The sequence below is a fragment of the Prionailurus viverrinus genome, chromosome C1, assembly GCF_022837055.1.
Source record: "Prionailurus viverrinus isolate Anna chromosome C1, UM_Priviv_1.0, whole genome shotgun sequence".
In the NCBI taxonomy this organism is placed as follows: Eukaryota; Metazoa; Chordata; class Mammalia; order Carnivora; family Felidae; genus Prionailurus; species Prionailurus viverrinus.
The window spans coordinates 157,997,723-158,141,901 of NC_062568.1; the positions used below are offsets into that span (position 1 = coordinate 157,997,723).

General features: G+C 41.7%; 2 protein-coding genes across 4 annotated transcripts in view; both read left to right on the forward strand.

Annotated features, from left to right (window-relative positions):
- Positions 1-2,325: 2,325 nt before the first annotated feature.
- On the forward strand, positions 2,326-103,772 carry WLS (Wnt ligand secretion mediator). Of its 2 annotated transcripts, none has more exons than XM_047870781.1 (12): positions 2,326-2,682; positions 45,195-45,467; positions 71,213-71,337; positions 76,083-76,244; positions 77,554-77,690; positions 80,564-80,732; positions 82,056-82,153; positions 82,511-82,574; positions 84,517-84,660; positions 85,847-85,930; positions 92,460-92,613; positions 102,922-103,772. In XM_047870781.1, the coding sequence occupies exons 1-12, from the start codon at positions 2,577-2,579 to the stop codon at positions 103,029-103,031; spliced, it is 1,626 nt and encodes a 541-aa protein (XP_047726737.1). In that variant the 5' UTR covers positions 2,326-2,576; the 3' UTR covers positions 103,032-103,772. The 2 variants fall into 2 exon arrangements, with proteins under 2 accessions (XP_047726737.1, XP_047726738.1); XM_047870782.1 differs by lacking the exon at positions 2,326-2,682 and adding an exon at positions 3,058-3,194.
- Positions 103,773-139,610: 35,838 nt separating this feature from the next.
- DIRAS3 (DIRAS family GTPase 3) overlaps positions 139,611-144,179 on the forward strand; it is an 11,380-nt gene continuing 6,811 nt past the window's right edge. The window contains exons 1-2 of one of the 2 annotated variants that reach the window (XM_047871814.1): positions 139,611-139,633; positions 142,722-142,864. The gene's annotated coding sequence lies outside the window, so the exon portion shown is untranslated. Of the gene's footprint in view, positions 139,634-142,041; positions 142,865-144,179 lie in introns of those variants that run through there. The other variant, XM_047871813.1, reaches the window with a different exon arrangement.

The window sequence follows — 144,179 nt, forward strand, 5'->3', positions numbered from 1 at the left end:
AGATGATAAAATGCCTTTGTGTTGACAGGAAGTGAGGTGAATGACAAAGGCATTGTGTTGTAGCATTAGGCTACTTATTGACCTTCTGACAATAGGTCAGAAGGATCATCTGCTTTCAGACCATCAGACCGCAGTTGACTGCAGGTAACTGAAACCATAGAAAACTAAACCCTGGATAAGGGGGGATGACGATAAACCAATTCAACATTCTTGTGGCTCCACTTCATATTTGAAGTTCATAGAATACCATTTCTGTCTTCTTAAATAGAGAAACTTAATATCAAATGGAGAGTAAATCTTGATAGTGAATCCTTTCAACCTTAATTAAAAAAAATTCCTTGGTATTAAAAAGAAATTTGAACCCAAAGGCATCATTATTATCCAAATGTGTGGAAGTTGGTAGCTTGCTGAGATAAGAACACAGAATGTGGAGTTAACTAGCAGCAGAGGTGAGAAAGGCATTCCTACTTCTTTTTATGATGTCCTGGGACCTACTCCAGTCAAGGGGAAGAAAAGTGATGTAAGCTCTGAAAAGGTAAAGAAGGAAGGCAAATATCCCACACTGGTCTATCTGTGTTTGGTACCAAACACTTCTGACCACTACTGTTGACAGCAATTCTGTGTGCTGCTTCCCATCTGATCTGGTGTTCTCCAAAGTAAAGGTCATTAATCACTATTCAGTGAATAACAGCTGGATGTGGGCTCCTCCAGGACAGGAGTGTCTTCATATCTTGGTATCCTCAAGGGCTTAAAACACAAAGCCTGGAACAGGTTAAGGGCTCAATATGTGAGCCCTACTGGTTAAAAGGTTGAAGGAATGAATGGATAAATAGCAACTATATCCCCAGAACTCTTCAGAACTGTTAGGCTCCAAGGAGATGGGTTTTCAATGCATAAAGTATGGTACCCGTCCTTGAGGAGTGTCTAGTCTAGCTGGAGACTAGAAATGAATACTTCTATTAAGTGTAATCTGCATGGTATCTTCCATAAGGGCAATGCAAGTTCAAAAATAGAGCAGAGAAGAGAGGATTTGGGGTATTCCCTTGGCATAAAGAGGCTGTGGATAGAGGGAAGGGACAAGAAGCCAGGTGTCTAAGGAACGGTGGGTGGTAGAAACCTTGTTTGTGTAGGAGTGGGGGGTGACCAAACCAAGGGTCTGTTGGGCAAATGAGTTGTGCTGATCAAGTGACCTATTTATGGAACATGGAAAAACCAGGTCCAGGAATTTAGGCTTGATAGAACAGGAAATCTCTGAAGAGTCTCAGCTTCCTTCTCCTAGAGAAGTTAAGTGTAAATATAAATATATCCTCACAAAGAGACAACAAACATTGCAACTAAATAAGTGTACCATCTAAATCAAATAAGGTCTCTTTCAGGCTTTTGAAATGCAAGCCGTGGGCTTGCTTTCACATTCATTTATTCATTCCACAAAAGTTTATGGAGGACCTACAAGACCTAGAATTTTGTTAGGCACCACGGGGGGTGGGGGTGGGGTTCAAAGATGAATAAAACTCGGTCCCTATCCCCCAGGAGTTTACAGCTCTGTGGAGACAAACATGTACACACAGGTCCTCACAATAGGAGCTAAAAATGTAAACACTAGTTGTAGGGGTTTAGTTCACGGAAATACTACACGGAGGTGATTTGGAAACTTAGGTGACGAGCTGGTTTTTAAATGAGGTTTAAAACTCCGATGGAGTAGAATATATATATTTAAGGGCCAGGGTCAAGGCTCTGGAAACTCTTGGAATGGGGGATAATGAACAGTGGTCTGACTTGGCTGGAGCACAGGATTCCTCCAGGGGTGCAGCGGAGGAAATTTAGCTGTGTATGCGCCCAATAACTAAGGCTGGGACCAGGTCGAAGGAAGCCGAAGACTATTCTGCATCTCTGTGTGCTTTGACTTAAGCATCTTTGGGTCCCTTTAAAAAATTCTTCTCTTTCCCAAAGAGAGTTCTAGCAGTTGCGGGTGGGGCCCGTTTCCTAAAGTCAACGCGTAAGTTAAAGGTCTGCAAAGCTGTCCATGGGTGATTTAAATCTCGCACCAGAAAAGGAAACGTGAGAGGCGGGGTAGGGGGAACCCACTTAACAACAACATCAACCCCCAAACGACACCAGCCCCAGGCGGGACAGGCTGCCAGACAGACCGGGGTCGGGACGCCAGCACCCTCCGGAGCTCGGAGCCCCGCACAGGCGGGCAACGGGGAGAGGAAGAGAGAGAGGGAGGGAGGGAGGGAGGAAGCGCGAGAGGGAGGGAGGAAGAAAGGGAGGGAGGGAGAAGAGGAGGGAGGCAGGCAGCGTCATGTGATCCGCTTCCCTGCTCCTTTAAGCGTCCACAGGCGGCGGAGCGGCCACAATCACAGCTCCGGGCATTGGGGGAGCCCGAGCCGGCTGCGCCGGGGGAATCCGTGCGGGCGCCGTGCGTCCCGGTCCCATCCTCGCCGCGCTCCCGCACCCCTGAAGTTTTGCAGCGCCCAGAGAGGAGGCGAGGGAGGAGGGAGCCTGAGAGGAGAGGGGGCAAATAGCACACCCTAAAACATTTATTTCAAGGAGGAAAGAAAAAGGGGGGCGCAAAAATGGCTGGGGCAATTATAGAAAACATGAGCACCAAGAAGCTGTGCATTGTTGGTGGGATTCTGCTCGTGTTCCAAATCATCGCCTTTCTGGTGGGAGGCTTGATTGGTAAGTGCGAGAGCTGCAAACTTTTCCCCCTTTCTCTCTTTTCGGGCCCCTTCCCTCTTTGCCTCTCGGGCTACTTGTTACAGTATCACTGCCTTGCTTCTATGATCTAATTAGTCCGGCTATTGTGCTTAAGAAAGCAGAGCTCCATGGGGCTCCGTGGGGCACAATCCAGTCTAGTGGCTAAGAGAAAAGGAGGGGAAAAAGTTTTGGCCTAGTTTCAGTATCCACTTGAAAGGAAGGAGGGGGGTGGCGGGGGTGGGAATCTTAAGCATGGCGACGGATCGCGCGAGGAAGCGCTGGGTTACAAAGTTGATTGCTGCTCCCCCCGCTTTTTCCCGCGTTCCCCCCTTTTCCTCTCCGTTCCCTCCCAATCAGCTCCCGGAGGGCAACGTAATCGACTTTATTGGGAACAACAGAAGAGTCAGGGAACTGCGCCCGGCGCTAACCCGGAGTCCTGCTACGGGGCTGTGATCGTTGCCTGTGTAAACCCATTTGGTCGTCTCAGCTAGGGGGTGAGAGTTTGCGTTTTGGGGTCCCAGCCTTCGCGCCCGCTGCTTCCTCACCGCACCCCACCCCCACCCCCCGCCGCGGCCGCGGACGGGTCTGCGAGGTGGGCCCGGAGGCGAGATGCCGTGGGGTGCGGTGGGAGAAAGTCCTTGGCTGGCGCTGCGGGAAGTTGGGGAGGTCGGAAGGGAAAAGCGTATCCGTAAGGTGTTGCTCTTGGCCTCCTGCCCTCTCGCGAATCTCCCCTCCCCCACTTCTCAGAGCCCGCAGAGCTGGGGATTCTGAAGCCCCCAGTCCTCCCAGGGCGCCTAGCAGAGCGCCTCCCGCCTCCCGCCCCCGCCGCGGCTCCCCGCAGGTGACAGCTCTCCGGCCCCCGGCGACGGCGCCTCCCCTGGCGAGCGCGGCCCGGACCTCTGGGAGCCAAACAGGCTTCCGAGTGAAGAAGATGGTCTCACGGATCTTCCACTCGGAAAAACTCCCTCTTGGCTGTCTCTCCGTCTTCATCCATCCTCCAGCCTCGCCGCACACTCGCGTCCCCTTCCCCCTTGGGATTTAGGACATCCCGGTACAAACTTCAGTGCCAACTTTGCAACGGGCGCGGATGGGGTGGTTTTGCTTTCTTCGCGGACCTGCGAAACTTTGCGGAGTGGAGAGTCCGCGGAGGGGCTTTCTCCGCCCGTCCCTTTGCGAGAGTCAGCGCCGCGCGGGCGCCGTCGTCGGCATGGTGGTGAGAGCCGCACAGGCTTGGGCACCTCGAGCCCTGTGTGTGCCGTTTTGTCTCCAGACTTGGGTTTGATGCGAACAAATTAAAGGGAGTCTGGTTCTGTAAATCACTGTAACATCCAAGCTAATTGTTTTAAACAAAGGAGAGTGGGTGAAGCTTCACCGAGGCAGAAATTTCTGGAGGAGATCATGCCTTTCTCTCTGCGTATGTATCCACAAAGCAGAAAGGGGTTCGGAGTTTTACAAGCCCGTATTCTCCATTTGGGCCAAACAGCTTAATCTTTTTGTTCCTGGAACCCTCACCTCTCAAATACATACACGCGCGCGCACACACACAACGGGGTTTGGCTTTCCTGTTAAGAGCTCCTGTTTGGCTACGTACAATCTCCATGTTTCCCTGTATTGGATTTTTCGAGGCTCTTAATACATTCTCTGCTGGGAGCTGAAGGCAGCCTTCCCTGTGCCCTCACAGTGATTATGCAGCGGTTACAATTACACCTCTTGTCTCCCTTGATGAGCAGTTGCAGTTAGATGCCATTGGATCTTGTGTGATTTCAGTGGCAGACCATAATTAAAATTTCTTGCACCTTGTGCTTTCAGAATTAAATTGGCCTATTATCCCTGTCTGACCTTCATCCTCTTTGAGGTTTTTGCACAAGCAGCGAACCATTACACATAGTTCCCTGGTGTTTGTTGGTGTGGGTTTCTTTTTCTTTTCCTAAGAAGCTGATCTCCTAGCCTCGAAGAGCCCATTATCCACTGTTGTGGGTTTCTTAGGGCTCTTCCGGAACTAGTATAATTTCTGGGATCTTAGTACTGTGGAGCAAAGGTGCAAAGACACTGGTGAGTGGCTGCTGGACATTAACGTTGCTGTAGGATCAGAACAGTTTTATATTCAAAGGGGTTTGCCTAGAGTAAGTGGTGCCAGGAGTTGTTTTGCCCAGAGAATTTGGTTGGTGACCATACTTGATAACCATCGCAAAAAGTTAGTGATAGGTCATAACTCCAACTAGAGTCTTCTCAATAGATAAGCTGTTGCAGTTCCAATTTCCTTGGAAAAGAAAAAACATCTATAACACTTCTTGGGGGAGGGAGTTGTGTAAGTTTACTCCTTAGCTCCCCTCCTTCCTCAGTTGCCAAGACATGTCCTCAGCTCTGGCCATAGTAGACTGCAAAGATCAGATTCAGTTCACCTTAAACACTAAATAGTGACTTAGCCTTTGTCTCAACTGTTTAGACAGTGTTTGTTTGTTTGTTTTTGCTGTTAAATCAAGGAACTTGGGTACACTACAAGACCCCCAAATGGGAAATAAATATCAACAAAAGGTAAGTGCAGTGTTTTCCCACCAGACTTCCCTAAAATGAAAAGCAGGTGAAACCGAGCAAAGCCTGGAATTTCAACAAAGTGGCAAGTGGAATCAGTAGTTGAAGCAGTTTGTAGGCTGGAAAGTTGAAGTAAAGTTCAGAAACCTCTTCCTCCACTCTTCTCAGTGAGAAGAGAACTCCACTGATAAGTAGGAAGTCAGGGTGTGTGTGTGTGTGTGTGTGTGTGTGTGTGTGTGTGTGTGTGATGGGGGGGATGACTTCACTTCTTTTTAATGCGTCTGCAGAGGCTAATTGAGAAAGTGATATAAACATAATTTACATTTCTTTTTGATCATTGTTGGTTCCCATGAAAGGAAACATGGCAACCTAGAAAGGGGAGGCTCTGAATGGCAAAGTTCCTGAGTATAAAAGTACTCCATACACGTATATACAAAACAAAAACAACCATCCATCCCCCCCCCACCAAACAGTCATGACAAACCATGCACCCCAAAGTGACCAGGGAAATCAGTTAACCAACAAGTTTCATTTTCTTCATTGGTAGATCAATGAGTTCAAAGTCTCTAGTTACAAAATGGTATGAATGTTTCAATACTTGGAGAATTTTATATGCTGTTTTTACACTGGCATTTGGTTGCAGCCTTCTAGAATTGGTGGGGGAAATTTAGACATCAGCTAAAAAGCAGATAGGAGGGATTGGGTTTTGGTTTAGCCAGCTTACACACTTCCTACACCAATGGCCTTTCGAGAACCAAGTTTTTGTTTTGTTTGCTGCTTGTTTTGTTTGTTAGTTTTTCTTGTGCCAGTGTCTATATACTGCAAACCTTTAATGGTATTTTGTAAAAAGTCTCTAGAACACAATATCTTATAAGGTGGAATTTGGGGTATTTAAAATTTCGCTGAATTATGCCATGCTTTTATAAAAACTTTGAACCAGTATAAAATGATGCATCTTATTGTTTTCTTATGTGTTGAGAAGGTTTCTTAAGTAGCTAGCTTCTTTAGAATTTAGAATGTCTTTAAAAACTTAAGAACCCCTAAAGGAAAAGAAAATATTTTTAAAGATGTAGCCTAATCTTTATCCTCCTTGAAAATAAGCCTGCAGAAAATGCAAAAAATAATTTCCCTTTGATTTCATGTTTGGTGAATTTAGTTCATGGAGAGGCAGCTGCAGGGGTGGTGGAAGGGGGGAAGGGAAGGAGAACCATGTGCCCTGAAACAAGAGTGCAGCCTACTAAAAATTGTGAACTTGAATCCCTGGCCCATTATGTGCAATTTGCTCAGCTTCAAATTAGTCATGTCTGGGGGATATAATGGTTGAAAAAAGCAGGTCACTGTTCCCACCTGTTCTAAAACTATTAAGAGTATGAAGATCAGAACTGAATGAATAAAAAATGATTGCATTGTTTTAAGCATAGCATAAATGAGAATATTCCAAACTTAAACTCCAGAGAAGTATCAACAAATTGCCAATATTGTATCTTCAGGGAGAATTGCTTTCTTTCAAAAGCTTACCATACCAGTAGTCTTTTTTGTTTTGTTTTTTAATGCTGAGAATGTTATGTGTATATATAAGCATATATAATCACTTAATTTTTACATGGACTTCTCTACTGCTTTTCAGTGATATAACCTATATTATTGTGCTATTACTATTTAAATGGGAACTATTGATAATCTTGTTTGTGGTCCATTCTTGTGAATTTTTGTTTCTGCTATTCTTATTTGGAAGTTCAAGGATTTTAAAAAATAAAATTACGCAGAATTAATGTGAAGGCTAGGCGGAGCATGTAAAGGTTTGCTTCCCAGTACATTAGGTTTTAAGCTCGTGGTATTTATTATATTTTAGCATATTTTAATAATGTGATGCCAGTAATCCTGCAGTGTTTGGGTGTCTGGTGAAAATCTCAAAAAGAACTAATCACTTGGCTTTTGGTTGATGTTAGCCCACATTACTTTCTGTATTTGATTCTCCTTTTTTATTTTGTAAAATTTCGTATCTGACTGAACCATGTCATTTTTTTTTCTTTGTTAAACTACCCGAGTGTCTAATGTGGTTTGTAGGAGTACTGTGCAATCTCAAAAATTCATCTTGTAAAAGGTGGGAAATTTTTTATAGCTGATATTACATTACTTTACTTTTAAACTTAACTACCTACTTGGTTATTACAACAAAATCATGCTTGTTCTAACAATCTCAAACCAAGCTTTCATCTAATCCTTCCATAGAGCCCGTCTGGCCTTCTTTTGGTACTTTCCCTTTTTCTTATTCAAAGTGAGAAACATTTCCTTGAGATAATCATGCAGAGTATGGCTCTGTAAGGTTTTCAAATCTCCTGCCTGGAACTCAGATCTAGACTCAAAGCCTTTCCTAGCTAGTTGACATTTTGCAATAATTTGGCATTAAAAAAAATTTTTTTTTAATCCATATAGACTGAGGAAAGAATCTTACCTTATCTTCCTCATAAAGGTGTTTCTATGGAGATTTGGAATTTGAGATTGTATGAAAGTTCTTAGGTAGGGTTCATACCTAACATGTAAAATATTGATTTGAGCCTGCTGTGTGCCCAGGATAGGGCTGCAATGCTGATTGGGGGTTAGGAAAGAGGGAACTTGAAGTCTGAGTAACCTAGGAGAGCTAGAGGTAGAAGAGAGCCCTTCTTAATCCAAGTCCACCAGCAAAGGATTTCCTGTGATGACGTTTGTAGCATCAAGATAATTCTCACTTACTGGGAATCTGAGAACACATGAAATGAGAAACACTGTTAATTATACTATCAAATAATTTTATTAATATTTCATCTTGAAATAAATTTATTACTAAAATAATTTAACAGATGTTCAACATTAGTTAAGGTCTGGCACACAGTGCACATTTATCTAATTTAATCCATGCAAAGCCTTGCCAGATTGGTGGTGGTGTACCTATTTTACATGTAAGTAATTTGGGATTACCTAGCTAGTCAGGGTCAAAGTTCTGAATGGGCTCCAGTGGATCTGACATCAGAGCCACAGTCCTCCACCATCAGGTTATCCTGCCCCCACCTCTCAAAGCCTTGACTTTTAAGATTGAATAAATGTGGTTTAAAGCCAGAAAGATGATGAGTAACATTACAAATGCAGCTGCTTTCTCATTTTAATCATTAGGTAACATAGCAAATGGAAAAAAAATCAAATATGATGAATGAAATGGAGTTCAGCTTTACGTAACTGCCTGGCCAAGGCTATGGGAGGACACCTTTGGAGAAGTCTGCCTATACCCATCTGACCAATTTCTTACAGGTTCTAACTAGTTCCTATAATTGTGTGAATCATCCATTTGACTGAGCAGCCAAGTTCATTAACCATAAAAGCGTTTGAGTTCTGCCACTTTAAGGAAGATTAGTCGATTTTATTTTCTCAGGTTAGTGGTTTTAACATAGTTATGTAGTTATATATGTCTGGACTTTTCCAAAGGAAGCAGCGAGAAGGAAATCAGCTGTGGTTGGAGAGGATTTTCGAGGGTGTGGATTGGCAGTGATGGTCAAGCAGTTGAAAGAAGAGCCTTTTACTCAGAGTTGAAAATTCTGTTCCCCAAAGGATAATTTCTGTTTGTGTACACACCCATGCATAATAATGAGAGCATTTCAAACTAGAGGTTTCCATGCTGACACCATGAATAGGTACATTTTGTTCTTTGGGAAAACTGCTGATAGACTTTGTCTATTCAAAGATTTACTGCTCTCAATTTTGATAGAGGCTGTAACAGATGATAAGAGACGGGGAACATCAAGACGTGAAATGATCATGTCTGTTTCATTTATGTCTTGTGTCTTCTCTGGGGTGTTGTGATGGTAGCCTAATAGAACACATGGATGTGCCACAGGTGGACATTTCTGAGAGAACGTGTCTGGATAGGGAGGGGGATGGGAGTGGAGAGGAACTTGAGGTGTTGGCATTTTCAAACTGATGATGAAATGTTTTGCAATTACCATTCTCATAATAGGGCTAATCTAAAAGGATTGCTAAATAGCAGAAAAGAGCAACTCATGTTTTAGAACACAAAAATTTTTAGGCTCACCTTTTCACCTTTTACTGCTACCTCTTTTCCCCGCTTCCCCCATGTTCTGCCTCTAATTAAATTTTATATGGGAGCAAAAGTAATAATCAGATTGTCATCAGACCAGTAGTGAGGGATTTGGTTTATTATGATTTGTTGCTTTTTGAGGATTTATTGGGTGGCAGTGGAAAAAGTATTTTACTTGTATTGATTCCTTTAATGATCATAGCAACCTAGAGAAGCAGATGCTTTCTCCGGTTTTCAGATAGATTAGATGCTCATTTAAGGAACTTTTCAGAGGTGACAGAGGTAGTAAAGAAGAGGGCAGGCACTCAAGTGCATGATCTTTGACTGAATTCTAAAAGATACTGTAAGTCTAATGCCACTCTCCTATTGTACCTTTAATTCCTATAGGAAACAAGGTGCGAAGTGTGATAAAATTGACTCTACACAGGTTTGATAGAGGATGGAAGCTTAGTTTCCCCTTTTTCTGTTTCTACCTCTTTCCAAAACCACATACTCCCATCACTGCACGGGTACTAATAATCATTGTCTTGGTTACTTCCTAAACAGATGATCCTGACTTTGAATACAGCAGCCACTGTAAATGTTGACCAGTGCTTGCAGGCCATGCTGGGGGTGGGGGTGAGGGTGCAGGCCTGAGAAAATAATACCTCAGCTCCCTCCAAAGAGAAATTATTACACATAGCAAAGAGGAACTGAAAATTGTTATTGAAAATGTGTCACAATAACCAACCTCCTGAATGCCCGGAAGGCTGCCTGGACTTAGCATACAGAAGAGATCCTGAATATAGCTATTGACTACAGGTGAGGGGAAGGAAGATGGGGGTAGAATATGAACTCAGGAAAGAAAACCTAAGGCCTTTATAGACATACAAGGCCATCTCTTTGGGACACAGCTTGTATTTGGATTTCCAAAACCTTTTTCCGATACCACCCACTTCCCACATACTGAGCTAGTGTTTCTGTCTCCTCTGATTTTTAAAGTCCTGGGCCTCCAAGGGCAATTTTCTGCTCCCTCTTTTTCCTTCCTACTCCATTCTATTAACATTTCCAGGTAAAGAGGTGTTCTTTCTTCACTAGCCCCTAGGAATTATAGGACCTTCTTAAACTTCTGGTTAATTCCCTGGGTTAACTCAGTGGCTTTATCCACAAATACACATTTCCAAGAAAGCAGAGGTAATTGAAAGAAGATGCCAAGTTATTACATTTGTTTTGGCAAAGTGTTATGATTTTTCATTAGAAAGAAGGTAATGGATCTGTAAATGGCTGGCTCAGTTTCTTTGCAAACCCTGGATTAATAAGGCTAAGCTCTTGAGAACTGGTTGGGTGGGGGGGGCAGTAAACTGCTGCTTTAGCCCTGGCTGAGCCCCTCCCAAAGAGAGAGCTCCTGATCTTAAGGCAGTATCACACGGTGGAGAGAAACCTGACTGGAACTGCAGAACCCACCTGTGGTCTCAATGATCTCAAGTCACAAAAGCCCCTTGGCATCTCCCTCCTCAACCGTGATGTGGGACAGAGCCCTCCTACATCATGGATGATGGCTTGAGGAGCCACCCTGTCCAGGACATGGCACCCCTTGGGGTGTCTCACTGAACCAGGCCCACCAAAAATGTGATTCCCAGAGGACTTTTCATTGAAGCCATCTGCTTAACCCCATATCCATCTCTCCTACTTTTCTTTGGTTCCTCTCTGTTCCTAGATCTGGGGCAGCTTAACTACAACATTGTTTATATTCTACTCTTTTTCTAGCACCCCCAGATTCAGTGACCCAAAACATACCTGGTTTGGATATGAGAGTGCACAGAGAGGTCATCCTGCTTTCTCACATTAATTCTCCTGTTATCACGGAATGTCTCATAATGAGCCTTCCCCAAAAGGTAGATATTAATAAGTTGTAGATGACTAGTAAATAAGAATGCGAGTCTAAATCATTGTCCTAAAGCATGCACATTTTATTCCAGGAGAACTCCTCATGCTTTGACTCTAGGTCTGTTCATTACTTTTACTTTACTTTATACACAGTTTAAAAAAATATTTAAGTAATCTGTACTCCCAATGTGGAAATGTGGGTCTCATACAAACAACCCCAACATCAAGAGTTGCATGGTCCACCCACTGAGCCAGCCAGCTGTCCCTGCCTTTTTTTTTTCTTTAAGTTTATTTGTTTTGAGAGAGAAAGAGAGAGAGCACTAGAGGGTCAGAAAGAGAGGGAGTGAGAGAGAATCCCAAGCAGGCTCTGCATCACCAGCGCAGAACCTGACGCAGGGCCTGAACTCACAAACCATGTCATAACCTGAGCCAAAATCAGGAGTCAGATGCTTAACCAACTGAGCCATCCAGGTGCCCCTGGTTTATACACAATTTTAGTAGAGATTTAGTAAGCCATTTTCTAAGTGCACAACAGTTGGCACGATTTGTTACCAAAATTCACTGGTAGCAGAGAGATGCAGGAGTGTAGTAGGTAACATCAGGACAAAGGAAGAATGCCCAGGATTCTGGGACTCTGGGATACAGGCGAGGCATTCCATACCTCAGTAGCCCCCCTTGGTGGCATCGTTACTTTATAAGCTGATATGATAATTGGTTCTGCTCTAAAGTTGTGTGCTCTTATTACTTGCCATGAGTGCCACTTGTTGGGTCCACTTTATCTGTATATATTGATGGTATTTGGCCTGAATGGAAGCTGTGGGGCTTTTGCTATTAAATTTTAAAAAGGGTCTTGGAGACCATCTTGTCCTACCTCCTTGGAAGAGGAATCAGAGTCCCAGGAAAAGGAAGGGACTCGGTTTATACAGTTGAAGCTGAGCCATGGCTTGGATTCAGATTCAAATGCTAATCAGCACTGTGCTTCTGAGTTTCAGCGTGAAGATCATGGGAAGGCCATAGAGCTAATGAGCAGAAAATTCCCACCTTGTGGTTCTTACAGTTCTATTGACTTTTCTGTTACTCGAAAGTAAAACAGCAATAACTTTAATGTCTTCTCCCTCTTACTTAATATCTGTATACTTAATATTCTTAGCAATAGAATTACATGTAGCGTTATGCTGTTCTTTTGTTTTTTAATTTTTTTTAACGTTTATTTTCTTTATTTTCAGAGAGAGAGTTATAGGGTGCGAGTAGGAGAGGCAGGGAGAGAGGGAGAGAGAATCCCAAGCAGGCTCCACAACAACGCAGAACCCAACATGGGGCTCTAAGTCAGATCATGACTGGAGCCAAAACCAAGAGTCAGATGCTTCACTGACTGCTACTCGGGTGCCCCAGTGTTACGCTGTTGTGTGTGAATTTTTAAGAACACCACAGAATTTAAAACAACTAAATTCCTTCCTTGCTTGCTGAGTATGCTACATGCCCTAACTCTTACTTGAAAAATGTTGTACATTTGAAACATAAAAACAAAACAAAACAGGGGTGCCTTGGTGGCTCAGTGGGTTAAGCCTCTGGCTCTTGATCAGGTCAAGATCTCATGGTTCGTGAGTTCCAGCCCGGTCTGGCTCTGTGCTGACAGCAAGAAGATTGCTTGTGATTCTCTCTCTCCCTGTTTCTCTGCCCCTCCCCTGCTCCCCCCCCCCCTCTCTTTCTCTCAAAATAAAGTAAATAAACTTAAAAAAAAACAACAATAAAACAAAAGACAACAACAACCCAAGACTATGGCCCTTACTAATCCAATCAAAGTACTGTCCTTGTGTTTAGTTTTAAGACTTAATCAATCTGAGGCTCCCTTGTCTAAATTCTGTGACTAACTTTTGTGCTTTCAGGGAATGTTTGTGGCAGGCATAATTCTGAAGTTGTAGTGAGTTTGGGGGAAGTGACATGCCCTATTTTTTTGGTCTTTTTGCATACAAAAGAGAACAAAATTGTTCATTCTTCATCTCTGCCACCTCTTGACTCTGAAGGTAATTGCAAGCAGAAAATTCAAATTGGGAAAATAGGGTTGAGAGCTCCATGATGTTCTAATTGCCATCCATATTTTCGTGATTCTAGGGGTACAAGGGTTATATTGTAAATTCTTACTCCTGCCTTTTTGTTGAAAGTAAGCAGAATCACAAAGCACTGTGTTTTTTCTGCATCCTCTGCGTTAGTGGGAATGAATATGGACTTTTTAATTGAGGTGTATTTAACGTACATCATATTAGTTTCAGGTGTAACATAATGGTTCAATATTTGTATGCCCTGTGAAATAACCACAATAAGTCTGGTACCACACAAAGTTACAAAATAGTTTTTTCTTCTGATGAGAACTTTAAAAAAAAATTTTTTTTTTTTTTGAGAGAGAGAGCATTAGTGTGAATAGAAGGAGGGGCAGAGAGAGGGGGAGAGAAAGTATCCCAAGCAGGCTCCATATCATCAGCACACAGCCTGATGTGGGGCTCAAACCCATGAACCATGAGATCATGACCAGAGCCAAAATCAAGAGTTGGACGCTTAACCGGCTGAGCCACCCAGGTGCCCCAGTGATGAGAACTTTTAAAATTTACTCTTTTAGCAACTTTCAAATATGCAATACAATATTATTGACTGTAGTCACCATGCTGCACACTAATTACATCCCCATGCTTCATTTTAGAACTGGGAGTTTGTACCACTTGACCTTTTTCATCAGTTTTGCCTAGCCCCTGTCGCCTTCCCCTCTGGTAACTACCAATCTATTCTCTGTGTCTATTAGTTCTGTTTTGTTTGTTCATTGGTTTTGGAATTTAGATGCCATGTGTATGTATAAATGAAATCATATGGTATTTGTCTTTGGCGTATTTTACTTAGCATAATACATTCAAGATCCACCTGTGTTGTTGCAAATGGCAAGACCTCACTCTTTTATGGCTCAGCAGTATTCCATTGTGTATATACACCACACCTTCTTTATCCATTCATCTATCAGTGGACACTTAGAATGTTTCCATATCTTGACTATTGTAAATAATGCTGCAATGATTATGGGGGTGAATATATTTTTTTGAATTAGTGTTTTCATTTTCTTTGGATAAATACTCAGAAGTGGAATTACTGGATCATATGGTCATTTAATTTTTAATAGTTTGAGGAACGTTCATAGGTTTTCCACTGTTTTACAGAGTGGCTGCCCTAACTTACATTGTAACAGTGTGCAAGGGTTCTCTTTATTCCACATCTTTGCCAGCACTTGTTATTTCTTGTCTTTTTGATACTAGCCATTCTAACAGGTGTGCAGTGATATCTCACTGTGGTTTTGATTTGCACTTCTGTGATGATTAGTTATGTTGAACATCTTTTCATGTGTCTGTTAGCCATCTGTATGTCTTCTTTAGAAAAGTGCCTATTCAAATGGTTCTCTTCTCATTTTAAAATCAGATTGTTTGTTTTGTGTGTGTATCTGTGTGTGTGTGTGTGTGTGTGTGTGTGTGTGTGTGTGTGTGTTGTTGCTGATGTTGTTGAGTTGTATGAGTTCTGGGGTTATTTTAAGATTTTTTTTTTAAGTAGGCGCCATTCCCTGCATGGAACCGAATGTGGGGCTCGAACTGACAACTCTGAGATCAAGAGTCATATGCTCTACTGACTAAGTTAGGTGCCCTGAGTTCTTCATGTATTTTGGATATTAACCTCTTTTTGGATATATGTTTTGCAAATAATTCAGTAGATTTCCTTTTCATTTTGTTGATGGTTTCCTTTGCTGCACAGAAGCTTTTTAGTTTGATGTAGCCCCACTTGTTTATTTTTGCTTTTGTTGCCCTTGCCTTTGAAGTCAGATCCAAAAAATCATTGCCAAGATCAATGTCAAGGAGCTTACCAACTATATTTTCTTCTAAGAGTTTTATGGTTTCAGGTCGTACATTCAAGTCTTTAATCCATCTTGAGTTTATTTTTGTGCATGGTGTAGGATAGTAATCTAATTTCATTCTTTTGCACGTGGCTGTCCAGTTTTCCCATTTACTGAAGAGACCGTCCTTTCCCCATTGTATATCCTTACTTCAAATCATAACTTTTATGTCTCTGTTTAACATGCTTGCCTTTAGGTGATCACAACCAAAAAGTTGGATTCCACATTTTATTAAATCCAGCCCTTTCTCAAGGCAAATCATGCCTTTTTGAGGCCCTGTTCTTTTTCACTCTGGGTTCTTATAGATTTTATCTGCTCTCATTTAGGTTGTAACTCGCCCGAGAACGGAATGCCTTAAATGTGGAAAAGACACGTCCCCACATTCCTTTCTTTTCTCTGTTCTGTTGAGCTAGTTCTGGCTTGTGTAAAATGGGCTCCAACTTTAGCCCCAGCTTGCCTGGGCCCAGGGAAGTTGTAGATAAGTTTACTGAGGGTTTGAAAAGACTGTGCCATGGGCCTTGCTGTCATTTATAGAACACACCTCTATAAGCTTGGAAGGAATCAGCTTCTTCAGAAGTGCGGGTGGTGTGGGGCGTGGCTGTGACTGGCAACCCTGGGACCTTAGACATCCTTTGAGTCACTCTTCCTCTTCATTTTACAAAGTTTGCAGAGAGCTGGTGTTAAATCCCTGGCACCATTCTTTCAACATGCCCAAACAGAAGAGAGTTTTGTGCTCTGAGAACATGATATTTCTGGATAATAGTTGATGAAAGAGAAAGAAACAGGATAATTTGTAGACACAAGATTTTTAAACTAAAGGGACACTTAAGGTCACCTTTCAATTGGCATGTTTCTTTTTTTCTAGGTATCAGAAGAATCCCTCCCTTCCCCCTCCTCCCTACCTCACCCACCTGTTAAAAAAGGGAAAGAAAGAAAATATAGTTTGGGAGAAGGATCAGCAGTATGTGTGGGATTTGAACAAAATCCTCATGAGTATATATTTGAGACAATACTTTTTCCTGGGGGACTTGGGTTAGGTACAGATACCAGCTCCATCCAGGGAAGTCCTCTGTCTCATTGTAGAGTAGTCTCCTGGCTAAGCAGAAATGCTGCAATAATTTTGAAAATTTCCTTTGAGGACTTGGGCTTCTTATCGCATTTCTAGGAAACACTATAAACAGCATGGTGTTGGTTCCAGGTTTTCCTGTTTCTGTTTTTGATAAATGTACTGATCCTTCCATTCAAAGTGATCAGATTTCTAACTGATGGCCTGTAGTTTTATGTTTAATCAATGGGTGTGATCTGGTTTATTATCAAACTTGCTTTGTAACTTGGACAAGCCATTTATATGATGTGAGCCTCAATTTCCTCATCTCAAGGACACCTGGCTAGCTCAATCAGTAGAGTGTGTAACTCTTGATCTCAGGATAGTGTGTGTAAGTCCCACACTGGGTGTAGAGCTTACTTAAATAAATAAAACTTTCTCCTTCATAGAAAGGTTGTAGGGTTTAATGAGAGAACATAAGTTATCTATATATATGTGTTAGATCAATCCATATATATTAACTATTTCCCTTATTTACAAGTTGTCACTAATTAACTTCTCAAGATTCTCTTTCTTTTTCTTCTTTCTTTCTTTCTTTCTTTCTTTCTTTCTTGTCATCCTCTGGTTAGGATCATAGCAGGTCATTTCTGCTTCTTAGTGGATTATATAAAATTAAAACCCAGCAACCCTGCTTGATAGCCTTCTATTAGACACAATGCCTGCTGCCCAACAATTTAAGAAGCATGTCATTTACCCATTTGGTGAATTAGAGCAATTAACTTTTGATCCAGTTAGTGATAGTTTTCACCAAGGTTTAATTTGAATCTTAAATTTTGCTTTTAAAATGCTGGATGAGTTTTCACGACTCTTTACAGCATGGATAAGCCCAGGTAGCAAGACTTTTAAATGGATATTACTCAATACATGGAAGAGATCTGGATTCCATCCATGCTTGCTGCAAAGTGAATCCCAGTTGTTCTGTTTTAAATTATAAAATTGAAGTCGTTATCCGTTGGGAATTTTTTTTGCTTCTAGATATAACGTAAATGACAAAGACCTTTGAAAGTCAAGCTTCGAGGAAAAGTGTTTCTTTTTCTTATAAAATATTAACTACTTCTGACACATTAGCTAGAATTATAATGCTATTTCGTAAGAAATTATGAACAAAAAGTAAAGATAAAAAGAGAACCTCTGTAAGACTGTAAGCTGCATGAGAGCAAGGAATATCTAATTTGCTTGCCTTCATCTTTTTTTTCAAAGTTTATTTATTTTGAGAAGAGAAAGAGAGCATGCAGGGGAGGGGCAGAGAAAGAAGGGGAGAGAGAAGCTTAAGCAGGCTCTGCACTGTCAGCCCAGATTCCGAAATGGGGCTTGATCTCATGAACTGTGAGGTCATGACCTGAGCTGATATCAAGAGTCGGACGCTTACCTGACTAAGCCACCCAAGTGCCCCTGCTTACTTTTCTCTTGACTGGTTACAACAGGGTAGTGCAATATAGGTGACCAGAAAAACTTCTAGAAGAAAGAAAGAAATGCCTTGCCTTTGGACTTACTGCAGAAGTAGCTAAAATGCTCCAACTTTAAGGTCTGCCCTAAGACTTTAACATTATAGTCCAAACTACTCTCTTATAATTTAAATGAGAGAAAGGTTTCTTATTATTCACTTGAACTTAAAAGATGGTGCCACCTTCATGGTTTGTATGCTTCCATTTATAAAAGTGTATAATTTTTGGAGTTCTGGAAAGGGACCTTCACCTATTATATTGTGGAAACTAAGGCCTAGAGAAGTCACAGTGACACAATAAGATTTGAATGAAATGTCCTGACCACTAGTGGAGTGTTTCATTGCCCTAGCCTGTGGTTACACTGATTACTATTATGTCTAATCTATGTATTTGGTCTTTACTTGGCCATAAGGGTAGAAAATTGACTGTGACTGCTTGCCCTTACTGGTTGATAAAGTTTGCTGGGAGGAAGGGAACACACACTACTATCTGTATTTCCAGACTTTGAATATTCAAATGAGAATACTGAATGATAGTGGCAGTTTTGCATTTTATTGTCTTTAAGAAGTAAATGTGTTTCTTCTCCATGAGGGCTGGTTTTTAGGGGCTTCTTTCAGAAGACCATGTAGTTTGTTTTATTTTCTATAAATTTTTAGACAGGAAATTCATCTTTCAGAGCTTTCCTCCTAAGAATTTTGTAGAAGTAGGGGCGCCTGGGTGGCTCAGTCGGTTAAGCGTCGGAATTCAGCTCAGGTCATGATCTCAAAGTCCTTGAGTTCGAGCCCTGCGTCAGGCTCTGTGCTGACAGCTCCTGGAGCCTGCTTTGGATTCTGTGTGTCTCTCTCTCCCTGCCCCTCCCTTGCTCATGCTCTGTCTCTGTCTCAAAAATAAATAAAAACATTAAAAAAAATTTTTGCAGGTGTTACTTGCGCCTCTTCTTAGAGATCAGTAATATATTTATTATGTCGGCTTTTCTAACTGACTGCCCTTGACAAGAAAGCCTAATACATTCCAGTAACCACCTCTGCGGGCCATTGTGTTCGGCTGGCTGACTGGTGTGTGGGAATGAATTCCTCCACGAGGTCCTCCAGGCTCCTGAAGGGTACTGAGTGGCCCTGAGCTGAATGTGTGCCTGCAGGCAAAGAGGAACTGAGCCTGTTGACTGGCTAGTGGAGCAGGTGAAGATGGGAAGAGAGATTTAGGGAGCAGATGTAAACTGAGAGGGAAGGAAGCAAAAGCCAAGGAGAAAGCCACGCGGAAATCGGACTTGGACTTCTCTTAGAGGAGGGAGTATTGCGGGGGGGGGGGGGGGGGGGGAGGCTGCTCAGAGCAGCATCGAGTAAGGGGGGGAGGGAGGCGGTGGCTTTGGGAGAATGTTAGGGGCTTGAAAGAAAGGCGGCCAGGAGTGCCTCCTCAGCCTCTTCATGATGTCATCCTGTACTCCCTCTAAAATAATGATACTTTTTTTTTTTTCTATGGCCCCATCCAGGACTGTAAAGACTGGGTAAAACCCCACTGGCAACCGGAGTTTATTATTCTAAACATAAGAAAGAACTGTGGGGTTGGGAGCACTGGATGCATATCTCAGCTCTTCCACATGCTGCCTCTGTGGCCCTGAGGAAATTACTGCCTTGTCTCTCAAATTGGTAAAATGGGAGCAGTAATGCTCACCTCTTGACGTTTCTGAGAGTTAAATGACACAATAAGTGAAAAGATGAAATGAGATAAGAAAGTGAAAAGTGCCCGGCACATGGTAGACACTTACCATGTGCTAGGTACTGTTTATGCTAGGTACTGTTTTACTATCGATGTTATTCTTTTAACCCAGGAGGGAGTTCCTGTTGTTGAATCACCCATGGTCCTTTGGGAGGCTCGCATAGAAGGTTTTCTGCCTGCTCCGAACTTGGCCATCCTGGTTCAGAGAGATGTAGATGCTTCTAGAGTCAGGTTTATGTTGCGTGTGTACATTTAAAATGTACATGTGCTTTTGTTATCTCCCAGTTTATTTATTTTTTTTGAACAAGAATACAATGATGTGAAAGGTATTAAAAACAAAGAAAAAAAACCTCCTGACATCCATCATTTTAATACAGTTCCATGCTAATTTTTTATTCTTTCACTTCCTGTGACTGAACATCGCCAATTTTATATAAAAAAGTATAAAAGCCTACTTAGCAGAGGCTGAAAAGTTTATTGTTTACACCTCCACCAATTGTATGTTTACTTTGGAAATGCAGCAGTCAGCTCCTCCTCTCCTCCTTCTAAACTTTCCTCTGATACTTAACTCAAGATTGCTTGTTGAACCATTGAACCATGGGAAATTCATTTTCAAAATCTGCTTAATTGCTGTGAGACTTTTAATTTGTTCTGGATGATGGTGCTAATGTCTGGGAACTGGGACTGAAGCCCTCCGAAGTTGTTAATTCAATCAGCCGCTGCGCCCTTGCCATGCCTAATGAAGGAGGGGGGGCATCCAGATCCTTCTCACAAAGAGGTTGGGTCCCTCCTGACCACCTTGTCAAAGATGAATAAGAGAGGCCCCACAGTTAGGTCGAACACTTGGGGCAAATTACCAGGGTGTCAGTCCACATTATCCAAAGCCCTGGGTTGTACTTCCCCAAATAATTATTAAGTAGGTTTTATGTAGGACCCCAGAGTTTTAAGGCATGGATGGGTTCCATGTGCCTGTTGCTCACACCTGCTAATCTTCAAAATTCTTTAATGACTGCAATTCTGTTTTGGCTCTGTCTATAATCTGTAAGATCATAAACATCTCCCCCAGACTATTGATATTCCCGTTAACCACTGAAGTTTTCCGTGGCGAGACTGGTGAAAGCTTGCTCTGTCCTCATGATAAATTAGCTTGTTTATTCCTCTTCTGCTTATTTCTATCCTGCTGTTGATTAGTGTAATGAAGCAGAAGTCCATTGTGTATGTTCATTGGGTAGCGATCCTCTGGCACCAAAGGGGGTAATTGAGTAGAAAGGCAGAATGCTGTTGGTGCATGGGAGAAGTTAACACCACATGAGGTCACCAGGCTTCAAGCTTTAATCAATGTGGACACAATGCAATTGAGATTTTGAAAAGGGTTTGTTTATAGTGTGAGAGTAAGGGTCAGTAGTTAATTTGAAATGCTGTAGGTGTGTTTTCCTTGAACCAAGAAGGTACAGAGCATGTGTCATAGAGGATTGTAAATATCCTCAAGGGAGGGATGTAATTGCGGTAAAGGTTTAAAAAGAAGGGCATTTAAGAACTTCAGTGCACTTATTATTGATCCATCCATGCTTTATTTAAAACTTTTACCGTTCTTCAAAATGGGAAAGAGACTGTAGAAGAAACACTATATACGTCTCTAGCACAGAGGCACAGCGCTACCAAGAAACAAGTTTTTTTTTGTTTTTGTTTTTTTTTTTAAAGCAGTGATTTCCTTTGGGACGATATTTGGAGCGCTATAACATATTGCTAGTATTAGTACTGTGTGCTAATTCTAAAAGAATTCTCACTCTCAGAAGTTTACATCTTCTGGGATTTTTAATTGCTGTGGCTTGAATGAGATAGTACGAAAACCATTAACCCCTATACTTGTTCATGTTGCTGCCCTTTTCCATTGCAGGCTCCCATCTATACCAGGCATGCCTGTCTCCTTCTTGGATCATCTTTGGCATTTCTCTCCATTATTTCGTTACCTCAGTTTCAACAGTTAGAAACACCATAGTTTTGTGATCACTCTGGGCGATCTGAAAGTAGAGAAGGCCCTGTCCTTCTGTTGCAGGGAGACTTTGCAGGCCAACATCTGTTTTTCACAGATGACTATGGGAAAAGAACATAAAGTCGGTGGTAGAGCCAGAGGCTTGACATGGACTCTCAGGTGTTTTGCTGAATATATGTCAAATGTAGGTGATGAATTTATACTCTTACAATCTCACATTTGGATGGTGCTTTTATCCATCTTCAAAGCACTTGCATAGACATCATCTCACTTGACCTTACCAGTGGTACTCCAAGATAGGCCGCTGGTTCACCAGAGATATTCACATTTTAAAGTTATGGAAACTTAGAGGGAGAATAGCTGTGTTTGTGGTGAGTTTTGTTTGAGAAAGTTTGACTTGGTGAGATTTGTTTGCAGTGGAATTACTCTGGGGATTTGAAGTTTAATTGCTATATGATGATACGAGGAAGATAGGGGGAAAAGCTTAATTTTTTTTTCAATATATGACGTTTATTGTCAAATTTAATTTTTTTTTACACAGAGAATTATTTGTCATAGAAGTCACTGTATATTAGCCAAGCATTGCTTTTTGAGGTGTCGCCAAGAAAAATCAACGCCATCAGTGGTCCATCTTCTTCACCTTACCTGGTGTAACACTCAGTTGCTCCCATAAACAACTATTAAACAAATATAGAAGGAATCTCTCTTTGAAGGAACAACAAATTTCAGCCTACTCAGAGTATTCAGATGTTTTGATCTTTTTCCTTGGCATAATCAGGGTCGACCCTGTGGTAAATCTTAAGAAGGAGGTACGGAGTGCCTAGATGAGAGTGAAACTAATTTACGAGGTTTAACTAGTGAATGGTGCTATGGTGTGGTCATTCACTGCATTAACACTTCTGTCTGCTTTCCTCCCTTATTTATGTCCTGCTAGTAAATATGCAGCAAAAGGCCATTTTTGATGTTGCTTTGATATCTGTTGGAATGGATGTACCATAATTAAGTTACCCAATTTCCTATTGGTGGACACAGATGGTATTTCCAGTGTGGGGACTGTATATTAGCAATATTGGGGAAGACTTCCTTGTAGTTAAATTCTTATTCATACCCTTAATTATTTCCTTAGAAACTTCACTTCTGTGAATTTATCTTAGGTCAAAAGGCATGGTCATTTTTTAAAATGTTTATTTGTTTATTTTTGAGAGAGAGAGCGAGAGAGAGACCGCACAAGCAGGGGAGGGGCAGAGAGAGAGAGAGAGAGAGAGACAGACAGACAGACAGACAGAGAATCCAAATCAGGCTCCAGGCTCTGAGCTGTCAGCACAGAGCCCAATGCGGGGCTCAAAACCATGAACTGTGAGATCATGACCTGAGCCAAAGTGAGACATTTAACTTACTGAGCCATCCAGGCACCCCAGAAGGCATGCTTATTTTTAAAGATTTTGATTGAGACTGCCAACTTGCCTTTCACAGATCAGTGATAATCACCATATCACCCATTAGTCAAATCTGGAAGTGTCCATCTCCCTGCATCTTAGCCAGTACTGGGCATTGTTTTTATTTAGAAAAAAATTCTAATGTGCCAAGAATGTCTTTTAATTTATGTGTCTTTGAGTATTGGTAAGGATGAATCTCTTTTCATATGCTTTCTGGCTATTCTTTTGTGACCTTCCTTCATGGTTACTTCCTTCATTTATTTCTATCCCTGTAATATAACTTCTTAGAGATTAGAGAAGGAAGGAAGACTTATTGGAGAGGATGGTTCAGCCTAATTCTGTTGATGGAAGGACCCTGAGTTTCCTTGTTGCACTCATTCCTCTCCACTCTGCATCTGTGGTTGAAAAGAATCTTCACCTTATAAACTTCACAGGTGAAGTTTCACTCTCATCTAGGCACTCCGTACCTCCTTCTTAAGATTTAGCACAGGGTTGACCCTGATTATGCCAAGGAAAAAGATCAGTTAACCAAGCCATAATGAACACGTGGCTCAAGTTAGTCTACTCACAGTGAATTCTGAAGCTTGTTGGATGCCACAGAGAGATGTCTTCTCTTTTTCCTTCTGAACTTCAATCCAGATAATATGAGCCTAGAACTGTTGGGAGTCCTTCTAATGAAGCCTGAGAATGAAGCTAATAAAATATAAGGTAGAATTCAGTGACTGTAGAGAAGCGAGATCTGTTCACATAATTTGACTTCTCAGAACAACCACTATCTAAAGACTATTCTATCTCTGGACATTTTCAGCTTCAGCTTGCTAATTGATTGATTAATTTTTGCTAAAGCAACTTTGAGCAAGATTTCCATTTCTCTTACAGCCAAAAGACTCCAGACTGATGTACTTTCTGTGTCTTGGTTTAAAGATAGGTTGATGGAGACTATTACTATATTGCATAAGGTGTATCTTGAGAGTTTGCTCATGTTTCATGGAATAAGTCTTCTGTAACAATAAAAAATAAAATCAGGTATGGAACCAACCTTTGTGAGGCATAGCTCGTCCAACCAGAGTGGTAGAGGAAATGGTGTGTGTGTGTGTGTGTGTGTGTGTGTGTGTGTATTGTACCACTGTTGGAGCATCAAGTGGCTGGTGAAGATCATTAGTGACACTTCCTGGAACTTGGCCAGGCTGTTGGCTTTGAAGTGAAGCTCATTGCAACACATGCTCCTGCTGAGCTGGATGTCTGTGTGAAATGTATGGCAACAGGATGTCCCAGTAGATAAAATGAGGTTCTTGAAGGCATAGGAAAAGCTTTAATGACTGCCCAAGCAGAGCAGTATTTCTGGGGATGGTTGGGAAACTTGAGTAGATGTTACAATGGCTTGAGGTTTCTTTAGGACATCCAAGAGTCTGTGAAGCAGAACAAAGAATGAGCCAGCATGTTACTGTAGTCCCTGAACTGGTTTAGTGATGGGCTAACAGAAGGAAGTGCACACGTGGCTCTTGCCTTCGAGCAACATAAATTTGATTGGAGAGACAGGATCAATAACATTAGACAGTTTGTCGTTAAGGTCAAAGTTGGGTGAAATAGAGTGTGTTCTAAGCATTTTTTAAATCAGATAAAAAGGTTTTTTTTTTTTTTTTTTTTTTTTTTGAAGAACTGGAGAGTTTGACCTGGGCCTTTGAAGTCTGGGTGGTCATTTGAAACACAACTTGATGTGCATAATCCACAACAAGACTCACCTCGTTTAAGGCACTAAATTAAAAATGAGCTTGGGGCGCCTGGGTGGCGCAGTCGGTTAAGCGTCCAACTTCAGCCAGGTCACGATCTCGCAGTCCGTGAGTTCGAGCCCCGCGTCGGGCTCTGGGCTGATGGCTCAGAGCCTGGAGCCTGTTTCCGATTCTGTGTCTCCCTCTCTCTCTGCCCCTCCCCTGTTCATGCTCTGTCTCTCTCTGTCCCAAAAATAAATAAACGTTGAAAAAAAAATTTTAAATTAAAAATGAGCTTAATAGAAAAAGGTATGAACAGAGTATCAAGAGATCTGACTCTGGCTTCTTTTGCCTTATCACTCAATCCCCATGCTTCTTCTTACCTTTATTATTTGCTAATTGGACATGGTAATGCTTTCCCTTGGCAAATAGAAACATGTCTTTATAAAGCCAAATATGTTGGCCTTTCCACCCATTTCTTTCCTTTTTATTAGAAAATCCTCAGTAAATCCTCAGAATCTTTAGGCTACCTACAGATTAGAAATTTGTTTAGATGGTGATTAAGGTCTATTTTAGTACTTTGCTGAATTCTGAGGAATGTAAGGAGGCACAAAACATGATAATCTGTTCATCTGTGGTGTTATGGAAAGAAATCACTGGATGTGAAATGAACGAGTCTGGGAATTGACCACTCGCCAGCTGTGAGACAAGGTTTGCTTTTAGGATCCCATCTGTAACCGACCATAGATCTGTGGGATCCATGACAGTGATGTAGAAGAAGATGAAGATGGTGCTTATCTTTTGCAATGCACCAAAAACAAAGTGGCAGTGTTTTAGTTGACTTAAGTATGCAGGACATATATATAAGAATATTGTTAATAAAACAGAACAGCATATTACAAGAAGAAATACTAATTGAACATTTACTGTATGCCCGGAATATGCAAAGTGTTTTATACACGTGATCTCAACTACTGAGGTGGTTGAGTTGGAACAAGAATCTTTGTCTCACTTTTGTTTTTATGTTTAAAGATCTTAGAGACCGGAGGATCCTTAAAGCAGTGTTTTGGACTTCCTTAACTTGTTAATTGTATTAAAAAGAACCCAAAACCTTTATTCTAAAAGCAATGGAGTTTGGGGGATAAAACCTGGAGGTGGTTGTAAATTGACCAGAAGGTTTACAAATACCCATAAGGACAGGCATTATGTTAGACATTGTGGGCAGGTCCATTCACCAGGACCTTCCGTCGGTATTTTCCTTTGTGAACTCTTTTGCTGAATGTCCCATCATCCTTTGTTGAGATGAGGTCCTGTTCATCCTGTCTGCTTTCACGACATGAATGTTTTAGGAACTCTCCACAGACTGGCTGGATTGTCTCTCTGGGCTATGAACAGATTGTGTGGGTGATGAGACAAGTAGGTAAAGACTCAGCAGTCAACAAAGCGAGTGGAAAGCTCTTTCTCTGGCTTTCAGAATGGAGCTTGGACACAAAGGAAACTTCGTTAATCATGCCTCCTTTGTAATCAGAATGGTGGAGGCATTTTTTTCAGCCCACTATTATTTTGTCTTCTGTCTCGTCTGAGTTAAACCAATTGTTATAGCTAATTGAGGGGTTAAAAATTTCCCAGACACAGCCAGGCAGAATCAACTTCACTTGATAAAGGAGTGGGGTCAGTTCTGATTGGAAAACCAATTCAGGTGTGGGCCAAGTTTCCTGCAGTCATGGCACTGGTCTGGTAGGATACCCTTGTCCAAAATCTACATGGTGGCAGCTTTGTGCTTAGATGATGAAAATTTCATGTGTGTGTGAGAAATGTGGAAGAGATGGGTAAGACTTGGCGGTTTTGATGAGTTTACAAGATCCAATCACTTTTTAGTACTAAGTCCCTAAAATAAGCACTGAATGGAAAACTTCAAGCATCTCAATTTACCAAGGAACCTTGGACAACTTACTTGTTTAATCTTTCTATAGTTGCTTTCTTAGAAATCAAAGAAGGATAGTAATCTTTGGTATCCACTCAACCAGCATTGTGTAAAATAATGAGACTGTAAATGCTTTGAGTGCCCTGGAGATGAAGAGATAGGGAACATTCTCTTAAGTATTATTCATATTTAATATGGAAAGATGAATCAGAATAATTTTTTTAAACCTGTTATGCTTTCAGCACCTTTCTTTTATAAGGGAAGTTGTGTGCCTTAACAGAGGTTGACTTTGTAACAATTTAATTTTCCAAGACAGGTCCTGCAAATTTACAATGTGGTTGATTTTCCAAGAGGAAAGTTTGAGGTTAGCCCTGTCCTCTCTCCATTCCCTGACTCTAGTGGTTAGATGTTTTATAATGAATTGTTGGTTGAGGGTGAATCAAGGGGAGTGAAACCAAAGACAATATTAGTGTTTTACGAGACAGCTGATCAACGATAACTCTAGCTATCCCCTAACTGTGTGTTTGCCTATTTTCTTTTTTTTTTTAAGTTTATTTATTTATTTTTGAGAGAGAGAGAGAGAGAGAGAGAGAGAGAGAAACAAAGACAGAGACAGAGTATTCAAGCAGGCTCTGCACTGCCAGTGAAGAAACCGAAAGGGGGCTTGATCTCGTGAACTGTGAGATCATGACCTGAGCCCAAATCAAGGGTTGGATGCTTAGCCGACTGAGCCACCCAGGCACCCCTTGCCTATTTTCTTTAAATGGAAATTTGAAACCAAAATAGTGAGAAGTGGCTGTAATTTCCAAGAAAGAGGCACCACAATGTTTTAGGGTTGGAAGAAGAAAAAGAGCTGCCTGATTCTTGGTCTATTTTTCTTTTTTACCCCCAATACCCTATCCCTTGGTTATCTGTTTAGAGCAGAAGGAGAAAAATCCCCCACAAAGTCTGATCTGATCTCACCTAAATATTTTCTTCCCAGGCATGATTGGAGTTTACCTCTCCTATTATGGTGATAAGCTACTACTGATGCTTTCTGCCCAGTGGAGACTCCACCACCCCTATGTGCTGTTTGTGTGTTTTCAACAGGAATTGACTATTTCACGGTTCTTCATAGAAACAGATTCTTGTTTTGTAAGGGGCCTGGGAATTTGTCTAGTCCAGCCTCACCCATACTGGGGTCTCCCAACAGGGATGGCCTCCCTCCATCACCCTCCCATTGCAGTGATGAGTTAGCTGTTCTTTAGACAGCATGTTTAATTTTTTGATCCAGTTGAAACACTATGATGGTTCAATATTCTTTCTTATCATTTAGTGGAAAGCTGGCTTCCATTACCACGTCGTAATTTCCACTCACAAATCCTGGGTTTTCCTTTTGAAATAATCTAGAACATGTGCTTCCCTTCTGTTAGACAGTGGTCTTTGAAATCACTGAAAATGATTACCATTTCTGTCTGTTGACTTTCCGTTTTCTAGGTGAAAAACCTCTGGTGTAGACTCCTTACCATACTTGCTGTCCCTCTTTGGTGATTGTATTCCCAGTCAAGATTATCTCAGCTACTATGGCAACCAGCTACTGCTTGTTGTTTCTACTTAAGAGGAAACCACCATTTTCCTGTTTTCAGTAGAAAATCTGTAATTTAGAAGTCAACATGCTAATGTCCTTAGAACAAAAGAATTTGTATTTCTGGTGGTCAGCTTATTGCACACAAGCTTGAGTTTTGCAATTCTCTGTGCACTGGCCTCACCATATTAACTCCTATGCCTTATACCAAATGCATTTCCCAAATATCTCTCTGCATTGGTTTTTCTAAGAGACATAGTGTGGCATGAGACAAAGAAAGACTGTAGGCTCAGATGAGTTTAGGTTCAAACCCCAGTTCAGTTGCTTACTGGCTGTGACCTTGGATGAGTTATTTACATTTCAGAGCCTCATTTTACTTATCTCTAAGTAGAGATTATATCTACCACTTCTGTATAAGAATGAAAATCAATCAAGTTAAATCCCCTAGCCCAATACGAAGTACATAAGAAATTTCCAACAAATAGTAGCTGTTGTAATAATTTATATTTTGTAGATGACAGCCTGATGCAGACAGTCCAGCAGGTAGGCAACTGCCGTGGTTGAGAACTTGATATCCCTGTAGTTGCAAATTCTGAAAAGGGAGTGTCACAGAATGGCTTGTGAGGTATAAATATTTCTTCTAAGCCTGGGTGATTGGGATAAAACAGGGGTTCTCAACTAAGAGCAATTTTGTCCACAAGGGGATATTTGGCAATGTCTGGAGACAGTTTTGATTTTCATGACTTGCTGGGGGAGGAGGGAAAATGCTACTAGCAACTGGTGGTACGAACAGCTAGCATCCTACAATGCACAGCAGCCTGCAGTGTACCAGATGGCTCCCAAACAGTTATCCAACCCCAAATGTCAGTAGTGCCTAGGTTGAGAAACCCTGAGATAGAAGGACAGGAGCAAGACATCCAGGAATACTAAGAAGGAATTGGCAGGTGTAACTGTCTGATGACGAGGAGCCCCGGCTTCAGACAAAATATTGAAATAAGATGATGACTAGTGTAGCTATGGCTCTAACCTCATTTAGTCTAGCCTCACCATCCTAATGTGCCTTTCTAAGATGTCAATCCTTTCCAGCTTCCCAATGTCATGTGCTAGTTAAATAAATCCTGCCAAAGGTTTATATGAGGTTTTTGTGCCTGTTATCTTATTTTCTTATGCTGACCCTACTAAAGACATGAATGACCTGATTGGTCTAGTCTTGATGTAGTCATTCTGTCACAGAAACGGACAACCAACAGAAATAAGTTTAATATGATGTAATAACTTCAGTTCTTTATTTCTACTGCCAAAACATGGTGAAATTCCCCTTTCCTTTCCCATCCACTTTGATGCTTCTAGCCTCTCTTCTAAAATCTCTAAAAGACTGATTCACCTCTGATAAAACTGCTTCCCCAGCCTAAGCCTATTTCTTCTAATGGCCCCTTTCTCTTGATTGTGTATCATGAAAACCCAGAGAGTCCATCTAGTGACAGCTGAACTCTCATGGGGGCAGGGGCAGGTGAGGGTGTGCAACAGAACAGGCAGAAAGTATTCTCTGTATCTGTAGGGAAGATAGGGAAGAGGGGAAGGAGTAGAGAAGACGTGTTAACATTTCTGGCTATAATTATTTTAAAAGAATAACTGTTTATAAAAATAAAACAGTTTATAAAAATAACTGTGGAGAAAAGGTGTTATGGTCCCATTTCACTGTGTAGAAAACTAAGGGCTAATTTCGTGCTCCCTCAAACAACAATACTCCTGGTATTTCTCAGGGAATGACATCTGAAACATGCAAGTTAAAGTTCTTTATGGAATCATCTCTGAGTTGGGGCCAGTCACTGAGTGACAAGGAGAACCTCTGTTTTTAATGACCCAAGATCCAGACCTTCTAGTTCTCTAAATGTTGGTTAATACATCCCTCAGGGGAAGATGACAGGCTAGAGAACGGGCAGTATGTTGCCATCTCCCACCAGATTATTCTTCTCCATCTGTCGACAGCATTGTTATTCCCAAGTTAACATTTAAGTCCTTACTATGTGCAAGGTGCTGAAATAGGCTCTTCCTATTAATTATTTTATCTTCACAAGAAATCTATGGGGTGGGAACTCCTGGTAAAATTTTACAAAAAGGAAACTGGCATTCTGTAAAGCTCTGTAAGTTCCCCAACTGATGCTAGTAAGTAATAGAACTGGGATTTGAATCCAAGTTTTGCTTGTTTTGTTTGTTTGGTTGGTTGGTTGGTTTGGGGTTTTTTGTTTTTGTTTTTGCATTGACAGCTTTTGCTTTTAACTTCTCTTATTCTGATCTTGTAGAATATTTCATGTTTCTTCAGCAACATAAAGAACCTTCCTGTAAAAGCAGTTCCCTTGCTGCATTGTGATCATTGTTTTTCTCCTGTGGAGTAGTTTTGTGTAAAGAGTAATCTGGGTAAATTTTGAAATATGTTAAGAATCCAACAGTTTAAATGGAAAATTCGAATGAATGTTAGGAGTTGATGTCTCATTAGCAAATTTTGTCAATGATCTTTTGGCTTAGGGCAGTGTGTGCCACAACTTCCATTTCTTCTGAATAATAGACCCAGCTCTGGTGAGCTTATTTCTATCATCCTGAAAAATAGAGGTTGGACATGCTCCAGATTATTTCATTGTATTGGAATGTCTTTGTGTTGTAGTATACTGTGAGTGTACGGGCCACTGGCTGGAAGCTGGAATGGAGTTTTGCTTTTTCATCCACTAAACAATTTCATTATGATTGGATTGGACCCACCTTCCCATGGTTTATATTATGGAGATACATTTCATCATGCTGAATACATCAATATGAAGTTTTACAGTTGACTCTTGTTTGCCCTTGCTTTCTAGCTCAGTTCAGTGGTCTCACCAGTAGTTGGAAGATAGAAAACACCCAGAGACCCTTCTGACCCCTAACAGCAAAAGAACAGAGTAGGATGACTAAGGTCTCTTCTTCTAACAGATGTGAATATCCAAAGGAAATGAGGGGACAAGGGGCCTAGATGGACAAGGCTTGGCAGCCTCTACTCTTGGCATATAAATTGACCCTAATTTAAAAGGATATGTTTTAACCTTAAAAGAATGACTTTTGCCATAACATAGAGTATAGAAATTCCCTTAAGACTCATGGAATTTCTAAGTCAGAAGTGACTAACAGTTAAAATACCACCTTTCACAGTTGAGAGAACTGGGACCCAGTGTTGATCAAATAATTTGCCTGGTTAGTCATATATCCAGCGCTAGAACTCAGCAATCCTGCTTCGTGGGATAATTCATTCTGCCAAGTTTCTTCTCAAATCTGCAGTAGTTCAGGAATAGCAGACCAGTTTGTGGCCCCGAACTGGAACGGTAAATGTGTGAAGGGGTGTCATGGAATGTTAATGCTGAAGAAAGCCCTACAGGCTGTTTTTTTCCTCCCCATCTAGTGCTCTAATGTCCTCTGCATGCTTTGCACTCACCAAGTGTTACCGGCAGGAACACCTGTATGCACACAGGTGTGGGCTGTTCATTGTCTTCAACTGGTGACCTTAGGATCCTCAGATTTTACTGATCTCAGATTTCCTTCCTTAGAACCTGCAACTTTGGGACTACCTAGAATAAATCTAATTTCTCTTCCAAATCTCAATCATTCACGTATTTGACCTTTTATCTGTAACCCGTTCCCTCTGGCCCCCTCTAAACTGAGCTGTTTTCTGTAACAAGATGTCAGCTTCTACATATTCTACCTGTGACAGGATTTATTTTCCTTTGATTCCTTTCCTAGCAAATAACATTACCATCCATCTGCTACCCATGCAAGAAATGTGGGAACATCCTTGACTTCTCTTTCTCACTCACATCCCACACGGATCAATAGGGTCTGTAAATTCTTCCTCCTAAATAGTGCTTCCTTCCTACTCATGATTGCATCTACCTGTCACCATTCAGAATTCCTATGTGTCGTCTCAAAAAGTCTGGTACCCATCCCATGCTCCACAGTTCCTTCACACCGGGTCTTCCATTGCTTTTCTTTGCTAGTTCTTTGGGAACTTCCATATAAGATTCATTAGACCAGTGAGAAAAATGCCTTTAGAGCTGCTGGGTAAATAAACCGTTCGTATAGCTGAGCTTTGCCCAAATTTCTGTCTGGGCCTATTTTGTAGATTTGACCTCAAAAGTAGGATTTGATGCCTTTAGAAGGGATGTTTGCTTTTGTCTCTAATAAGACTTGTTTGGAGGATATTAATGAAATGGCCAGGATTTTCCCTCTGTGTGTTCTTAAGAATATAGATTTTGCCATTAAATCTTCAAATATGTAGCCATGAATTCTATACATTTAAGGCAAAGGTGTGAACATTTTATCTCATTTTGTCTCCAGTTTTCTTTCTAGCATGCAGGCATTGATCTCCATAGGGCAGTACTCAAATAGGATAAATCACTCAAATAAATTAGTCCTACTTTTGAGAACCTCAGTTTTTAGAAAAGATGCTTGAGAGTAGTTGCCTAAACATGCTCCCACAATTTTAATGTTGGCTACAATCCCTTTGGGAGAAATTTTTCAGAAATTACCATGTTTTTCAGGGCTCCTGGGTGGCTCAGTTGGTTAAGTGTCCAACTCTCAGTTTGTCTCGGTAAGTGTCCAACTCTCAGGTCATGATCTCACAGTTTCGTGAGTTCGAGTCCCACATCAGGGTCCGCACTGGCAGTGTGGAGCCTACTTGGGATTCTCTCTCTCTCTCTCTGTCTCTCTCTCTGTCTCTCTTTCTCTCTGTGTCTCCCTCTCTCTCTGCCCTGCCCCCACTCATGCTGTCTCTCTCTCAAAAAATAAACTTAAAAAAAATTTTTACAAAGAAATTACCATGTTTTTGCTTGCCTGTTGTCTGTCTCATACACATTCTTTTGATGTGTAAATTTACTTTCTTTCCTGTGGACTGGGATGATAGTATTTCAGTTTAGGAAAACTTCATTTTGTTGTTGTTGTTGTTGTTGTTATTTGTTTGGGTTTTTTTAAGTTAATTTCTTTTTAGTAATCTCTATACCCCATGTGGGGCTCGAACTTACAACCCTGAGATCAAGGGTCATGTGCTCTGTCTACTGAGCCAGCCAGGTGCCCCTAAATCAGCATAATTTAATGTTAATATGTTTATTATGACAAAAAGACCCTTTAATTCAGGTTTGGAGGATGCACATGTTCAAATCTCTATGCTTGGTGTCACAAGGAGCAATAAAAATGTGGTCCCTCCTCTCAGGAGCTTGTAATTCTGTAGGGTTCAGAAGATATGTTTGCAAATAAAGTGGAATGCTATAATAAGGACATAGACCACATGATCTTGGCATCAGAGGAAGTAAGGATCATTTGTTACTGAAGGGATATTGGTGAAGGCCTCAGGTGCTGGCACATTATAGGCATTTAACAAATTGAATGAAGGAGGTGGCACTTGAGATAGAACCTAGAACTAATGAAAATATTAAAATATTTAACAGTCGTGTGGTGATTTTACTTAATTTTGTTATTTCAGGGTTTTAAAAAAAACCAACATTTCCTAAGAGTATGACTGTTAAATTCGCAGTTTACCTTTAAAATTTACCTCTCTGCCTTCAATTCTAGGGAATTCAGAAGTTCTAAGGTCTTACCTTTTCTTTGAATAATCAGGGATTGATTATTTCTGGCATTTGTGAAATTCCAGATAAAGCCATTAATAAGCCTTGTTGACCTTAGCTTGTACTATCCAGCACTGAAGTTCTGACCCTTCAGAATGCCAATGCCCCCTTTTGTTTTTTTAATTGCTTTGCGTTGTTCTGAACAACAGAATAGAAAAATAAATCAGTAAATTGCATGAAGCTTTCTATTGGGCCGTACAGCCTCCATTCCCTAGTATTTCACATGTGTGAATGGGAGACTTTATCATTTTGGTGTCACTGAGAAAACCTTCGTTAGTTCAGGCTTTTATCTATTTGGTGACTTCCTGAATGTTTCCATGGATGGAGAACTTGCCCTTTCCTGAGTCAAGTTGTGCCATTGTTTGCTTACCCAAATTGTCTAGCCTACCTCTAACTTGTATCCTTGGCCCTTATTCTGCCTACAAGATCTGTCATAGAGTCATCCATGGCAGCTCTGTCATGTGTTCCTGAGTTGGATTTTCTCTAGGCTGAAATTCTAGCCTAGAATCTGAACCCCAGTAAGTTATGGGAGAGTAGCCATTAGTTTCTGTCTGTGCTTTTTGGGAGCTTCTTTCCACCACGCCTTTATGGTACTCTCTGGAGGTACTTTGTCACCGACTGAGTCTCCCAAATGAGCTATCCTGATGGTTCCCTTAATGTGGTGCCCAGTCCAACGCTGGGTAGTGTCTTGTTGGTGGAGCTTCAGCAAGTTCCCGATGGCCCCAGTCAGTCTTTCTCATCCATCTCTTTGCTCTACACATTACCTCTCAGGTAATTTGAGAGAGCTAATTAATAGTGTGAGCTAATAATCGAGCAATGGAGAGGCAATGTGATGTAGTGGAAGGAGCATTGGTGGTTTTAGTCTGAGCTCTGCCGCTTGCTGGTGGGACACAACCCATCAATCTTCTGCGCGGTAGGGGTCATTGTAATGATTTATCTGTTTACTGTGAGGATTTGATGACCCAAGCATGTGAAAGTGCTTTGTACGATGTAATGTGCAGTCCACATATTAGTTAGTGTTTGTGTTAGTGTTTGTGACAATATTGACAAAAGGAGAATATTTGTGATTTATGAATAATCAATTAGAAGTAACAACTGTGTGAAATTTATAGAGTGTGACAGGTACTCCAGAACAAAGCAGCTGTTTCTCCTACCATGTTTAATTTGGGGCTTTCCTAACCCTAAAATTTTAATGCCAAAATGTGCCGGTGGCGAGCTTGCTCATGAAGTGGGGCCGGTTGCCCACCTTTTTGTCACCCCTACGGCTGCAGCTCTGCCAGAGCAGCTTTGGGGGCCCCCTCCCAGGGCTCAGAGATTTCCCACACAAGAGCTGGTTCATCCTCCATGCTGGGTTTATGAGATCATAGCCAAGGTAGTAAATTATAAGATGCTATAATTCACTTTCCATAGGTGGTCTTGGCTACATTCCACAGCCTTTTGGCTAAAAGGTGGCTGATTTTGAAGTACTGGCACAAACTCAAAAATTCAGCCCAGATGACTGGTTAGCCGAGCAGTGAGCAATAACATCAACAGATGAGCCATTTGGTTTTTCTGTGGAGGTCTTTTGTGTTTACTTCATGTGCATTTAATTTTTACTGTTTTGAGTATTTCTGGAGTGATGGAGAAATAGTAATTGCAGGCATTTTTCACAGACAGAGGTTAGAAAAAGTAATTTGATGTACTTACATTGAAGTGATTTAGTTTTTCTTTGCTGCTAGATGTTAAAGGTGGGGGTTAGGTTTTTAATCTGAATTCAGGGTTTGGGATTTCTCTCCCAATTAGCACGTCTAATGGTCAACAGATTTTATGTACCCTTTGGTGCCAGGCTGTTTATGTGCATTTTATTTTTTTCATAAAGATTTTTAACCGCCCCCCCCCCCCCCCCCACCTCAAGCCAAAACTACACCAGTCTTGAGCCTAAAGTAATCTCATGTTTACCACAGCATTTCAGATAACTATGTAAGAGTTTGGCTCTGTGTCCCAAAGCACTCTAATTTTTTTCCTCTTGGTTCCAACGTTCCTCATTTCCACGGGATCCAAGCCAGGCAAATAATGGAAGCCAAGTGGTGCTGCTTGCTTGCCGCGTAGGTTCTGACAAATATAGAGTAATTCTTCTATTCTTCAAAGCTGTTACATCTTTGGCTCCAAGAACAATGGAGTTTGCAGGCCAAGCATTTAAAATCCTCATCAGCCTGAGATGTAAAACATATAATATTTTTCAATATTTTTTTATCAGAATGAATTACACGAGCATGTGCTGTAATTTCTGAAACTTTGCCGTCAAAATGGCTGTGTCATTTATGCGTGAGTTTACGTGGTAGGGACCTATTAGTAAGTGCTTGACTTTTGTGCGTGCGGTACAAATTACTTTGCATGCAGCTTGGCTGTGTGGTGTGTGTGTATGTGTGTTTGTGTGTTTTGGTGGTAGTAGTTTAGAGGAATGTTCTGCTGTGTTTAAAAATTTAGCTTTCCTAGAACAGATGTTAGCATAATTAACTACTTACTGAAAATTGCTGGCAAGAACGAATTACATTTCACTTAGCATACCCCATTACATGCACTAGGGCATAGCTAGGATAATTCAGAAAATCACCTCTCCAGGTCTTGGCCCTCTAGACTCACTTTCAGCTGCCCAGTAATTGAGCTTGAATTGTGAAATAATATTTCACTTAGTAATCTAGTGAGATTTAATTGGTATGGTTGAAATATAGGAGAATTTCATTTTCAAAGTCAGTGGCAGCAGTGGAGTGAATGTCCTGACCATTATAACTTCAGAGCAATTTCAGTAGAGGAATTAACAGACTGAGTCAGTTAATTCCGAGGCACTAAGTCAGTTTAACACAAGTATTTACACTTTCTTTAGCTAAAACTTTTGAAACTGTCATTATAATGGGACATTCTACAACTTGGATACCTGCTGTAGCAGATACTAAGAAATCTTTTTAGGAACTGACCTGGAGGGAACGGTAAGCAGAATTGGCTCAAAGAATTGCTAGTCGTCTAAAAACCTCCCAACTCAACCAGATAATATGATCTGGCTACTTCGTTTGTACAGTATACCCCACATGTTTCCTTTTAACTAGAAATAAAGCAGGAGGTTTTTGAGCTTGAGAAAGGGAGACAGAATCTCTGAGGGAACTCAATTTAACACATTTAAAAGCTAATTTCTAAATTTAGCTGAAGTTTCTTTTAGGTTAAATAAGTGCTTTCGGGGGCCTTTGAATAAAAACTGTACTTGTACAAATAACAGAAATTTATCTGGTCTCCTTGGTTTCTGCCACCTATGTTCCTTTTCCTTTCTTTTCTGCTCCTCTCCTTGAGGCACATCAAAAAATCCTCAACACTCCCTGGAGTTATCCAAGGGCCCAAATACCCAATACATTTCATATAAGTTCTCATTAAGGCAAACATAGATATTCAGATAGGCAAAGTATAGAAGCAATTTGAGTGTCTGATATTTAATGAATTATAAATCCATTTCATTGTGAAACAGTAGAAATTCCTCTACATTACAAAGGGAAAAGTAGTTTTTAGCTACCTTTAGCTTTGTAGCTCAGGTGAATGTTGTGGAGGCTTACATTATCCAGCTACTGCTTTTGTTCTCTACTTTTCTAGATATGGACTGCAGCCAAGTAATTCTTAGTGTGCCCCCAACATTAATCCTCTCCTTTTAAATCAGCCTCAATTCTTCTTTTAAAATAAAGTCTAGGGGTGCCTGGGTGGCTCAGTTAAGCATTTGACTCTTGATTTCAGCTCAGGTCATGATCTCACGGTTAAACATTAAAAAAAAAAAATAAAGTCTTGGGGCACTTGGGTGGCTCAATTGGTTAAACGTCCCACTTCGGCTTAGGTCATGCTCTCACAGTTCATGGGTTTGAGCCCTGCTTCAGGTTCTGTGCTGACAGCTTGGAGCCTGGAGCCTGCTATGGATTCTGTGTTTCTCTCGCCTGCGCGTGCTCTCTCTCTCTCTCTCTGCCCTTCCTCTGCTCACACTCTGTCTCTCTCACTCCCTCAAAAATAAATAAACATTGGGGTGCCTGGGTGGCTCAGGCCATTAAGCATCCAACTTTGGCTCAGATCATGATCTCACGGTTCATGAGTTCGAGCCCCACATCGGGCTCTGTGCTGACAGCTCAGAACCTGGAGCCTGCTTCAGATTCTGCGTCTCCCTCTCTCTCTCTGCCCCTCCCCCACTCACACGCTGTCTGTCTGTCTGTCTCTCTTTCTCAAAAATAAACATTAAAAAAATTTTTTTAAAGAAACATTTAAAGGGGCGCCTGGGTGGCGCAGTCGGTTAAGCGTCCGACTTCAGCCAGGTCACGATCTCGCGGTCCAGGAGTTCGAGCCCCGCGTCAGGCTCTGGGCTGATGGCTCAGAGCCTGGAGCCTGTTTCTGATTCTGTGTCTCCCTCTCTCTCTGCCCCTCCCCCGTTCATGCTCTTTCTCTGTCCCAAAAATAAATAAACGTTGAAAAAAAAATTTAAAAAAAAGAAACATTTAAAAAATTTTTTAAATGAAGTCTAATATCTACTTTCTATTTTCTAATATCCAAAATCTTTTAGGAATGAGGTAGAAAATAAATAAATGACATAAAACACAGATAAATAAACCAAGCATTTGTATTTTTATGGGTGTGAAGATCATGACAGCAGATTTTTAACTGTCACTAGATTTCAAGAGTTAGAGCAACCTCCTTGAGTCAGTAGAAGAAAGTATCTGTTAGCAATTATGTATACATTGTTTAAATCAGGGTGTATAGTTCTGTTTTCATTTCTGTCAGCTAATTGCTATGGTGAAAGTAAAATTCTCTGAAATATTTCTTAAATACATTTGGCCATTTTCACCTAAAATCATTACTTTTTCAAACTGAGGAGTTCTGATTATTAATGTTCATAAAGATAACTTACCTTGTTTTTACATGCAGTTTTCTTTCTTTCTTTCTTTCTTTCTTTCTTTCTTTCTTTCTTTCTTTCTTTCTTTCTTTTTTTTAAGTTTATTTACTTATTTTGAGAGAGAGCCTGAGAGAGAACAAGTGGGGAAGGGGCACAGAGAAGGAGAGACAGAATCCCAAGAAGGCTCTGCACCATCAGCCCAGAGCCCAATGCAAGGCTCAAACTCATGAACTGTGAGAGCATGACCTGAATTGAGATCAAGAGTCAGATGCTTAACCGACTGTGCCACCCAGGTGCCCCATGACTTACCCTTTTAACTGGTCTGTTCTGCACATTGCTTCCCCTTATAGCCCAAAGCAGATTAATCTTTAAATATCACCTTTGTTGCAGGAATATATTCTTCCTCTGGTTTAGGTGATCTAGACTTCAAAGGGGCTCCTGGAAGGCCCAGTTGCCAGGATAGAAGGCAGACCTTCTCCATTCCCTCCCCACCACCCTCCTCCTTTTCTTTCCAGGAGAGTTCGTGGCTAGCCTCGTGGCTACCTACAGGACAGAGATGGTGTCTCAGAAAGAAAGAGCCCCCTAAATGCAAACTCTCTGTTATTTGTGGATCTTTCTTTATTCTTCCTTACATCGCTCTGTAGAGTGGAGCAGAGCTGGTAGGGAGCAGAAGCCGAAGCACCCTAGTAGAAGGATGCCGCTAATTAGAGGAAGCACACAAAGTTAGGCTGATGCTACATTTTCAACTATCAAATGATCTTTTTATAAATTTTAATACTCAAACTCAGACATCTGCAGAACTTACTATGATATGCTAGATATCCTGTGATCTGGCACAAGCTCTTCTTCAGCGTCTTCCCCACTCGGCTGTCCCCCTTTTCCCTCTGGCCAACTGACACGTGCTCTCTTTCAAGGCTAAGTCCAGGCCTCCTGAAGTAGTACCGCCAACCCCACCCCTCTTTACTGCTGGTGCATCCTGCGCAAACCTCTGTCCGAGCAAGTTTCAATCAGGATGTACTTCTCTGCCAACTTCTCAGCCTCCCACACTCAACTGTGAGCAACTTGGGGTCTGGGACTGTCATTTGACTCTATCTTTAGGTAGCACAATGCCCGCATAATAATGATATTCCTAGATAATTGCTAAAGGAACCTTCTTTACTTGTAATAAAGCAAAGAAAGAAATAGTCTGTGCTGGCTTAAACGGAGACCATGTGTCATGTTAGCATGTTGTTTTAATTTTATTTTAACTTTTCTAGGAGCCAACTAAGTCTTGTATCTCTGTCCAACTCTTTAATGACAGGTTCTGGAGGGAGTAGGGGCTAATGATTTGATGTTGACTCAACTTTGAGCATGATAGCGGTAGTGGTTGGCTAGATGGTAATTTGTAAACTGGACAGCCATTTGAGATGCTATAACAGGAAGCTGGCTGGAGTCAATGAATATTGTTCCAAAAGGAGTACAGGTTTAGTCATTGTTCACTTACATTTTTACTCAAGGTTATGTTGTAATGATGACTGGAATTTTTACCTCATTCTAGCGAATTCATTTCTCTTACCTCCCAAGTATCTTTCTGTTGCCCTTTCTCAGGTAATGTCAGGATAAATGTAGCATCTGAAATTATAATTACTTTTTACTGTGAATTATTTATTGCCCGTTAACCCCATCATTTGTACATTTCACATGGCTGGAAAGCTGATGTCTATTGGGTTCACTGTAGCATCGAAGAATACCTAGTGCAAAGTAGGTACTTAAGACATATTTGGTGAATGTAGTATGAACCTTTGTAATTTATGTTTAATTGAAGAGCCACTGAATTTTCAAAGAAGCTTCAAGATGAGTTTGTGCAGTTTTTCACCACCTCGAGTTAGAAGTCTTATTGATTTCATATCCCTTTAAAATTAAATGTCATATAGTATCACATTTCACAATTCCTGTACTGTAGCAGAGAGGTGGAGGAGGCCAAAAATACTGGCAGTTGAAGTCCAGATAAGGAAAGAAAAAATGGCCCATGTTTGACATAGTAAACGGAGCTGAACTCAAAACAGGTCAGAGTTTTCAATGAATAACTTGTGGTTTTATGACTTCTTTGCATGATCTAAATGCGGTCTTAAGCTACCACGAGTTAACCAATCCACAGTGCCTGGGCAAATTCACTTTTGGCCAGATTGCTCTGACTACTAAATTGCCCTGATGTTAAAGTAGCTTTTGACCCATTTTTTTTCTCCCCAAGTAAATGCTATGGATGGGTAGAGGGGACATTTATAATGTGTGCTGAGGCAGCTGGGTGATATTGCATTACTATCCTAGGAATACTGAGGAGTGGTTATTTTTAGCTTTCACCTGAGCAAACATGACTCAGTTTGTTGACCTGAATCCATCCAGCCCCTTCTTAAATATACAAACTCTATTAATCCTTAAACCATGCTAGTGACTAAGTAGGGCCTTCATTACATATACCTGTTAGTTGATTGTGGCTTCTTCAAAGGTTGCAGATAATTTCAACATCTTCCATTTTATTCTTTTCTCTTACAGTAATATCCTTCATACTTCTTTTTTTTTTTAAGACAGAAAGTAAACTTTTTTTAAATTTTAGACACTGTTTTATGATGCATGTAGTCACAATTTTGTCTGTAGCTAGTGAAAACACTTTCTATTAGGTATTATCTTTGTTTTTAGTTCTCTGATAGGCTTTCTACCTAAAGAAACACCTGGGAATTCACTTTTAACTATTATAGGAGATTGTCCTAAGTTGTAAATATATTATTGCGAGAACATGAACTGTCCATGTTTGAATATCAGAATGTCTTTTTTACTTTCTCAAACAATACAAATATTTTGTGTTTTGAGCACTACTGGAAAAATTGAAGATGTTGAATTATCTTTAGGTATTTAAGGTATGTAAAAGGTTTTTGAGACTAGAGACTAGTCTCAAAATTTATTTATTTATTTATTCATGTGTAGAAAAATATTTGTGATTCCCATAGTATAACTTGAGATGCACTTGAGGCTTCTCCAAGTTCATTGCCATGAGATATATGAAAATATTAGTATTCCTGGGATTTTTTTCTCTATGCAAGATACACTAGACTAATGAAAGAATGAAAATAATTCAGGCTGCTACAAAGGCAGGCGTTCACTCTGTCCATTAAAAATGCAGCCTTTGTGCCCGTAAAGTGTTCAGCTTCTCTGTTATTAAGTTTGGAATGTGGTTTTGGAGCTTAGCTGAGGAACTCAGCTAGTTATTTTTCATTTTGGTCTAAGGAGGGAGAGACTTGTTTTTCAAAGTGGGGGGGGGGAGGGAAGAAATTAAAAAAGGTTAGGTTCATTTTAGAAGAATCGAAGTTTTAAAATGTAGTAACTATTTTCTGCAGCAAATAGTCAGTTTGAGTATGTTAGCCAAAAATAGAATTCATGACTTTTGTCTCCCTGTTTATTTCTCCAGCCACATTAAAAAGCATTCAGTTAAATGTGCCATTTAGTTTTTCTAATGTCAGAGGGCTATTTGGCTGAGTCAGCATAACCAAAGTTTGATTGATTCATATTTCTAATAAGCTAGAAGTCTGACTTTATGTGGATTACATGTAAAATGTCTTCGTGATACAGCTTTGGGTTTTATTTTTTATTTTATTTTTTAACGTTTTTATTTTTTGAGACAGAGACAGAGCATGAACGGGGGAGGGGCAGAGAGAGAGGGAGACACAGAATCAGAAGCAGGCTCCAGGCTCTGAGCCATCAGCCCAGAGCCCAACTTGGGGCTCGAACTCACGGACCGCGAGATCGTGACCTGAGCTGAAGTCGGACGCTTAACCGACTGAGCCACCCAGGCGCCCCACAGCTTTGGGTTTCAAAGAAAACCTTCCCTTGCATGGATTTGTGGTGCTTCTGTGGTGTACTGAAAGACTTTCAGCTAGAGTTCAGTTGTGCTGTGTTTCTGGGTAAGTTTTAGTAGACATTGCCCCAACTCTCTGCAAACATAACATTTTACTACTCAAAATTTACCATTAGGATAGATATTTAGGGATAGAAAAATGTGTATTTGAGCATTAGAAGCAGGGCAAATATTAATAATGTACCTTTTGCCTCCTAAGTGACTTTCCTCTTGCTTTACATATTTCTCTAGGTGTTATCTGATCTCTATTACAAAAGAAATGATTTCTGCTCCTAAAAGGTCTGAAAGTACAGTATGCCAATTATAATATGCACAGAATTAGACGTTTAAACTTGCATAATTTATAATGTTTTCCTTTCCCTGCTCATTTCCAGAGATAAGTTTTATAAATACATTTTAAAAATATATTGTAATACCAGGACCCACATGATGAAAACTGTGAAAATTTTCAAAGAAATATAAACATGAACTCTAGTTAATGGAGAAGCAATCGTTGTTCTTGGATAGGAAAACTAAATATTGAGAAAGGATGCCAGTTCTGTCCACATTCATTTGTAGATTTAATGCAATTTTAGTCAAATCCCAGCGAAAGTATAAAAAGGATAAACTTGAATGGATTTGTGGAGGGGATTTACCCTACCAGATACTAATACAAACCATCATTTTATTGGATTCAAAACAATGTTGTATTGAGCCATGATGTGACAGTCCAATACATGAAATAGAGCAGATTTCCCAAAAACATCTATTTGGTTTACATGAGATAAAGGCAGTATCCTAAATCAACAAGAAAGGAGAGTCTGTTCAGTAAAGAATAATTTAAATATTTAGAAAAAATAAAACTTAGAACCTCACTTCATCTTTTACATCAAAACAAATTTCATATGGACCAACTATTTAAATATTTAAGAAAAAAAGAAATTGTAAAAAAAACCTAGAAATTAATAAAGGTGGCTGTTCATTGAATTTGGATATAAAGAAAGTCTAAGCACAAAATCATGAGAAAAAGCAAAACAGACATTCTACATAAAATCTGGAACTTCTCTAGATTTAAGTATGCCATAAACAAATTTAGATAGCAGATGGGAAAGTTAAGGTAAGTTACTAGCAAAAAATATTAGGCAAATAATTATTTATAGACAACCTTTATAAGCAAGGGGGATTTTGAGAAATTAAATTTGGTGTTATCATGTGACTGATTATTTTGCAAACACTGGTTGAAAATTTTTAATTATATAAAAATGTAATAGCTAATTTTTGTACTTTTCATGTGCTCAAACACTGTTCACAGTACATACTTTTCATGTTAACTCCTTTAATGTATACAGTGACTCACAGAAGCACATATTATTGTTTTTAAAAACATTTTTTTAATGTTTATTTATTTTTGACAGAGAGAGAGAGAGAGAGAGAGAGAGAGAGAGAGAGAGAGAGACAGACAGAGCATGAGCAGGGAAGGGGCAGAGAGAGAGGGAGACACAGACTCCAAAACAGGCTCCGGGCTCTGAGCTGTCAGCACAGAGCCTGACGCAGGGCTTGAACTCACAGACTGCAAGATGGTGACCTGAGCTGAAGTCGGACACCCAACCGACTGAGCCACCCAAGTGCCCCAGAAGTACATACTATTGTTATTGCCATTTAAGAGATGAAAAAATACACATAGAGAGCTTTAGTAATTCACCCAAAAATTTCTTAGTGTGAATGAGTGGTGACACAGGTAGGAATTAGGGAATCAGGATGGGGCACCAGGCAGGTTGGCCTGGAGCTGGTGGTACTCACCACTGAACTACTCTGCTTCTTTAAGTGAATGAAAATAAAAAGCTACAAACCTATGTATGTTTTGATCCTGTTTTATAGAAATATATGTTAATATGTATGTATTTTAAAGTCATATAATTCGTTTGTAATTTTTTATCTAATTACACACTCATAGAAAAGACAGTGTTTTGATATTTTTCCAACAGTGTTACTTCCCTCTAGTGGGATTTTGGGTGAATGTTGTTTTGAACTTTAAGATTTCTGTATTTTACAGATTTTCTTTTATAATCACCTAACTGTTTTACAATCACAAAACAGTGTTTTGGGTTTTTTTTTTTTAATGTTATGTAGTTCAGGTGTGATGATGTCTATTGAAATGCACAGATCAAAAGCATAGCTTTTATATATCTCTGAAGTAGCAGTCAGTGTTTCAGTTTCTACCTCTGATAGGTACCATACTAAGTGAGGGCCTGAGGTCAACATAGTTCTCTCTCTCGATCAAAAGCAGGGTTAGAACTAAGGAGAATCTTAGAAACCTACTGTCTTGGTCAATCTTAGAAACTAACCATCTTGTTTCTCAGATGAGTGTCCTGAAACCACTAGATTTAACCAATTTACCCAAGATGAACTGACAGTAAGTTGTTCAACCAGGCTTCAGACGCAGGACTTCTGACTTCAGACACTGTGCTCTGTGAAGTCCCAGAACCCTCCAAGCCCTGAGGCCTGTGGGAACTGAAGCACAGTTGATTTTTGTGACATTTGTTTGGAGTAAGGAAGTAACGGAACCAAAGTGGTTACAAATACATTCTTTCAATAAAAGTGATGGTGATTGAAGACATAATGGGAAGGCTCTTAGAGATACTTTATGACACCTGTGGAGGTCACTGAAGGATCCTCACCTGGATTTGGGGGATCCCTAGATATTACTGATCCCAATTATAGAAGGCGATATAAAAATTGGGGACAAATGTTAGCCAAAAAATTAGCACTTCAGTGGATGATTTTTTTAAAGCAGAAAACATTTTCTTTTCAGCTCCAGGGCCCACGACGGCAGTGTCCTACATGTCGGTGAAATGTGTGGATGTCCGTAAAAACCATCACAAGACAAAATGGTTAATGCCTTGGGGACCCAACCAATGCGACAAGATCCGAGACATCGAGGAAGCAATTCCAAGGGAAATTGAAGCCAATGACATTGTGTTTTCTGTCCACATTCCCCTTCCCTCCATGGAGATGAGTCCTTGGTTCCAATTCATGCTGTTTATCCTGCAGCTGGACATTGCATTCAAGCTGAACAACCAAATCAGTAAGTGTTCTCTCTTATCCCTTTACTACTTTGGACATTTTTCCCTTCAGGTTCTTTCGGAGCCAGTTCTAATAACAGAAAATGAAAATATTAATAGCAGAAAATTACTGACTACTTTCTAGGCACTCTTCTGAATATCCTACTTTTACTAATCCGTTTCATATTCCTAGCAATTTTGTGAGATAAGTCTTATTTCATTTTACAGATAGAAACCTTGGGCATCAGTGAGGTTGCTTAAGGTCAGGTGAGAGAGTGGAAGGGCTAGGATTCAAACCCATGCAGCTTGGCTTCAAAGTCTTGCCCTAAACGCCAAGCTTTCTCACCTTTCTAGTGTTAAGAAGGAACTCATCCCAGCAGAGACATTTGAGGATTTCTTAAAGGTCCCATGTTGAGAAAAGCCATCATATTAGTCAAGATCCCTGTCAAAATGGGAATGTCAACCCATGAGCACCCATTTTCCCATAAAACTAGGGTTTTGTTTGTTTGTTTTTTTGTTTGTTGTGTGCGTGTGTATGTGTGTTTAGCTTACTCAGTTGTGGTTCAAGATTCTGAGGACATGAGACATATACACATTGCATGAGCAGGAGATTACTGGATGATTTCTGGAAGACAGATCTATGTGTGGCATCTGAGAACAATGTAGGGAAACTTAGGTTGAGAAGGAAGAAAACACTTTTTTTTAATGTTTTATTTATTTTTGAGAGAGATTTTTGAGAGACAGAGAGAGAGAGAGAGAGCGTGCAAGTGAGGGAGATGCAGAGAGGGAGGGGACAGAGGATCCGATGCTGGGGCTTAAACTCACAAACCTTGAGATCATGACCTGAGCCGAAGTCGGGTGCTCAAGCAACTGAGCCACCCAGGTGCCCCTAGGAAGAAAACATTTTTTACTGACACAGGATCCAGGGTGAGATGGAAAGAGGAAAAGGTGTGTTGGAGTCCTCTCTGCCTGAGGCATGTCCATGGATTAAAGCATCACTGTTTCCAATTCTTATTTTCCTGTATAGGCAATAATCTCAATATTTAATCATTAATTTCATTTTCTACAGGAGTTACCAATACATGTGCTTGATTGGCCTCTTATTGGGAACAAAAAGATATGCTAAGATGACTTTCCAGAATGGAGAGCCTCTTCCATTCATTCAGTCTCTTACCCATTATTTCAAACTGTTGTGGAGTGCCTACTACCACTAGGCATTGTGCTGATGGCTAGACATATGGATACGGATACAGATGAAGACACTGTCCTTTAAGGGGTTTATAGTCAAGTGGCAATGATGAGCAAATAAACAATCATTCTAGTATGATGTGCTAGGGGCTGCAACCACGGTGTGCACAGGAGGCTGTGGAAATACAAAGAAAAGTCTTTAGAACGTGGAAAGGGAAGACTGCCTTGGCACACACGTACATGTGTGTATGCACGTGCGTGTGTGTGTGTAGAAGTGAGCAAATAGATATTTAAAGTGAGTGTCAAAGAGTGAAAACCTAGATGAGGAGTTGGGGGTGAGGGTGGGGACAAATAAAAGAACATTCAAGCTAGAAGGAATGGCTGATATGAAGGTCCAGATTTGCACAGCCTGAAGCATTCCGTGGTGTATTTTGTATTTCACATGTTCACATTCTCTTACCTATTTGCCTTCTTCATTGTTTGTGTAACACATGTACTCATTCACTCATTCAAACTTCATTATGTCCCAACCGTTATGTTAAACATTAAGTACTAACGATACAAGACTGAACAAGAACATGTTCTTTTAAGGAGTTGGGAAAGACAGTGTTTGGGAAACATTTGACTTACCAAAAAGAAAGATATGTGCTACAATGAGAGGAATATGCAATGTTGTGACACTGTGATTTGTAAGAAATGTGTATTTGGTCATTCAGATCACCAAAATATACTTCTCATATATATTTGGTCTTTATCCAGTTCCTGGCTTACAGTTCCCACAACCCTTGGAATTTCCTGAGTGATAAGAACAATGGGAGCATCTTTTGTTATAATATTAGGCGCATCAATCCATAAAGGTGAAATGGGTGTCTTGTTCATAACAAGCCCCTTTCCACCACAACTGGGCTTATATACTGGGGTGACTTTTGGAAAGCACTAAGGGTGGGGGCTGGTTGCCAGGGGAACCAAGCATGAAAACTCTTGATTTTCAGGGAGGGGAGAGGAGCTGGAGGTCGACTCAATCACAAATAGCCAAAGATTTAATGAGTCATGCCTATGTAATGAGACCTCCATAAAAACCCCAAAGAAAGGGATTTCAGAGAGCTCCCAGGTTGGGAAACCAGAACACCTCCTATGCTACCCTGCTGGGCCCCAAGCTTTATGAGGAAACAAGGAATTCCTTCCTTCCTTCCTTCCTTCCTTCCTTCCTTCCTTCCTTCCTTCCTTCCTTTTTAATGTTTGTTTATTTTCGAGAGCGATTGGGAGGAGCAGACAGAGACAGAGAATCTGAAGCGAGCTCTGCACCGGGACTTGAACTCATGAACCATGAGATCATGACCTGAACCAAAGTAGGACACTCAACCCACTGAGACACCCAGGCGCCCCCAAGAAGGAATTTCACTAGGGACCTTGCCCCATGTAACTCTGATCGGCTGTTGATTCATATCCTTTGTAATAAATTGGTAATCTAGTGAGTTAATGGGTTTTCTGAATTCTTTGAACTGCTCTAGCAGATTAAACCCAAGTAGGGTTTTGTGGGAACCTCTAATTTTATAGCCAGTTGGTCAGAAGTACAGGTAGCACCCTGGGCCTGAGATTGGCATGTAAAGTGGAAGGTGCCCTGTGGAACTGAGCCCTTACCCTTTGGGATTAGGTGCCATCTCCAGTTAGATAGTGTCAGAATTGAGTTGTGTTGTAGGACACTCTGCTGGTGTCAGAGAATTGTTGGATATGGGAGTACCCACTCCCAATACCCACACACACACGCGTGCACACACACACACACACACACACACCCTATTTGGTGTTCAGAACCTATTATATATATGTTAACAACTTCACAAATGAATTACTTCCCAGCAAATATTAATCCTAAATATTAAAAATGCCTTCAGTGGTGAGGCTTTAACTTAAACATTTCTATATGTAAATGAATTTCGATGTCTTCTGTTTTTTTTCTCTCTCAAGTATGTATTCTGCCTCGAAAACATATTTTATCTTCATCTAGAAAAAAGATTGTACTAAAGATTCTTATCTTAAAAAAATTGTTAAATTTCTTGTTACATGAGGGCCCATACCTGATGGGGGCAGACTAAAAAATTAAGATCAGCAACTAACAGCTCCTTCAATGAATGTATGAAGTAACTGACACTGTAGAGCCATCAAGAAAACCAGGTCAATAAAATACTTTTTTGGGGCAGTAGCTATAGGTGAGAGCTGTTAACTTTAATACGAGAAGGTTACATGTTAGGTTTGTGGGAATATTTTTTCCCTACATTTATTCTCTATACCTTTGTTTACAGACACTGAGGAAGGCATCAATTAAATAGTGATTACTTGTCTGCTTATAGAGAGATTTTTAATTTTAATAATATTTATAAGACGCTGGAGGTCTATGTTTTCCTCTGATCCTATGTTAACACATGAGACTGCTGTCTACTTTTTATATTTTATCATTAGTTTGGATGCCTTTCTGGCAGAAGCAGTAGGACAAGAAAGAAGGGATCAGGGGTGTGGTAAATAGGATCCTATTATATGTGAATGGCTTCCTGCTTATCAGAGATACAGCTGTAACAATATTACCTCAAATGTAAGGAGAAGTCAGGACCAATTCTGTTTTTTTCTTTAAACTTTCTTAGGCAGTCGATGAAATGAGTTCCAGATTTCAAATAAGAGATTTTACCTATTTGATATGTAAAATTTTTCTCTAATAAACATACCTTTGAAGAGTCTTTGAGCAGATAAAATAATCTAAGAATTATGTATTGTATTTTAATTTGAAAGGGAGAACACCACTGGGGAAGAGGGAGTGTGGGGGGGGGTTGCGGGGAGAGAAAGAGAGAATATGAATATCTTAAGCAGGTTCCACACTCAGCATGGAGCCCGATGAGGGGTTCTATCCCATGACCGTGGTATCATGACCTGAGCTGAAATCAAGAGTCAGACATTCAACCAACTAAGCCACCCAGATGCCCCAAGAATTATATATTTTAAATGACTTTTAGTCATTTGATACTAAATGTATATTCTTTTCAGACTTTTCCATTTAAGGTGATACTGGTTTTAGCTAGAATTTGAGATCTTGACAAACCCTCAGAAACTGGAAAATATTGACTTACTCTTTTTTTTTTTTCTTAAATTTTTTTTTTTCAACGTTTATTTATTTTTGGGACAGAGAGAGAGCATGAACGGGGGAGGGGCAGAGAGAGAAGGAGACACAGAATCGGAAACAGGCTCCAGGCTCTGAGCCATCAGCCCAGAGCCCGACGCGGGGCTCGAACTCACGGACCGCGAGATCGTGACCTGGCTGAAGTCGGACGCTTAACCGACTGCGCCACCCAGGCGCCCCTTGACTTACTCTTTAAAAGCTTGTCATTACGTAATCAGTTCTAAGATTCATCAGATTGATGCCTTCGGGGTGGGGGAGTGATGACATTCTAGGGAAATTTATAGTGACAAAAGTGGTTAGAGAATGTATATTATATTTGATTATTGACAAAGAAGATAGTCTATGTACCTTACGTAAAAAAGGTAATCCATGTTTGAAAAAGCAACTTTAAACAGAACCCCTATTTTTCACCTTTTAAACATAAACATTTTACAACCTACAATTGTCCTTCAGTGATAAGTATGGAAAGCAGAAGGCGGTTCAGCTTTGAAGTGGTGATAGTTTTAAAACAACAGGCTGGGGGCGCCTGGGTGGCTCAGTGGGACTTTGGCTCAGGTCCTGATCTCATGGTTTGTGAGTTCAAGCTCCGCATCAGGCTCTATGCTGTCAGCTCGGAACCTGGAGCCTGCTTTGGATTCTGTGTCTCCCTCTCTCTCTGTCCTCCCCCGCTCTCACTCTGTCTCCCTCTGTCTCAAAAATAAAGATTAAAGAAAAAAAATCAAAAAGAAAACCCAATACGCTGTAAGAGCTGGGGAGGGGAGTCCCATTCAAGGGAATCTAGAGACCTATAGATGCTTGGAAACAGGAATAATTGACCTTTCAGTGAAATACCAATGACAAATTCCTAGCAGACCTATCTGTCAAAAATCTGTGATTGAGTTGTTGCTAACTTTTTTCTGAACCTTTCAAAGCCTTGGAATTAACCTGTTTGTCAGGGCACAAACATGGTGCTTCTGTAGAGTTGTAAGGGACACAGGACTTCAGTTTTTGCCACATAGAGGAAATGGAGAGAGTATGAGTATACAAAAGGGTGTCCGAGAAAAGTCAGGTGAAACATCTGGTATCTGGATATATGGTTAATCACTGCAAAAAATGAATGCTTATCTGTGTGATGGGCTTAGATTTTCTGTGACACCAAATTCTGTTATTTGAAAACATCCTCTAAAGTGGGTGTATCTCATTCTTTTTAAAGTGTATTATCAGTCACTCAATTTATGTATGCATTTGTGAAAGACAGGTTTGGATTGGCTAAAATGGTGCCCACTTGTTAAAAGGAATTTCACTCTACTGATTACAACTGCAAGTCACATACTTAGCATAACCTCAGACTCTCCATGGGGCTTCTTTTGAGGAACCTGGGTGCAGAGATCAAAGAAACTTTTTTTTTTGACATGCATCTACCACGCTTTCAAATCTACAGGCTGTTGAAGTAGAAGCACCGAGATTCATTGGCAGAGAGCCTTAAGATAGATTGATCTGTGTCGAGTACTAAATCTAGAATTTTAAGGGGTTTGAAAATTCCTTACACTGAAGAAATAATGGTAAATGCTGTGTGTTAAGAAAAGCCAGCACATCTATTCTGTTCTTAGGTAATGAAGTCATTGTCTTGCCTTGAGCCACTGCGATCGAGTGTTAAGTTTTATTTGCTTGTTTCATTACTGTAAATGACTGCATGAAATGATGGAATTATTTCTGTAACTGACAAGTGATTTTTCTTCTCTCAAACTGAAAACATTTCTATAAAAACATATTTCTAGTCAAAAAAATAATTAGAATGATAATATTACCCAGTTTTCAAGTTCAATAGCTGAGAGTTCTGCTTCACTTTTTACAAAGTGACTGTGCACTTCCATTTGTACACCTGTTATGGAATGTTAGATAGACACCACACACAAAGACAATTAGAATAAAAGAACAATCTGTTGACTGTAAAAAACAGTCATGTTATCCAGAATGATTAGGGGTGAATTTATAGGAGGAAGAAAGTCTGTGAACTCATTCTTAGCCATTAGCAAGAATCTTGGTTCTTAAGTCTAGGTTTCCAGATGCCTTTTGGGAAGATTCCACAAAGAGAGCTTAATGGGGGAGAGGATTCCATATGCCATAGAACTACAACTGCTAATGATGGATGGAACCAGGCCATTGGTAAAATGGTATTCATGCGGCTGGAGTTCCGTGCTTTATCAGATAGTCTTTTTTAACAAAATATGTTGAAGCAACTACTGAGAAGAAATGTAATTCTACCCTCCCATTACTTTCAAAAAGAGACCGTATTTGAGTCATCACCATGTGACAGTCTCTGTTTTTAAGAAACATTTCTGATTGGATAATTTTTATTATAGGCTGGTGTCATCAATATTTTTTCAGTTACTTTTTATATTTCTTTACCTACCTTACTCAGAGTCAGTGTGAACAAAAATGACTTCAGATTTTCCCTCTGCCCTCTCCTCCCCAAAAAAGATAAACTGAAAAAGCTCAAAATACATCAAAAAGATCCAGGAGACTTAAATGTGGTGGGGCTTGAGGAGGTGGGTAAAAGATAGGGAGGTTGTCAATATTTGAGATGAGCTTATGTGACCAGTTGGCTTTCTTCATGTGGAGTTCTGTGCCCCCTTAAAACCAAGGCAAGAACCTAGAATTATCTAGTATGAATCAGCCTTACCTACTGACTTAGGATAGAAAGAAACTAAAATCACGGAAGAAGAATATATTTTGTTGATTAACCAGAACAGTAGAGATTAGGAACATCATGTTTGTTTGCTTTCATTTATGGATTATCTTTCCCTTTGAGGGACTCTCTTCAGCCACAACTTTGGAATTAACCATTGTGAACAGGTTTATATTGGCAGGAACATGGGAACCTGTGACTTTGTTTTATTCGGGTGCGATTATTGGTAAGCTCATTACTTGGATAGCATCACTATAAACTCTCTGGATCTCCATTATCTGGCTCAAAGGTTTTGTGTTATGTATATCCAAGAGAAGAAATACAGCCTAGAAACAGAATTGGGTTCCTGTAAAACCTTCCCATGATTTTTAAATTAATGTTTATAGTTTGGTATATCCAGTCCCTCCTATTTCCTTCCGGTTATCCATTGGCTTGCGGGTCAATTTAACATTGGAAAGTAGATTGTATCAGGTTAGTTTCTAGTCATAACAAAACATACTCATCTATGGTTTGAATAATTTATAGTAATTGTTATTAAACCTCAGCTGTGTGATTGCAGACTTTGAGCACTGCAAGGAATGTAAAATGCTGCTAGTCTAGTAATCTTCAACCAAGAAGCCTTATGGGTGGACTTCAAGGGCCAGGGAAGCCCCCTGGTATTCTGTGTAAAATTCCAGTCATATTTATTGTATCTATTTTTAGACTAAGAGGGTTTGTGGCTTTTGTCAAGTTTTCAAGTTGGGTACTTGTCCCAGAAATGTTAAAGGACTAATCTTTTAATTTACTGGACGAAGAAACCTTACACCCTGAGATACTTGCCCACTGTAGCATAGCTGGCTGAATACAAAGCAGGATCTCCTAGTTGTACATCAACCATGTAGGTAGGTGGATGGTACACAGCAACAAGTACACAACTTATACAGGTCAGTGAGCCTTCTACCAAACAGCACCCAAATATTCTTGGACAGAAGTTGCACTGGTCTTTCTAAGATGGTGCATTTTCTATTTTTCTCTCTTAGATCTCCCAATCTGTAGTTCAGCGAATGTAGTGCAGTCTAGAATCTGTTTATAGTACCACAGCTGCAGATCACCCACGTGTCTGATTTCCTGCTCTGAGTTTAGAATATAAACGAGGAGATTCTCTTTGCATCCATAACAAGTATATCCTGGTTACTAAAATAAATCCTGGTGACATCAGTGAAGAATGTGAATAGCAAAGCAGCTAGCAGCAACAGATTCCTTGATGGCACCCCCACTATGTATAAGGTGTTTGGGTTTTTTTTCTTTTTTTTTTTTTTAACCTCCTCTTCTGACTTTGGGTATTCTTGTCAGTATTTAAATGCCAGTCAGTCATCACATAGCTAATGTGAGGTTGTTTTCCCCAGAATCATACTTCAATTTTGGTTAACTTAAGAAAATATAAAGAAAAACGATTTTCTGGATTTGGTTTTCAAAACAAAAATAAGTTAGATGGGGGAAGGAAAATCCTCTGTTCAACAAAGCAGAATTCTACTTGCAAAAGTGCCAGGGACTCTACATTTGAAAAAAAAAAAAAATTCCCTTAATATCTACCTATTGTCTCCACACTGAGGCTAGATATGGTTCCAGTTCCTCTTTTGCTTTAGTAAATTAGTACTAATAGTGTTAGTTGGAGAGGTAGTAGTAATTCTTTAGAGCAAGAAGAGGTTCTGGTTTTTAAATTTTTCTGGTCGAGGTTATTTCCTAAAATAATTGTTCAAGGAGTCTGTCTTTCCTGCCTTACCTGTTATTCATATTATGGCCATAAGGGAAGTTCAGACGTAACCTAACAAAGAAGGTTATATCTTCTTTACAGGTAAGGTTTGGGGGAAGATTGAAAATATTGAAATTTTATATTTATTTTAATTTAAATATTTAAATTTAAATGTGTAAATATTCAAAATATTCAAATCCAGCATCTTAAAAAAAAAGTTGCTGCCACACAGTTGAAGTTGTCTCTTGAAGTATGGAGCAGCTTAACACTGGTAGTAATCAAGCAAAAGCTTGTTGGAGTGGAGAGAATCGTAATGGTGACCACAGTGATACTTTGCACTGGGTGGTGCTGATGGTTGTCTTTGTGGCCAGCCATTCTCTTTGGCTTCATACCATTTTCTTGCAGAACTAGCATATTTCCTGTCCCTCAGAGTGCGGGCTTCCACCACACCAGCTAAGTGGGCTGCTGGCCACACGACCAGCCCCCCAGCCGCAGCTGATTGGGTTAGGATGGGCCCTCGACCTAAGGAGAGCGATCAGATTCTCTCTTGTGCAACATTGGGATTCAGTATTTCTAGGCCGACCTTTACTGGCATCTAAATGAGAAGCCCTGAGGGCTCCCTGGGCAACCATCATTCACCACATGTATGGAGAAGCCACAGAGTGGGAAAACCAGGTGCAAAGAGACAAGTGGAGGTGAAGGTCTATGGGGTATAATTACAATCGACTACAAAAGATGACTTTATTCCTGGTTCTAGTCCCTCAGGTTTGGTAGTACTTTCTGCCCTCAAATTTCTTGAGATACCCTTGTGTCCATCCAGCTGATTTCTTTTCTTTTTTTTAATTTTTTAATGTTTATTTATTTTTGAGAGAGAGGTTGAGAGAGAGAGAGAGAGAGAGAGAGCTGGGGAGGGGCAGAGAGAGAGGGAAACACAGAATCCAAAGCAGGCTCCACACTCTGAGCTGTCAGCACTGAGCCCGATGCGGTGCTCGAACCCACAAACTGTGAGATCATGACCTGAGCCAAAGTCGGATGCTTAACTGACTGAGCCACCCAGGCTCCTTCCAGCTGATTTCTTTCTACCTAGTGCGGGTGAAATCCTGCTACCTGCAACCGAATCCTCTCTGATCAAGACAACTTTACTTTTATTTCATCTGATCATATCAACAGGTCCCTCTGGCAGAGTGAGGAAATTGACATATTCAGAGTCTTACAGCTGAGAAATAGAGGGGTTATAAGCAAAAATGATCTCTGGAGTCCAGTGCCTTGACCCCACCCCCAGTCTGTCTGTAGTGCTATGGAGCATCTCCCTGTTCTGAACAGGAAATTATACCAGATGACTCCTGAGGTCCTATCACTCCAGCTCTCTTTTGCTGCTAGTCCATGACTCACTTAAGATTCTTTTGCTTTATAAAAATCTTATGAGTATCCCTTCAGCATTATAAATAGGTGACTTCACAGACCCTCAAGTATGAACCATTTTTGAAGATGCCCCTCTGCTAGTGGGTGAGCTTAGTGTTGACATGAGTGAGTTTTCTAGTATTTTATTTTGTTATGTGTTTACCTTGCGTTCATTTCTAGTCCTTGGGTAGGCAGACAGGGTTGGTGTACTGGAAGTGTATTTTTAGTCTGACATTAAAAAATGTATCATAGACACCAACACAGGAAGCAGTTTTTAGGTGAGTCAGTGTATAAATAACCTCAAAGAGTTTTCATAAAAGGAAGCTCGATCTTTTAATTCAACAGTCCGGCTTCTGAGTCCCTCTTCCCAACTTCCTTCATTCATTGAGTGGTCATTTATTGGGCTTCTACTACGCGCTGGCATTTTTTGGACTTAGGATTTAAGATACAAAGATAAGTCCTTATCCTTTATACTCCAGTTTCAAAAAACCTCATGGCCCTTCTTTGTTACTTCTCTCTATCCTGCAAGACTGAATTTTGAAGGCAGGGACTGTATCTTGTTCATCTTTTTGTCTCCATACTTAGCATAGCCCCAGGCTGTGTAAATACTCAAGATGTACTCAAAATAACTAATTAGGAGCTCAGTCTAGTGCAGAGAGAAAGAAATTAAAAATTACACCAATGTGTTCAGTGCTAAGTGCCTAGAGTATTCCATAAACAAAGAAGGGGAAATGATTAACTTAACTGAGAAGGTAATTTTTTAACCAAGTCCTGAAGGGTGGAATCTTGAAGGAGATGTTGAAATTTGTGACTAATATATGATGGCAAAGAAACAGTCCAAGAGTAGCTGAATTTTGTTCTAGGAAACCAGAGTGTTTGGGCTAAATTCTTGACCTGACACTTATAAGTTTTGTGACACCTTTGATAAGTTAATGAACTTCCTTGTACTTCATTTTCTTCATCTATAAAATAGAGGTGTGTAATTGTAGTGCCACCCTTATAAGATTGTTTTAAGGATGAAACTAGCATAATACTTACGCAGCTTTTACATAGTAAGTGCTTGGTACATGGTCAATGCTCAGTAAAGTTGAGTTCTTATTATTCTTGGACTCAAGCAGAAAGGCATGTGAGTTCTGGAGAGAACGTAGAAGCCCAGAAAGGAAGATAGCAGGGCTGAGTGTGCAACACAAGGACCTGGGTGGTTGCTGGCAATAGGCCTTTCATTACTTCAGGACAGTGGTTCTTAACTTTGGATCAAGGACCTTGACCTTCAGAGAAAAATGTGCATAAGTCCTATTGAGACATCTTGTATTCATGTTTCAACTGAACCCCCAGAGGTTATCCATGAATCTTTAGGTAAGAGCTCCAACTTCATGATATTGGTGGACCCCATGAGTTTCAAATTACATGTTGATCAGTACTTAAGCAATTGGAGAACACCCTAAAATAGAAGATGTGGGAAATTTTCAGCATCCTTAGGAGAATATGCCCACAAGGCATGGTTTAATTACATTTGACTGTAAACATGTGTTAACATATAAATTAAAATGTTTTGGAATAGGATAATAATTTAAGATGAGAGTAGAAGTGTGTGGGACACAACCTCTCAAAGCTCTGCAGACTGAAACTATGGCAGTGACTTCTCCAGGGTCACCTCGTTAATAGGTGAGGAAGTCAGGGCCAAGATCCCTATTTTCCCACCATGAAATGCTGTGAAAGAACATGTATGTGAAGGACAGAGAGCCCATTTGTTAGCCTGGAGAAGAATTCATATTGGAGAGAAAAGATAAGCTCCTAAAAGACTGAGGGGGCAGTTAGTGAGTTGCATTGATGGCCAGGCAAAGAAATTTGGAGTTTGATCCTTAAGAAAAGGAATTTAAAATCACGTATCCAGTGCTGAAATAAAATGTGGAATTCAGGATTTGAGATTTGTAGCTTGTTCTTTGTATTATGCAGCAGCTGGAAATCGCATTTCTTTTTTTTTTTTTCCATTTGGACTTCTCACACGGTGGTATTCCCGACGGGAGGGCATCTGTGAACTTTTTAATGGGAGAAGTCGTAAAGCTGGGTTAGGGCTGCTCGCTCGAGGCTGGCTGCCTTCGGAGGCAGGTAAAATCTGACTCCCCTTTTGCTTTTCAGCTACAGACACAGCCATCGCTGCCACCACCAGCTGAGTGACTCGGAATCTAGGGGTTGCCAGTAATTGTGGGTTTAAGTCACAGAGGAAAAAGATAAGAGAAGAGCAAGGCTGGTTTTTCCACAATTAAATGTTGCCTCTCGGGCTTCTCTGACGGCAGGAATCCAAGAGGTCAGGAACCACCAGCCATATTATTTTTCTCCCTGGCTGCCTGCCTTCATTTGTATCCCCTCCTCATTCATGGGAACGAAGAAAAGGTGGGTTGGAAATAAAAAGCTTGTTCTAGCCTACTTTTTCCTTTACGAAACTTGTCAGAAACAAAGCTTTCCCGTGAAACAGACGGAATCCCTTCTGCTAGCTGGCTAGTCCTGCTGGCAGCAAAAAGATATTTTGGGGTGAGGGGAGACAAACACTGTTGAAATGTACTATTGTCCTTTTATAGTTATGATGGTTGTTTCTCGAGTACTGCCGTGTACTCTGGGATTTTTGTATTTGCTACTGTTTAACTCTTACATTCGTCAGACTGGAGTTTTTATCCCTTGTCACTCTAACGCCTTTACAAGTGGCCTGAGGGCAGGGATTGTTTTATTGTTCTTTGTTTTTGCCACAATGCCGCAAGTGCAGAATGCAGCTCAGCAGCTGGTGGTGTGTTAGATTTCTACATTCGTGAAATGTTAGAACTAGATGGACCTTAGTTTGATCCAACTTCGGTAATTAATGAAAGAATACGATGCATAAAATACTCAAATGGTGCAGCTATTAAGTGGCTTTACCTAGACCAAGAAACAGGGCTCCTAACTCAACTGATCTGTGACATAATGGCAAACAACTTGAGCTGTGGAGTCAGGCACACTTGAGTTCATAGTTTGCCTCTCTCCCGCTCTAGCAGTATGATCACAGGCCTCATTTTCCTCGTGTTGAGACAGCAGATAATCAATCATCTGTGTCAGGCTGGCATGTATGTGTCTGAAAATGTTTACACATCTGAATATGTCTGCATGGAGTAGTCACTCAAAAGTTGGAGCTTTTAAAAATCGTTGTTTTATTTCTTTTGAAAATACGATACCTTCTTGGGGCACCTGGGTGGCTCAGTCAGTTAAGCCTCTGACTTCAGCTGAGGTCATGATCTTGCACTCTGTGAGTTCGGGCCCCATGTCGGGCTCTGTGCTGACAGCTCAGAGCCTGGAGCTTGCTTCAGATTCTGTGTCTCCTTCTCTCTCTGCCCCTCTGCCTCTCATGCTCTGTCTCTGTCTCTGTCCCTCTCTCTCTCAAAAATAAATAAGCATTAAAAAATTAAAAATACAATACCTTCTTTATACAAAAACTCCCATTTCTATGGTCTCTTCAATATCAGAAAATATAGCCTAGTTCCTCTTGATGAGAACTTAGGAGAGAGAGCAGGTTAATACAGGGCTCTTAGGTGCATCCTGGAATGGACTAGAAATGAAAATTGTCACCCCCCCCCCCACAGGAAATAAGGGTCACCCCTCTGTGCAAAGGACTTTGGTGGTTTGTTCAGCAGTTAGTAAAGGAGTGCCTGCCTGCTGAGCAAAGAACCTAGAGGTTGGGGTAGTGAGGGAACAAGTCAGCAGGCCCGGCTTGCCTCAAGAGGTGATAGGAACATAAATGAGTATAAGTGATGTGATGAGAGGCAGGGAGGCCATGGGCTGCCCAGACTTTGTGTTGTAGAGGCAAAGGGGGTGCCAACAACACCTGAAGGGCAAGAGAAGTTATTTCAAAGGAGAGACTGAGGGAGATATCAGGAGGGAAAGAGAAGAAAAAGGAGCATGTTCCTGCAGGTGTCTTATATTGAGGGAGGGGCAGTGGAGGTCTTCTGGGGCTCAACCAAGGGTGGTTTTGATTTTGCTTCCTTCTTTCTCTTTCTCTCTCCCTGTCACGGACACATCACCTTCTCTCCCCCCCCCCCCCCCCCTTTGTGCTGTAAGGAGTCTGTCCATCTTCTGGAAGGCTGGGTGGCAGGCAGCCCAATATCGTCTCATTGCTGTTTGGAGCCTGAGTCTGGGGAAGGCCCTTGCTGATTGATCAAGGGTAGGCCCTCATCTGCAAATAGAGCCCCAAATCCTGAATTCCCCACACAAATCCTCTGTGTGAAGAACACTGGCCTGAATCCAGCAATAACACAGCTGTTGAAACAGCTTAGTCACCAGGGCAATGGAGGCAGTGCGGCAGGGGAATGCTGGGGTACAGTGCTCCGACATTTAGCTGGCTGGGAGCCCCCCTGAGAGCCGGTGCTGCAGAGAATCTGCTTCCCGCCCACAGGCATTCCCTTGTTTCTTTGAAGCGAAACCATAATCCCCTCCCTGGGGAGGCCAGAATGAGGAGAGAAACTAAAACATTTTAGGACCCAGAAGAGGAAAAGAAAGGGTCACTCCTTTTAGACACCTGGTTTTTCCCTCTTAACGATCCTTGTGAATTTCTTGGATAACTTTTTTTTCTCTGCCCCAGGCTAGGCACTATGATTTAGATGTGGTGGTAGGAGTGGGGAATGTGTTCATTTATCTTATCCAGAAAATGTAGTGACTTACTCAGCTTGTGGGTGTCCAGGTGATGCATGGAGAAGTTAAGAGGGCAACTCTTGGCCCTTCTGCCTGATCTTGCTTGGATTCCTGTAGCAGCTTTGTCTGCCAGAGCTCTTGTCTGAAGGACTCTAGGCAGATCTGGGCAAAATACTTAGCTGATTTCATCAGGATTTGGGGAGGACTAATAAACTGCCACCAAGTGACCCCATTCCTCTTCCAGCTCTTTGAAGAGCTGACCTTTGTGTTTTCTCTTTATCCTGGACTACTTCTGCCCTGTTTGTTTTGGAAGTTGTTAAGTTAAATTAGCTATCCCTTTCCTTTCCTGGTTACTGTATGAGAATGCAGCTGTCAGTCTGTGAACTCTGCCATCTATTTTTAGATTCAGTGTGAATGAAGCTCTCTTCTCTAATTGCTTTCGGAGAGAAGGGGTGGGGGCAGAGAGAAGGGGTGGGGGCAAGAGGAAGAGGCAGGTAGATTTCTGTAACCATCAAATCAGCTATTCTAAATGCTGTGTACGTTGACAGTGTCCTGGGGAGAAAGCAAAGAAGCCCACTGTGTGTTTTGCTCCCTTGGCTGTCAAGTTTGTTTTCTCTCCGCATTTATGTTGATTATGGTCAAATGGGAAAGAGCTATTGCCATGTTTGCTTTCCAGTGTTTTAACACTTGCCAGCTTGAATGGTTCTGATTTCTCAAGCATTCTTAGGCAAAGATCGGTTCATTGTTGAATTCAGATTACTTGGAAAACAGGGATGGTTCTTCTGGTGATAGTTTCTACGAGATTAGGTAATCTTAAGTATGCTGGGAGCTGTGTCAGTGCAGTGGGCCTGAGTTTTCTCTAGATCTCTCTATGCTAATGTCCCCACCCTCTCACACAGCTGCGGGGCCTCTTTGCGTAAACGTCTTTCTAAACAAAATGCTACAGCATTCAGAGCAAGCTTCTTCCCTTTGTCATCAGACCCTTCCTGCTTGCCCGCCTTGCCCATTCTCTCCACTCCCATTCTCTGCCATATTGAATTAGTTGATTTCTCAATTTCTCTGACTTCATGATACTGTTTATGCTTCCATGGCTTTTTATTCATGCAGTTCCCTCTGCCTGTAAATCTTTCTCTTCATTACCTAATGAACTCTTACTCATCCTGTAAGTTACAGTTAAACATCACCTCTTATGGATGAGGTGATCCGGAAGATTATGTATTCTGTGCTATATTCTTTGACCCCCTAGCCAGCACTCTTGACATCTTTGTACTGACGGTATACTTTATATTCTAATGTAGTACTAACCACATGTGATTATACTTATTTGTGTTTATGCCTGGCTTCCCTACGCTACTGTAAACAATTAAGAGCAAACTTCACATTTTATGTCCTTTTTTTTTTTAAATTTTTTTTTCAACGTTTATTTATTTTTGGGACAGAGAGAGACAGAGCATGAACGGGGGAGGGGCAGAGAGAGAGGGAGACACAGAATCGGAAACAGGCTCCAGGCTCTGAGCCATCAGCCCAGAGCCCGACGCAGGGCTCGAACTCATGGACCGCAAGATCGTGACCTGGCTGAAGTCGGACGCTTAACCGACTGCGCCACCCAGGCGCCCCTGTCCTTTTTTTTTTTTTATCCCCCACTATTGTGCATGGAAACTAGCAGGTGCTTAAAAATATTTGGTGGAAGGAAAAAATGAATTGGATGGAATGGTCTACCTAGCATTAGGGGTTTCAGAGGTATATTGATTCCCTCTTGGCAGCACCAGGTATTATGGGTTCTCAGTTCCTCATGAACTTCCTTTCCAACTTGGCAAAGGAGGCTTGAGTAGATTACCAAAGACATGACATGTCTTTGGTCGAGTGTCGTACCTCAGTGAGTGCTGTACAGGTTTTCTTCTCTGGAATCTCTTGCAAGTAATCCCACCTATTCCCTTATCCCTACACACTTGGGATATAGACCTCAAAGGCCAACCCTTTTATTGCTTTGCTAATCGTTAAACTCAGAGAAATTCTTTGGTTTCTAGCCCCTGAGGTTACATCTTGTTTCCTCCTTTGCCCCCACTAGCCCTCTCAGGCAGAATATTTATGCAGCTCCATATTATAATTTAGACAGACATGGGGAGGAGACACTACCTCCCTCAGGATGACTTTCCTTAAAAGCTCTCCTTTCACCCTGGGGAACAGGTACATTGTTCTTCAGTAGGACCATTGGGCCAACTTTCAGGAATCTTTCTGAGGGGTGTGTGTGTGTGTGTGTATGTGTACATGTATGCATATGTGTGGGAGTAGGAAAAGGGCAGCGGGCCCTGGGGAAAGAATGAATGCCACCCAAACAGAGCAAACTATAGACCACACATGTGGGGTATAGAAATGGTGGAGTAACAGAAGAAATTTTGGGTCATAGAAGTATTTGGAGAAAGAAGGGTGGTGTTAATTTGGCAGATACTTAATGAATGTCTATTCTGTAAAGACCTGGGTGATAAGAGTGGTGAAAGAGACTGAGGCAGTCCCTGGCTTTCAGGAACTTCTCCGTCTTCGTGGGAGGTGGGTAGGGAGAGAAATGGTCAGGTAGTCGGACTGTAGGAGGCTAAGTGTTACAGTGACGGATGCACAGGGTGCGAGGGCCACTTCATCAAGTTTTAGTGAGTGAGGGAAGGCAGGATTAAGTCTATCAAATTTTAGAAGACGAACAGGAGTCTGGCATGAGTGGGGATGCAGAGTGCTATCCTCAGCTCAGAATAAAAGGAACCTTTTTCTAATTCATCCGCTCAGAGGCGACACCTTTTTAAAATTTGGGGTGCTGGCAGGGACCTTGAGTACAGCCAGTGTAGTTAACCTTGAATAGCAGCTAGCATTTACTGAGTGTTCGCTGTATGCCAGGGCCATGCTCAGCAATTCATGCGCATTATCTCATTTAATCGTCCCAACTGTAAGAGATGGGCATTACCGCTGTCCTCATCTGTAGATAGAAGAGTTGGGTGACTTGCCCACCATTGCACAGGCACAAGTGGTCTAGGTGGGCTATAATTCCAGGCTGTCACCCATATTCCAAGGCTGGAGGCGGAGTGGCAGGCTACACTCAAGGTGACCTGCCACCTGGGTGACAGGAGTAGGGAAGAACTCCTACAATATGAACGTAGAATACCAACCAGGGCCCAGAAATTAGCCTTTTATGCCATTCAGGGAGTTCCAGATCTTATTTTATTTATTTTATTTTTAGTTTTAAATGTTTATTTATTTGAGAGAGAGAGGACTCACAAGCAGGGGAGGGACGGAGAAAGGGAGACAGGGGATCCAAAGCAGGCTGTGCACTGTCAGCAGAGAGCCTGATGTGGGACTCGAACTCACAAACCATGAAATCATGACCTGAACTGAAGTCAGACACTTAACTGACTGAGCCACCAGGGTGCCCCAAGGAGTTTCAACTTGTAAACATTTTAAGGAGGACCATGTAAAGGCATTGAAAGTATTTCAGAAGTCATCTCCCTGGCTGTAGTGTGGAGAACAGACAGGAATGGGGCATGTGGTTGAGTTATTTAGGCCCGAGAGCGTGGTGGCCTTGAGCAAGAGGAGTGACTGTGAGGAGAGAGAGGGGAATAAATCTGCAAGACTTGATGAGCAGATTGTGTACCAGCTTTGGTTGTTTGGCTTTCTGAACCGTGGAAGTAGAGACCTCCAGTGGGAAGTGAGCCTGCAGGTTTGAAACTCCGGAGGGAAATCTGAACTTGAGAGGGGCTGGTGACACACCTCTCAGGGCAAGTGAAGTGAGTGAGAAGAGAGCCCCTCTACAACCTGGCGAACACCGATGGATGTAGTTTTACTATATCCCGTGGTACTTCAGACTCATTCGTTTATGAAACAGTTATATCCCCAGCTCCTTTTCCAAATGTATAGCCTTTAAGCAGTACAGTAGGGATAAGTGGATGTTTTCTGAGTTGTCACTTTGCAAAAGGCCCAATGGGAGGAACGTTTCCCCCATTGCATATTTCAGACTGCTTACTTCAACTAGGAGACGGTGCTTCACATTACAGCAAGGGATCATTTTGACAATGCTTAGCAAAATGTCTTCTTACACGCGGAAAATATTTCTCCAGAATGCAAATGCTTGACGTGATGGAGAAAAACGACAGAGGTAATGTGAACTAAACTGTTAGGCTGGTTTGCGAAATAATTGTACTCATTCATTTTTATAACTGTGCACACCCAGGCCTGTAGGGCATCTTAAGAAAACAGCCAGGGCCAAATTTATAATTAGCTGAATCCATTTTTGCCTGGCTTAACCATGGATGTAGGACAGGGTTGGTTTTGTTATTTCCTTAATTGAAAGCGTCAAGAAAATACAAGCCAGGTCAGAGAGTTTTTGATTGGGGAAGGAACGCTGGCATAAATAACCCCAGATTATATGTCTGCTGGAGGCTGGGAGGAGGCTGGTCTGTGCGGCCTCCTTCTGAGGTTACCCAAACAAGCCCTGGTGACTGGCGGCTCTCCTATGGAATGTGGGAGTGCATGTGAGCATTTTGAAATTTCTTTAATTTCTTCCCAGGGCAAAGGCCCAGGAAAACCAAGGTTTCTCAGGGAACCTAAAAGCTTCTGACAACCATAACATAATTCTTTATTTCCTCTTAATGTAACTTGCCCTCCCCTTTCTCCCCTTTATTTCCCGGTAACTGGTCAACCCAACCATCCTAAACCAGGGTGGAAGGGGAACTAGTATTTTTAAGTACTTGTGTACCAAATGGTCCTGTCAACAGCCTAGGGAAGTGGGTCCCATGATTTCTATTTTGCATGTGCAAACTGAGACTCATTCAAGGTCACTCATCCAGAAAGACGTAAAGATAGAATTCCGAAACAGATCTCTTTGGCCCACAGGCTCTACTATCTTGACTGGAAAATGCCCATTTCAAGAAGTCTAAATGAGAAGCATCCTGATCACTTCCTCAATGAATCTTCATCTTTTATTGCTTCACCCCACCGGGATCCATTCTTAACGTTAAACAGCTGCCCTAGATATTCTGCGGTGCTCAGATTCTTCCTGTTTGTCTCCCCAACCATTTCTTGCTTTATGCAAAGGACTTGCTCTCCTCTCTGGCTTTCTTCTTGTCTTTGGAAAACTGATTGGCAAATGCTTTTCTCATGAAGGGCAGGGCAGGGCAGTTTAACTGAGAAGGTAACATGATTCCTAAGGATATGATTGGTCAATGCTTCCCAATATGGAAAGGCATAGATCTTTCCACCTGCAGTAATACTCTACAGTCTGAGTCTGCACCTACAGAACCATGGAGTGCAGATTTCCTCATGTCAGAGCACCACCCCCGTAACAGGATGAAAATAGTAAATGTGAAGAACCACAGTGCCTTTCCACACCTCCTTTCCCAGTATTCCAAATGAATTTTCCACCCAACTAAAATGTGTCTCCAAAGCCATTTGAGAAATGTGAAGCTTGGACAGCCCACAGAATAGCAAAGCTGCTGGTTTGGTATAGGTGTGGAAAACCATGGGTTTCAAATCTACAAATGCCCTATATTGATACCTTACCACTTTTCCCCATGGAACAGGTATAACCAGTGTCCTCGTTTTATAGGGATCGTTCTCCAGGTGCCAGGGGTAGCCTTGGCCTTCCTGCCATTCTCCCAGGGAGTTCAAATTGGATTCTTCACTTTCATTATCTCTGGGGGTGTTGGGGGAAGGGGGGCAGTATTGCCCACGCAGTATCCCGGGAGTCATGAAACCGGTGTTTTATTACATGCAACATAGTCATTAAAGCTGAACTTTATTTCTGAGTCCATTGGAGGCAGAAGAGAAAATGATTCAGGGGGCTGACTTCACAGCTTTGCTGGGTTTCTCTGGCCAGTGCTTTCCTGTTTCTGAGTTCTGTGTTCCAGGTTTGGACAGGGGCTCATAGTGGGAAGTTCGATGTTCCTGAGACCTGGTAATGATGTTGAATTAAAGGTAGGTATTAGATTTTCAGTTCCCTAATAAAATGATAAAAACAGTAACTAATCCTTCATGCTTTCTGCAGTGTTCTAAGTATTTTTTTTTCCCACGTGGTAACTAACTTAATGGTCACAAAATCCTAAGAGACAAGTCCTGTTCCAGCAGGGTTAGAAGCCTGAGCATATGTGCCAGGGGGTGATATCACAAAGTCCAGTAAGGGAAGGTCAGAGGGTCACTTGAACCTGCCATTCTCCCTGTGGTTTCTGTTTTGTAAGTACACTATGAAAGACAGCCAAAAGGTATAGGACTGCAGTTCATGAAACTCTAGAAGCTTGATTCTGATGTTTCTAGAAGTGGGGCTTTTGGAGTCTTGACTTCTCTAGCTCAGGAATGATGACACCTGTCTCAGACAGCACAGGAAGTAAGTGATTGTGAGGATGAGGTGAAACACGTGATACAGTTTGTGAACAGTAATAGAAAGTTTTAGAAAGAACTTCACTTGATGGTGGAACAGAAAGAAAAGAATGGTGGTGTGAAGGCAGTATGAAAAGTGTCACCTCCACAGTATCACCCAGATCACCTGTTATTTCATTAGCTGAACTGCACAGAGTTTCATTTTGTTGTAGCTTAGTTTTTGTTTTTAGTGAATTAATTACAGACATTTAAAAATGGAGAGATGTTTCATAACAATTTGCATTTCTGCTTTGTCTTGAAAAAAGCAGAAGTTCTGGTGAGACCGACCTGTACTGCTTCATGATGGCTGTGGTCTGGAGCTACAAGCAGCCGCCTCCAACAGATGGGCTTAGTGCCACATCCAGACCCACCCTGTCCCTGATCTCCCATGTGGTTAGGGGCAGAGTACAACATGAACTTAGCTGGCCCCAGGCTTCCAGCTCCATCATGTCACGTCACATCACGTTCTTAGGGCATGTCACACTTCCCCAGTCAGGTTTCTGAAATGGTGCTGTGTAGCTCAAATGAGAGAATTCCAGACACACTGCAAGCCATGCTCATGGCCTCCAAAGCACTACATATTTCTCTCCTGTAGAAAGCTGCAAAGGCTTTGGTTAGTGTTGAGTAGCCCGTGTTACCGCAGTGTGCTTGATTCAGGTGTCAAGTTTCATTTTGTTTGTTTTTAAAGTAAGCTCTACACTCAACTTGGGGCTTGAACTCTGGACCCTGAGATCAAGAGTTACACCGTCTGCCAACTGAGCCAGCCGTGTGCCCCCTGTTAGGTTTCTTTTGAAGTCTGCTGTTTTCTACCAACAAAGGTAGTTGAGGGTAGTGGGGTTTCGGGGTGACCCAGACCCAGGTTTAAGTCCCAACTCTGTCATTTACTAGCCATGTATTCTTGGGAAATTTCTAACCTCTTACGCACAGGGTGGATGGCAGGCGTCAAGGAGAGGGTGTCTGCTTAGAGCCTGTGTTTTTGCTGAAGACTTACTTATTCATCTTTTGTGACTAGTTTGATGGTCTACTTTTAATACCAAGTAGTCTTCTCTAAGCAATGTAAAAAAAAGATAATTGTGTTTTAAGGCAATTTGAAAATGGTTGTCTCCCTCCCATTACCAACAACAGTATGATTTCAGGCAAATTACTTAATACCTGAGGACCTCAGCTAATTCACTAATCAAAAGGAAATATCTGTGCCCCACTTCATAGAGTTTGTTGGGAACATTAAATGATATCATTTAAATGAAAGCGCGGAAGTCATATGGGCTTAAATACAGAGTAATCAGACATGAAAGCAGTGTTTAAAATTTGTTTGCTTTTAACAGCGTACTTTAAAACAGTTTTTCCTTTAGGGATTCCCAACAGATGGGAATAACTCTTAAAGCTGAGAGAAGGCCAGGAGGTGAGTCTGTCTGGCCTTCCCTCTCCCTGAGGCACCTGTTCTGATGAAGCTCACCCCTAACATTTGGGCCCAAGGCAAGAGTGCCTAAGAAAGCATAGCTGTCATATGTCTAAATACCTAAAAGTGATAAATCAGGCCAACAAATTGTTAAGCCAAGTTAAGTTCTACTATCTGATTATAACATTTGCCTTCATAATGCACTGGAAAGCCAGGTTTGAATTTCGGATTCTTCCACTTCTTGGAATTCTGTGCCAAAATGGGACTGACCAAGGAGTTGTGGGCCCCTAAATGCCTTTTCTTTCCACCCCTGGCTCCATCCCCTACAGAAAAGGAGCTTTGAGTGTTATGTGTGTGGACGCCCCAACCTCCTTGCTCCATCTCTGACTGTATCCTACAAAGAGTAGCTTCTGACCACTCTTGAGCCCAGGGGGTGCGCAAGTGGTTGTATAGTTCCCCTTAGGAGACCAGATCTGGGGAAGACCCCCCCACCAAGGCCATGGAGATAGGCTCAGAGCTATCAGGGTAGGGTATGCTGGGGTCCTGAGTTCTTGGAGCATATTCTAATTTTTTTTAACTTTTTAAATTTATTATTGAGAGACAGAGCATGAGTATGAGAGGGGCAGAGAGAGGGAGAGACATAGAATCTGAAGCAGGCTCCAGGCTCTGAGCCATCAGCACAAAGCCCAATGCGGGGCTCGAACCCATGGAGCATGAGATCATGACCTGAGCTGAAGTCGGCTGTTTAACCGACTGAGCCACCCAGGAGCCCCAAGCATATTCTAAAAGTAGGGGTAAGGGGTTTAGGCCCTCAGTGGGCATGTCCCTTTCACTTGAGGGTTTCTCTTCCTGTGAGAAAGGGAATAGTTAGAAGAGGGCCAGACAGTAGGGCCCTTTAAAATTTGGATCTCAAATTAAGGGCCCTTCCTGTCAATATCTAAGGCCAGTGCTACTCTGAACCCTGGGGCTCCAAGAAGCCCAGTGTGTGGACTGATATCTTCTTTTACAGCTTTTCACACTTATACTCTTGAGTCCTGTGGTTCTGGAAGTGTTCTTTCAACACAACATAGCTGAAAGTCCCAATTGCTAATGCCAGTTTTAGAAATGAAAAGGATGTAGGGGCGCCTGGGTGGCCCAGTTGGCTAAGCGTCCAACTCTTGATTTCAGCTCAGGTCATGATCTCACAGTTCGTGGGTTCAAGCCCTGCATCAGGCTCTGCATTGTCAGTGTAGAGCCTACTTAGGATTCTGTCTCCCTCCCTCTCTGCCCCTCCTCCACTTGCTCGTGCTCTTTTTCAAAGTAAATAAATAAACTTTAGGAAAAAAAAAAAAAGAAATGAAAAGGATGAAAAAGCTTCGTGTCTAATATGAGAGCTCTGGCCAGTTCATTCTGTTGACCACTGAGGCTGTCAAGCAAGGAGCAGCTGTGGCCAGCTTGAGCCCCAACCAAGAGGACATACAAACTCTGTAAGCATTTTTTCTGTCAAGCTGGGTATCGCACAGTTTCTTATGTAGAGACTTGTACTTCCCTGTTTTCAGCCCTGAGTCTCTGCACTGCCTGGTGTCTCCAAGTCCAGAGTTTCTCCTCAAACTGCGCAGAGACAGGCAGATATAGAAGACCTGGAGATCCAATGATTTTGTGTACAAACTTTGAGCCGGTTACCCTGTTGTCGGCACCATGCCTCACCTGTCTTCTGCAACACTGGTGTTTTCAAATTTTGAGTTCCTTGGGGGTCTACTGGACATGATGGCTCACTTTCCCACAGTAGCCCTTCTGTTGCAGTTTAGGCTGTGCCCCTCTCTCTGGCTGTCAGGAAGCCCTATTTCATGTATCTTTCATTTTTTTTAAAGTTGCTGCAATCCCTGATCTGCTCATGTCATTACCACTTTTTCCCCTTGTGATTTAATATCCTTTGAATTCCTTTACTGTTTGTTCTGTGGCATTTCAGGAGGGAGAGGAGGAAAATAGGAATGGCCAATTCACCATGTTTGAGGATTTAAATAGTACTAAGAAAGTAGCAGGGCACTGGTGTTCATTGAGGGTTTCATCTACATCCAGATGGCCTCAGATCCCTCCTTTCTTGCATTCTTTCTTTCTCTTTCTGGATTTCAGAGAACTTGGGGTTCACATTGTCAGATTGGCTTCAGGTCACACTGGGCCAGTGGATGGAAAGCCCTAATTTTCCAAACAGCAGTTATCATCTGTTTCTAGAGCCTAGAATTGAACCCCATCTCATAACGCCAGTGAAAGCTGGTTCTCCAATCATTTTGGAAATGTGATCTGTGTGGTTTTTGTTTTTCCCAATTAAGACTCTCCTGTTCTTGAACTTGTTCGGCACAGTTTAAGACAGACATAACGGATAGATGCAATTTTTATTCATCTCGTCTCCTTAGTGAGTTCTGTGGTGAGTTAAACCCATTTATGGTTCTTACTGATATGGAAGTACATGTGAATATTCATTTGCACAATGATGTGCTTATTATTATATTCTTATCTGTGCATATATAAGTCTTTAATTTTGGAAAAATCCTTCATCTTTTACGTTAACTTTCCTCTCCATTTGCAGAAGGGGTTTTGAGTTTTTAAGAAATAAAAGATCCCATTTTTGAGAACTTCTTTGGGAGTAATTTTAAGAAAGACGCCTTGAGACTAGAGTGTGTTACAAAGGCAGCACAGAGCGTACTTAAATCATGTCTCTGAGCGGTGGTTATTTTTATCAGATAGGAGAGAAAACACAGGCAGATGAAGTATGGTTTTCAGGTACCTAAGGCACTTCTGTGGAAGAAGGACCTCATGTTCCATGTAACTCCTCTGGGCAGGCCTAGGACCTGTGTTGCAAGTCTCAGGAAGATAAGTGCTGATCATGAGTCACAATCTGACCACTTGAGCTGCTTCGGAGAGAGTTAGACCCCTGTCTCTGGAGGAGTTTACATGAAAGCTGTTTGACTCTTTGGCAGAGAGGTTAAGGAAGGGACCGAGCATCCAACTTCAACATTCACCCTATGACTTTTAAGTTTCAGATTTGGAGACTTGGATCTGGAGTTTGAGAGAAATGAATATATATTGTTTTGTCTTCGTTTCCATGGCAGAGCCTATGAGAATTTTTGAACTGTTTCCAAAATACCTTCCCAGATGCCATTTCTGAATTGTGCATCCTTTCTCTTGCAGGAGAAAATGCAGAAGTTTCCATGGATGTTTCCCTGGCTTACCGTGATGATATGTTTGCTGAATGGACTGAAATGGCCCATGAGAGAGTGCCCCGGAAACTCAAATGTACCTTCACATCCCCCAAGGTAGGATGCCTTGGTGTCTTAAGTTGATAGGGTTTTTATTTGGGTTCCAGGTATGTGGGAAGATTTACTTTACAGCTCACAGGTATGTTCCTTAGTATGAATGACCCACAAAGGCTAGTCGTCATCCTTTGTCTTAGTAGAGAAAAGGGCAATGCGGTGATTGTATGTCCCTGTTCAGGAAGAAGGAACAGAAGAAAGAATGTCTGTTTGAAGTGATGTGGTTGTTTCTCTGAAATTGCTCCATACAAATAAACCCTTGGTTCTTAAGCACTGAGAGTGTCTGAAGAATGTTGCTAAGTTATTTTGAGGTGTGAGAATCTGTTCATATTGGATCAATGCTTGTGTCTGCTTCTCTGATTCTTAGGCATTCCTTTGTTGCCAGAGTTAATGTGCAGGTACAAAGACTAAAAATCCCAGTGAATACCACATACAAAAAGAGGCCCTGAGGGAGGAAACCTAATTTCATTTGAGACCTGGGTCCTCTAACCCATTTTTAAGGCTCTCCCTTCTCTGGTTCATCCAGGAGGACTCTTCCAACCGCCCATAGGAGGGAGGTTACTCTCCTGCATTGAAAATAAGGAGACATTTTGTTTTGGGCAAAGGCCTTTAATTTTATGATTCCTCATAAATGAAAATGCAAAGATTGACTCAGTGACCCTCAAAGGATAGTAGGATTTGATGGTATAAGGACCAGGTCACAGTTAGCCAGGGGCCCTTTTCATTGCCAAGTGCTGTCCTCACACACACCTTCCCAGGTTCTGACTCCCCTGCCCGTACTGACTAAAGTTTCTGTGAAGATGAAATGGAGCCATGGTTATTGTCACTCATGGTTACATTCCTTAAGGGTATTGACATGGAACACCATCAGCTAGGTGACCTCTGATGTCCCTTCAGGTACAGAAATTGTCTCATTTTTTCTGTGTGAAGTGCATAAGAGACCCAACAGCACTGAAACACATTCTTGATTATGTCATCTGGCATCTTCAGATCAGTTGCTTTTAAAGGACTTGGGCAGCTTTGTAATACCTGCTTCATCGATCAGTTTAGTACTTCTTCTCTCCTAGCATTGGCCTTTCCTGGCCTCACTTTTGGCTATCGCTGCAAAGATGGGGTGTCCTGTGGAATGAATGGTAGGAATGGTAAGTTGAAGCTTCTGGGTATCATGCCCCAGCTGTCCACCCTACACTGAAGAGGAGTAAGATGGGGAAGGTCAGGTTCATAGTATTACCATTTAGTTAAAAGTGTGGATTTGGAACAAAACACACTTGGCTTCAGTTCCAGGCTGTATCACTTACTGACTGCATGGCCTTAGGCAAACGTACTTAATCTGTCCAAGCTTAATTTTCTCATCTGCAAAGTGGGATAATAATAGCTGCTTTGGGTTTCTTTATAAGGATTAAATGAGATGGTGGACACAAGCAGGGTGACCTTATTATTTCATATCCTCTCTGGGATATGTTTGGGAATGAAAGAGGAGGTTTCACCAGGTGGGCCACCAGGACTGTTGTGGACAACCCACACACCCTATATATAGGGGAACCTGGTATTTATGAACTCTCCCTTCCCCAGGTTCCCTAGACCAGAACTACAGAAAGTGTGGTCTGAGGACCAGCAACACCAGTATGACCTCGGAGCTTGTAGGAAATGCAGATTCCCAGGCCTGGTTCACACCCAAAACCTAGTAAGTCAAAATCTCAGGGTATAGGACCAAGGAATCTGTGTTTTAACAGGATTTCAACTCCTGCAGTTTCATGAAGTTTAAATGTCACTGCCCTAGACCCTCAGCTGTCTGCCAAATGTAGTACCATCCCCTAAAAAAATCATCTGGAATTGTTTGGGGGTAGGTACTTGGGGGTAATCTGTAGGTGAAAATGAATGGTAGGGAGAAACCTGAGGTAGCAGGAGAGAGGAATATCTGACTTTTTCAAATCTTTATATGCAGTGGGAAAAATTAATTAAAACCTTTCTGTCACTGCAAGTTGATTGCATCTTTCAGAGGTGAGACTGGTTGGATATCTAAGCTCAAGTATATGAAGCTTTGGGGTATGGAATTTCATCCTCAGAAAAGGGAAAAGTCATTTCTTGCCTCACTTACACACTTGGAGGGCGCTGAGAAGCAGAGTGAGGGGGAGGTCATTAAGAAGCCTGGAACTGCTTCTTAATGATGGCTGCTTAATTATCTTTAGGATGTGTTGATCCCTTTCAAGAAAGATATTAAACCTTGAAAAGTGTGAAGGAAATGAATCATCAAATCTCTGCTTTTTGATTGCAGTGAAATTTAGTCTTGAGTCTGAAGATTAAATGAGAAATTTCTTTAAAGCTTTTTAGTCCCTGGTGGATTGTGACTTGGGAAAAAAAAAAAAAAGTCAAGTTGCCACCTGCTGTAATTTGTCCTAATTAGCCAGTCTCATGCTGGAGTTGGGGGAGGACTAAGGGGGATGGGGAAAGGAAGGAGGGGGGGAGTGCCTTTCTTCCTAAATGCCCTAAATACTGGCAGAGGCAGAACCTTGGTGCATAAGGATAAGTTCCCAACAGGAGACAGTGAATTTGTCTCGGAGACAGGTAGGCCAGGCCAAGATCCCAGAATCTGGTGTGCCTAATTTGTTGAAGGTAAATTTGTCTCATGAAGTGGTAGTGTTACCCTCTCTATAAGGACGAGGAAGTGGAGGACACTGAGAGAACCGTGAATGGGGAATTAGAAGGAACCCTGGAGATCTTTTTTACTTAGGAGGAAAGTGAGGCTGAGTGAGGCAGATGACCTTCTCAAGGAATCCAGCAGGGGGCCAGATCAGGGCTAGAACAGAAGTCTCCTGAAGTGACGTTCAGTGCCTTCCCTACCACAGACACATGCCTCAGTACATGTCTGGGGCAACATCACTGTTTTCTCCCTGCTGTACTTGAGGGTCCTCTTCCCCATCAGAGTTAGAGGCTGGTCCTCTTCCCCATCAGAGTTAGAGGCTGGATTTGGAAGACCTATGTCCCCCAACCCAGTACTGCTACTACTTTGGGACCTTGGGCGAGAAATACAATCAAGTCAGTGGCAATAGACTAAGTAAGTTTTGTTCCCTTCCCTCTCAAAACCTCAATTTCTAGAAATAAAACAAGACCCTGAAGGAAAGCACATAAGAAAATTCTTTCTTGCTGTTAACATAGAGGATAATTAACTTCTTCAGTGTGGATTAATCTGAGGCCAAGTTTGAGCAGGGTCGTTCCTGCAGAGCCCTAATACTTGCCCTGATTTATAAGTGTAAAGGAAAGGAGTAGAGAGGAGAGAAGGAATCTACATAAGAAGAATCATCCAGTCTGCAACTGAAGTTTGGAAAAGAAGCAAAAAGCTTTCGACAGAAGAATTGTTTTAAATCTCATAAGCCAAGTCAACGAATAGTTCTGAAAGAATCCTTCAAACCTTAGTGGATGAAAAACTATTATGATTGATTTGTAATGTCTGCTATGAGTGAGGAAGGGAAGAGTGGAAGCATAAAAGCCAGATATTAGCCTGCTGTACCTCTACTTTTGTCTCTGTCTCTATACAGAATTCTGTTTATTGCACTCTAAGCTCTGTCCAATAAAGAATTCTCCAAGATCGCCAAAGGGTGAGAGACTCTTCATACACCCGTCAGATTGTGGATTACTTGTTATCTTCCTTCTGGTTTCTCCATTGGACTTTTTACTCTAAAGATATACAAAAAAATTATGTTGGTCCTGAGAATATAGGCTTAGGAACAGCGAATTAGGTCTTCCCTATCACTTGGTTAAGAGGTGTACACCAGGAAAATACTGAAGCTGGCATATAAACCCTACATCGATGGCAGACACTCATCTCTTTTATCAGGGAAAAGTCCCTAGCTACTAAAGCCGATGCCTCTACATGCACATATTTACTCCTCTACGCTGACCCCTCAGCAGGGCCACATAGCCAGGAGTCCTGGTGAGGTAGAGCAGAATTTAGTTTTCAAAAGCAACCTGCACCCCTACTCTTTAATGTCTCACAACCATGCTTTCTGAGCAGTAGCTCTTCAATCATTGGCAGGAAGTCCAAGAGGCTTTTCTAGAAATTGGGCTAAATTTGGCTTAATTAAAATTTCTGCTCCCTTCTGCCATCTAATCTCTTGGGCAGTTAGGAAGCTTCAGAGGCAGAAAATTCCAAGTTGGCACCTCTGACAACCTAATTCCATTATTACCTTTTATCCCTTCTATCTTCCCCAAATTCTAAGTGTTCCTTGACTTGCTTCTTTTTCTATCAAATCAATAAAAGGAAGATATTTTCACCTTCTTGTGGCTTCAGGCAAAAGCCGTGAAAATAATTACTCTTGGCATCCAAGAGTGTGATGAACATTTCAGAAGTTGACTGTTCCATGCAGCCAACAGTCACGGAATAGTAGTGGTCTCCCATGATGTGCTGCAAATAAAAAGCCCTTATAGGCCTCGTAGATCAGGTTATTCTGATGTGAAGCTTAATGCGGATTCAAGAACTGAGAAAGTGTTTGCTAAGAGAGGAGATTTCTGTTTTTTATCTAAAATTTTCTGGTCCCACTTCAAATGTGGCTGGGTCTTTTTTTGGGGGGTGGGTGGAGGGAGCAGCCATTGGATACCATGCCTCCAGTGTGCCCTATTATCTGTAGCTCTGAGGTATACCTTTAAGCATTAGCTTTTCAGCATTGGTGATATGAGGCGAAGGTAAGGCAATTTACACATAGTCTGTTGGAAATAGTGATTCTGTCTCAAACTCTCTGCTCTTCTTCCAGACCCCAGAGTATGAGGGTCGTTACTATGAATGTGATGTCCTTCCTTTTATGGAAATCGGGTCTGTAGCTCATAAGTACTACCTTCTGAACATCCGGCTGCCTGTGAATGAGAAGAAGAAAATCAATGTTGGAATTGGGGAAATAAAGGATATTCAGTTGGTGGTAAGTGAATCTACTGGGTCCAGGCAGCATGTGACATTAGAACACCGGCTCAGAACGGTGGTTTGTGAGCATGTGTGTTGGAAAGTAACTCTATCTCACCCTTGGAATCTCCGTGTGCCCACTGCGTCACCTGAGAAATAGAAATGATGGCTGAGATTTAAATTGACATGAGAGATTACAGAAATGGAAAGTAATGCAGTTATTGTACCCATTTAAGATTTTATTATAATGGTCATGATTGTGTAATAATACCAAGATAAAAGTAATTTTTCTTTATATGTCTCACCTTGCAAGGACAAATGTTTCTTTTTTTTTTTAAGTTTATTTATTTGTTTTGAGAGGGAGAGCAGTGGAGGGGCAGAGAGGGAGAAAGAGAATCCCAAACAGGCTCCACGCTGTCAGCACAGCACCCTATGTGGGGCTCAAACTTGCAAACTGTGAGATCATGACCTGAGCCAAAACCAAAAGTTAGATGCTTAACCAACTGAGCCACCCAGGCACCCCCCTTCTCTTTCTTTTCTTTTTTCTTTTTTTTTTCTTTTTTAAGTTTATTTCAAGCACAAATGTTAAAGGTAGCAATGGTGTTTTTTAGGTTCTTTCCATTTTATTTTTTTAACAGGCAAAAAAAAAAAAAAAAGAACATGGACCAAGAGTCTTTTTTATCTAAAAAAGTCACATAAGAAATGCACATTTATTGTAGAAAATTAGGAAGCAAAAGTAAACACAAAAAATAACATAAAAATTGCCCATAATATCTAGATAAATAATCACTGTTGAGGTTTTGATATATATCCCTACAGACTTTTTCTATACAGATAGAAAGATACATGCATATAGTTTTTCCAAACAAAAAGAAGTCATACTCAACTGACTTCTTTGTTCCTTGCTTTTTTTTTTGTTTAATAGTATATTGTGAATATAATATAAATATACTTTGCAATACTGTGTAGCATTCCACTGTATAGATTTACCTTAACACATTTTACTGTCCCAACATTTTGGGAGCTATCTTAAAATAGCTCCAATTTTTCAATAAAAAAGTCTCACAGAAAAATCTTTAATCATGCTCTTAGTGATTCCCTTTGTATAGAGTGGGTCCATTTTTTTTGCCTTTTATTTAGATTTCTTACAGTGCCTGAGGAGGGGGCAGGGGAAGGGTGAAGAGGGTACATGCTATGAATATTAAAGCTCTTGATCTTGAAAGTTCAGCAGAAAAGATCTGTTTTCACTTCTCCCCAGAATGCGTTTTCTGGTAGAAAATAACACTAAGATATAGTCACCTTCAAAATTATGATTGGTCTTTGTCTAGGGAATCCATCAAAATGGAGGCTTCACCAAGGTGTGGTTTGCAATGAAGACCTTCCTTACGCCCAGCATCTTCATCATTATGGTGTGGTATTGGAGGAGGATCACTATGATGTCCCGACCCCCAGTGCTTCTAGAAAAGTAAGAACTGATTTCAGAGCACTCTTAAAGAACACTGGCATTCTAGATCTGGCTGCCATGGTCCTGGTTTTGCTGGGGTTTAGTTCAAGTGGTCATTGTGGTACTTAGGCAGGTGATTAGACCAGGAATCATCCTGGACTCTTTTTACTCCTTCAGCTTTCACACGCAACTTATTATTAAATCCTAAGGATTAAACCTCTCTCACATTTCTGTTTCTCTATTCTGTCTTTGCTCTTCATTCCCGTGGTCTGAGTCAGATACTTCTCTCTGTCACTGTGGACAAACTGCCTTGCTCCTAAGCCCAACCCTCTCACCTCCATAAAGATGATATGCTCGTAGATATATCCCCTTTCTGTCCCACATTACTGACTTTTCCTTTCTGCTAGATTATTCCCACTAACATGCAAACACACTATACCATTTCACATTCTTAGACAAAACTCTTGATTTTCCTATTTCCCCCTGAAGCCACCACACCGTCTCTCTACTCCTCTTCATATCAAAACTCCTCAAAAATTTTGTCTGTATATCTCCTCCACCTGTTCTTTCTTGGGCCCATTCCACCCCTCAGTAAAACTGCTCTTGACAGGATCTCCAGTGACCTTCACATTCTAAATCCAATGGTCACTTCTCAGTTCTCACTTGACTCATCACCAGTATTCGATGTAATTGGTCATTTCCTTTTTCTTCACAGAGCCTTCTTCACCCTTCTTATGGTTATTCTCCTCCTTTGCTGATCATCACTGACTCCAGTGCTGTTTCCAACCATCTTTTCAACGTCTTAAACTTGGGAGCCAGTGCTCAGTCTTTGGGCCTCTTCTCTTTATTAGCTATGCCTGTTCCCAGAGTGATGTCGTCTAGTCTTGTGGTCTTAAAAATCACCTACACTCTGATGACTCTTCATTTGTATCCTCAACTTCAGCCTCTCTCAGCCCTCAACCCAAATATTCCAGCTGTTTATTTAACATCTTCACTTGCACAAAAATGTAACACATGCAAAGAACAACATTTTATTTCCTCTGCTTCAAACTTGCCCCTCTCTTAGGCATCCCCACTGAAGGAAATGGCAGCTCCATCCTTTCAGCTGCTCAGGTTAGAGAAGTAGGAGTCATCCTTTACTTCTTTTTTTCACACCCCTCATCCAACCCAGCTGGAAATCTCACTGTATCCATTGCTACCACCATAGTCTAACTCACTTTCACTTCTCATTTCTCACCTGGATGACTAGAAATAGCCTCTCAATTGCTCTTCTTGCTTCCACTCTTGTCCTTCCTATAGTCTATTCTCATAGCAGCCAGTGTTCACTTTCAAGTATAAATCAGATCTTGTCACTCCTCTGCTCAAAGCTCTCTGTTGGCTTTTCATTTCAAATCCTCTGATTTCATCTCCGATCCTCTCTACCATTTACCATCCCCCTTGATGATGCTTAGACATGCCTGGTATGCTCCCACCCCATGGCCTTTGCACTGCTGTTCTCTTCGTCTGAAATGCTCTTTCCTAGATATCTCTGTAGCCCAATTCCTCATTTTCTTCAGGCCCTGTCATAATGTCTCTTATCTTAGAGACTTTTTCCTCTCCACCTTATGTAAAGTAGTATTCCTTCTTTCTTCATTTTCTTACCTTGATTTATTTTTCTTCATTATATTCTATATTTATTTGTTATCTTTCCTCCCAGACCCATCCTCTCACCCCTGCTGAATGCAAGCATCGTTAGAGCAGGATCTTTGCCTACGTTGTTTACTACTATATCCCCAGCATCTAGAATAGTGACTGGCACATAGTAGGAACTCAATAAATATGAATGTGTTGAATGAATGAATGAATGATATCATTCCACTGTTTAACCTTCTTATTGGATCCTCAGTCCTTTTAAGATAAATTTCAAGTTCTCTGATGGGGTAGGCAAGTTTCTTCATGAACTCAGCTTTTTTTTTTTTTTTTTTTTTTACTTATTTAGTGTCATGTCCTGTCATTTCCTGGTATGTGCTACATGCTTCAGGCTGTTCCAGGCTTCTGTGCCTCCATCCAGGCTTTTCTCTTTGCTTGAAATGTCCTTCCACCTCCCCAATCTTGACTCCCAGCTCTTCTCGGTTTCTGTCTCTGCCAAAGTTAGAAGTCCGTGTGGCAGCCTGTGCACACTTCTGTCATATATCACTTGTCACACTTTATTTGGCTCAGCCACTACATATATCTCCTTGAGTAGAAGAGGGCTACTCTCTTAGGTATCTCTAGTCCTAACAAAATGCCTGGTGTGTCATCTGTGCTTAATTAACCCTTGTATTTCATAGGTATGAATGGAAGTATGAATAAATCAGTGACAAAACGCATGAACTTGATAGAGCAGTGGCAATTAATAGTACAATAGGGAAAAAACAAAATAAAAACTAAACACACAGCTAAAAGAAGTATTTCATGTTGTTTGGAGTGATTTATTATTGAAACAATCATGCTTGTTCCTAGTTGCTGAGGATATCATAATAATGATGATAATGAGTGTTCTTAATGATCAGGTTAATGATTACCTGAATAGGTAAGCGGGGATAATTATGTTCAAAGAGGTCTGCTTAAGAAGGCAAAGGCGGGGGGAAAACATTGTAGGAAGCTCTTAATCTGATTTGGTACCAAAATAAAGTTCAGGGCATTAAGGAGGTTAGGTTCAATTACATAGAAAATGTTAATGTAACACTCCTTCGTTCTGCAGTGGTGCTAACAAAATAAGACATTTTGCATCTCTGTAGAAATGAGAGCTAAGAAACTGATCATATGGCTTCAGTCCTAATATGAAACATCTCATTTCCCAAAACTGGTTTTTTTTTAAAAAATCTGCCTCCCAGATGAATAAAGTGGTTTTCCTGATATTCTCTCATGATCAGAGTTATCTTTGCCCTTGGGATTTCCATGACTTTTATCAACATCCCGGTGGAGTGGTTTTCCATTGGATTTGACTGGACCTGGATGCTGCTGTTTGGTGACATCCGACAGGGCATCTTCTATGCGATGCTTCTCTCCTTCTGGATCATCTTCTGTGGCGAGCACATGATGGTAAGAGCCTCCTGACGAAGGAAGGGACTAGAAGGAAGGGTCTGGAGTCAGACCGTTGGTTCAGATTCCTACTCTACCACTTACGAACTAGCCAGGTGGCCTTAGGCAAGTGATTTAATCACTCAGAATTTCAGGTTTCTTGTCTGTAAGATGGAGTTTAAAGGCCTAAAGCATAGAGTTTTGTGAGATTTAAATGAGATGATGTATTTTTTACAGAAAGTAAACACACAAATGTCAACAATTACCACCATTTCCTCTGCTTTGGCTTCAGCTCTTCTTGTCCCCAGGACCAAGGTAACCCCCAGTGAATGTGGGCCTGGCTCTTTCCCACTGGCAACTTATCCAGGTGGCCTAGTAACCCCTATTACCTCCCTGGTCTCAGTTTGCACAGACATCAAATCATATTTCAGGCGGGACTGAAGGTACCATGGATAAAAATAAGAATGGTGCAGTCATCACGTTGTGGCTAAGGTGATGTGCCAGCTGGAGCTTGGTCCTCCTGTCAGGCACAATCAGCTTCGTAGTAGTGGACTGTTTTTAAATCCCATAATGGTTTGATCACTGCTTCTGAAGACTTGCAGCCCTTGTAGGAGCAGTGAGAGGAGAGAGAGGTGTTAGCTTACAGCTGGGGTAGCCATAAGGGCCCCTCCAGCAGTGATGCACTGAGAATGAGCCCTCACATCCGGGACAGGATACAGGAGACTCAGGTAGAGCAGCGCAGCCTGCCATGGTGGAGTGCCCAGAGTGAGTTGTGTGCAGTGTCCCCACCTGGGCTCCAGCCTGGCTGCTACAATTTGTCTTCTGCCTTTCCCTGTTTTCTCACTTTATATTCCTTCATTCTCTGTCTCTTGGTATCTTTCCGTATCTCTCAAGAGGAACCACTCTTGATTTTAATGAAGACAGGGAAAATATATGTCTATTATCCTAACCATGAGAGATATTGATATATCTCTTGACATATTTTAATGCCTTAGAGTCTTTATTTTGTCCTCTGGGCACCACCCAACTGATCAAACACAAGTGTTTAGTCACATAGGAATTCAACTCTGAATGAGTCCTTTTACAGACCATAGATCTTCCACTGCTGAGGGTACAAGACCTTTCTTTGGGTTCCCATAGCATCCTGTTCCTATTGCTATGAGGGCCCCTATGGGTGGGCTGATAACGATGAGCTCCTTTGGAACAAAGATTTTGGTCTTACTCATTCTCCTCTGCCTAGAGCCTAGCGTGATGCTTGATATACAACAGGTGTTTGAATGACTGACTTAACTATAGAAGTGCTTTGCTTTCCCCTGTCTCATTTCTCAATTTGGTTTTCCTCAGGATCAGCATGAGCGGAATCACATAGCAGGGTATTGGAAGCAAGTTGGACCAATCGCTGTTGGCTCTTTCTGCCTCTTCATATTTGATATGTGTGAGAGGTGAGCAGGTGCCTGTGGGGTCCTGGGCTAACATGTGCATCCCTATGTCCACTCCAGCTCCTTTAGAGGTATTCAAAAAGGGGAAGGGTGGCCGGGAGCCTATGGGGTGAAAGCACTGGACATGGTCACATCCTCAGATAAAGATTGGGATTAAATCAGAGACAAAGCCCTTTATAGATGGAAGATATTTGTGCTGGCCCTATCCTTCAGACTCTGTTTCTCTTTAAGTCTGCCAGCCTTTCTTAGTCTAAATACAGCTCCCACCCCTCTGGCTGTGAGAAACTAAGAATGTGTAAAAAGAAAGTTCCCCTCTGCCTCTGTATTAATTGTGTCTTTCCATATCGTTTTTCTTTGTAGAGGGGTACAACTCACGAATCCCTTCTACAGTATCTGGACTACAGATGTTGGAACCGAACTGGCTGTATCCTTCCTTGCTGGGTTCAGGGTTTCATTTCTTGTCATAGCCACCTGGTCCCTCAAGATGATTTTCTAAGTCCTGCTAATGTTCTCCATGTGTGCTCGGCCAGAGCTTTGATCCTCAGACCAATGATAACGGTGCAATTAAGGCAAATAAGAAGAATGAATGCTTGCTTTTAAGCCCTGTGAGAGGAGGCAAAATGAAGAAGTTGCAGTGCGTCCTCACAGCAGATGGATCAGAGTTGCTAGTCTTACCACAGCCTGTCTAAATGATCTATACGCTTGTTTACTGCAGACTCCGGCATGGCTAGCTTTTCCCTGCAGCCACAGAGGCTCATATCTGGGCCCCTGTGGGAGAGCCCGTTTCCAAAGTCATCTGTGTGCACGACTTCTCACAGTGACCTTGGTGTGCCAGCGTACGTGCTGCTGCCATTCCTTTCTGAGACCGCATGGAGATAAGGCTAAGGTGATTAGTTCCAGGGGAGTTGCCGACGCTTCTGGTTGGTTGGTGTAAACTCTGTCTGAGTCATCTTCATGAAGCAGAAGCGACGGTCTTAGCTTATCCCCTTTAGGATGCTGGATTTAAATATTTTATCTTCCTGAATAATATGTCAAGAGCTTTGGGAGAAAAAGACTCTCCTCTGGAGTGGGGAGAAAGGCTGGAGTTGTATTATTTCCTGATGGATAATATCTTGTCACGTGCTGGTAAATAATGCTTTGTTCGGCCATGATGTTTATCTGGGCTTCTTAGTGTCACAAGAACTTTGTGAGCAAACTGATTCAGTAGTATCATTACCTTGAAGATGAGAGAGTTGATCTCACCATGACTCCCATCCTTCCTCTCCAAAATGTGAGCTGCACAACACGGGAAGTACTCATAATGTTAAGTCTACTTCAACCTTTTCATTGTACAGATATGATGGAGGTCCAGGGAGGCAAATAAAATGTCAGGTTTCCTCATTCCAGGGTACTGTTGGCTTTATGGAAGAAGGAGAAACTGCATTAAATGTATTACTTAATGAAATATACATGCTGAGTTCACACTTGTTAAAATTTTTTAAAATATGCAACTTGGGGTAGAGTTGGAGCAGAAAGGACTTGCCCTGCCTCCCAAGCCAGCTCAGTGTACCCCAAGCCTTGGTGGTTCTCAAGTTGAGCTTTAAAGATAGGCCTCAGGGTTGCCCTGATCAGTTTCAACGTATATACTGCCCCCACCCTCATCTCCCAATTTGGCCATCTGTCCTTCTGCCCCCTGTCCCATTTGACAAGATTTTTCTTGTGGTAACAGAAGATTGCAAACAGAATTTCCTCCCTGGTTTTACTTCAAGGACGTAGGTCCCATGCCCAGCATCCCTTCTAGCTGCTGTGGCTGCTCCCATCCCCCACTCCATCACTTCCTGATTCCAGGGTGTCTCAGTCCTCTTATAAAAATCCAAGGACTAACTAGCCAAGTGGTTCTTAAACTTGATCCCTGCTCATGGTTTCCCTGCTCTTGAAAAATCTGATTTCATATATCTTCAGTGAAACCTGGGCTGCATTTTAACACTTCAGGTGATTTTAATGCAGCATTCTACCTGATCAGTAATTTGCAACTGATATCCAGTATTTTAGTGCTTTTCAAATTTATGGTACATACATGTATCCTGGGGATCTTAAGAGGCAGATTCTGATTTAGTAGGTCTAAGGTGGGCCCTGGGATCTGCATTTCTCACAAGCAAGACTCCATTCCTCTTCTTCCTTGCCTCAGAGAGCAATTTGGTTCATTCCATTCCGTTGTACTTCTGTGTCAGAAAATCTCTATCACTGGCATTAGAATACCAGTTTTAATATTTTATCCTCCTGAAAATTGCCCAACTATTTGGAGACAGAGGGTGTTGTTGCCAACAGAGCTGAGACATGCTTGTGTCCCCAGCTAGCCTGCCATTTCCTTTACTGGAAACCATCAGATGGCCTTCATCATTGTGGCTGGCATCTGCCTCTGCCTCTACTTCCTGTTTCTGTGCTTCATGGTGTTTCAGGTGTTTCGGAACATCAGTGGGAAGCAGTCCAGCCTGCCAGCCATGAGCAAAGTCCGGCGGCTGCACTATGAGGTGAGCAAATCTCTTGGCTCATGCAGGATCTGGTTACTCGGTGTCTCCTGCTTGATATGTAAACACATACCACACACCTATACCTGGAGATTAGAAGCCTTTATTTCAAATACACATCTAGAGGTTCTCATGTAATGTAGGAGCTCTGGGCAAAATAAGAGGCTAAATCCGACCTTAAAAACACCTAGCTGGCCTGCATGGATCTTGGAGTTTTCTGTGGTATATATGTCTTTCTGTCCTCAGTAGGGGTGAACTTGTTCAGCAGGTTCTTCAGCTTTGGGGTGGAATGTGGGTGATACTAGATGGGAGATTTGACTAGGGCAGAATCAGCCTTGAGACTGGGCTTCAGCCCAGGTGATCTGATTTTTAGGCTCCCAAGAGGCTACATTTCCCCTAAAATATCCAGCAGGTGATCAGATAGAATTCGGTAATTTCTGTTTATATATTATGCATCTCATTCAAGGGAAAACACTCAACATCCTCTAATCTCTAATACAAGCAACACATTCTTAATTTTTCAAGGATCCCTTGGACTCATGCCTAAGTGGCTGTCCTTGGAGAGACATGGGCCTAATTCCTCCATGAAAAGAAACAGAAACTGCAGAACCCCAGGGTTTTTATATGCAGTGGATCTGCAACTAAGCACCCCTGAATAAGAGGTGTCTCTCCCTGAAACACAGGTTCCCTTAAATCCTGCTCTCAGGAAACCCTGGGCACTTGCTGAAGCTTTGCCTGTCTCTAGAGCTGGAGTGACACATGAGAAAATTCAACCAAATCCACTTCATGTTGATTAATATGCACATTTCTTTTTGTTCACTGGAGCAGAATTTTATTACAACCGCAGAAAACTTGGATTTGGTGACTTTGAACCCTTGCAGAGAAGCATAACCAGCTTAGCAGGGAAATTAGCAGCCTCACCACGTGCTGTGAATATAATTTTCCCAGGCTCTGGTATCACTGTTTCATGAGAGATAAGAACATAAGAAATATTTGGCCCAATAAATTTTTCAGCCACATTCACCTCTGCAGGAGAAATGTTACTGTGTGAAATTATTTTACTAGTCACTCTTAGGGATTTGGTTTTATAGATTTCTTTAAAATTAGTTTTTTATAGATTTATATATTGAGAAAAGGATTGGTACCAGCTGGGAGTGTGTTAAGCTACTCTTTTTCTCCTTCCTAACAGGGGCTGATTTTCAGGTTCAAGTTCCTCATGCTGATAACCTTGGCCTGTGCTGCTATGACTGTCATTTTCTTCATCGTTAGTCAGGTAAGTGGATCCTGAACAGTCAGGGTGAGAATGTGCTGGAGAGGTGCCTCTATTCTGCATAGAAAATTCTAGAGAGCCGCTGAGGAAGGAGCAGGGAGGCTATAATGCTGGGCAGCTCTTCAGACCATGTTTTTTAAGGGACATTCCACCTGGCCAGAGGTGGACGGAATTTTCCCTTTCAGTACAGCCTCACGGGAAGAAGAAGTTGCTGAATAAATTAAAAGGCTGCAGCCAGATGGAAGGGCACTTATTTCATTTAGTTGAGAATACACTTTTCAAGCCCTATAGCAGAACAGCAATAAGCAAGTATCAGTTTGATTTGATCCTTATCTAGCATTAACATAGATCCTTTTACAGTCCATCAGCCATTCTTTGCAGTAATTATATTGCCACTTAAACATGAAATACAATTCACAAGTCCCCTTGATAGAATCTTACCTTTCTGCTGGTTATTTCCAAAACTCAAACTTTTGCTCTCTTGATGACCTCAATAATGGTAATAATGTTTAAATATTGGTAACTGGTTTTGGAAAGTGGAAAGTACTGTTTAAATCTGACATGCTACCTTTCTGTCATTCATTGGAGCTTTGCAAAAATCCTGTGGGGAAGTAGGGTAAGTTTTGCTATCCCAGTTGCTAAGATATGAAATCGAATGGCCTTAGAGACATTTCCCATTTGTGCTGTTTTCCAGCCGGGTAGGATTGTGGATGGGTTATTTCACAGTTCTAAGGTTGAATTTTCTTATATGTAGAACGGATGTTCTGCAAAAGGTGGCTGTTAGGATCACAGGCAGCAACGCTTGCAAAGTAATTTGCAGAGTGCCTGGCACATCGTGGGCAGGAATAGCTGTGCTCTTGTGAATAAAAAAAAAAAAAGGGTAAATATTGGTCCAAAGGACATTCAGTAAGTTAGGGACCAGAACCCAGTCCTTTTGACTTTTTCTTTTCTTTTTTTGCCAACTGTTCTGTCCTCTCTGTATTTGGCCCAAACTGAAAATGTAAGTAGTGCAGATAGAGCCTTGGGATGCAGATTTGTCTTGTTCTGCTAGCTTATTTCCTCAGAGGGGCTCCTGTGCTTTTTTGTGCCATAGACCAACCCCCTTGGGCAACCTGGTGGAGGCTGTGGGCTTCTTCTTGGAATGTTTTTAAATGAGTAAAATAAAAACTTTGGACTTCAAAGGGAATCAGATATATAGGTATTTGCAATTATATATGTTACAGATATTACAGATCTATATCTATAATTGTGATTGATACAAAATTATGATTTCTATTGGTGGCAGAATTATCAGTGGTGCTAATATTAACAGGAACTTGTTTTCTACATTCATAAATGAAAGAAATGGTAACTTTCAGTTAGAAACGGGTGAAAATAAAGATATAATTGTTCTCATTCCGGTTCATGGACCTCTTGAACTTTATGGAAGGACACCCAAAGGCGCCTCTGACCCAAGTTAGGAGCCCCTCGAGCCATGTGGGCTCTGCCCACTGGGCAGTGTTAGTGTTGCTGTTGAAGGCTGACGTGAATGTGGAAAAAAAAAATAAAACAAATATGCTATCTGTCTTCGTAAGTTCAGCTTACCACGTCTGCTGTGACCTACACCAGTGCTGTGTTTGTATCAGACTGTTTGTTTATAAAGCCTTGGAAATTTCACTCGCCACTCCAAATGCAGTAAAAATATTTCAAATTCTGAATGAGTTTTTTATTCAACCAGCTGAGACTCAAACAAGGGTGTCTGAGGCCTGACTTATCCTTTGGCCAGTTCCCTCGTGTGACCAAAGTGTCCAGCCCCAGTGCCGCAGTAACGCGCTGTGGTACTTAATATGGCCAGTTGGGGGAGTCCGAGAGAGCAGGGTGTGCTTGGAGAAAAAGAACCTCAAGTTAAACTGGACTGAAGAATGAAAGGCAATCCCAAGATATGTTCCCAGGGAGGCAGAAAGAAAGGGCACTTTTGGTCCTAACAACATGTGTCTGCCACCTTGGAAAGCTGAAGCCACACCACCACAGTCCCCATGCCACTTACCCTCCTGCCTCTGCAGAGGGTCCCTTCCACCTGAAGTCAAGAAGGGACAACTGGCCAATCTTTGAGGTACCTATGTGTTTCCCGAATTTAGCCTTGTATATGTTAGATAGCGCACCTTTTTACAGCAAGGTAGGCCAATTCTTCTAAGGAGCAGAGTTTGTGGCTTTTCTTTGGAGAAAAAGATTAATATTCCATTGCCCCAGTATTTTCTAACATAGCTCCAGCCTGTGGCTGGCTTTTTATATCTGCCGCGACAGTCAGCCCGGAGTGGATTTCTACTCCAAGGGGGTAGCAGCGAGTTCTTTTGGATTCCATTAGCTCCTCACATTCCTCCTGCTGGGTTATTTTTTTAAGGTTTATTTATAGATATCTAAGACGTTTTCAGGCATAACTCTCAATGTCCCAGGTACTGTACTAATATAGTCATCAGAGGATTTATTTTTTAATGTCATTTTGGAATGTCTCAGCAATGAGCTCACCTGAAAGAAAACCTATTGGGTAACTTTTTGAAATAGATCCCAGCCTTAGGTAAAAGGAATGTATTAAAACTCCCATTATACTCTCGGGCTTGCTGAGAGAGCTTGCATTTAAGCCCCATGAAATATAATGCGAGGGGATCTCGCCAGGATATTGAAGCTCTGAGGCCAGGAATGAAGGGCTAACAGGAAGCTGTGGAATGCAGTGACCTTGAGGCTTTGTAGCTGGGTCCTGAGGGGCAGTCTTTTAATGCCTGCCATTTTAATGGCCTCAGTCATAGCAACCGAGAGATGGTACATCACAGTCTGGTATTTTAGCCCCTTCCCTCTGGAAAAGAAAGAGGCGTTCCGTTTAGAGGTAGCGGATAGTAGGGAACAGAAGTGCAATGCAGGGAAGAAGGTCACCAACCTTCACTAAGGGGACCCCCAGGTGCCTGACATTCAGGTCAAGCCACATGCAGCAAACTCCCAGAGAGCCTGTCCCTGGCTCTTTTGTGTGTGTGTGTGATCACTTCATTCTGTCACTTACGGAGGAAATGTTTCCAGTAAGAGAGCCTGTGTCTGGGATTTGGAAATCTTGTTGTTAAGTGGAATGTTGGTTGTCAAGACTACTGGGTGTAAAGGGATTTGACCTTCACTTGGCTCCAGGGGTATAATTGGGTGGTTTCACACAAAAGTAAATTGTTCAAATGTTAAATCAGGAAAAACAGGGACTTTTAGAAACAAGACTTATGCAGGGGGAAGATGATTTTCTTTCCTTTTTTTTTCCACTGGGGGCTATCTGATTTTTTTCTCCAGAAGTTAAAAGAGGGTGAGTGTCACCTCTCTGCCTTGGCGTTAATAAGATTTTGGATTTACAGGGCCTGCCTGCTCTGTTGAGGCTGCTTACTGTGGTTCACGTTGGTGGGAATGTGCTCAGAGCTCAGGAGGTCTCAGGCAGGAATAATTGAGGGAGGAGAAGGGCAGGCACACACAGTCGAGTGACACTGTGTATACAGCTCACTTATGCAAATTCAACTCTTTGCCCTCAGCAGGAAATAATACATTTAGAGATGACAAATTATGGGTACGGGTAATTCTGCAACTCCATGCTAAACAAGGTGGATGTGTCTCACAGCAGACATGAGACAGGGGCACGAATCTGCTGTGGCTCCTCAGGCCACCTGAGGTACCCCTCATGGTATGAGCATTCTCATTTCAGTGGTTCTACTGTAAAGTTGTATTTTGCATATATATCCAGTTTATTATACCATACATTACTATGTCTAGGATATATAGTGCGTATATATTGCTATACGGATTTGAATATATGAACCTGTGTATAATAATGTGCATTATGGTTAATTAAGTGAGTTTTCAAAGGAAGTTTGGTCTTCCGCAATAGTGGCTTCATATGCCAACTTAACACACTCACCCCTGTTTACAATAATATTCCTACTGTTGAGAATACCTTCTTTTGGAGTCAGAGCCATGACTTTCTGGCTAAGCAATCTTGGGCGAGATAACGTACCTCCCTATGGCATAGTTTACCATATGTTGAGTGGAAATATTACCTGCCTACCTCATAAAGCTGTTATTAAGACTGATCTCTTCCATGTAAAATTCTTACTGTAGTGCCTGACATATTGGCTTTGAATAAATGTCAACTATCATTATCTTTGTTATTATTTTAAAATGTCTTATCTTTGCTAATATCTGTTAGAGAGCAATATTTAAGTGAAATAACACTACCCATTGATGTCTTACTTTTAAGTAAAAGTATCATTATTTACTATGGAATGCAATATTTTCTCTTTACTTTGCAATCTGATATTTTCTTAGAGTGACTGTTTCTATCCTCCCTTTCTATTTCCATGGATTTGCACTTGCATTCCTGCACATGCCAGTACTTTTGTCCATATTCATTCAACAACCGTCTGTCTGTCGAGTACCATTGTGTACCAGGAATACAGGTGACTGTTTTCTTGAGATCAGTCATGCCAGTCCTGACAAGAATCCATTTCAGCAAAATTCAGTACTGAGTATTCCCAGCGTACGTCATTGGAAGTAGGGTCTCTTGAAGGCCCTTCCCTTATTGAGGGACCCGCCGCCTTAACAGAGTGGAAGAAAATCAGAACTGTCTTACGCCATTTTACCGACAGTTCCCATCCCAGCCTCCCCTCCTCCATCACACAGAACGGTTCTCTTTGTTATGACAGCAGGTACATATTTCCAGGAACTATCTTAAGACTTCCTCTCCTCTTCCATTATATTCATTAAAAATCATCTTAAGTGTGCCCTAAGTACTGTAATTTTTATAAAGTTAGGATATTCTTCTTTAAAGTAAGAAGAGTGACATTTGGAGACATTGCTAAAAAGTCAGCCCTAAGTAGCTTGAATGCTTGTACATTGTTCTAAAATCAATAATGGTTATGAAATTCTTCTTTGCCAAAAAATATTCCTGAGCACATCATATCAAGTGAATTATTTTTGAAAATAAGTAAGAGTTTGCAATGGTGGTTTATGCATCACAAAGATGAAAAATTATGTGTCACCAAGGCCAAACTAAAACTGGTAAGTCTACAGTTAACTTAATTAACTGACACTCCAGGTATTTCAAAAGGAAACACCTGTACTTACGGCTTTATTATGCCTGGGGCCCCTGGGGTCGCGGGCTATAAAGACGGTGTCAAATGAATACAGATACCATCTGTATCAGATACAAATGAATAGATTACCATCTTACACTTTAGCTCCAAGAGGGTCTCCTAGAGATGGTTTACATAATGCAGTCTCATTAAGTTATCACAGGAACATTTGTCCAGTATTCTTTTACTCCCATTTAAGATTTCCTGTAGCAAGCAGAAGTGGTCAGAGTCGTTTCATTGATCTCAGAGCTGGCACACATGTTTAGTCACTCGGGTCAACAGTTCTGTTGACAGTTCTTAGTGTAATCCATATGTCATCAGACAGCCCTCAAAACAATTATCAAGTCATTAACATAGACAAAACCAGCCTCAAAACATTCTTGTAGAATTATAAAGCATATGAGAGCTTCATAATTACCTTCATGAGTGACTTACATAGAGTGACAATGTAAGACCTAAGATTTATTGTGTTTACTGTGTGTCAGGACATTTCTAGGAATATGGTTACTTAATTCTCCTCAGTAACCCTGCAAATTTTTATATTGCCCTTAAGGTCATTGAAGTTCAGAGTCTTCATCTTAACTTCACTTACATTAAGCAGAGAGTGCGTGGTAAAGTCTGCATTGAATCCCGTCTCTGACCCCAAGCCTGTGTCTCCCTGCTTCCCCACTCTGTCCCACTAAGGAAAGCGACTCACTCTCACTCATTTGCTTCTTTAATCAGCTTGTCTTCATTGAGCCACTGTGATGCGTCAGGCACCGAGGGTATGGCAGTAAACAAGTCAGAAATGGTTTCTGCCTACAGGGCGTTACATCTAGCTGGGAAGACAGACAGAAGAGGAGTTATAGTTATGGATAAGTGTGAGACTCAAACACAATTTCTTTTTTTTTTAATTTTTTTTTAACGTTTACTTATTTTTGAGACAGAGAGAGACAGAGCATGAACAGGGGAGGAGCAGAGAGAGAGGGAGACACAGAATCTGAAACAGGCTCCGGGCTCTGAGCTGTCAGCACAGAGCCTGACGCGGGGCTCGAACTCACGGACCGTGAGATCATGACCTGAGCCGAAGTCAGACACTTAACTGACCAAGCCACCCAGGCGCCCCCAAACACAATTTCTTTAAATTAAGGCTAACTATGTACTGCTGTTCAAGGAAGAGATACTCTCCGGGTGATTCTGATATACAGCCAGTGTGAGAACTACTGACTTTGTACCTGACACACAGTAAGCCCTCAGTGAACCTAAATCCATACTGGTATGATTTAGATTTTAAAAGGAGTCTTACATGGCCCTTTAGTTTTCCTGGAGGTTAGAAGACATTTGGTTTTTGTGTTGGTTGGCTCCTGTCTTGGTGTTATGTTTCTTCTTGGTTCTAATTGCATGTCACTGTCCTTTTTCCATAGGTGACTGAAGGCCACTGGAAGTGGGGTGGCGTCACAGTCCAAGTGAACAGTGCCTTTTTCACAGGCATCTATGGGATGTGGAACCTGTATGTCTTTGCTCTGATGTTCCTATATGCACCATCCCATAAGAACTACGGGGAAGACCAGTCCAATGGTGAGTTTCAGTCTCTTTAGAACAGCTGTATTCAGGATATAGGCTTCAGTCTCTACAAGGCTCACATAGCAAAGGCTCTGGGTTCCCCAGGCAAACTTTCCCTCCAAATGTCAGTGAGCGCCCCTAGGGACTGCAGAGCCATAAGACAAAAAGCCAGCACAAGGCAGGTATTTCTTTAAGTCGTCTTCTTTTTTTGTTTTTAATGTTTTATTTATTTTTGAGAGAGCACAAGCAGGGGAGGGACAGAGAGAGAGGGACCAAGGCTCTGACGCAGGCTCTGCGCTGACAGCAGAGAGCCCCATATGATGGGCTTGAACTCATGAACCACAAGATCATGACCTGAGCTGAAGTAGGATGCTCAACTGAGCCACCCAGGTGCCCATCTTCTACTTTCTTAATCTTTAAGTATTAGGGATACTGCATTCTAGCCTGAAACATGTGCCAGTTTTAGTATAAAACTTAAATTTGCTTTCCTTAATTTTTTGAGCAAAATTGACTATTGGAGATTATGCCATATTTATTCTTCTAGTTTGAGAGGCAAAATCTTAAGGTATCATGTAGAATGGAACTAGGTCCTGAGATTTGAAGATTGAGCTGGATTCATTTTTTCCTCCTGCTCATTCTTCTGCAAGGCTGTTTGTTGACCTGCATCCAGACCAATAGCTATTTACCTACCTGTCTCCATGGCCGCCTTCTTTTTTTTAAAAAAATTTTTTTTTTCAACGTTTATTTATTTTTGGGACAGAGAGAGACAGAGCATGAACGGGGGAGGGGCAGAGAGAGAGGGAGACACAGAATTGGAAACAGGCTCCAGGCTCTGAGCCATCAGCCCAGAGCCCGACGCGGGGCTCGAACTCACGGACCGCAAGATCGTGACCTGGCTGAAGTCGGACGCTTAACCGACTGCGCCACCCAGGCGCCCCTCCATGGCCTTCTTCTTCTTAAGGGCAGTTGGTGCTACCAGGAGCCTTAGGGAACTTAGCCAGTCCGGTTATTTTTTAAGTGATGAAACGGAGGCCCAGAGAAAGGAAGGGCTTGCCTGGGGTTTCTCTGCCAACCATAACAGAGGGAAATGACTGTCACTGCCTAGGCCATGCTCTTAACTTGGAATAGGTGCCCTGCTAAGTGACAGATCTGAGAGCTCCTTTTTCTTTTGAATACTTAGTCCTACACTGTTTGGCTGCACCCTTATTCTTCCTTCTCTTTTTCACACCTGCTTTACCTTAGCCATTTACTTGCTATTCCTCAAATATAAGGTGTTCTTTCTCAAATCAGAGCTAGTGCCCTTCACTGCCTTGGAGCAGAGATCAGGGCTTGAAGGTCTGCATGTGTGCTATGGCACCACAGGTGGGTCTTTCTCATAGGAAGTTCTTACCATGTGTGTGTTGAATGAATAGATTCATATCCTATGTCCATTTGGGCCTAATAAAACCCTACCCATCTTTTGGGCACATTCAAAATGGTTCCTTTTTCTTGAAACCTATTCCTCATCACTCCAGTTGCAGATTAGCAAACCGTGTTCAATAGAATATTGTTGCCATAGGATGTTGATAGGTTTTAGTAGTCAATTTGAGAATCATTGGGTTTTTAATCAGCATTAATGAGGTTTTTATTTAAAACATCTTAATGCCTTTAGTACATTAATTTTTACTGTAAGTCATTTTAAATGGGTAGGAGGAATAGTGTTTCCCCAGATTACTTTTTTATAAAGTTTATTTATTTTGATAGAGAGAGGGAATGAGCTGGGGAGGGGCAGAGAAAGAGGGAGAGAGAGGATCGCAAGCAGCCTTAACACGGTCAGCACAGAGCCCAGTGCGGGGCTTGAATTCACGAACCATGAGATCATGACCTGAGCCCAAATCAAGAGTTGGACGTTTAACCGACTGAGCCACCCAGATGCCCCTCCAAATTGTTAAACCGTTTGGCACCGGACCCCTTTTTCCAGGCACTGTATTTGTTTGGAACTAGTGTTCTAAGGAACAGGCCTGGGGGAACATGATTACACATTTCATATGACACTGTATAAATGTAATGGATGAGTTTGCCTGTGCCTTCCCTTTCCTGCTGGAATATTAACTCCTTAAGAGCCAAGGACAGGTTCTTAAGGGTGGTTTGAAAGTGTTGATTGAATTAATGCTTCAGAAATAAGAGTTCTAGATTAGTTTTCATATTTCACAGATGGGCCAATGATCTTGAGAGTTGGGGTAAAAGGATGGGGTGATGACATGAGAGGAAATGATGTGGGAAGTGAAGGGCATCTGTGCTGAGGGTTGGGATAGTGACTAGTCTCAACCACCATCCACCTCCAGTACTATACCTGCCGCTTCTGTGCAAGAGCATCCTTCAGGCCGGTCTTCTTCCCTCCTCCTTGGCTGGTCACACTCAGTGTGGGAAATGGGGGCACATGGCCTCTCAAACAGTGGACCTTCATAACACCAGCAGGAAGGGACTCTGGGCTTGTGAACGAGAATCTTGATTTCATTTCATGGTCATCCTGTTGGACTTTGACAGAAATCATATGGACGTGCGTGTGACTTGAGAATATTAAGCAGGAACCCAGTAGGTGAAGTTCCTCCCTTCCAGGGAAATACCACATAAAGCAGTCGCTGGACTTCCTGGGAAGTTGGAATAATACTACAAATGGGTAGTAGTTATTGAATTCTGACTGTGTGCTAGGCTGCTCTATGTAAACTATTATGGTTGTTTTTTGCTATGTGACGAGTGGCAGACTGCTTAATATCTTTGTGTACCATTTCTCCCAACTGTAAGTGATCTCTTAAAGTCTTTTGGAACCATAAAATTCTGTGGTTCTCTTCCTTCCCGTTGGCAAAGAAGGAGAAGAAGAGCACCTCCTGTCCTAAGGTGGCAGCCCAGAGGGTGATTCTGTCATAGGTAAGGGGTTTCCAAACACTGGTGAGAATTTGCCCATCCCGGCACTTTTAGGTACCTGAGAGGCCAGAGCCATGGCCCAGCCTGCAGTGGAAGGATGACTGCCCGCCATGCTATTGGGCCAGAGGCTTGATGTGCAAGCCAGATGTCAGGCAGCTCCCATTAGGACTTCTTACTCTGCACAACAGCCACCCCCTGAGGCTTGAAACCTTGCAGTTGAGAATAGCACTTGATCTGTTCCCCATCAGAGTTTTTTGTTTGAAGGCAGCTTGACCTGTAATTTCACAAAAAGTTCAAAAGCTAGTTCTCAGCAGGTGGTCATATCCCCCAAATCCCTTGCCAACTGGCGTTCATGGTTTTGTTTTGATTTTTTTTTTTGGATGTCACTACGACTGGGACATACCACTAGCATTTAGTGGCCAGATTCTAGGGATGCTAAATATCCTTCAATGAATAAACAGTCCCTTGTACTAGAGAATTACCCTGCCTAAAATGCCGATAGAACCCATGTTGAAAAACATTCTTCAAGCAGTTTCATGGGTAAACTTTTTTGGGACCCTGTTCTGATCATAAACACAAGTCACACAGTTGAGTAGTTCTGTGATGGTGACATGATCAGCTGTGACTTCACGGCAGCCCATGAGCACCTGGCAGTTTGTTGTGCCCTTCCCTTCCCATGGTCACATGGTACTGTGACCTTGTGCATTTGGAAGGGAGTCTTCCATGTTGGGTTCTCTGATCATTTTCCTTCTCTACCCTCTTTCACTTTTCATCTCTTCATCTGTTGCCAGACCACACAATGTCTCCTAGGAACTATGGAGCATTTGCCAAAATTTTGAAGCTCCTTGGAAAGAGCTAGTTTGGAATATCACATAGAAACCTAGAAAATGAACTTCTGTAATTTAAAATTCTCTGGGTCTCTGGATGACATCCCTTCTCCTCCCCCAGCCTTCCCCTGCTCCTCTTCCTTTCTCGTGGAAAGTTTTTATTTTTAAGTTGGCTTGGGCTCCCCCACACCCCCACCACCTTGCTTTTAAGGTCTGGAGCCAAGAATTCAGTTCTCTTGCTATGGAGAATGAATCCTAGGTTTGTGGTGCTTTTTGCCTTCGTGAGACGGATCCTGGAGAGACCTCTGGAAAAAGCTCCTTTCCAGGAAGTTGGCAGGCAGTTTCTGATGCAGCCAAAGGGGATAAGGAAAGAGAAAGAACATTGAGAGGGGTTGTTTTGTTTGGACGTGGAAAGAGATGCCAAGTGTCAGGAGGGAGTGGGTAGGGAGGAAATGAAAGCAGAGAGCATAGATTTTGTTTCTCCCTTTTGGTCAAGGAATAGACTGACAGAAACAAAGCAGATGGCAGGTTCTAGAAAGGGTCAGCTTCCAAAGAGCGTTTGTTTTTCTTATATATATTTTTTTCTCTTTTATTGTGTGCATCAGGAAGCGACCCTTAGAAATGAACCACTCAGTGCTTCAGTATTTAGCACTGTGTCAGGTTTGATAAGATGGAGTGACATGAAGCCCAAAGGAGTGACTAAGACAGAGTCCCTGCTCTCATGGAGAGCTGGTAGCCTTGTCTGAGAGACCAGGCTTCCTTGACTGCCTCCTGAAACTCGGGATATGGCAGAACATCTCCAGGCCAGAACGCCCTCATGTTTTTAGCAGCTCACTGGTGCTGCAAGGATGTGAAGCTCTATGGGTTCCATCTTTTTGGTTGATTTACCATAGCTGCTGGTACCAACATGTTTACATGGATCAATTTTATATACATACATATATATATATATGACTCTGTATCTACGTACATATGTTTATATATAAACATTTTATGTGTATGTGTACATATATGTATACACATATACAAACATATATGTAAATTTTTTTAATTTAGCAGAGATATTTTAGAACTCTCTTTCAAGGACCATTCACATTTTCTGCCCTGCTCCTGCTGCCTTTTCATTAAAGTTGTTCTTTTTTACCTGTTTCCAATAGCAATTTGTGAGTCATTCTGGATATCTTCCCAGGCAGGAATGGATCTCAGCTAACCTTAGGTTGGAGTGAAGACAGCATCTCCCAGGGGTTCAGCATCGATGTCCTGCACACACGACGAACTGTCCAAATCCTTTCAGACATCAATTCTCGTGGGAAAAAAAGTTGGAGTTGCTTATAAAGTCAGACGATTCTTAATAATAGCTTTGATTTTTGTGTTCTTTCGTCTATAGAATTCTTGTCAGAAGGTTTTAGAAAAAAACTGAGGAACGGAATTCCTGACTGGATGACTATGACGAAGGGAACAGGAGACACTCTAATTGCCAACCGGTTCCTTTCTATTTCTATTCGCACTAAATGTCTTCTGTCTGACACACTCATTCTGCTGGAAGCCACAGCAGCAGCCCCAGGTCCCATGTCATGGAGCTCACTACCACACTACGTCAATTTTACTGCCAGAGGCTTCTAAGGTCTCCTGCTGCTTGTTTCACAGAAAAGGTGGCTTTGGCTTTTGTTGCCTCAGTAAATGTTTGGTTTGAGTCATGAGGCTCTGACAGTGGCTGCCTTTTATTGAGGCCTTTCTCTTGGTTGCATGTTAGATGACCCACCCATGGCTAGCCTGGCTTCTCGATGTCTGTGAGCAGTGATGGAAATGGTCCTACCACCAGGGCTGGGCTCAGACTTGGAAGTGGGTCTCAGTAGCCTTTTCCCATTTTCTAATGAAGTTCAGAAGCAGGTCACAAGCCATCATTAGCCTAGCACCTCTTGCTCTGTTATTTGTAGCTGGGCACTTTCTGTCTCCTGCCTCTCCCAAGGTTGCTGTCCCTCCAGTGACCTGATCTCTCCTTTCCCAGGCAAAGTAGACCATTTTTTCCAGGTCTTGGAATTACCATCACTCCACTATAATAGGAGGTACCTCAGTCACTGCTTCCCTCAGTTACTTTTGGGGGAGTAACTTTCTGCTTCCTAAATGTATCAGTTTGGCAAGGCTGCTGTTACAAATACTGCAGACTAGGAGGCTTAAACAATAGAGATTCATTTATTTTCTCACAGTTCTGAAGGCTAGAAGTCCAAGTTCAAGGTATCCCCAGGATTGAATTCTTCTGCAGTTTCTTTCCTTGGCTTGTAGATGGCCATCTTCTCTCTACGTCTTAACGTAGCCTTTGCTCTGTGTGTATGTGTATCCTCATCTCCTTTTCGTATGAGGACATAGGTCATATTGGATTAGAGCCCACCCCAATGACCTCATTTTAACGTAATTACCTCTTTAAAGACCCCATGTCCAAATATAGTCACATTCTGAGGTAGTGGGTGGGAATTAGGACTTTAACACGTAAATTTGGGGAGGGTATAACTCAGCCGATAACATTAAGATTTCACTCACAGCTTCTAGGTTTTATTGTGTCCACCCTCTTGCAGTTGCCCAGAACTTGGTATCTGGAGGCACTTTGGAGGTGGGTGGGGAATGGCTCATCCCAAGCTTGCTATAAACCACCTCATTGTTTTTCTCCTTCTGCCATGAACCAGCCTGGACTTTATTACAGAGAGTTATCTTTTGAGCTTAGCTTTGAAGAATAGGAGGTCAGTAGGTATGGGACTAGAGAAAATTCCACAAGAAAGAATGAAGTCAAGAGTGTTACAGAAAGAACATAAGGTTTGGAGGTAGACATAGGCTGTTTGGAATCCTGGCTCCAGTATGTACTGAGTATGACCTAAAGAAATATAAACTCATGGTATGGGAGCTTTCTGGCTTCTGGATCTGGGTAATGGGGTGTTCATTTGCCTTAGTGGTGGTTGTGAGGCTAGAATTAAGTAGCCCCTTTCATATTCTAAGACTGGTGGTCTCCCAGATTCTGTGAAATAATCTTGGAATTATCTTAGCAGTTTTCCTTCCTTTTATACTAACGTAGCCACAGATAGGCAAGGGATGGGCATTAAAATGCAGCCAGTCGTAGGGAGTTGTGGTTATTGTTGTCTCGTTATAGTGCAGTTTATATAGCTTTGTGTGTCCCCAGGATGCATTCCAGCCAGTTAGAATCCAGTAGCAAGCAGCTACATACCTGTGGGTGCAATATCACAAATATGGATCCGTTGATAGTCCTCGGTGATTAAATCCAATGCCAGAGACTGGTCTCATTTTGCAACAGCTAGACACAAACAAGCCTTCATCTCCTTGTTAATTATCTGAGAGGAGCTGACACCATAACCAGGGAAAGAGACTTACTGCAAACTGAAGAATTCTTTTCTTTACCTTTCTTAATGTATTTTTTTCCCTTTTATTCTTCCCCTCCCCACTAAGTAGGTAACATACTGCATTTTCGGAAAGGCTTTTTTTTTTTTTGTCTTAGATGGAAAGAGACTCCGAGCATGTTTGTGCACTGAGTAGCAGGAGCCAAGAAAGAAGGAGAATAACAGATGGAGCAAGACCTTGGCAGAAGTAGGAGTTGATGGAATTTGGAGGGAATGGAGGGATCCCCACTCCTGCCTTGTTACTGCCATATTCCCACATTTACTCCCTAAGGCGGAGGGGGGGCGGGGTTAGCCTTCAGGGTACAATAAAAGCACATGTGAATCATAGAGTTTGCTAGCCAGAGACCCATTGGCTGGGTCTTCATCCCAGCTCTACCAGGAGCAAACTGGGCCACATTAGAGAATAATTTCTCTAATCGCCTATTTGAGCCTCAGTGTCTTCCTGTCTTACAAAGAAATACAGGGCATGCTGAACCCCTAATAGTGCATACGATAAATACTCATAAATAACAACTCTCCTTACTATCAGTACACTGATATTGTGTACTATAAATTCTTGTTTATCAAACGCAAAAGTAAAATTAATATGCTGAACAATTCATCCAGATTATTGCGTGTATATATTTATGACCATAACACGTTACATGTGGACTCATACTTTGCTGGCAGACTCATTGGCTGTTGGAAACTAGAATATTTACAAAAGAATCAACATAGCCTAAAGTTTGAGAGCCTGGATTCTGGAGCCTTATTGTTCTGGTTTGAATCCCACATAATTTACTAATCTGGCCCTTGGGCAAGTTACTTAACCTCTCTGTGCCTCAGTGTTTTCATCAGTAGAATGAGAATGATGACAGTATTTCTGTCAAAGGTCTGGTATGAGGATTAAATACATTAGTATTTAGAACAGTGTCAGGTACATGATAAACACTATAACATGGGTACTCATTAAAATAAAGAAGCCAGGGGCGCCTGGGTGGCTCCGTTGGTTAAGCCTGCGACTTTGGCTCAGGTCATGGTCTCAGGGTTCATGGGTTCGAGCCCTGCGTTGGGCTCTGTGCTAACAGCTCAGAGCCTGGAGCCTGCTTCAGATTCTGTGTGTGTGTGTGTCTCTCTCTCTGTTCTTCCCCCTCTCACACTCTGTCTCTCTCTCTCTCTCAGAAATAAACATTTAAAAAAAGTTTAAAAAAAATAAAGAAGCCAAAGTTATTTTGGCTCAAGTGATCTGTAGAATCATATACATTTTTTAGGACATGCTAATTAGAATCACATTCTAAGCTTAAAGAATTAGCATCTTGGGTTCAAAACCTCGGTAGAATTACATTCTAGTGTCTATTTTTAAGTCTTTGGTGAAAGGGATTCTTTAGGTAAACACTAGGAGATGCTAATGCATTTACTGGGGTGGGCGGGGCTCTCTTTGAAAGTTTGATGACTCACACAGACATGCAGATCTGACAGTGGCTTTGAAGTTTTGATGGCTCACCCAGATATGCAAATCAAGAACTAGTTTTGACCAAGAAATTTGAGGCCTCTGCATTATGGTAGACTGAGAAGTGGGCTAGAAGTTGCAGTAGTGAGTATGCAAGCTAGTGACCTGGGGAAATGTACTTGTACAAATCACGGTTCAGCATGACACCAGGGGGCCCTGTGTAAAGCCTCTGCGTCTGCAGCCTTTGCACCCAACTGGTCTGTGCCCTTGCCCGAAGGACGATGAAGCTGGATGTGCCGGAGGCTGGGCTGATACCCCCTTTATTACTTGCTCTGCCCCTAGTCCTGTGGATTGGACCCTTACCTCAGTAGCCCCAAATAACCATTAGCAGTCCTCTGCAACAGCTTAGGACTGCTGCTGAAAGTAGGGTCTCTTAGGTAGAGAGTCACAGACTAGCATTTAATAAGACCGATTGATCTGCACAGCTGCTGGGAAATGGGTCTACAGTGAAAAACTAATACATGTGGCACATGTGAAAGGTGCCATGCAGCCTGTGGGACCAGTGTGTGGGGTGACTCCTGGGATTCACTGATGCTCAGCAATTCTTAGACTAGTGATAAGACATTAGTTGTTAAGTGTAGGGCCAAAGTCGCTTCTAAGTTTCAGTCCCAGTTGAAAGCAGCACTTATTTATTTAATTCTGTGGTTTGATTTAGGAAACATTTTAGTTCCCCAAAATATGAAATCGTGCGTACATGGTATAAATATAAAAATCACAGACATAACCAGCACCCCTTTATGTAAATACCCAAATCCACGTGTATGCCCCTCAGACAACAGTCCTTAAACAGTTAGGTCCTGATGTTTTCCATTTTCCCTTTGCCAATTATACATTCATTTAATTTGTGTCCTGGCAGGTAGGAGAACGCTTTAATTTACAGAAACTTATTTTTTCTTGCTGGTGGAGAAAAGACTACATTATTCCATTTTAGCAGAGGAACACCTCTGTCACTGATGATGAGTCCAAAACACTGGTGTTGTATACGGAATCCTGGGGGCAGCAGAAAATTCAGAACACATTTCTGGTACTTTTTTCCTGGAGAAGAAAACTCTTAAATGTTTCTAAATGTGTTACGTGTATTCCCTGCCCAATCTGTTGGTAAATATAGGCAGGTCTTGTTTCCTTTCACGTGGCGTAGCTGCTTTGTCAATTACTCACATGGAGTGGGTACGTGCCTCCCTCCCCATCACTGGGGAGGCGTGCGGTGCTGGCTTAGCCCACAGCAGAGACCTTAGAGTCAGACTTTCCTTCCCTGGCCTAGTTCCCGGCTCTGTCATGTGTCTGCCCCTTTACCTGGGGCAGTTACCTTACTTCCCTCCCTGTTTCCTCGTCTGTAAAGCTGCCATGATCAGAGTGCTCACCTGGGCTGGCTCTCATGAGGATTAAATATGATTACATATAAAACATTGCGAATAGCGTCGGGTACAAAGTAAGTTCTCATTAAATGTTAATAATTACTACAAATGATAATAAGCATTATGCTGATTCATCCATCATTCATATCTCTTCTCTGGGAGAAGAATGAAACTACTGCAGAGTCTTGAGGAAAAAGGTTAGGAGTTAGCCCTACGCGTGGGGGCCCTGGTTGTCTCTATAAGCTCAGGATGTGAAAGAGGGCTGGGGTCAGGGCAGTTGTTACTGAGGTGCATCCTGTCTTTCTTCTTCCCTGAACACATCTAACACCAAAACCCTCTTTCAGGTGATCTGGGTGTCCACAGTGGGGAAGAACTCCAGCTCACCACCACCATCACCCATGTGGACGGACCCACCGAGATCTACAAGCTGACCCGCAAAGAGGCCCAGGAGTAAGAGGCTGCAGCACCTGGCTGGGACTGTCCCCCACATCCCAGCCCCTCTAAGTAGAGCGGGGAGTGTGCCAGAGAGAGCTCAGGTGCAAAGGAATGCTTGAGGCTCTTAGCTGGGGTTTCTTCTTGGATCCGCGGCATGGACGTTTGTCAGCTTGCCTTCTGACTGTAGCTCTCACAGGAGGATTCCTGCAGCCACTAATGCATTGTGTATAACAAAACCTCTGATATGACACATTTTCTGTGATCATTGTTAATTAGTGACATAGTAACATCTGTAGCAGGTGGTTAGTAAACCTCATGTGTTGGGGGTGTTTTCCTTGGGGGATGGTTTGGGCCAGATGGGGTCTATATGGAGTGGAATTATTTGACTCTTTTTCCTGTTTTAGATTCTAGGATAGATTTTAACATTTTTGCAGCCCAGGATAGGCTGATGTCATAGTCTTCTCAATCCTAGTCTGTGACCACTTGTGGTTTTTTTTTTCTATTTATATCACCAAGTAGCCTATTGAGTTAATATTTAAGTTGTCGATAGATATGTGTCCCTATTTTTTATGGCACAATATAAAATAACTGAATCTCATGAGAAGGTCTGTTACGCCAGGGGCATTTCAGCTTTGAAACCAAATCTGTGTATCCAATACTAACCAGTCTGTTGGATGTGGGTTTTAAAAAAATGTTTGCTAAACTACCCAAGTAGGATTTACTGTATTAAATGGCCTTTGGGTCTGAAAAGCTTTTTTAACCTCTTGCTTAAAATGTGTTTTCTTTTGATAAGATGCTTCCAACAGCCTCCAAAAGTGTAGATCTGATCATTTAAATAAACCTGTACATGTACGCACATATGTATATGCACACGTCGCCCTCCTGCCCTACCAGCACACAGGCCCACAGGTTCTTTTCCCTGCTGAGTCTATGGGATGGGAAACGGGTGGGGAAATAGCTTTATGAAAAATTAAAATATTTTGCCACCAAATCAGAGTGCTTGGGGATGATATCTGTGTCTGGAAAGAGGGTAATATTTTCTGTGCTGGGTGGTTAACCACTGTCCCCACTCCCCCACCCCGGCGGGACAGTGAGTGGCCACAGGGGCGGGGAAGGAAAGTTCTAGGACATACAAGCAGACAGCTGCCCCCACCACCTTATTCTCACTTCCCCAGTAGCCTGTTTCATTGTATTGTACCTCTGCCTTCCGAGAGACAGCGTGGTACGGCAGAGAGAAAGGATACTGGATCTGATGTTAGAAGGCTCAGTTTCCTGTCAAAGGTCTCTCATTAACAATGTGACCTGGTTGAAGCCACCTGACCTCAGTGTTCCCTCACCTACAAGCTGGGATTCATAAACTTTAACTGCTTCATGGGCTTGCAGTGCCAATTAAATGAGTTAAAGTATATGGAAATGTCTCTTAAACTCTAAGCCATATAAATGTGTTCTTCCTGGAATCCAAAAACAATTTTGTGAGTATGTTTCAGACACACACTCCTGCAGGTCTGAGGCACAGTCCATTTAATGTACCCTGATTTTGGCTAAAGTCATGCTGAGCCGCGATGGAAAGAAATATACTTTGGCTTTGGCTCTTCTCCCAGGCCTTTTCCTGTCCTGGTAAACAAGGGATAGTGTATGATCCAATGCCTTCAACATCCACTTTCTGATCGACCACTGTGGTGCCAGGAATTCAGTGTAACTTGTGCCTAGTGGTCTGGAAGGGAAGATGAACATAAAATGTGACTAGTGGTCTCCTCTCCAAAAGGATGGAGGAAGAGTTTCTTCTAAGGACATAGGCCTTCAAGGAGTAAGATTTCACCAAGGTGAAAGGGCAGAGGGAACAGCAGTACCAAAATCCTAGAGGATGTGAAGAACAGAGAATGTTTGAATGAGGCTGGTCCTCAGGCCTGGCTGGCCCACGGAAGGAGTAGAAATAGCAGATGAGCCCCATGCACCTTGAGCCACAATGGGAAGGGCTTTTAGTGCTGTGGTAAGAGCTGTAGCCCTACCCTAAGGTTTTAGGCAGAAAAGTGGTAAGATCAGAATGAACACCAGAGCATGGAGAAGCTAGATAAGCCCAGCAAAGAGATCATAAAGGCCAGAACCAGGGTGATAGTAGAGGACATGGAGAGGCAGGGAATTATTTGGAGATAAAACTGACATGGTTTGAGTGTTCTGAATGAGAGTCTCATAAAAGTCGAGAGCAGAGTCCAATCTCAAGCCCTTGCTGTGTGAGGGAATGGTAGGGCCCTTGATGGAATTGGAGATACCTAGAGATGTGTCTGTGGGTCTATTACTTAAAGGTCTATAAGTAGTAGAAGACAACTCTAGCAACCTTAGCCAAAAGAAGGACTTTACTAGCACTTTCCTAGAGTATTTCATTGATCCACGAAAAAGTGGAATTAAACAGAAAGATGAGCAACTGGGACGACTCTAAGAGACCCAAGCACTAGGAATTCATGGACCTTTCCCCTAAAGCTGTACCATTTACAACTAGTCCAAGTTTCTGTCTCACTGCAAAACTAGGAGGGAGTATGCGAGTGGCTCTGCCTCAGGCAGGTGCCTGTCCTTTCGCCAATCAACTGTGTTCAGGAAGTCAAGTCAAATAGCTGCTAGTGGCTCACCCTGTGGATTGGGGTTAGTTTCCAGAAAATCCATTTTGAGCTGGACAAACAGAAAAGATCTGCCAAAATGAGGATGATAAGCTTGGATTTTCCTGGGCTGAGTTTTAAAAGCCATCTTCTGGAAGAATTGACAAGCCAACCATTGGAAATGAAAGGTGAAGCAGACCACTTCGGGTAGGAGGTTTGGCGGTCATTACCATCAGGAATAAGAAGTACAGCTGGGGCAGGGCATCAAAGCATTGGGGAAGATAACTGGCAAGAGTGGTGAACCAGGCACAGCTTCATTAATATAGGAAAGAAAGAAATGAGGTAGATCACCCAGAAAAATGCAAGTTGTCAAAGAAGCCAAAGAAAACCAGATTCACGGGGGAAGAAGTTAGAAATCCTGAGATTTGACAGCATTTAGGGAATGAAACCTGTTGGATTTGGTGGTTCGGATGTCTGTGACTTTCTCAAATGGTTAGAACACAGGTTAGAGGTGGAGCAGAATTAATAGGAGGTCGTTTTGGGAAGGAAAGAGGTAGGATTGTTGTCACAAGAGGAACCAGAATAAAGGGAGGGCTTGCATGTTTTAGTCTGAGGAGAGAACTGGACTGAGTTTGTAAACCTGAGGCTTAAGAGCAAGCCATGAAGTCAAGATGACGATGAGGTAACATAAGCCCCAAGGAAGTTCAGAGATTTGGAATCAAGGACACAAGTTCGTGGGTTAGTTTCAAAAAAGTGAAAGGTTTCATCCTGAGACAGGAGAGAAATAGCAGATGGATGTTGGAGGAGAAAGTTGAAGTCCAAAGGAGAGAAAAACTTGCAGCCTGTCTCTCTGGGTGTTCTGTCTCCTCTGCAAACATGAAATGAGTGTTGGAGTTTTACTAAAGAAGGTCTCAGTTTCAAGAATGTAGGTTTGGGGGCACCTGGGTGGTTCAGTCAGTTAAGCATCTGACTTCGGCTCAGGTCATGATCTTACGGTTCGTGGGTTCGAGCCCCACATCAGGCTCTGTGCTGAGAGCTCAGAGCCTGGAGCCTGCTTCAGATTCTGTGTCTCTCTCTCTGTCCTTCCTCTGCTTGCACTCTTTCTCTCTTTCTTTCTCTGTCTCTCAACAATAAATAAACATTTAAAAAATTTAAAAAAAGATTGCAGGTTGAACACAACCATTTTCCATCAGTGGAAAGTTCAAGAAACTCTTCAAGCAGTGAGAAGAAGCCTTTATTAAGGACTAGAAACCTAGAGAAAAAAAATTATTTACTGGCCATGTAGACCAGTTTTACAAGTTGATCTGAATTTTGCAGGTGGCTTTCAAGAGTATTATAGAAAAGAAGTATAAACTTCTCCAATTATCTGGTTTTAAATAGTAAGAAAATTCACCAACATTCAGCAAGCAAATAAAATATAGTTGCTATTTAATAGATAAAACAAAATCAGTTTTATCAGTTCAGTCCCACTGAGTATTCACTAGGTGTTCCTATATTTTTCCCTTCCAGGAAGAAAACGTCCATAATAATGAAATAAGTGCTTCCCTACATGACCTCCAGGTAGTTTTAACCTTTCTCGGAACTGAGGGAAATCACTGCAACAGTTCTGATGCCTGAGTCCCTCGGTGCATCTCTCAGATCTGTTGGGGCCCTTGAAGTCACACCCCTGGCAGGTACCTTTGAGAAGGTTGAAAGAAGTTCAGAGGCAATATTGGTCTTGGGTCTCATTCACACCTTGGCAGTTCTAGAAACTATGTTTTATCAACTGTTTCAAACTGATCAGGCTCTGAGAGACTGACCGGTCACGTTGGGGAATCTCAATAAACTACGATTCCCATGCAATCTTTTACAATGCAGCATACACACACCTTCTGTGGCTCCATCATCCCATTGTCTAGTAATCATAGCGGCTGAAAGAGGAAACAGAAGAAAGGGATAACATGTCAACCACAAGAAGCCTGAGGGATCATCCCTGAGCCTCCAAAGAAAATACAGCTCCCTCAAAAGTGCTTAGCATAATGTGGGAATTGGATCGGGGAGGGTTGGTGAACATACCTTGGCTAATCCTAATCTCAGTTTGCTGTGGAAACATGAATTCTTTAGGACCCCTATCCTTTTTTGATTCAAGCCACCTTTGCTCCTTTCAGGATATGTTGGTGCTCCTGATTTGGCCAAACTTGCCGGTGCACACTGACTTTCATGGGACTGTACCACTGTCCCCTGTATTTCAAGGTCCTTTCGTCCTGCTGGGCTACAAGAACCATTCTGATTTCTGCAAGCTTGCTCTCACCCACCATGTTTTGATACATGACTGATTTGGTTGTATAGAGATAACTTGGTTTCCAAGACTACATCAGCAGTGCCTTTTCTCTGGACATCAGAAGGGTCTTCTAGGCACTCCTTGAACTGTCCAGTATACACAGCTGCCTGTCTGTAGCAATGCACTTAGCTTCGCTTGTTGAGAGAAGGCCCTTAAGTATCAAGACCAGCCTTTCCTTTGTGGCTTTGACCCTCTTACTGAATCCCTTCCCATAGTTCCTCTCCCACACTGGGCTGCGCTTCTCCAGGTTCATGTCTCAGTTCCAAAGCTCTTCCTGCAGACGTGGTTTCACGACCCTCCCCTTATGACCACTTGCCTGTTAACTGCACTCTAATTCCTCACTGTTCCAAAATGTGATACTCAGACTGCAGTATTTGGCACAGATTAGTGTGACAATAATACTTCTACTGGGGTGTGACATCCTAAGAAAATGGCACTAGGTGTTTTAAAAATATCTACGTCTTACTTTTTTGCTTCTTGTGACCACGCAACCACTCAAACACTTGGTGTTTCAAAAACAAATATCACCAATACCTTCTTGTGTATTCAGCAGCATTTTTCAACTTAATTGTTGGACTTTACATGTATCCCTGTGATATTTCACTTTTCTTGTACAGATTCAATAGGTAAGTCACATCTTTAAGTTTTAAAGTAAGCACAGTTCGAAATGTAAGTGCAAGTAGTCAAGTGCTTTCCAAGTGCAAAATGGGTTGGCTTCAACTGCCACAGAATTTAGAAATATATTCATCCACGACCAGAAAACCCTCGCAACAGCTTGGACAGCTCTCCTCTGTCCAGCTCTCACTCTGCTTCAGACACAACACATAAACACATATCCCATTGCTGTTGAACTCCCTTTCTTTTTGTGTGTTCTGTAATAAGGAAATTTATAATTTACATATTTTCCCCCTAATATTGGTTCTTCATAGTCACATAGTAGATAATAAAAGAATGAGGCTCTGAGAGGTAAGTGATTAATTTGGAAGAAGAGATTTTCAGTCCCTGAACCTCACTGTCTTTTGAGTAGCATATTTGTAGCAGAAGCATCAAGAATTTTCTTTTGAGTTGGAATTCTCATTAGAGCAGAATGACCTTATTAGGGAGATGTTATTCCAGCCTAAAAAAATATCTGCCTGCTCTCTACCTCCATCAATGGCAAGTGTCTGCCCTCCTCTGGCCAAAGGAAGGATGACAGCTACGACTGAGCAAATCCTCAGGACAAAAGTCAGACCTTGGAATCTGGGAAATATGTAACTGCTCCAGGATATTATTGCTTTTTAGTGAATTCTGGTCTTGGCTTGGCATACAACTTTGCTCTGGGATTCCCAGGGCAGCCGAGCACCACCCCCCTCTTTGACCTAGGTAATCTCTGAAGTCCTTACCAGCCCTGATTCTAAGAATCATAAAGGAGGCTGTGTGCAATGATGTCCTATAGTAATATAGGGTGCCTGATCCTAATCCACTGGACGTCGCCATGTGGGGGGTGCTAATGTAAATAGACCCCAATCAGTTTTTGGCTCTGCAGCCCCGTAGACACCTGTCATTGCTCTTCTGAGCTCCCTCAGGTGGCTCCTGTATCCAGCAGCTCTTTCCATTGGGTGAGCCCAGGTGGGGATGGTCTTTACTCCCAGTTAAGCAGAATGTCTCCAGTTCAGGAACTCTTGAGAGACTAAGCAACAGACAGAAGTGGCCACCACATGAAATCTTCCCACCTGACGTTTGGCTGCCATTCCTCACGTGCTGACCCAATGGAAATGCTTCACTAGCTATGCAAGGTAATAGAGTGGGTTACCCCTGTTTTTTCTAGGTTTAATTTTTTCCTTTTTAGTTTTCTTTCTTTCGTCAACTCATCAATTCACGAAGAATTCGGTTTTCCGTAGGAGTCTCAATTCAATATTTTCTCCAAATAGGTATCGTGGCATAAGTTTTTTGATAATAATTGGGAAAGACAGGATCTTAAAATGGGGAGGCCATGGCCGTGGGCCAGTGGAGCTGAGACTCTGGAGCTGCCGTGAGGCTGACGCAGGGGAACCATTCCCCTGCCAGCTGTTGCTGGAGGCTGCCAGTGGGGAGTACATTCTGGCTTCTGCTATCCAAGGGGCTACCCAGAGGCTCCCAAGAAAAGCACCTTTGATTGTGGCGGTATGGGCCCTGTCAGTTCCAAGGAAACGCACCATCTGGGGAAGATGGACTTGCTCTGGGTCACAGAGGAAATGTGGGAGCTGTAGGCAGAGGCTGAGCAAGCTGAGTGGTGAGTAGGCAGTGATGGTCTCCTGCCCACCGTCCCTGGACCTCTGAGTGAGCTGCCCTGGAGAGCAATCTGCTCCTCTGTGCTGGTGTCCAGGGCAACAGCATCTGGGGCCAGAAGCTGACAGCTGCATTGATTAGAACAGTACCCAGGGACTACTTGAGCCTCCTCTGTGGGTAAAAAAAGCCAAGTGGTGACCTGGTGCGGTGGGCCCTGCCTGGCTAGCGCTCTCACTCTGCGACGAATTGTTGTGCGTCCTCAGCCAAGTTACAGTACCTCTCTGGGTCGAGTTTGATCAAATCGGATGTTCTTTTTTATTATGTCACATTTAGCGTCATTAGTTGCGAAGAATTACTGCATAAGGATATGCACCCTAGGTTGCATGGTTTGGAGCACAGGCTGCAGTTATACTGATAAAAATTTGGGAGTGTGCACAGTATTCTACTTGATGCAGAGGAGTGTGTGTGTGAGAAACAGATCCTTAGAGGACAACGAAGGGAAAGAAGAGACGGAGGGTGGGGGAGGAAATTGAAAATAAGTTGGGCCTGTGAGAAAAAATTGCACCAAAATTTGTTGTGAGTTGAAATTTCTGCCAATCGTTCCAACCGACACAGTGCGAGTTAGAGGGGTAGGGACTATACAGGTCCTATAGGTGCAATAATGACCTATTAGCCTGCCAGCCAGCTCAGGAAGGACAGTCCCATTAACCTTCAAAGTTGACATTGAAAACCACCCTCGCCCAGAATCAGTGTCAGTCATAGCTATTTGCTGACCTCTGCTGGCCAAAATAAATAATGTCTGCATTACAAAAAAACGATATTTCTGATGGCAACAATATTCATTTACCCAACGAATATTTATGGAGCTCCTATTAAGTACTAGACACCGTTCTAACACAGACCAGGGGACGCCTGGGTGGCTCAGTCGGTTAAGCGTCCTACTGTGGATTTCGGCTCAGGTTGTGAGTTCCAGCCCTGGCTGGGCTCCGTGCTGCTAGTGTGGAGCCTACTTGGGATCCTCTCTCTCTCTCTGACCTTCCCCTTCTCATGTGCACCTACACGTACACTTTCCATTTCTCTCAAAATAAATAAACATTAAAAAATAAATAAAACAGACCAGTGGTCAAAATAGACAAAGATTCCTACCTTCACAGTATTTAATTCAGTAACAACAGTTGTAACATCTAACGTTTAGAGTCCTGGCCATGTAGGTGCCAGGTATTTTAACTGCTTGGTTTATCAACTAATTTTAACCCTCAAATCAATCCCATGGGTTAGGTATGACTCTTTCCCATTTGCCAATGAGGAAATTGCTGCAGAGAGAGAAGTTGACTGATTCAGCCGGGGTCGCAGAGCTGGAAGTAATTGAGCCTCATTTAAATCCATCCATCTGGCTCCAGGACCTGTTCTAAACCACTCCATACATCCTCTTTACTGTTATGTCCTAGCAGATAGGCTTTCCTTCCTGCCCCAAATATTGTATAGACAACGGCGTTATTATATGGCAAACACTAGCTCTGCTCATCTGGTTCAGCCAGTCATCAATCTCTGCCACTGTGCAGCCTCAAGCCGGTCCCTTACCCCAGGTAGTTGTGAGAAGATTAACACATGGCAAGTGCGTGCTCCCAGCAGGGCTCTTTAGGTGTTTTCCCCATTCTCCTCCCTCCCAGATGCTGGCCCTCGGACAGGAAGGTCAAGGAAGCTACAGGAGGAGCTGAATTTCTGACCAGCTGCTCCTGTCTTGAGGTCTTTGTGATTCTTGCTTTTGCAGTTCAGCGTTAAGAGTAGGAGGCAATTTGGAAGTTAGTGATGAAACCAGAAAGTCTTCTCTGCCTGGACTAGATCTCCAGGGCAAAGAGACAGCAAGAGGGTTTCAGGTCTGCTCCGGGGAAAGCTGGCATCTACTGACCTGCCTGCACGTGGGGGGTGGAGACCTGCCAGTCTCCAGAGAGGGCTGCTGTAAATGGTAAACCGCCAGCAGCTGCTGCCAGGAGGGAGCGGGTGGAAAGTGACAGAACACAGTTTATTTATATATTTTGAGAGAGAAAGACAGCACGGGCAGAGGAGGGGAAGAGAGAGAGAGAGGGAGAATCCCAAGCAGGCCTCAGGCTGTGAGCTTGAAGCCTGGTGCGGGGCTTGAACTCATGAACAATGAGATCATTACCTGAGCCAAAATCAAGAGCCAGACGCTTAACCGACTGAGTCACTGAGGTGCCCCTGGAGTCCTAGAATTTTTAGAAGCCCTTGATTTTTATGTGTTTATTTTTTAAATCTTGTGTGCTCAACCTCATACAAAATATTAATTTTATAGGGAGAGAAGAACATATTTTTTAATTTCATTAAAAATTTTGTTGACTTTTTAAGACAGTTTTTAAAAGTATTATGTTATGGTATACCCCAGAATCCTCTCTTGTCACCAGTGTCCAAATAACAGCAATAATGATAATTGCCATTTAAGAAGCACAGATTATGTGCCAGCATCTCACAGCAGCCCCATGACATAGATACTGTTATTTACAAAACTTAGAGATGAGTACACTGAAATTCAGAGAGGTTATGTCATTTGCCTGGGGTTACACAGCCAACACTCAAAGCTGTGCCTGGATGACCCCATTACCACCACTCTATACTATGTCCCAAAATAAGGGAAGCGATATAAACTGAGTGACCCGCCTCTAGGTCTTAGAGATCTTTAAGAATCATCCCAAGAAGCAGAGAGAATTTATCCCTGGGTTTTGTCTGACCCATTGGTGGGATTTGGAGGCAACAGATCTGTGTGTCCCTGAGAGAGGGGTGGGTAGGTCTGTTCTCACGTGATGCAGATCTGGCAGTGTGGAGCCACCACAAGCCCAAGAGAGCTCCGGAAGGGACCTCTTAGGAAGCAGTGAGTTGAAATATGAAGTGCCAAGGACTGACCCTACACTAGTGAGAGGCTCTCGGTAGCCTTATGTGGGGGTGGGGATGGAGAATACCATTTATCCAAGCATTAAGGAGAAGGGACTGTGTCCCAGGGGAGGAAGCTTGCCAGAAGCCATGTAGCACTGGGGGCCAGAGCTGGGACTACAGCCCAGGCCTTACAAGTGCAACGTCAGTCCTACCTGCAATCCAGCACCCTGTCCTCTTCCAGGATAGCCCAGTGGCATGATAGAAATGCAGAATCTCAAACAAACCCGGCATCTCCTCCCAGCCTTGGGCCCGCCACTGAGGCCACTCTAGTCTACACTTGCCCACTGAAATGGCACCCTTAAATTGGAACATGAGAGACTTTTTCTCAAAGGAGATTCAACTTTCTCGGTTTACACTATTCCAGAAGGAATGAGCTCCATAGCATGGTAACTGGCAGTTCGGCTGGGGCACAAATTTGAATCATGTTCACCTTGGGGTGGGTCTCTGGTCAAGGTTCTCAGCTCTTGGGGAGCTGGATGAGGGGGTGGGGAGACGAGGCATCACTTCATCATCTGGCAGGTTTGGTCTCCACCAGTCACTTGGCACTTAGATCTGAGAAGTCACAATTCAGCATAAAAGGAGTTAAAGTGAGGAACCAGCCCTGTTGCTCTGTTTCCTCATGTGTAAAATGAATACGGCGCTCCTCTCCTAGATTGCTATAAGGAAAACACGAGTTAGGACAATGCTTGGCATGTAAGGAACTATCAATAAATGTTAGCTATCATCATCATCATCACCGTCATTGTCGTCATCATCATGAATTCTTGACGCCTGTGGGCTACATATGGCTCTGGACCTTCTCAAATTCCCTCAGTGACAAACAAGAAATGCTATATTTGCTCCTGAGTTTCTCCAAATGGCATGTGCCTTCTAGAATGCGGTATTTCCCTTGTATATCTTCACAATAAGTTAACCAGCAAAATCAGAGTGAAGGCTTATCTCTCATGGGGTGGCCAGTATTCATGGAGATTCTGTGTTGTTATTACCCCATGAGCATTGCCATAGATTCACTCAGTCATGGCAGAGACGAATCCAGCCACATGAAGGAGAGGACTCTGGGTCCCTTCCATCCCCTAGCCTGCCCCCCAGAACAGAGACCTTTGCCCGGTGGGCATGATTCAAGTTTGTGCCTTGGCAAAGCTGCCAGTTATCATGCTATAGACTCATTCCACCTGGTACTGTTTAAACCAAGTAAACGGAATCAATGAATGCCAGGGGGGCAATACAGTTTTTCCCAGGGTGCATTTCACAGGATACTAGTTCCATCAAATGCTTACATTTGCTGAGTCGTTGTTGGGCTGTTAAATAGGTTTGAGAAGCATTGGTGTTTTAAGCAAGTTTCTTTTCTGAGGACATCCTCATCCTTCACATGCCGGCTTTCTGAGTCTGCAAGGGAGGGCCAGGGTATGCTCCTTCTCAAACTTCTTTGGCCATCCGGCTCTCTTTTGTTTGTGGGACAGCTTGGGGGACTTGGCGTTCTATGGCAGTATTTCCAAACCTTCGCCTGCACATGGTTCACCTGGGAAGCTTACTGAAGTACAGTTTCTGAAAGGCGGTTTCTGCTTTAGAAGGTCTGGGAGGAGCCTGGGATTCTGCATGTCTATCATGCTCCCAGGTGGTGCTGATGCTGCCGGTCCACAGACCACAGCTTTGAACAGTGGCGTTTGAGAAAAATTTCTGAAAGCTCTGTCTGCTTGATTCCCTTCCCCAGGACTCCTGTGACATCCCTGTCACAATCCAAATGTCTGCTGTGCTTGGATCATGTGAAAAGTGAACTGGATACTGAGCTGGAGTGGATGCTTGGGAGGACAGGGAGTTCTGTCCCTTTTGTTCCCAGCGGCGTGTCCAGAGGCTAGAACTGTGCCTGGATCACAGAGATGGTCAGGAAACACCAGCGCAATGATTGCATCGCAAGGGAAATTAGCAAAGTTGCCCTTTTCCTAGCATTTTCTGAAACATTTGCTCTGCTGAGCTGTGGTGGATCTGAGTCCTTAAGGTCCAAGACTGCTGCAAACTCACCAAAGATTACGAAAACCACCCAAAGCAAGTCTTTCTTAAACTTGCAAATCTGACTCAGCCAACTTCTATGTGAGGCCTCTGCCTGTGAAGACAGGGCTGCTTTTCTTGTTAGGGGAGCCTCAGACCTTGTGGTCTCCAAGTCTCACGGAGAGGGTGCTTCCTGGGTTGGCATTCAGGATGCGTCACAGGCTGGCCAGTAGCTCCAGAAAGAAGCACTTTCTTTAAGATGGCACCAAAGCATTCCAAGGCAAGTCCATGGACAACTTACTAGGTTCTCAGATTTGGCCTCATCCTTGTCCCGATGCCCTCATTGCCAGTCCAGACAGGGAGCCAATTTTCTTGCTCTTCAACAATTTGTCTGTCTGTTTGTTTTGATCAGAGAGAATAGGAAGAGAAGCTCTTTGTTGCCATGGTAACTGCTCATTGAGATTCTCTTTTGTTAAGTTTATTTATGTTTTTTTGATGGGGGGAAGAGCAGAGAGAGAGGGTGACAGAGGATCTGAAGTGGGCTCTGCACTGACAGCAGAGGGCCTAATGTTGGGGCTCGAACTCACGAGCCATGAGACCATGACCTGAGCCCAAGCTGGACGCTTAACCGACTGGGCCACCAGATGCCCCTCTCATTGAGATTCTTAAGTAGGTGTGCATGGAGGCCAAGTCTCCCTCAAATCAGTTCTTTCCTTCCAGGAACTTATAATTTTCTTGGGGAGCAAGGCTACCAATGCATGAGCTATATAGCCAGTGACCAATGGGAGGTGCAGTGGGTGCTTTTCAGTGACTCCTATGCTGGGGCAATCTCAAAAGGCTTCCCAGAGAAGCAAAAATGAGCCAAGCTTTCAAATAGTTGGATAACAGGGGAACACAAGAATGGGTGTGAGAGACTGTGAAGGTGAAATTTCATAAGCATTATTTGGGAGGCAAGGACTAAATTACCCTGCTTAGAAGAAGGTCAGAGGTGTGCTGGGTGGAAAGGCAAATTGGACCCTGGAATGTCAGGTCATAGGGGCTGGACACCTGGGTCCATCTCTTTAGAACTAGAGTCTGGGAGGTATGTGCTGTTAGGTTCAGGCAGCCACAAGGCAGTCACAGAGAGACAGGCTCCTGAGTGAAGCCAGGGGTGGATCACCAGATTGAGAGGGAATGAGAGGGTCTGGCCACTAAATACAGTTGTATAGCTCATGCACTGCACAAAAGCACCTGGCCAAGGGAGCAAGAGAGCACTGAAATGCAGTTCTCACTCCTCTGTGTTTACTAAGGCACCTGCATCGGCTGGCAGTGGTCTGATGGGCTCTAGTCACAGTCACTTGGTGTTTTCTCTTCATGGCAAGACGTTTTCTCAAATAGCCGGTCATATGCCTTCCCAGTGTGTCCCAAGGAGGGCGCTGCTCAGCTTCACACAGGTGTTCTGAGATTGCAGTTAGAACTGGAGCAAACCAGTTTTCTTCTGCTGCCGACTGACCCAACAAGCCAGCATGGTCTGTAGTATCTGTATTTGTCCTCTTCGACTGAATTCAACTAAATCTTCTTCAAGAACGATTTAGCTCCTGGGCACCTGCGTGGCTCAGTCTGTTAAGCATCCAACTTCGGTTCAGGTCATGATCTCAGGGTTCATGGGTTCAAGCCCTGCATCGGGCTCTGTGCTAACAGCTCAAAGCCTAGGGCCTGCTTCAGATTCTGTGTCTTCCTCTCTCTTTGCCCTTCTCCCAGTCGTGTTCTGTCTCTCTCTCTCAAACAGAAAGAAAGAAAGAAAGAAAGAAAGAAAGAAAGAAAGAAAGAAAAGAAAGGAATGATTTAGCTCCCAAGTAGGAAATGAGAACAGAGCATCTGTAGCCCTCAGGGTCCTAAAGGTAGGACCAGCAACCAACTGTCCCAAGGGGTTGGGCAGAGATGGGCACACTTGAACGTGCCCCACAGTTTCCCTGCTGGCAGCAGTGAATATCACGGATGCAGATGACACAGAGAAATGCAGATGGCTTGAAGGGCTGTAAGAACCAGTGCTTCCCATTAAGGGTACCGCTGGCATTTTGGTGACAACCAAAAATTCCCCCTCCAGGTTTCAAAGGCCTCTCCCAAGGGTTGAATCACCCCCAAATGAGAACAACTGGTCCCCGCTCTTGACAGAAGAGAAAACAGGCGTAGTAAGGTGTCCAGCCTCTCACGGACAAGAAGATGCCAAAGCAGGGTTAGCATGCATGATGCCTGCTCTGCACCACTTTTCACCAGCTTTCCCCACTCACCACGATTATCTTTCATCCCCCCCCCCCCCCAGTCTTATTCATTCTCTATCTAGATCTCTGAATTGAGACCACAGAACATAGTGGAGCCAACTGATCCAAGTTCACCCATGGTCCCCTTGGGCTCCCGACAGCTAAACAGAGAAAAGGTAAAGAGAACAGTTAGGTCCCTGGCTTTGGCCCGCAGCCATCTGTTTTGAGAGGTGGGCGCCCTTAAGTACAGATGAGTGGGGCTGCAGGCTGGGCCTGACTTCCAAGGTCATACGTGGTCCTGCTGTGCCCTCTCTTTCCCCTGGGCCGGACCCACATCCCCCACACAACCTTCTCAGACTGGGTAGTAATTCACCACTTTTTTCACCCCGCTGATAAATACTAGGTGAACCTTTCCCTCTCCTTGCCCCGTGGCTGTCCTTACAGTGAGAAGGGGAAATTCATTCTCGCTTGTCAAGGAGGTGAGGAAGAGGGCAGACAGTGCCAGTGCCCGGCCTGGAGCTTTTGACCACATGCCTCCTCCCCGGGCCTCTACCTGGACCCAGCATGTGACCTGGGGAGGCTACATGGCTCACAACCAGTCATGGGCTTCAAACTTATGCACTGTGATCTCTAGAAACAGAACTCAGAAAAGGCCCTTTGCAGATTCCTGTGCTCCTTGCATTAATAACTGATAATAAATTATAGCCAAAAAATGTTATTAGAACTTTCAATATTCCTCCTTAACATTTTTTAGTATGTAATACTTAATAATAAAAAATGTGTATGTAATGTTTATGTAAGCAATTAAATGAAATAAAAGCCCACCAACAACTTAAGAATTAGAGTATTACCGGGGAGCCTGGATGGCTCAGTTGGTTGAGCATCTGACTTTGGTTCAGGTCATGTTCTCATGGTTAGAGAGTTCGAGCCCCCTGTCGGGCTTTGTGCAGACAGTTCAAGAGCCTGGAGACTGTTTTGGATTCTGTGTCTCCCTCTCTCTCTCTGTCCCTCCCCCATTTGCACTCTGTCTCTGTGTCAAAAATAAATAAACATTAAAAAAAAAAAAGAAAAAATTAAAAAAACAAAAAAGAATTAGAGTATTACCAGTGGTTTTGTATCTGTCTAGGTAGTGGTGCCCTACCCCACACTTTCCTGGCCCCTTCCAGGTCGTCACTTTCTGAATTTGGTTGTTTACTGTTCTTCTGTTTTATTTTTATATTTTATCACATACTTATGAATGTTTCATCTTGCTTGTTTTAAACATTAGAGAAAGATAATATGCTATATGAGGTACTTTTTTCTAGAATTCAAAACCATGTGAGATGCGTTTGACTTGGTCACATGGCTGTACTCTATGCGTTTCACACTCTTGGACGTGTCTCCAGGCACACATATGCAAGAGTGCCTCTAGGTACACATTTAGGAATGGAGTTATGGGTCATAGAAAAGGCAGGTTTTCAACTTTACGATATGGTATCACTTTACAAAGTGATTGTACAAATTTCGTTGCTACTAGCTGTGTATAAACGTTCCCATTAGCCAACATCCTCATAAACACTTGCTATTGTATTAGTTTTTCCCAATAGTGTGTAATCTAGTGTGTAAAATAGCATCCCAGTGGTCATAGTTTTCATTTTCCCAATTACTGAGGTTAAGCATGTTTTTATATGTGTATTTGCTGTTTGTATTGTTTCTTCTGTAAAATGCCTATTTGTATTGTTTCCATATTTTACTGAGCTGTCCTAACTGATTGGTAGAATTTTAAGAAATACAATCTGGATGTTAAATCCTTGGCAGTTATATCTGTTATATCTGTTACAAATATCTTCCACCAAGATGTTTGATATTTTTCACTTTCTTTATGGCATCTTTTGGTGGTGTCAATGCAGTCAATTTATCAGTTTTGGGAGGGGTACTTCGTGTGTCTTTTGATAAACCCCACGATTTATTATAAAGATATTCAAATTTTCTTCTCAAAGTTTTAAGCTTCACTTTTCATATTTAAGATTTTAGTCTATCAGAAGTTAATTTTTGGATATCTGAATAAGGATCGACTTTTATTAATTTCCCTATTGGATGACCAGTGACCTTAGCACCATTTATTGAATGGTCCACCCATGATCTACACCATCACTTTCTTCATCTAGCAACTTATCATATATATGTAGCTCTGTTCTGTAGTCTGTTTCTTAGACCAATTTGACTGTCCTGGCTATCCCGCTTTAATTACTTTAACTGTTGAGGAAGTCATGCAGTCTGGAAAGTGATGCACGTTCCTTCATCCTGTTTGTCTTCAACATAACTTGGCTCTTTTTGGACATTAGCTTTTCCATTTGATGATATAATCATATGCCCGTAAAACCATCTGAACCTTCTGTTTACAGAAAGATTTTGGGCTACTGCTTCAATTTATTTCACAATAATAAGGCTATTTATATTTTCTATTTCTTCCTTAGTTACTTTTATAAGCAATATTTTTCCAAGAATTTGTTTTTATTTCTTTGAAAGTATAGGTATAAAAACTTCAGAATATTTTATTACCACCTTTTTAAAACCTTTGTTTATCTGTGGACATGCCCTTTGTTCATATGTATTAATACCTTGTCTCTTCTCAATCTTACCAGAGATTAATTCAATTTTATAGTCTTCTAAAAGACTTTGGTAGTTTTTCTGTATTGTTTTGGTAGTTTTTCTGTATTGTGTTTTTGTCTCTTATTATACTAATTTCTCTATTATATCCTTGCTTCTACCTTCCTTTTGTTTGTTTTACCAGAAAATCAGGTTGATCCTGTACTTTCCTCACCACCAATTTAGGATTTGGCTTTCTTCGTTCTAATAAGTTTACTGTCCCTTGTTCATCTGCCTTCCATTTTCCAAAAGTCTGTTGCTATTATCTTTTCTCATGTTCTGCTCATCTTTGTGGGTTTATATCATTTTGAAAAATCATTTTGCTATAGTTTTAATGGGTTTAGGGAAAGGAATAAAATTAGATATATGTGTTCAATCTGCTGTTTTTAACTAGAACCTATGATCATTGCTTATTAATCTATCTTATTTATCATCTATTTCTCCCTTGGATGCATCCTGTTTAATTTCTTCAACTTATCTTTTATTTCACTATGTCTTTCTTCTTCTATTTAACCCACCCACTGGGTTTTATTTGAATAATAATAATTTTCCTTTATAAACTTTAATTATTTTTAAAATCTTCCATTTAATTTTTTATGGCACTGCATGCTTATGTCTAGGACTTCATATTCTATTTTTTAAGGATTCAATACATAGTTATTTTGCACTTATATATGATTATTCCACTACTTAAAGTCCTTCAAGATCTAACTATGGTGTTCTTTATTTCTTCTTCCTCTTCTCTCTCACAGTGGTTTGGCTACTCATGTGTTTGCTTATATTTTCCTGAAAGCTGATAGTTATATTTTTCATCTTAATCAGTGAAAATCCTAGAGAGTCAAAGAGAGGAAGCTTTCCTCTACCAAGGATTTGCATTTGCTTTTGCTCAGAGCCAGAGGGTGCTACCCACCTATTAAAAACTTCAGCCCCCTGCTAGAATCCCAGGCTTAATCTGTCCACCTTGTTAGCTTTTGACTGTGGTTTGACCAGCAGGGCCAACTGCTGTGAGTTGTGGGTGAACTGCTTTCACCTTTACTCATCACTTGCTGCTGTGTCAGGGTGGGAGCAGAAGAGTCCTATATCTCTTTCTGCAAGCCTGGAAATCAACGTTTATTTATTTTTGGGACAGAGAGAGACAGAGCATGAACGGGCGAGGGGCAGAGAGAGAGGGAGACACAGAATCGGAAGCAGGCTCCAGGCTCTGAGCCATCAGCCCAGAGCCTGACGCGGGGCTCGAACTCACGGACCTCGAGATCGTGACCTGGCTGAAGTCGGACGCTTAACCGACTGCGCCACCCAGGTGCCCCTGCAAGCCTGGAAATCAAATTAAAAGTATGTTTTATCAGGTTGTAATGGTCTTATAGTAGCAAGCACTCCATCATACATAGTTTTCCACAGTGCCAGAATGTTTTTGTTTTTTTGTGGGTTTTTTTGGGTTTTTTTGTTTGTTTTTGTTTTTGTTTTTGTTTTGCCAGAATGCTTTTTAATACTACTGGATTCCACTAACATGGGGATTTTGGTATAGATGTTCAAGACAGAAATTATCTGATCTTCACAATCATCTCTGCCTCTCAATCAGTGCTTGAATATCTTCAAACACTACCATTTCCTTTCTTTATACTCCTTTGGCTTTTCTCTGAATTCACAGCCTCTGGGGTGTGCTAATTATTCCCATGATACAAAATTCTCCCCCCAATTTTCCAGCCCTTCGGCTTGTTTTACCTTCTCCGGAGTATAAACCTATAGGCCTGAGTTATTCAATATGGTAGCCACTAATTCCGTGTGGCTATTTAAATTAAAATGAAATAAAATAAAAATTTAGGTATCAGTGAAATAAAAATCTCAAAAAGGGAGATTCTAAGTGACTCAGTTCAGTATATTGATGGACGTCTTTGAGTTCAGCTAACTTCTCTTTAACTTAACTGCCCACCTTGGTCCAATCAATCATAGTGGAGAAGGAAGTGAGAGGGGGAACCTTGTCTAGACTAGAGAACATGTGGGGCTGAGTGGTAGAGGTGGGTGGGTACACTGCCTTAGAGGGAGGAGGGAGGACTGGGCCTATGATGGGCCCTCCGTGAGAGCACATGTTATCATGAGCACTGGCTATTGTATGTAAGTGATGAATCACTAAATTCTACTGTTAAAACCAATATTGCACTATATGTTGACTAACTGGAATTTAAATAAAAATTTGAAGTGGAAAAAAAGAAAAATAAAGACCAGCTCCTCATCCAGTAAGCTGGGAACATGCCCCTTTCAAATGGTTTGGGAACCGGCCATCTGGAGTTTTCTCTGTCCAAATATATAGTGTCAGATTTGAAAAGCCACTCTTGCCCTATAAGATACCTACCTCACCCACAGCACAGAGCTATCAGTGGGACCGTAGGAGAGGACGGAAAGCAAATAGCTTTAAAGTGTACAGGCGTTGTGTACATATAAGCATTATTATACCTATTTTCAGATTGATAAAAACCCCTTTTGAGCCTAGGCTGTAGGGCTTGTCAGGACCACTTTGGCCTTAGGGTTGTTTCCACCAATGATTTCATTCATCTCCCAGAGAGCTGGGTTCTAGAGCCGACTTTCTGCAAAACTGTGGGATGGACCTTCTTCTGCATTGTGCTCACCTCAGAGCCTGGGCCTTGGGTCAGGCAGACCCAGGTCCGAGTCCCTGTTCTGCCACTTTCAGCATTGTGCCTATGATTAAGTAGATTGTGTACCTCTCCCATTTTACTCCTGTATAAAATGTGGGTAATAGAATAGTATCTGTCTTATAGGTTTGCCATGAGCATTAAATGTTCCCTCACCCAAGGTGCATCAGTAAATGAGTGAGGCTTGTTTGCTTTGTGATAATGTGTGTGTATATGTGTGCGTGTGCATGTGTGCATATGTTTGTATGGGTATAGAGGCCTCAGGCATTTAGTGCCTGAGAAACACGGAACTTTCTGCCCTGAAATCTGGCATTGTTGAACATCTGGTGATTAGTTCCTAGATTCACCAGGTTTCTGGAATCAAGTTTAGATCTATTTGCCTCTGGGTGAAATCAAGTCACAGCCCAATTTCCCAGCTCCAAGGTGTGAGTCCAGGCCAGGAGGCCATTGGGCCTGGGGTTTTACTTGCTGCCGAGAGATATCTTTATCCTCCACACTCCCTTTGGTACAGTCGAGCTGCAGAGGTCACACAGAGACTAGGAATCCCTGAGGACACTATCTTCCAGACATACTTTCAGGGATCCCTTAGGGTTTCCTTGCAGCCAGCCCTGCCCATGCAGACTCAGCATCTTGCTGGAACACTCTCCCCTAACTCCCCTTGGGGCATGTTGCCTCACACTAGCATTTTCTCTTTATGAATAGTTCTAAGTGCCTTTTAATAAACCACTCAAGAATGTATATATTATTGATGTGTCTACATTTCAAATACAGAGCATTGCTATGGGAGTGACCATTAGTTGTTTTTAGCTGGGATTCTTCCCAGGCAAAATCTGCACCAAGGAATTCTAGAATTTCAGAGCCATATACTTGGTTTCCTATAATAAAACTTTGACTGCAGTGACCAATGTTAAGTTTAAGGTTATTATTCCAAAAGAAGAGAGTAGAAAAATGATGGTATTTTACTGTCTTTTCTCTCACCCCTGGTACCTCAACACCAAGCCCATGCCCCTTCTTCTCATTAGGGGCTGAAAGCATTTTTTTTCTTTTTCCCTTTTTTTCCTTTTTCCATTTTTTGTACACTCCTCTGGCTTTTAGTGTACAGAACTAATATATTTCCACAGATGCAGCCATATAATCCAAATCTATCTTTCCACTCCTATTTCCTTAGGTCAGACATATTCTGACTCCTTACTCTAAGGCTGAGATTACTCACACCTCTACATTCCAAGAAATATGTCCTTTCTGGATTTTTAGTTTTGCATGGCAGCTAGTTTCCTAGTAAATCTTGAGCAGAGTTCAGTGAGAAAACTAGGATTCCTTTTCCTCTGGAATTTGGATTTCCTGGAGCTCAGGACCCCTGGACAGTAGCGACTTCTGCCTTCATTTCCTTGTTTGGAATCTGCAACGTTGCCATTTGTTTCTTCCTGGGTTCTTGGGGCAAACCTTGGTTATGGCTTTGTGGAATCTAAACTTGACTTTACAGAAGAGTAATTGAACTGAATGAGAATTTAGCAAATGTGTCTATTCTAACAGACCTTGGAATTCTTTGTTAAAACAATTAAGCATAGCAGCCCTAGACAATGTACGAGGACTATGCAAAACATAGACACTCAGGTGGGAAGTCTTTTTCCCAAATCCTAAACTATTACCTCTCACAAGGGCAATATATTATCAGGTAAATTAACTATGATGCTTCAACAGATTACAGAAAGAGCAGAACTCCTCAGCTCCTGCTGTTCCTCCAACTTTTCTGTCACGGAATTAGAAAGAGGAGACTAGAAACTGATAAAGGGCAGATTAGACATTTAGCTTCATTAAGCATGCTGGTCTAGATCAATTAGAGTTGAAGAAACTGGACCATGCAGATTATCCACAGGCAGTGACCTCCCGGGGCCTTAAAAACCAGGAGAGATGCCAAAAAATCAGAGATAGGATTGCACTTCGGTTTTGGTTTTATCGCAGTGAGGTAAATAGTCTCTGCAATCCTGAATTTTAAAACACTAAAGCCGAGTGGATGAACTTGACAACAGAAGCAGCCAAGGGGCTAGAAGGGGCCCTGGACACCCACAGACCCAACAGAACTGGGGTGGGGAGCCTTATGATGTTGCACCAACAAAGGAGAGAGCTAGCCTGGGGATTTTCACTGGTTATGCAGAGTCCAACAGGAGTCACCAGTGGGATGCACCTGCCATCAGCTAATGTGAAGTTCAGCCACATTAACGAAACTGTGGTGTTTCCAAAAGAGGTCACTATGACCCCCCTGGACTTAACGCCCCTGGCCACATCTGGAACACTGAGTCCTTCTCCATTGATCCCGATACTGTAGAAAGAAGTGTTTCATATGACATTTACCCTGGGCAACAGGGTCTGCACTTTGATTTTGGTTTTTATCACAATGAGGTGAACATCACAGGGCCCTGAGAGACAGGAGTTGTTCTCTTTGTTCTTAATCAAACATTGCATCGAGGAACATTGAGTTTTTTCCCTACTGCTTCTCCCCTCTGCCGGAAGGTAGGAGTCTCCAAGTGGCTGGGTAGTCCTGGGCCCCAGAGCCAGTGTGGCTTGCTTGGTGATGGGCACATATGACAGAGGAAGAGTATGTCTCAGGTTATAAACAAGCCTTTGAACTCAGCCAGTTAATAGCATCAAGGAATGATCCCATTTTTAAACTCAAGATAAGGCAGCTTCACTAACAATATGGGCTGTTTTAAAACAAAATTGACTACCTTGGGAAAGAGTTCTTCATCATTGAAAATGTCTAAGAGCAGAGTGTGGTCAACCCTCCAATCATGGATGTGAATCAAAAAAAAGCTTGGCAGAGATGATACCAGTCTTTCTTCCAAATCTGACATGCTACATTTAGACCACCCTGGGTTTCTTTTCTGATGATGAAACTTCCCAAATAGCTTGATTCTTCTAATTTGAAGTTAGGAGAGTGTTATGAATTATAATTTTGGGATTCAGAATCCATTTTATTTATTTATTTGTTTATGCTTTATTGTTTTAGTTTCAAGTTTTTATTTAAAGTCCGGTTAACATACAGTGTAATATTAGTTTCAAGTGTACAATTTCGTGATTCAACACTTCCATACAGCACCCAGTGCTCATCACAAGTGCCTTCCTTAATCCCCATCACCTATTTTACTCATCCCTCACCTACCTCCCCTCTGGTAACCATCAGTTTGTTCTCTATGGTTAAGAGTCTGTTTCTTGTTTTGTCTCTTTTTTTTCTGTTTGTTTTGTTTCTTAAATTCTACATGTAAGTGAAATCATAAGGTATTTGTCTTTGTCTGGCTTATTTCGCTTAGCATAATACTCTCTAGTTCCATCCACATTGTTGCAAATGGCAACATTTTATTCCAAATCCATTTTAAAATGAAAAGTCCTTGTAGATGTTCTTTAATCTCTCCCCATCACTTCAGGCGCTGCCCGCAATCACTCTGCTCTGACCACCCGATTCATAAGAAGAGAAGGACTGCACTATTTTGTCTCTTTCCAGGTCCGCTAGAAGGACACCATGGTGTTCCCTCAAGCTCCTTCTTTAATCCCTTTGGCTTTTTGGCAAAGCAGTAGAAAAAGAACCCTTTATAAGGACCATGAATATCTCACAGTGGAAGCCGACTTGTGATTGTTCCCTCCTCCTTACCTGCTTCCCAGTCAGCTCAGCCCAAATCATTTTGAAGCAAAAGCACAAATTACAGCTAACTTAGGCCAATCACAGGATTTACAAATTAAACGTGTTCCCATTGGTTTCCCTAGCAACCATCTCTGAATCACACAATGAGCTAAAACTATTGTTCTATTTAATGGAGTCTGATATTAAGAGAAGCCCAACTACATAATTCACAGCGAGTAGCCACCCTGGTGTGAGCAAAAAGAGCACTGAGCATGGGGCAGGAGACCTATATTCAGCTTCCAGTCCACTGGGGTCAGATCCAGGATAGGATCTTATCCCAAGACCCTGGTGGTCAATGCCCCCAACAGAGAAACGGGGTCTGAGCAGTGGAAGGTTAAGGAAGACTCAGGTATTTCTGAGTGAATGAAAGCAACAGGCACAGAACAAGTTGAGGCCAGGGGTCTACTGGACAAAGCTGAGACACGATGAGGTCTGATGCAGAGCCAGCTCATCGAGCTCCACAGGGCCTGAGCAGTGCTAAAAGTGCCAAGGCATGGACCGATCTTGGGCAATGCACTTTATTACGCTGCCAGCACCTTGCTGGGGTCTGGGAGGGCGGGCCAGCCAGAGGGCATTCAGTTCTCAGCTTTTTACCCCCACAGCTTGAGCTGTATCATTTTTTCTGGCTTCTTCCAGCTCTTTAAAATAGCAGGAATTTCTGGTTCTGAGCCAATTTTAAAAATGTCATATTTACAGTCAGAGATGAAATAGCAGCTTTACTGGTGGCCCATACTGGAGCCTTGAAACTGGACCGGCCACCAAATGACCTTCAAAATGGCACTACCCTGACTGAATCTGGACCCCTACAGGGACAGAACTGGGGCTATGGCGCAGATGCATGAGGTGGGAAGCCTGCCTCAAACTCATGAATTCTGGAGAAAGAGAGACATGGCTCTCTGGACCCTATGCTGGGATCCAACTGTTCTTCCCATTGGAAATCAGAAGCAGTGAAAAAAAAAAAGGCTCCATCCTGTGTGCAACTAACCTAAAAAGAGAGCCCACCGTTCAGGACTCTTAGGTTCACCAGGAAGAGAAGTCATTCCCTCCCGCTGGAAGAAGTAAAGGAGAGGTAGAGGGATGAGGGCAAGCTAACTTTCTAATGCTCTAAAGAGGGCAGAAATTTGTGCCTTGTAGACTGGCAAGAATGCAGGAGGAGAGAAAATGGTTTCCTACCACAGGGAGGGAGATACTGAATGAAATACTAAAGACACACATCTGCTCATGCTAGATAGTCCTTGCCTCTCCCTGCTTCCCAAAGAACAGACGTCTGGCCACCCACACCTCTGTGTGCAGAAAGACTGCAGCACCCAGAAGCTGTAAAGAAGACATTTGCTCCTACCCACATACATACAGGTCAAAGTCCCCTTGAAAACTAAAATCCGCCATGAGACATTTCATTTCTTTCCAACGACAAATTTGAGTGGAGCAGAACTATTGAGTTGTTGAATTTTTAAGGGTATAAAAACATTTCAGTAAACTTCCCAGTATTTCTCACCATGACTCAATATAGTTTTATAATTTTCCCAGTAAAACAAAGAATGTGTTTATAAGCCTGTACTTTGCAAAGCCTTTGCTGCCAATCATTCTGAATTGTCACCATCAGAAGATTCATCCCTGCTCATTACCTTTCTAGATTTTTTTGTATATTTCAAAGTTCTTCCTTTAGTAACTAGCACATTAATAATGGCAAGTCCGTCATGTATTATGTGCTGGACAATGAAAGAATGTCTAAGGATCAGAGAGGGAAAACAACACATAGAAGAACATGCTACAGTGAGTGGTTGAATCGGATTCAATCCCAAATCCATCCTCTTTATGCCTGCTTCACACAGGCCTGGAGTGACTTAACATTCAGGTTCTTTCTTTCCAGACATCCTTTTTGCCTTTCACTAGGTAATTGGGTTTGTGATGGAGGAAGACACTGAAATAAAACCTTTCTGGGGCAGAATAATATATGGCCTTAATTTTTCAGAAAGTAAAGGAAAGCTCTCTCTTGTGGTAGGTTGCTGATGCCCAAAATAATCATAGCGATGGTGATTAGCATTTACCCGCACCTGACTCTGTGCCAGGCACAGTGCTACATATCTTATATTATTTCACTTATTCTTTACAGCAATCTCATGTTACAGATGATGCAAATGAGGGCTGGAGAGACTCTTGAGTAACTTTGTGTGGAGTTTCAACTAGAAAGTGGTGGAACTTTGCCAGTCCAGATAGTTTACTTTTAAATTCTTGCCAAAACCTTTACGCCCTACTTATCCATTTCTACTCCTACCCAAAGTTAGAGATTTAAAGCAAATCCACTTTAAATTTGCATGTTCCTTAAGTGTTTGCATTTATAGATTGCCCACACTTGATTTATTTTGTTCTTTGCCCTCTGTACTTAGGAAGGGATGGGAAGAGAAAGAGGATAGTTGGGGAAAGGCTGGATTTGGGAGCTGTGGGAGCTCTGGGTAGGAGAGAGAACAGGCTGATTCTCTGTACCCCAGGCCAGCTCTAGCCACGGTGTATTTGAAGGAGCAGCAGACAGGAGCTGGAGACCTGGATTCTTCACTAACTTAGCTACGTGAGCTTGGCCACTAGACTTCCACTCTCCAGCTATAGCTTTCCTGCACGGCCATACAAACAGATTGGAATTGATGAATGATGTCAAGTTTCCCCAGAGCATCCAAGCTAGGTAATTCAATCCTATACCATTCAGTGAGAGAAACTGTTAGAAAAAGCCGTGTTTTCTCTGAACAACCGTATTTGCATGTTTGTTTGGCAAATGCTTATATAATGCATACAACTGGCTACTATGTACTGCTTTAAGCACCTTGTTACATCAACATATCTAATCCTTGGGGCGCCTGGGTGGCGCAGTCGGTTAAGCGTCCGACTTCAGCCAGGTCACGATCTCGCGGTCCGTGAGTTCGAGCCCCGCGTCGGGCTCTGGGCTGATGGCTCAGAGCCTGGAGCCTGTTTCCGATTCTGTGTCTCCCTCTCTCTCTGCCCCTCCCCCGTTCATGCTCTGTCTCTCTCTGTCCCAAAAATAAATAAAAACGTTGAAAAAAAAAAATTAAAAAAAAAAAACATATCTAATCCTCTCAATAGACCTGCGTGGTAGGTATTATAGGTGCTATTACCATCAGTTTATAGGCAAACTGAAGCACATGGTGATTTACTCAAGGTCCGAAAGCTAGTAGGGGTGAAGCCAAGTTGAATCTAAGTAGTCCAGCTCCAGAGTCCATGTTCTTACGTTGTTGTTATTTTAGAGACGATGGAATTCTGTAACTTATCTAATGTCCCTCATGACAACCAGTTTACTTTCACCTTTAGCAAATGTGCAAGCCCTGGGAATGTATGTTTTAGGTGCCAGGTTCACCACCAGCTTTGCCCTGCCTTACTGTTTTTCTCTTACTCTTTACCCCACCAGACTTTTTCCCCTTGGGTATGTCTGTTTGTAATTTACCAAAGCATCATTTTTGGAAGGTGATACTAAAATTTTTAAAAATAATAAAAATAAAGGTGATTCAATGATACAATTTGGAATCTTCCTAAGTGACTTGCTGTATTCTCCAGTGCCTGTGCTGTGCTTGCAGAGGATTTGGGAGAGTGGGAATGAAGGAGGTAGCTCTCTCTTAACAGGAAGTAGGTACAGGTTCTCAACAAAGATAACCATGCTCTGTGTTGGGAAAATTTGTTGGCTGTGGGGAGATTGATTATCGTAATAATTAGGGGATGCTATTCGGATTTACTGGACAAGGGACAAATCTGCTTATGTCCTACAATGAGGGACACAGTCCCAGACAAATTTTAAATGTTCCACTGGAACTTCAGGCAGATAAAAATCTCTACAGTTGCCAGACCCTAGCACCTAACTCCATTTCACGTATTTTTTAAAAGGATAATTTGCATGGTTTTAATATATACTGAATTTTCCAGGAATCCAAAGGGAAGATTGTGCTTTGTTTCAGAACTTTACCAAGAATTGATCACCATTTAGAAATATTCCATCATCAATGATACTGTTTCTGTTTCAATACAATATGCCCGTATCAGTTTGCATTTGTAGATGTCACATTCATATTGATTCTACTTATATATACTTACAAACATGCCCGTGTAGCCTTTATCTCAAAATGTTCAATATAAAGAAAAAGCATCAACAGTAAATATTATTTGAATATTATCTTACTTCTCTTACATCTAAATTTACTTATTGTATATAGAAGCAAACATCTGCCAACTTCATTATATCTCTAGTGTAGTCATGTCTGAACACATCCAGGTTGAAATACATACTCTCTTTTCCTTTTACTGAAGTATAGTTGACATACAATGTTGTTAGTTTCAGGAGTACAACAGTGATTCAACAATTCTGTACCTTAGGCTCCCCACAATGAGTGCTGTTACCATCTATCATCATACAATGTTATTACAATATTATTGACTGTATTCCCTATGCTGAACTTTTCATCCCCATGATTTATTTATCTTACAACTGGAAGTTTGTACCTCTTAATCCCTTTCACCTATTTCGCCCATCTCCTGCCAATCCTTTCCCCTCTGGCAACCACCAGTTTGTTCTCTGTATTTATGATTCCTCCTCCCTGTTTTTTTTCTTTTTTTTTTTGTTTGTTTGTTTTGTTTTTTAGATTCCCCATATAAATGAAGTCCTACGGTATTTGTCTTTCTCTGTCTGACTTATTTCACTTAGCATAATATCCTCTACATTCATCCATGTTGTTGCAAATGGCAAGATTTCATTCTTCCCTATGGCTGAGTAATATTCCATTATATAGATATGGATATAGATATACCATATCTTATTTATCCATTCACCCATCTATGGACACTTAGGTTGCCTCCCTATCTTGGCTACAGTAAATAATGCAGCAATAAACATGTTCCAGTAATTCCACTATAGGGTAGTTATAATTTTAAATTTTTTTTAGTTTATTCATTTACTTTGAGACAGAGGGAAAGACAGCACATACTTGCCACAGAGGGGCAGAGAGAGAGACAGAGAGAATCCAAAGCAGGCTCAGCACAGAGCCTGATGCGGGGTTTGAACTCACGAACGATGAGGTCATGACCTGAGCCAAAATCAAGAGTCAGATGCTTAATCAACTGAGCCACCCAGGTGCCCCTCTATTTTTAATTTTTTAAAAAAAATTTTTTTTTCAACGTTTTTATTTATTTTTGGGACAGAGAGAGACAGAGCATGAACGGGGGAGGGGCAGAGAGAGAGGGAGACACAGAATTGGAAACAGGCTCCAGGCTCGGAGCCATCAGCCCAGAGCCTGACGCGGGGCTCGACTCACGGACCGCGAGATCGTGACCTGGCTGAAGTCGGTCGCTTAACCGACTGCACCACCCAGGTGCCCCTATTTTTAATTTTTTGAGGAGCATCTATACTGTTTTCCACCAGGATTGTACCAGAAATATATACTTTTTATTATAAATTACTTTTCGTTTGTTTATTCTCTGTTCAACATAATATATTGTTTTCTAAAAATGTAGATTATTTGTGAATTTCTTTTCAAGATAGCAAAGGGGGTATTACAAATACATGTTTGAAATGGTGGTGGTGTTGTTTGAGAACCACTGGCTAAGGCCTCAAACATGTAGTTTTCTGGCATGTGCAAAGGCCTTCTTCAACTGTGATTCCTAGCTTAATATGACAATAAATAGCATTTTCTCAGTATCCCTTCATTGTTTCTGCATCACTCAAATTCATTTATTCATTTCTCAAATAATTTATTGCATGTTACAAGGGACTAGACACTGTGCTAGGTGCTAGAATGCCAATTTATTTAAACTCAAGTAGACACTACAAATTACAAGATGATAAAATAAACATTTTTTGCCAATAAACTTGAAATTTTTAATTATCAGAAATAATTAAATTATCAGAATTAAATTATCTGAAATAATTAAATTATCAGAATTAAATTATCAGAAATAAATATTAGTTTAGCAAGGTTGCTGAACACAGGTCAAGATACAAAATCAATACCAGTAGTAAAAATTACAAAAAATAGGGGCGCCTGGGTGGCTCAGTCGGTTGAGCGTCCGACTTCAGCCAGGTCACGATCTCGCGGTCCGTGAGTTCGAGCCCCGCGTCGGGCTCTGTGCTGATGGCTCAGAGCCTGGAGCCTGTTTCAGATTCTGTGTCTCCCTCTTTCTCTGACCCTCCCCTGTTCATGCTCTCTCTCTCTGTCTCAAAAAATAAATAAAAACGTTAAAAAAAAAATTTTTTTTTAAAAATAAAAAAAAAATTACAAAAAATAAATTAAAGCAGATACCATTTACAGTAGCAACAAAAATACCAAATACCTATGAATAAATCTAATAAAAAATGTGCAAGGCCTATACACATAAAATAACATAATATTGAGAGATATTAATGAAGACCTCTAGAAGTAGAGAAATATCCCATGTTTGTGAATTGAAAAACTCCATAAAACATAAACTCCATTATTTATAATCCTCATAAAAATCATAGTAGTGCTTTTTAATAAAAACTTATAAGATGCTTCCAAACTATATATGGAAATACTAAGGGTCACAAATAGCTGAGATTCTACTATGATAGAATAAGGCCAAAGAACTTATTCTGCTAGATATCAATACTGATTATAATACTACAGAAATTAAGGCAGTGTGATATTGATGTAAGTGCAGATAAACAGAGTACAGAAGAGTCCTCAAAAAGACCCACACAGGGGCGCCTGGGTGGCGCAGTCGGTTAAGCGTCCGACTTCAGCCAGGTCACGATCTCGCGGTCCGTGAGTTTGAGCCCCGCGTCGGGCTCTGGGCTGATGGCTCAGAGGCTGGAGCCTGTTTCTGATTCTGTGTTTCCCTCTCTCTCTGCCCCTCCCCCGTTCATGCTCTGTCTCTCTCTGTCCCAAAAATAAATAAACGTTGAAAAAAAAAAATTAAAAAAAAAAAAAAAAAAGACCCACACATATTTGAATACTTGATCTTATAAGTTAGCACTGAAAAGCAGAGGGGAAAGGATAATTGAATAAACAATGTTCAGTCTATTGGGCAGCTTTATGGGAAAAATAAACTTGATTATTATGTCACATCATACACAAAAATCAAATCTCAATTGATGGTAGTTCTAAATGTGAAGGATAAAATAAAATTTCTAGAAGATAAAATAAGAGGGGTGCCTGAGTGGCTCAATTGGTTAAGCATTGACTTCAGCTTAGGTCATGATCTCATGATTTGTGTGTTCCAGCCCTGCATCGGTCTCTCTGCCCACTTCGGATCCTCTGCTCTCTCTCTTCCCGCCCCCCCCCCACCCCGCCCCACCACTTGCACTCTCTCTCTCTCAAAAATAATTAAACATTTAAAGATAAAATAAAATGTCTTCATTATATGAAGATAGGGAAAAACATTTATTAAATGACACAAAGATCACCAACAATAAAGGAAAATATTAATAACATGGACTACATTAAATTAAGAACTTTGTCTATTAAATGATATCACTAAAAGAGGGAAAATGTAAGCCACAGAGTAGAAATACTTGTAACACATGTTATTGACAAAGGACTTGTGTTCAAAATACATGAAAAATCTTTTACAAATCAGGAAGAGAGGTACAGATGATTTGATATATCTTCTTCACAAAAAAAGGATATCCAAATAACTGGTATGCCTACAATAGGTGCTCAACCTCTTTAGTAACCAAAGAAATACAAACTGAAACAGACATTCTACCCTGTGACCAGCAGCTCCACTCCTAGGCACATACTCAACAGAAGTTCAAGCATATGCGTACAAAAAGATATTTACAAGAATGTTCATCATAGTATTATTTTAATAGCCCCAAATTGGAGGCAACCCAAATATCCATTCACATTAGAACCATATCTCCATTCAGTGAAATAGTCTTCAGCAATTATGATGAAAAAACTACAGAAACATGACATGTGAACAAATCTCACAAGCATTATTTTGAGCACAGAAAGCCAACATAAAAGAATATATAGTGTATGATTCATTTACATAAGGTCAAAAACAAGCAAAACTAAACTACGGCTTAGAGTGTGTATAGTAATTATAGGGAGGGAATAGATTTGAAAGGAACTGAGCTTGGCTTTTGGCGTGCTGGAAATGCCCTATTGACTATGGGATGGATAATATTGAGATATATGCTTATGATTTGTACACTCTTTTTTTTAAATGTTTATTTATTTTGAGAGAGTGAGAGTGCATGCACACAAGGTGGGGAGAAGCAGAGAGAGGGAGAGAGAGAATCCCAAGCAGGCTCCATGCTCAGCACAGAGCTCAACATGGGGCTTGATTTCAAGACCTTGAGATCATGACCTGAGCTGAAATCAAAAGTTGGATTTTTAACCAATTGAGCCACCCAGGAACCTCTGTACACTCTTTTTTTTTTTTTTAATGTGAGATACATTTCAATAATTTAATTCAATAATCAGCAATGCCTTAATCAGGCCAATCTCGCAAAATTGTTTACACTTCAGTCATAATAATGTAATAGTTGATGTGACAATTTATGAGCAACACTGATGAAACAAAAGGGGGAAATTATCTAAGGTTAATAATTACTAACAAAAGAATTAAATTGAACTCATGGAAAAACAGCTACACACAGAACATAACCAAACACCTTAGAAAAACGCTTCTTGCCTGACTTGACTTTGAGTCTCGCTGGCATTCAAGTGCACTCTGTCTTCATCTGTGAGGCTCCTGCTGGTTCACACCCCACCTATTCTTCCTCTGGTCCCACTGACACTTTTGTCTTAATCTTGGACCAGATGAAGGCAGAACTCTTTGAACACTGACTGGCCAAGAGCAGAATGGAAACGTCTCCATCAACACGAAGCTGCAAATTGCCGGGATTCATCCTAAATGAATGTAGCCCTCAGAGAACTTGGTTGTTAAGAGGAACACACCCCCAGAACCCTTCTGTGTGGCCCCAAGCTCCCTCATCTACAAGTGGGATACTGAGATTTGGGTTTTAATTTTTAATCTGAGAGTGCAGATTAGTAACCAGGCTGTTTTCCTCTGAGAGGTTTTGTCTTTGCTGTTACTGTCTTTGTTGTTGTAAAAGAGAAAGGCGAGAAGGCAGGGATTTCAAGACCCTTATCATCTTTCCTTAAGCTAACTTTTCTAACATATCTCCAGCAGATCCCGTGGGTGGTGCCTATTAACCAGACAAAAGTTACCAACACAAAACACCATGTGCTTTTTGCGTTTGAGCATTTGTCCATAACTTGCCCACTTATTTCTACCTAGATGAATCAATTCTTGCCTTCAGGGTTGAATTGAATGCAGCTTCCTCTGAAAGGTTTTGCTGACTATTGGAGGCGCCTGTGTGTGCTCTTTCCTGTGCAGTCACTCTAATGGCTACATTGTGACTCTATTTTCCACACCTTAAATCAGAAAGCCTGGTCTGTAGAGGGTTTGTCAACCAGTTATGGGTATGAATAGCTATCCATGAGATATTTGAAGGTGGAAATACTGGAATTTCTCATCGCTTTTCCTACAGTGGAAGTGCATATTATCAATGATGTGCACTGTGTTAAGTACTCATATATGTTATTTCTTTAAATCCTCGTGAAAATCCTAGTAGGTAGATGTTATTATATAGTTGCCTAAGGTTATTCTAGAAACAATAAATTGCAGAGCCAGAATTCAAACCCAGCTCTGTCTGACTCTCCAGGCCGTGCCCCCCACTCTGCACAGAGCTGCTCACAGGTGTGGGGAAGGGCACGGGTGGCAGAGGTTGGGTCGCCTGTGGCATCCAGCATGGAGACAAGCTGGGTGAGATGAGGCCGGGCCTGACCGTGGAGTTTTGTCCACGTCAGATCGGTGCACCCTGAGCTGGAGCTCTGTCCCACAAGCAACCAGAAGACAATACGTGGGAGTAAAAAGACTTCAGTGAGCCCTCTGGAAGACGCTCATCAGTTTCAGAGCTTGTGGAGCACTGTGGCTGCAAGCACAGACTCGAGAGCCAGCCTGCATGCAGTTCAGTCTTGGCTTCTTCACTTATTGGATGTGTGACTTTACACAAGTCACTTGCCCTCTTTGAGGTCACTCTGTATGCCTGGTTGTTCTTGTTGTTGTTGCTGTTTGTTTGTTTGTTTGTTTTATCTGCAACATGGCAATGACAGTACTTCCCTCACAGTGCTGGCTGGTGTGAGGTTCAACTGAGTTAATACATGGAAACCTGTCTGTGCTCCTCCTCTCCAAACATTACCCCAGTCTCATTACAAGAAGAACATCAGACAAGCCCCAACTGAGAGACATTCTACAAAGTATCTGACCCGTAATCTTCAAAACTGTGAAGGTCACTGAAAACAGGCAAAGTCTGAGAAACTGTCACAATCGAGAGGAAACTAAGGAAAGATGGTGACTAAATATAGTGCGGTAGGTAGCCTTCATGGGATCCTGAGATAAAGGACATTAGAAAAGAAAATGAGGAAATCTGACTAAAGAATGGAAATTCGTTAAAAAAAAGATGTACCAATATTGGTTCATTTATTATAATAAATGTATCGTAGTAATGTAAGATATTTGTAAGAGGAGAAACTGTCTATGAGATATATAGGAGCTCACTATACCATCTGTCCTGGTTAATTTTATGTGTCAATTTGATTAGGCCATAGTACCCAGTTGTTTGGTTAAACACAAGTCTAGACGATCCTATGAAGATACTTTTTAAATGTGATTAATATGAAATCAACAGACTTTGAGGAAAGCAGATTACCCTCCATAATGTGGGTGAGCTTTATCCAATAATTTGAAGGCCTTAAGAGACAAACTGAGATCCTCCCAGCAGAAATCTGAATAAAGTATAGACTTGAGTTCATAATTATGCATCATCAATGATTCATTAATCGTGACAAATGTACCATACTAATGTAAGATGCTAGTAATAAAGGGACACCGGCTGTGGGGTAGATGAGGTATATCTCTTTACTGTCTTTGCAATAATTCTATAAATCTAGAATGGTTACAAAATTTTTTTTTAATTTTTTTTATGTTTATTTATTTTTGAGAGACAGAAACAGACTGTGAGCAGGGGAGGGGCAGAGAGAGAGGGAGACACAGAATCCAAAGCAGGCTCCAGGCTCTGAGCTGTCAGCACAGAGCCCAACGAAGGGCTCAAACTCATGAACTGTGAGATCATGACCTGAGCCAAGTCGGACGTTCAACCCACTGAGTCACCCAGGCGCCCCAGATGGTTATAAACTTTTTTTTTTTAATTTTTTTTAACGTTTATTTATTTTTGAGACAGAGAGAGACAGAGATGAACGGGGGAGGGTCAGAGAGAGGGAGACACAGAATCTGAAACAGGCTCCGGGCTCTGAGCTGTCAGCACAGAGCCCGACGCGGGACTCAAACTCACGGACCGCGAGATCGTGACCTGGCTGAAGTCGGACGCTTAACCGACTGCGCCACCCAGGCGCCCCATAAACTTTTTTAAAAATGTTAAGAAAATCAGACTTGTAGAATTCAGTTTTACTGGCAGAAATAGGATTTTGCTTTCAAACAGTGAAATGAAAAGCATATGCCATTATGTTCCACAATATCATCCAGAGTCTTGCCGTAGTGGCACAAAGGAGTGAAAATGGATTTCTCTTTATGGACTTGTACAAAAAAATACTTTTGTATAGCCAATGAGTGCTTTACAGTAGAAACACTGCACATATGGAAACAATCAAAAGGGAATACACTGCAGAATCCTGTGATTTAAAAGGGACATAAAATATGCTTCTTGTTTTTAATGGGATAATTATTTTCATTCTTAAATAATTATTCCTCTCTTTCTAGGTAACTCTCTTCTGCCACTTTAATAGACCATGTGGTGAAAATAGAGAACTGGAAGCAGGGGTAAGGGATGTGTAGGGAAGAAAGGTCTTTGTCTCGAAGGTCATGTTCAGAACATCAGGCAAGTTGAAGACAAAACCATTCATTCGGAAGTATTTATTGTTTGCCTACTGTCTGCCAGGAGTGTGAGGCTTCTAAAATGAATCATTTACAGATGCTACCTCAAGCATCTTATCATTGTTCAGGGTTGTAACACACACACACACACACACACACATGCTTTGTGTATGGACATATAAATTATGTATTATAATTTATAATAAGGATATATAAATTATATCCTTATGTATAATGTGTGTATAATAATTATAAATATGTAAGTCATATATATATATATATATGTATATATATATGCTGCAAAGATCACTCTTTCCTTACCTCCCATAGGCAACTTTTCTAATGTGTTTAGTATGTATCTTATAGGTAAGTGTTCCTGAAAAAATGTATAATGCTGTTGATAGGCATACATCTTTAATGTATATAAATGGTGAGGTGCCATATATCCCATCCCATTTTCTTTTTTCAGCAAGCACTATGTTTTTAACACCCATTCTTCTTGTTATATGAATATATGACACATTTATAATTGCTACACGATATTCCAAGGTGAGCATCCTGGAAAGAAGGAAGGAAGGAAGGAACGAAGGAAGGAAGGAAGGAGAAAGGAAAGGAAGGAAAGGAAAGGAAAGGAAAGGAAAGGAAAGAAAGAAAGAAAGAAAGAAAGAAAGAAAGTCCCTCTTTAGCCAGTCCCATTGTGGTGTCTGACACTCTTCCCAACAGTCCCCTCCTCAAGGAGGCTTCAGTTAGTTGACGCATTCCCTTGGGTCTAGGATATAAGTATTCACTTACACAGATCTGACTGTCTAGGAAAGTTTCCAAGGAAGGAAACTATAATTAGTGCTACTCTATAAATCTTCTCTGCCTCCCAAGAATACATCATTTTTGATTCCTATGGAATTTTTTCTTTCCTGATTCCAGAAGACTATATTAACTTCAGCTCTATAATCCCCATAGGATTTATGAGCATGAATTATATTTCAGGATATTTACCTGTGGGAGAATAAAGGTGAAAGGTCTGAGAGACAGGAACAGACCTAGTCCTGGCTGTGTCTGATGGTCTGGGCCATCTTAATCTCCTTATGTGGTAAGAATAGGTGCTAAATTATTCTTCCTATGTTTGAATCTTAGTTCTGCAATTTTCTAGCTGTGTAACCTTGGGCAAATTACTCATCTAGGAAGTGATGTAATTAAACCACAGATGATTTCTAGGATATATTCCAAGTCAACTACTGTTTCATCTATAGATGCTTTCTTGGCTCTGTGCCCTTTCAGCATCATTCTTCTCTCTGAAATGTCTTTTCCCCAATGTCCTCTCCTCCCTTCAAGGTTCTCTCCAGACAGCATTTTCTCTATAAAGCTTTTCCTTAGAACTCAGTTTTAAAAAAAGAATGAAAGATTGTTAAAGATGGAATAAATGAAGGTAAGATAAAATCTTTTATATTTCTTATTAATTGTTCTAATAGACAAGTGTTCAAAGTAATAATAGTAAATAGTAACAATTTATTAGGTGATTATAGTATATGGGTGAATGAAATGAATGACATTAATGGTATAAGGGATGGGAGGTATGAATTGTAATACTGTGTTATAAGATACCTTCATTGCATGTGAAGTGGTACAATGTTATTTGAAAGTGGACTTAAATTTGTTATAAATCTATATTGTAAATTGATATGCTAAGAGAGGAGAGAAAATGGAATTACATAAAATGCTCAGTTAAAACCAGAAAAGGAAGAAAAAGGTAAAAAATAAACACAGAACAAGTACAATGAATAGAAAACAGTTACAAACATGGTGAATAGTAAACCAAATATATCAAGAATCACATTAAATATGAATGATCTAAATACATTAATTAAAAGACAAAGACTGTCAAGGTAGATAAGAAGAAGACCTAACTACATATTTTTTTAAATAAGAAACCCATTTTATTTTTGTTTATTTTTTTTTAATTTTTTTTAACGTTTTATTTATTTTTGAGACAGAGAGAGACAGAGCATGAACGGGGGAGGGGCAGAGAGAGAGGGAGACACAGAATCGGAAGCAGGCTCCAGGCTCTGAGCCGTCAGCCCAGAGCCCGACGCAGGGCTCAAACTCACGGACCGCGAGATCGTGACCTGAGCTGAAGTCGGACGCTTAACCGACTGAGCCACCCAGGTGCCCCAAGAAACCCATTTTAAATGTAAAGAAACAGGTTAAAAGTAAAGGGATGGAACAAGATATAGTATAATAACACTAATCAAGAGAAAGCTGGAATAGCTATTTTAATTTCAGACAAACTAAACTTTAGAAAAGAGAAATTATCAGGGATAAAGAGGGTCATTACATAATGACAAAGGTGTCAATTCTCCAAGAAAATATAACAATCTTTAACATGCACGTACCTAATAACAGAACATCAAAAGACATGAGGCAAAAAATAAATGAACTGCAAACAGAAATAGATAAATCCATTATTATAGTTGGAAACTTAAATACCCCTTCAGTAACTGATAGATCCAGCAGGCAGAAAATGAGTAATAATAAGGTTGAAGTAAACAGCACCATTAATCAGCTAGATCTAATTGACATTTATGAAATACTTCATCCAATAAGAGCAGCACACACATTTTTTTTCAAACTCATATGGAACATTTACCAACACAACCACATTTGGGGCCATAAAACAGACTTGAACCAATGTAAAAGACTGGAAGTCGTACAAGATATGTTCTCAGACCACAGTGGAATTTAACTAGAAATCAACAACAGAATGATAAATTTTAAAAACTCCCAAATATTTGGAGGCTTAACACACTTTTCATTGGATGTAGAGAAAGCAGTGTGCCTAGGCAAAATTCATAGAATGAAATGACCTTATTAGAGAAGAAGAAAAAATCTGATATCTATAACTTAAACTTTCACTTTATAAAACTAGAGAAAAAAAGCGCAATTTAAAACTAAATCAAGCAGAAGAAAGGAAATGAAAAACATCAGAGCAGAAATCAACAAAATTAACTGGAAAACATACAAAAAAATCAATGAAACAAAAAATGGCTCTTTGAAAAGATTAATAAAATTAATAAACCACTGGCCTGGCTAACCAAGAAAAAAAAGAGAAGACACAAATTACCAGTATTGGAAATGAAATAGGGGTCATCACTACTGATACGGCAGACATTAAAAAGTTAATAAAGGAATACAGTGATCAAGTAAGTTTCTAAGGGAGTATTTTTTTTTTTTTAAGTTTATTTATTTTGAGAAAGAGGGAACGTGAGAGCAAGAATCCAAGGCAGGCTCTGCACTGCCAGCACAGAACCCAACGTGAGGCTTGAACTCACAGGCTATGAGATGAGCAGAAATCAAAAGCCAGATGCTTAACCAGCTGAGCCATGCAGGCGCCCCCCGAAGGAGTAGTTTTAAGATTTGTTCTATATCAGAATTACAGGAAGGGGCCTATAAATTGCAGCCCCGCCCCAGGTCTCATCTATAGATTCTGATTCTGTAGACGTGGGTTGGGTATTTTTAACGAGAACCCCAGGTGATTCCAATACACTTTATCCTAGGACCACAAGTTGAAAAGCACCTAGGGCTCAGACGAAAGCATTAACCCTAGATGGAGAAAGCATAAATATACCACAGGAGATGTGTGGGCCAGGGGCTGGTGGAGTGTTTGTTTTTTTAAGGTTTTTTAATCTATTTTTGAGAGAGGGACAGAGTATGAGCGCGGGAGGGGCAAAGAGAGAGGGAGACACAGAATCGGAAGCAGGCTCCAGGCTCTGAGCTGTCTCAGAACTCATGAACAAGATCATGACCTGAGAGGCAGTAGGACACTTAACCCACTGAGCCACCCAGGTGCCCCAGGGCTGGTGGAATTTTATCTGGTGGCCTCCTTTCTTTATGGAGAGGATAGCTCTGTGAACAACGGGCTATTTGTAGCCAGAAGGTGGTAGGAGCAGTCAGGCTGGAAAGAGAAGTTGTAGGGATGGGAAAAGATGCTTACATGGGGTAAGGGAAGGGATTCTGAAGTAACCCCAATCCTGGAAATCAAAGTTGTAAAAATACTATGTCTTTGTGAAGAATGGGGAACACAACTGCCATTAGTTTTCTACAGAGCTTAAAGAGGGGAGGAGCCTAGAAAGAAACTGGAAGAAAAAAGACTTCCAAAATTCCACTTGTGAGGGTTCCAAACATCACCACCTCTCTCTGCTAAAAAGGCAGCATGGTGTAAAATGCACAAACCCTGGAACTAGCCAGATTTCCCAGCCTAAGATTAACCACTTAATCTCTTTATGCCTGGTCTCCACATTTATAACATGGACATAAAATAATCTCCACTTTATAGACTCAGAGTAAGTTCTAAATGAGTTAACACATGTAAAATTATTCAAGTAATGCCTATGTCATGGCTAACACTCGGATGAATGTTAGCTCATTCACATTCTACAAGCAATACCCTGCTTGAATTTTACACAAATAAGTCTATTAGTTTTACCTCAAACATAATTACTTTTGTCCCCATTTTACAGGTGAAGACACGATGTAAAAGGAAAACAAATGGTTTGGCCAAGTCCCTACAACTACTACGTGAGCAAACAGGAACTGGACACGAGGTCCCCAAACTCCAGCTGCGTTTTCTGAGTGTCTATTCCGTGCCAGGTGGTTGAGAAAGGTGCTTTTTAACATGTCAACACTTGCTATGTCCTGCCCCTATTATCAATTGAGGATATTGAGGATAGAGTTAGAGGCTAACCTGTAAAGAGGTAGTGGAAACAGGGCTGGAGAGCAATTAGGCTCTTCCACACCCCCTTGATGGAATCTACGTTACCCCATAGCATACTGGTTGCCTCAGTGCTACCCACTAGTGCTTACTAGCCCCTGTGAGGAAATCAGAGTTAATGAATCTCAGCCCTGTCAGAGAAAAGCTAATAGCTTTGTGGGAAATAGAAAAAAGTACCTACAAAGCTTTAATACAAGGTGAAAAGGTGCCTGGGAACTCGGAGAGATTCCTTCCAGTTGGAAGTGAACCTTGAAGAGGAGTAGAACTGGGGCGTGTGGATAAGGGGCCTGGGTTGGGGGAAGAGCTGACTGGAGAAGCAGACACACGGAACTCCCAAGAATATCCAGTTAAGTCAGTGTGTGCAGAAGGCTCAGGGAAGGTAAGATTTGAAGGGGAATTTGGGGGTCTGTTGGCAGGGAGCTGGGAATATGAAACTAAAGAGTTTGGGCTTTAATCAGGAGCCGTGAGAGTTGCGTTGCTTCTGGTTTTTTTGCAAGTGCTTCTTAAAATTAATGTTTTTTACTTTGAGCTAATTGAAGATTCACATGCAATTATAAGAAATAATAGAGACTCTGAGTAACTTTGACTTAGTTTCTCTCAATGCTAAATACCTTGAAAAACTGTAGTCAATATTATGAACAGGATATTAACATCGATACAATCCACAGCTCTTATTCAGATTTCCCCAGTTTTACTTGTAGTCATTTATGTATTTAATTCTATGGAATTTTATCATATATGTAGGTTTGTGTATCTATAACCACAGTCAAGATCTATTCCAAAGATTTTCTGTCTTTCTTCCTAGAAATTTTTTAACTTTACATGTTATATATAAGTTCTCTTATCCATTTTAAATTAACTTTATAAGGTGAGAGATTTAGACTGGAATTTGTTTGCTTATGTGTTTTTGTCCATGGATGTCCAATTGTTCAGCACCATTTACAGAAAAGACCATCCTTCTGTATTGAATTGCTTTTGTGCCTTTGTCAAAAAAAACACAGCTGAACATATTTGTGTGAGCCTATTCCTGGGTTCTCTATTCTGTTCCATTGATTTATATATCTATCTCTCTGCCAATATTACATTGTCATAATTACTGTGGCTATATAATAAGATTTAATATCAAATAGAGTGATTCTTCTCACTTTATACCTCTTTTTCAAGAGAGTGTTAGCTATTCTAGGTACTTTCCATATAAATTTTAGGA

Bases quoted from the DNA above. Each gene is read 5' to 3' on its own strand.
- WLS (XM_047870781.1), top strand. From the start codon at position 2,577: ATGGCTGGGGCAATTATAGAAAACATGAGCACCAAGAAGCTGTGCATT. The intron at 2,683-45,194 runs GTAAGTGCGAGA...TTTTCTTTTCAG, and splicing joins TCTGGTGGGAGGCTTGATTG to CTCCAGGGCCCACGACGGCA. The intron at 82,575-84,516 runs GTATCCTTCCTT...GGAAACCATCAG, and splicing joins ATGTTGGAACCGAACTGGCT to ATGGCCTTCATCATTGTGGC.